The sequence below is a fragment of the Podarcis gaigeae genome, assembly GCF_964106915.1.
Source record: "Podarcis gaigeae genome assembly, chromosome: 4".
Lineage (NCBI taxonomy): Eukaryota > Metazoa > Chordata > Lepidosauria > Squamata > Lacertidae > Podarcis > Podarcis gaigeae.
In genome coordinates, this window is record NC_139677.1 from 90282608 (window position 1) to 90411148 (window position 128541).

General features: G+C 44.8%; 3 protein-coding genes and 1 long non-coding RNA gene across 9 annotated transcripts; 3 read left to right on the forward strand and 1 right to left on the reverse strand.

The window, feature by feature from the left end:
- The first annotated feature begins 429 nt into the window (after positions 1–429).
- Positions 430–44186, forward strand: MTMR2 (myotubularin related protein 2). 4 transcript variants are annotated; one of them, XR_014563600.1, is made up of 16 exons: positions 440–822; positions 7468–7573; positions 15655–15730; positions 17258–17352; positions 19684–19794; positions 21289–21390; positions 22948–23031; positions 25217–25366; positions 26272–26460; positions 27801–27986; positions 29809–30015; positions 32114–32206; positions 32719–32832; positions 33894–34070; positions 35322–35594; positions 44082–44186. XR_014563600.1 is itself a non-coding variant. In XM_083736728.1 (15 exons), the coding sequence occupies exons 1-15, from the start codon at positions 737–739 to the stop codon at positions 35481–35483; spliced, it is 1938 nt and encodes a 645-aa protein (XP_083592854.1). In that variant the 5' UTR covers positions 561–736; the 3' UTR covers positions 35484–39846. The 4 variants fall into 4 exon arrangements, 2 of the variants coding, with proteins under 2 accessions (XP_083592855.1, XP_083592854.1); XR_014563601.1 differs by lacking the exon at positions 44082–44186 and adding an exon at positions 35726–39846 and having other exon boundaries at positions 561–822; XM_083736728.1 differs by lacking the exon at positions 44082–44186 and having other exon boundaries at positions 561–822; positions 35322–39846.
- CEP57 (centrosomal protein 57) lies at positions 40874–59332 on the reverse strand. The gene is made up of 11 exons (XM_083736921.1): positions 59136–59332; positions 56182–56341; positions 52771–52950; positions 50423–50544; positions 49534–49650; positions 48402–48479; positions 46945–47061; positions 46594–46674; positions 45439–45665; positions 44113–44257; positions 40874–42206 (listed from the first exon to the last, which is right to left on the reverse strand). The coding sequence occupies exons 1-11, from the start codon at positions 59163–59165 to the stop codon at positions 42000–42002; spliced, it is 1464 nt and encodes a 487-aa protein (XP_083593047.1). The 5' UTR covers positions 59166–59332; the 3' UTR covers positions 40874–41999.
- On the forward strand, positions 50553–52378 carry LOC310843934. The gene is made up of 2 exons (XR_014563797.1): positions 50553–50994; positions 51746–52378. It is a non-coding gene; the product is annotated as an uncharacterized lncRNA (long non-coding RNA).
- Positions 59333–59441: 109 nt separating the features above from the next.
- On the forward strand, positions 59442–76474 carry FAM76B (family with sequence similarity 76 member B). 3 transcript variants are annotated; one of them, XR_014563622.1, is made up of 10 exons: positions 59442–60393; positions 62712–62776; positions 63367–63421; positions 64412–64567; positions 66990–67186; positions 68597–68644; positions 68780–68860; positions 69433–69568; positions 70854–72284; positions 73020–76474. XR_014563622.1 is itself a non-coding variant. In XM_083737091.1 (10 exons), exons 1-10 carry the CDS (start codon positions 60220–60222, stop codon positions 73459–73461), a joined length of 1104 nt encoding a protein of 367 aa, XP_083593217.1. In that variant the 5' UTR covers positions 59442–60219; the 3' UTR covers positions 73462–76474. The 3 variants fall into 3 exon arrangements, 2 of the variants coding, with proteins under 2 accessions (XP_083593217.1, XP_083593218.1); XM_083737091.1 differs by having other exon boundaries at positions 70854–70955; positions 73372–76474; XM_083737092.1 differs by lacking the exon at positions 68780–68860 and having other exon boundaries at positions 70854–70955; positions 73372–76474.
- Positions 76475–128541: the final 52067 nt, after the last annotated feature.

Sequence of the window (128541 nt, forward strand, 5' to 3'; positions counted from 1 at the left end):
GCTGATTCCCGGACCGTCAGGGGGCCGGATTTAGAAGGCGATTGGGCCAGATCCGGCCCCCGAGCCTTAGTTTGCCTACCCATGGTCTAACAGATTCGGAAGGAAATCGTCTCAACGACAGCTGTCTTCAATTAATTTCTTTTGACCCCGGACATAGCTCGGTTGGTTGGAGCGTGGTGCTGATAACGTCAAGGTTGCAGGTGTGGTCATATTCCTGCCTAACAAGGGGTTTGGATTTAGGGTGATCCTCAAGATCCCTTCAAATTCTTTGATTCTATGACCCCAAGTGCTCAGAAAGGTGTGTCAAAATCTTTCTACGAGTATTTTTTATTTATTTACTTGATTTGGGAGGGGCGGGGGCAGCCCACGCCGAACAGAGCTTAATTCCAAGACACACGAAAAACCAGAGGCAGCCGTTTGGGACCAAAATGAAGACGATGATGGTGACAAGCGGGTCGTGCAAGCCTCTCCGCCTCCTCCTTTTCCCGCCCTCCCGGGCGCAGGAGAGATGCAGATTCCTCCTCCCTCCCTTAGGGGGTGGAGGGACGGAGCATCATCCGCCCCGGCCGTGCGCACAGCACTGTGGGCTAACATGGCAGCTTCCTTCGCCACTCTCGGCTTCCCACTCCTTTGACAATCCGCTCTGCTCTTTTGATTTCCCGGGGAGAGGATTCCTTTCCCGCCTCCCGGCAACACACACACACACAACCTCTGCACACCCTTAAGGAGATTCAGCATGGAGAGGAGCTCCAGCTGCGAGAGCATCGCCTCCAAGGAGGCTCCGCCCGCCACCCGCCAGCCCAGCCCGGATTCCCTCTCCAGGTAAAACCGCCCTTCACCCTCCAGGGTGGGAAAGCCCTGGAGGAGAGAGTGGGGGCGGGGGGGTTGTTGTTTGGCGCTTTCGTATCTCTAGGGTTTGGTTTGTTTGTTCTGCGGGGGAGGAAGCGGACCCCCATATTCCCTCCACCCCCTTTCCATAACCTGCGCTTCTAACTGGCACAGGTCAGTGCTGGAGAGAGAGGTGCGCTATTACGCACACACTGCGCCCGTTGCACCTGGGTGGCCTGTGTAGTTAAACCCAGGGGAAGGGAAGGGCTGGGTGTGATCGGGGAACTGCACATGCTCAGAGGCACTCTTTTTGGTAAGCGCACGGGGGTTCCGGGTGGTTCCAGAACACCCGAGGCCGAGCGCGCTCCTTGCAGCGGGATCCTCAGCGCGCTTTTCACAGGAGCCCATCAACCCGCGGAGGAAGCGTCGGTGTCGGTCCCCTGCGCTCGGAAGCGCACCCTGTTCCCCCACCCCTCCCTCGGTGAGGCTTACTTCCGAGTAAACACGCAGAGGATCGAGCGCTGAATGGAACAGGGCGGGGGTGGCTTCCAAACATTTTAATGCTGCAATCCCGTGAGTTTACCTGGGAGGAAGTGCTACTGAACACAGTGGGGCTTGTTTCCGAGTAAATGCGGAGAGGGTTGCGCGCTGTGAGGTTTTGGATACTTGGGCCATTCTCCCTGCTGCGCTGTGCTCGTGGGAAATAGAGGACAATGTTGTAGGATTGTGTGTGTGTGTGTGTGTGTGATTTTTTTTCTATCTCTGTGTTATTTTTATTTCATCCTTAATGGAAGTGTTTGTATATCTTTATTTTTCTCTATTTCTTTTAATTTATTCCATCAGAGGACATTTTCTTGTTTTGCTTTATTTATTTTATTTCTCACTTCATATTGCCTCAATTTTCCTGACCCGACTACCTTGCGAGGTTGACCACATCCTTGATTTGGAACGCTGAATTTCGCCTATCATATTTCAAGCCAGGGTTGTGGGTGAGCTGGCGATCCATTGATTGTGGCCCCATCTGCACCAGACATTTAAAGCAGCATCATACCACTTGAAGCAGTTGTGACTTCCCCCAAAGAATCCTGGGAACTGTAGTTTGTTAGAGGTGCAGAGTGTTGTTAGCAGACCCCTATTCCAACCCACCCCCCAGCTGCAACTTCTATAGGGGTTTACCAGTCTCTCTTCCCAGGGAATTATGGGAACTGATTTAAAAAGACACCTGGAGAAGGGCCTCAACAAAATCTCTTCTGCTCCTTCAGGTACTTAGGTAACCTGCCAGGGACTCTCCAGGCAGAGAATCTATCACCTGCTTTTTCAAAACCTGGAGATAGCAGGAATAGAAGCTTTGACCCTTTGAGTGCAAATTGGGTCGTCATGATCCTTTCGCCATAAACCTTGGTCGCAAACATACCATACATTGTAAACACAGTGTCCCCTTTCTTCCCCAAAATATTGGGGACTCTGGTTTGTTAAGGGTGCTGGGAAGTGTAGCTCTGTCAGGGGTAAATTACAGTTTCCATGGTAAAAAAGGTAAAGGACCCCTGGATGATTCAGTCCAGTTGATTTGGGGGGGGACAATGCCCGTTAAAGGGGGGTCAGTGTGCTTTAAATTCATGGTTTATTTCCTTACTTCCATGTGTACATTATTATTATTATTATTATTATTATTATTATTATTATTATAGACTGATATGACAGTTGTTTCTTTTTTATCTTTTTGTATTTTTATTTAGATTTTCTGTCATACAATTTAATTAAAAAAGCAAAATAATACACAACAGAAAAGAAACATTGAAACATTATACAATATCAGAAAAAGAAAAAACATAAACAAAATAAAATAAACCCACCACCCTGTTTAACTTCCCTCCACCGCTACTCGTCTTCTCTAGAATCAATTTTACCCTTATCATTGCATTCAGATTGTTTTTATTTTCTCAATATACATACATATGTCATTGATAATTTATTGTTTTGATGCATTTACATTCTTAATCCAAGCATATTAGCATGTCTTTTTTAGAGCAATATAATACATAATTTTATTTTTATGCCGCCTCTCCATAGTTCAAACCATGCTCAAGCAGCTTGCAACATGACAAAAGTCCATAATCGTAACAAGGCAAAAGTCACCATCAACAATAAATAAAGCATTAAAAAAAATACAACCAAACTGAACAGATTCCACATAGCGATGTAGAAAGGCAAATAGTTGTGCAGGGTACTCCTGCCTGACTCTGAGGCTGTGTACGCATTATGGTATACTCTGGCATCCGTGTGCTCCCACCACGGGTGTTTGAAGCGGAGTACACAATCCCTAGGTGTTCTACAGCTTCTTGAGAAATGCTGCTATTTGATGAATTTCCCCTCAAACCAGCTTCTAACCTGAGGTGTGTACATCTAAGACCACAGCAGCACATGCCCGGGTGGCAGTGCACATGGAGTTTCACTGGCAGCATGGCTGGATTTAGGTTTGATGAGGCCCTAAGGGAAGCAGGTGGCGCTGTGGGCTAAACCACAGAGCCTAGGACTTGCTGATCAGAAGGTCAGCAGTTCAAATCCCCACGACTGGGTGAGCTCCTATTGCTCGGTCCCTGCTCCTGCCAACCTAGCAGTTCGAAAGCACGTCAAAGTGCAAGTAGATAAATAGGTACCACTCCGGCGGGAAGCTAAACGGCGTTTCCGTGCGCTGCTCTGGTTCATCAGAAGCGGCTTAGTCATGCTGGCCACATGACCTGGAAGTTGTACGCTGGCTCCTCAGCCAGCAAAGCGAGATGAGTGCCACAACCCCAGAGTCGGCCACGACTGGACCTAATGGTCAGGGGTCCCTTTACCTTTACCTAAGCTACTGAAGGTAATGGGGCCCTTTATATTTCCAGCTGTCCTTTGTCAACAACAAATTATCACTGTTTTTTGTGTTGAATATATGCTATATGGCAATTTATGGACCTAATAGCCATTTGTCACTGTTGGGTGGAATGTTGAACCTCCATTATCTTTTCCTCCTGTGGCTGGCAAAGCAGGTGGGGTGGGAAGAAATTCTGAGTGCACCCTGCTAGCTTGGAAAATGCTAAACTCCATCTTTTTCCCCTGACTTCTTTTCCTTTTTGAATACAAAGCAGTTGCAAATGGCTTAAATCACTACATATATATGTGTGTGTATAGTTTAGTCTTGAGGTTCTTCCCCCTTCATCGACTTTCAAGCTTGCCTTCCATAGCCTTAAGGTCTAGAAACATGCTATTTTTAAAAAAGAACAGAAAGGGAGAACAAAAGATTCTCGGGAAGCTGGGTTCTATAGCCAAAACCAAAGGGTTGCACTCCTAGAGGCCTTTTGGCTCATGAATGGCCTGATTCACTGGAGCCTGAGGATTGTTCCATAGGAACACTGTATTGCATTTCAATGCCTGATTGGCTTTCTGTTCTTGGAGTGGAGCAAAAAAGGACCAAACAATTCAGGCTTTGTTTACCAAGCGCCTTACACAGGCTGCAGGAATTCTGTAATTTAGCTTCCCCCACCCCACAAAATCCAGTATTAAAAAAAAAAAGTCTAATAGTGTATGACTACTGCTTGGGATACTGTAGGCTATTGTGTGAACATCGAATGGACACAGCCAGAAAGAAGCTCACCCGTGGTCCGAGTCTAGGGTACCATTCTCAATTTGCTTCTGGGAAAATATATCCTACAGAACACAGGGTAACTGTGTTCATACGCTAGAGGCTACACGAGGAAAGAGCATTGTGGTAGCTTAACAGATTTATTGTGGCACAAAGATTTTGTGGACTGATCTGAACCTGGGTTGGGACACCTGTTTTGCAGAAGGCCCAATCCTCATCCTCTTCAGGTAGGGCTGGGAATGTGGAGAGCTGCTGCCAGCCAGTGTAGACAGTATGGAACTAGATGGGCCAATAGTCTGATTCGGTAAAGGGAAGCTTCCTATATTGTTATAGCTCAGCTGGTTACAGCATGATGCTCATAGTGACAAGGTTACTATCCCTGCAAGGGACAACGGCATATTCCTACATTGCAGGCGGTTGATCTAGATGACCACCAGGGTCCCCTCCAACTCTATGATTCTATTATTGTTATAGATTTTTTTTGGGGGGGGGCGTCCCCCTAAACCAGGGGTCAGCAAACTTTTTCAGCAGGGGGCCAGTCCACTGTCCCTCAGACCTTGTGGGGGACCGGACTATTTTTTGGGGGGGGAATGACCGAGAGATGCATTTTAAATAAAAGGACACATTTTACTCATGTAAAAACACGCTGATACTTGGGCCGGATTTAGAAGGCGATTGGACTGGATCCGGCCACCAGGCCTTAGTTTGCTAAAGATAAAGGGACCCCTGACTATTAGGTCCAGTCGTGGCCGACTCTGGGGTTGCGGCACTCATCTCGCTTTATTGGCCGAGAGAGCCGGCGTACAGCTTCCGGGTCATGTGGCCAGCATGACTAAGCTGCTTCTGGCGAACCAGAGCAGCTCACGGAAACGCCGTTTACCTTCCTGCCGGAGCAGTACCTATTTATCTACTTGCACTTTGACGTGCTTTTGAACTGCTAGGTTGGCAGGAGCAGGGACCGAGCAACGGGAGCTCACCCCGTCGCGGGGATTCGAACCGTGACCTTCTGATCAGCAAGCCCTAGGCGCTCTGGTTTAGACCACAGCCTACCCATGCCCTAAACCCTAGAAATTAATAATATGGTAGGATTTTGATTATTTGTGAAGAGAATATTGCAGGCCAGTGGGAAAATACAGGTTTAAGCTTCCTTTCCAAGGCAGGGCCTCACCTGAGATAGAGGCATTCTGTAAGATCTAGACTCCTTCCATGCAGATTGAAGGTGTCAGTAGGTGAATAAATAATATTTCTTAAGGCTGCCACGGTCTCTGCTGCATGTTTAATTCTCCAAAGACCACAGGGCAGTTCACAATATAAAAATACCTTCCATCGGCAGGTATCCGTGCTAAGATGTAGCTGTAAACAGTAGATTCATATTAATCTATAGCCCCTCTGCTGTCCCCTCCACACAGAGACTAAATGTGGGGAGGGGCTCTGCAAATATTGGCCTTCTCCCACCCCCCCTGATGTCGTCATGCCCCTCTGGCCCTCCCTCTAATTTCGACATTCAACAGGATGTTTGAAAAGCAGCCGTTTGAAAAGACTTCCTGTGTAGGCATTCCCCACACGGTCAAGAATCGCAGTTGTGTGAGATTATGATTTTGGATGTAACGTATAACCATCATCATGTGTAAGAAATAAATGTAAGAAACCCATCCAGCTTCATCCGATGTCCTTCGGTTCTAATATTATGAGAGAGGGAGGAAAATGCCTCCCTATCCATGTTCTCTGCAGCTTATATAATTTTGTACACCCCCCACAATCTGCTGTTACTCACCTTTATTCTAAACTTAGTAACCCCAGCAGGAGGGGCTGGTGTGGAAAACTGGCTGGCACGGAGGGAAGGCGCTCCTCTGCCCCCCGACCCCAGCAGTGGCATTGCTGATTCTGAACAGAAGGATTGAATTCTACCTCTACAGCAGCCTTTCTCAAGTTGTTGGACTACAACTCCCATCATCCATAGCTAGCAGGTCATGGACGATGGGAGTTGTAGTCCAATGACATTGTTGTTGTTGTCGTTTAGTCGTGTCCGACTCTTCGTGACCCCATGGACCAGAGCACGCCAGGCACTCCTGTCTTCCACTGCCTCCCGCAGTTCAGTCAAACTCATGCTCCAGCTCTCACTTCCACACATCACTACTGGGAAAACCATGGCTTTAACTATACGGACCTTTGTTGGCAAGGTGATGTCTCTGCTTTTTAAGATGCTGTCATTGCTTTTCTCCCAAGAAGCAGGCGTCTTTTAATTCCGTGGCTGCTGTCACCATCTGCAGTGGTCATGGAGTCCAAGAAAGTAAAATCTCTCACTGCCTCAATTTCTTCCCCTTCTGTTTACCAGGAGGTGATGGGACCAGTGGCCATGATCTTAGATTTTTTGATCTTGGGCTTCAGAGACATATGGGGACCCAAAGTTGAGAACAGCTGCTCTAGAGTTCCATTACCCTGCCTGCATTCAGATGTCATTATAACAAACCATGGCTTATCCTGACAGGCTCCTCCTACCCACTCACCTCCTTTGGCGTGGCTTAGAAACTTTTGTTTCAAACAAACCACAGTTAAGAGATTAATCAGTTTGTTGTGGTCATACAACACAACAAGCTGCAGCTAATAGAAAACGGAGGCAAACCAACTCCAAAGTGTGGCTTGCGAAGCTGGCTTATTTCATAGCTTACATCGCTTGGATGTAATACTAAAATGTGATTAATTTCCTCTAGACTGCACCAGAGGAGATATTCACAAGCCTGGTTGGAGGGTTGGCTCATTCCAGTTCTGATAGGCTATGGTTTATTGTGACATCCAAATAAATCGTAATGTTTGCTCCTTAACCATACCCTCATGTTACGGCCTGATGAACTTTTTTACTTTCTCCACCTCATAATAGTTAAAAGACTAAGCACCAATTGTCCTTGGGCCTCTTGATCACAGCAGACCTGTGAAGAAATTTCTCCAGAATATACAATACTGCAACACCAAACAACTGTCTTTTCCCCCCATCCTTCTCCCCCTCATTCCTCCTCCTCTAGTGCTTCCACCTCTCATTCAGATCATTCGGCGCGTACAAAATCTGCTTCCGTCGTCTCGTCGGATTCCGTCTCCACTTCCACAGAAAATTTTTCTCCGGATCTAAGGGTAAGCCAGTCTGCATGTGCAGCAGCGGAGTCATGTGATCATTCATTTTTCTTTTTATTGAATTTGTAGTACAGTAATGTTTTGCTAAACTTTAGACAAGAGAGCCGTGAGTTTCAGGGCTCCTCCTTGAAGAAAAACTTTTTATACATAGAAAACTAGTAGTACAAAGAGGAGGCTACAATTAGATTAATTATCTCCTGATGTATGTTGATTAATACAGGAGACGGCATGCTGCCATATTCCCAAAAGTGAAAATTCAGAGAAAAGTTGTTGAGGAGTTTTTTTGTCTCAGTGGTTGAGAACATCTCCTCCCCCCCCCCCTATTTTTTTCGGGGCTTTTCTGGGATTCTAAAACAATGCTTTATTTTTTAAAATAAACACCCTACTTGCCATACGTCTAGGTTTTCCTGGACAATTTGGCGATTCAGCAAAAATCTGCCCAGACGCCATTTTCAAGCTTGTTTCCTGGCTGTGTCCGGGAAAATCCGGACGTATGACAGCCCTATATATTTCCCCACAGAAATTCTGAATTCTGTAGTCCGGAAGTGGGAGAGGAGAAGCAACGGGATTTGCTGCATATGTAGAATGGCTATTCATCTAGTATTGCCATCTCAAGATATATCTGAGAGAGATGCCTGCTTAAAACCTTGGAGGGCTGCTGCCAGTCAGTGTAAACAGTATTGAGCTAGGCAGATCGATGATCTGACTCCGCATAATGCAGATTCCTATGTTCCTGTGTGCTTCCGCAAAATGCGCTCAGGAGATTGATCTGCATTCTAGAGTAGGGGCTGGCAGGCTTCAATCCTCTTTGAAAGGCCACCCAGGTTCGTGGCCATTACTTGCTCCTGTGGGAGGGAGTTCCACAGTTTAACTAGGCGCTGTGCAAGAAGTGCTTTCTTTGATCTGTCCTGATAATGTCACAGGAACGGCAGGTGTGGAGGAAGGAGGTCACTGTCACTTACTGGGGCAGGGCAGCGGCAAGATCACAGCTGCACCCATAGGTGCTCCCACGCACCTCTGACCTCACTGACACACTTCCCAGCCCCACACAATCCAACGATGGTGCTGTCACGAGTGCAGCAGATTAGTAGTGCCCCTCTGCACCAGACACTCCTGCAGCCCAGGCAAGGAGGAAGTTACCTGTATGAACTACATTGGTACCATCTGGGAGAGGGTCAGCACAGGCCGCTGTTAGAATTCCTGCTCTATGATTGCAGTCATGGGATTGTTGTCTATCACATGACGGTATATGTTTTGACAGAGTGGGAAGTGACGAAGACAGGATGTTTGTGTCACTGTGTTCCGTGAAGTGGGACTGTTGTCCTTTGTTCTTTTTCTCTTTGCTGTCTGATGCTAGAGAGAGAGGGGGCCATGTTGCAGTGCTCCGTGTGTGTTTACATGTAACTAAAGTAGATTAGCCAAAATGCTGAGTTGCTGAGGTCTGTCACACATGATGCGCAAACTCTGCGGATCCCTTAGTGTGCCGGTGTCGGTTGGCATCGGTCGCTGTGATGTTCAGGCAGAAGAAAGCTTATGAAGCTCCCAAACGATCGACCAGGAGGGAGGGAACATGCCAGTCAGGCATGTGTCTCTGCCAGGGTCCTACTCGAGTGTAGGCCGAGCTCCTGACCCTGTAGTGCAGAGGTGGGCAGAAGGGAGATCCGGATCTACTTATGGTGACTTTCAGTGAGATCTGCAAGGGTTTCTGACTTCCAACGTTCATAGAATCATAGGGTTGGCTGCCATTGGGGTGGTTGACATTGGCTGGGTGGCGCAACACAAAAAGTGGCAGGAGTACAATGGTTAATTAGTGCCAGCGGCGGAGGAAGCCTCTTGGGCAACTGGGTTGGCATGCCCAGGGGCGGTGTGAACCGCCCATAGGGGCAGGGCACGGCACCCATAGGGACGGGGCGTGCCGCAGGGCCTCAGCCGCCCTACAGCTGGGGGGGGAGTTAGCGGGCGGACAGCATGGAGCCTGCAGGCGCCGAGACACGTGGCTCGTGTGCGCTGCAGGCCCCGCAGTGAGTGCTGCCTGCTATTTTGTAAAAAAAAAAAACCCGTCAGGGGTGCACCCAGGCCAGGCCGCACCCCCCACTCCTTCCTACACCCCTAATTGGTGCCCGTCGTTAACTTTTTAATACATATTTTTTACTGTGCAGTTTTATGTGTTTTTGTTAAAAACCACTTTGATCGTCTTTATTATGAAACAGTGGTTATATATATATATATATATATATATATATGTGTGTGTGTGTGTGTGTGTGTGTGTGTGTAATACACAGCTTATAAATCAATGGAGCAGGCATGCCGTACCCCACATCAAGTACCCCCTGCAATAGGGGGTGAGGGAAAATAGGTGTATTTCAGCCATTAATGTGCTCCCTCACAGAGGGGTGGCTCTTTGTCTCTCTCCTCTGTTCAGAATGGAAGGGGAGAGGCATATCAAGCCCTGGCATCCATTGAAATGTGGGCAAGTTTAAGGGCGCATGTTCAGTGTAGGAGACGCTGAGGCAGCGCAAACAGGAATCGAGCAGCAAAGGCAGGTCTCTCGTGCACTGTGGATTTTTGATGGGATATTTACTGCGACCTTTCTCCAGCACTGTAGCTTATTTCAGTATTTGGCTTCATTTCTAACCGCATCGTGACAGCATTTCGGTTTTTCCCCCTTACATGGAATTGTGCCCCTAAATGTGGGCTTCGCTTCAGACCAGCTGTGCTTCAGCTTTCTGGTGGCACCTGAAATGGGCTGAGACTCTGGCCACACTCACTCCATATGCTGAAAGCGCTTTAAACAGTCATGGCTTCCCCCAAAGAATTCTGGGAGCTGTAGTTCGTTCAGTGTGCTGGCAGCTGTTGGGGGACTCCCTATTCTGCTCACATATACCAGAGCTCCCTGGAAAGAGGGGTTGATTGTTAAATTACTTTGGAAACTATAGTTCTGTGAGGGGAGCAGGGGGTCTTATAGCAATTCTCGGCTTCCTTGGCAAACTATAGTTCCCACAACTCTTAGGGTGAGATTATACTGCTCCTTTCCAATCGGTTCATGTCCTTTATTTTCCCCACTGAAATCCAGTAACTTTTCATGCTGCAAGTGGTCTTTTTTTGTCTTGCTTTTGTTGCGCTATAGCCCCCTCCAGATAGTAATAACGTCATTGCGGAACATCTAGTAAAGCAGAACAAATCCATCACTAACACACTATTATTGTGCCAAAGGCATGTTGCGGAATACACCTGCAAAAATCTAGAAAACAAACAAAAAACTCACCTAGAGGGGCTCATTATTTTCACTGCATGCCTCCCTTCTTGAAAGGGCATTCCATGGTTGTGGTGCCACAGCTAACAAGGCCCTGTCATTCGTGGTTTTGTGTGCCCTCAGTTTCTGAAGGCTGAGGAACGGGTGGGGGTGCAGTTTTATGATACTGTCTTCGGTGCATGAGGACACACGTGTGTGTTGCGTCATATTTCCAAACATGGAAATGCCCTTCAGGAACCGCAGGAACCTATGTTGGCAAAGCAGGAACTTCTCTTTTCTGCATTGTCTGAAATGACCCTGACAGGAAGGAAGGTCGTGCAGCAATTTCTTTTTAACTCATCTTTTTTTTTCTTGGACCTTGGCGAGCCTAGCTCATCCACTGACTCTTCCTTCTTTCTGTGTACTTTCTTTTCCAAAGAAAGCTCAGCATTGCCGTTTCTCGTCTGTGTCCCCCCACCCCCACCCCAATTGTCTCCTGACAGGGAGGAATTCTGCTTATTTGAGCAGGATTCACTTTTAATACCAAGTGTCCTTTCCCCCTGCCCTCTATTTATAGCTCTCTCGTCATAGACCTGTCAAGGCCCAGGGTACAATATATTGATTTAGTGCAAATGAGATCAGGGAGAGCCAGACTCGGTCAATCTTCTGTCTCTGAGGCAAGGGGGAAAGGAAGTGCCTCCGAAGCATGTTCATGTTTCAAGAGACAGCCAAAGGAGAAGGTGATCTTAATAATGTTCAAGGTCCCCTAGATGTTTGCATAGGCACTAAATGTGCCGTGCGGAAGCCGCCCTGAAACTATTTATGATTGTCATTCGCGAGGAGCTGAGCGCTTAAGGGGGTTCGCCCATGGCCTTGGGATGCCCTCTTGGGACGTGATCCGTTATTTCCTCTGAGGCGTCTGCCTGCCTTCCTACCACGAACCCTTCTGCAGACTTCTTTCCTTTTCTTTTTTTGCAATGTACAACGGGGTAAGGGATTTTCTTCTTCTCTCTTATGAGTCCGAAAGGGAAGCAGTCCGGGCTGTGCTTTAGCTTAGATAGCCCTGCTGAGCATCTGAACAAAAGTAGATGGTTAATGATTACTATTATTATTATTGCCAAATATGTGTGGGTTTTGTGTGCCTTCTTGATCAAGAAAGGTTCTCGTTCTTTTTGTCAAGGAGGTTGAAATGGAATACTCAGGATGAAACGGTTAAATCTGCTATGATTAAATGGGCACAAGATGTTGGACATAACATAATGTTTGCTGACTGGGAACAGTTGTGGACCACAGGTATGAAATTCATGGCATGTAATGCCTTAAGAGAGAATATTATGAAAATGATATACAGGTGGTACATGACACCAGTCAAGCTTGCAAAAATTTACCATTTGCCCGATAATAAATGTTGGAAATGTAAAGATAATGAAGGGAAATAGTTAAACAGGTTGCCCAGTCAGGACCCGGGGGAGGGGCAGGTGTGGAGTCAGTGGGACTATAAGACCAGTTCTGGGAGGAGTTTGTTGGGAGTTGTTGGTGGGTAGTTGGTTGATTTTAGTGGGTTGGCTGGTTGGGAAAGGCAGTTGGTAATAGAGAGACAGTTAGGGCCGTGGGTTCTTGCGTGTGGGGAGGTAGAAGAGATAGAGGAAAATAAGACCAAGGAAGTAAGGAGCAACCACGTTTGGAACGCCGTAAAAGTTTGTGTCTGAAATAAAATACACTCTTCTTTATTAATTGAGAAGCTGACTGAGGCTGAAGTGATTTTACCAGGAGGACCTGGTTGGTGGCAGCGGATAAGTGGTGTACTGGTCAATAGTCCATGAGACGACCGGGGCTCCGTACGAACGCCACAGTGGCTCGCTGTTGGAGTGTGCATTTTGCACACAAAGATTGAATCCCAGGCATCTCCAAACAGGTTGGGGTTGCTAGACTTCCCTTCTAAACCCGGGGAGCTACTGCTAGCTAGTTCTGACAATTCTGGGACCAGTGACTAGGTGTAAGGCAGCCTCTGATGGAAGCCCGGTTTTCAACTTCGAATTTTTAAGAGATGCTCCCACTGCCTCATATTTGCGGCTCCAGGTTTGTGTCAGCGATCAAAAATCCCACGTGAAATTCATCCCCGGGTGATGAAGCCAGTGCTCCCATCATTTGGCACAATGGCAAAGACACTTTACTTTCCTCCCATTCCACTTCCTTTTTTAGTGGTTGGGGGGCAGTTCTGATGAATTAATGCTGTTGCACCAGTTTTCCGTTGGCACTTCCCTTCTGCTTTGTGTAACTAACAGCTAAAAACAGGGATTTTCAGTCCCACTTATTGGCATGCTGTAGTTAATTTAACAGTGGCATGAGAGGTGGGTGCTGTCTGAACAATTTCGGGGATGTTTTCGGAGGAAGAAAATGTATGCCGTTCTATGAGGATAATGTTAGAACGAATGGGAAATGGGCGAAGATCTGTACTGGGGGAAAAGTCAGCTGTCTGAGAGAAGAACTAGATAGCATGAGCTTTTCTGTCCTGGGTTAGACGTTGCCACTATGTTCCTGGATCTGATTTAGGAGAAAATGCTTCAGGGGAGAGGCTGCTCAAAGGCAGCCAGAATTGCCATTGACATCAGCTGTAACTTGAAGAAGTGTAACTTTTAAGTCACCTCTCTTCCCGCCTTCAAAGAAAGGTCTAGGTGTGGCCTAGGGGAAGGTGGAGTCTGAGAAAATATGGCAGAGGTAGCTTTGGCAAATCAACCAAAACAGATAAAACTAGGCAACCTGCTTGTTGAACATTCAGCCTGATTTGGTTGCACAAAATTTATGGGAAAAGTTATTTGAGCCTGCTATTCGCTGAGCATTCATGCCGATTTGTTTGTGCGATGTTGTGTAGACCAACTGTTATCCCACACTTTTGCCCGCAATTCCCCTCCACTTTCCTTGGTGCAGAAAGTCAGTCGTTGTCGTTTTTATAAGTGGGCTCATTGTGCCAAGAGCGCTGCATCAGTTTTAATGATGCCACACAAATTTGCTGGTATGCTACTAAACCCAGCGGTAGTCTGTAAGCACCCTAAGTCACTGCAGGAATGTTGGGGTTCCATGTATCCATGAAATGTGGTGGACCGAGGTGTGTATTTTTTATTTTTATTTTTTCCTTTACTCTTTTGTTTACGCCAAACTGGAGTTTGGGGTTTTAGTAAACTGAATGGGGCAATTGCAGGAAGACGCCGGTCGGTTATGTGCTGGGTAATGCTAGGTGTACACACACACAGACACACACACACACACAGACCTAGCTACTTATAGATGATCTTAGCAAACTTTGCAAACATTCAAGTAAGAAATGCTGTGTCCGCCCTATTAGACGCTTGCACTATTTATTTATTTTCCAGTCCACATTGCAGCGCTTTGCAAAAAAAAAGCAACAACAACATAAGATTCTATGAGTGACAACTTTCTGTATTTCTGCTACTTCAATACAGGGTGCCAACTTAATTCTTTGTGTCCGGTTGGTAAGCAAAATGGGATGCTGTGAGGTGATCTGCAGAATTGGATTGGCTGGCAAGCCTACGGCCTGCTGCTTGATTGGCTGCCTAGTTTATGGCATGCCTCCAGATTTCTTCCATGTGCATCATCATAAAACGACCCATCTGCATATGGCGTTTCTGCATGATTTTATTTCCCTCCTTCTCCCCCCGCTCTTCTAAAACACCAAAAGATTAAGACACAAGGCTTTTCCATGGGATTAGTGATTTTCCTGGCTGCTTCAATCATTCTGACTTGAGTTATTCTCCCCCACCCCACCCCACATCTGTTTATTTAATCCCCAGAAAAAGCCCCTTTGCCACCACAATAAAGCAAGGCGGTTGGCTTTCTGTTCTGTTGTTGTTGTGGGGGGGGGGGTTGCAGCAGATCTATTGTGTAGAAAGTTGTGAGAATCCTGTGGTGGTGCAGTGTGATAATTCTGTCCAGTTCTAAATATGCAGCAGTTTACACGTAGGTAAGAGAAAAGTGCAAAAGGAATAACTCCAGCAATTGGTGCAAGATGTCCTTGTTGTCAGTATATTGTTTTTAAAACACACACACACACACACACACACACACACACACACACACTTACTTTAACCCAGGGCATTGTCAATGCTGGCTGGGCAATCTGGAACAACATTTGGAGGGTCATAGGCTCCCCAGGTTTGTCACAAATTGCAATCTACATGTACAATTTGCTGCGCAGGTCCTACAGAGAAGCAACTTTCAGGCAGGAATTGTGTGACAACTGGAGCGAAGCAGCTGCTTCGTGTGACTGATTTTTGGGCACGTTGAAAGAATGGCAGCAGACTGTCCATTATTTCATTTATTGTGCATCCAATTATCAGTGGATAATTATAATTTTTTTCACGAATGGAAAGAGTAAAACTTCAGATGGTTGGTTTATGAACAAGCCTGGTCTTTGGAACTGTGGGATTTAGTCATTCCTACCCCAACTAAGAACTAATGAACTGCACAAAGGAACACCCAGAAGTCCGATAACTTATATGATTCAGCTTGGCTTAGTTTTATTTCATATACTGTTCAAAAAAAGAACATTAATGTGGAGTTTCTGATTCACATGGAGACTTATACAGGGTGAGACCTTTAAAAGAGGCTCCGTGGATACAGAGTGCATATGTTCCATGGGGCCTCTTTTAAAAGACTCACCCTGTAGAAATATACTTCTGTGTGATGGGCAATATCATTTGTATTGTCTTATTATGAAAATCAGTGCTGTACCTCTGTACAAGGGGCTTGTTCATCTTGGCATTATCTGGAAAACCATAAAATAATCTTTTTAAAAAGTATTTAACATTGATGTAGCTGATTTTCATTTTAGGTTCTCAGGGAATCTAATAAATTGGCTGAAATGGAGGAGCCCCCGTTGCTACCAGGAGAAACCATTAAAGACATGGGTATGTGCAGATATTTTTCTTTGACGTTTTTCCCCAGTGTAGATGGCACTGGGTTACACATACATAGGTATGACAAGCAGACACAATGGTTTAATATCAGACATTCCTTTATTTTTCAGCATACTGTATGTTAAATCAAGACTGAGCTCCTATCATTTGTACTTCAACTGACCTCCGTACCCCAACCTTAATTGTACTCCATTTATTTGTCGCTTTTGTTGAAAAATCTATTTTAAAAACCCATTTATTTATTCAAAAGGAATAGAAGAAATGGGATGATACCACTTTTTCCCTTTTATAAGAGAGAGAAAGGAAAACGTGAAGTCATTTCTCGGAACAAAACACACTGTTTCTTTTATTAGGACTGAACAGAAAGCTCTTTCCCTTTGTTGAAACTCCTTCTGTGTTCAGGAACGATAACCAGCTAGTAAATAGTTATGTAAAACCCTTGTGTATCTATGACTATGGATAGGTTAGTTAGTTGTTAAAGAACTTCAGAGGGGTTTTTTGGTTTTTTGCTGGGGGGAAGGGACAAGCGCAAAGCACGTTTGGCCAAGATGTTCAAGGAAAGCCAGAAAGGGCCATCATCTTCATTATTTATCCATAAAACAGTACTCTTAGGCTGGATAGATATAAACAGTGTTATATGATGCTACTCCCATATGCCTGAGTGTGGGTATGAGGTGTGAAATTCCCTTTCTTTAGTCATCATTTACATTACCGCACCCACTCCTCCTGGTGAAACTGAAGGAGAGCCACTGTGAAGAAGCTTTTAATGTTTTTTTTCAGTGGCAAGGAAAAGCACAAGTTGAGCTGATTTCACCTTAGAGCAGGAAACTCTTTGGCCCGCCAGGGGTTGCTAGACTACAAATCCCATCAGGCCCAGCAAACAAGACCAATGGCCAGGAATTGTGGGACTTGCAGTTATTATTATTATTACCGGTATTATTATTGTTCCATTTATTAAATTTGTATACCACCTTTCATCCGAAGATCTCAAGGCGGTTCATGGCATTAAACTACGAGATAAAAATACAAAATACATAATGAAAACAAGAGCAAAACAAAAACCTTCCCACCCACAACCACAACAAATTTAAAAGGATAGCAGTGGTTCTCAAACTTTATTCTCTGGGCCACATTTTCGGAATAAAAATTTGCTTGCGCCACACTGAATTATTTTTATATATAAGAAATAACTCTGGAAAGCAAAAAGAAGCAACTCCTAGCTGTGTTTGATTTTGAAAATCATATTCTGCAAATTTTAAAAGAGTAAATGATACTATACTGCACTGAAATGTTTAAATGCTTATTTGATTGCCCTTGAATCGTCCCACAACACTTAACCATCGTCTCCTGCCTTTGAGAACCACTGGGACAGAGGCTGTTCGTTCAGCTCCATCTCTTGAAAGCTTCCTCCTCACCTGCTTTGAGAGACATTGAAAGGTGTTCCAAGCCTCATTGCAGCACCTCCATGTGGAAATGCATATAATATGTATATATAACATATTTCTTTCTTTCTCCTAGCAAAAGATGTTACTCACATCTGCCCATTCACCGGCGCCATTAGAGGAACTCTGACAGTTACAAATTACAGGCTATATTTTAAAAGCATGGAAAGGGTAAGGCTCAAATTGAGCAACTTTTCACTTTTTTTGGGGGGGGGTACCTTATTTATTTCAAGTGCAAGCTGGGAAGGGGCGGAGCTCAGTGGTAGAGAGTGCATGCTTTGAAAGAACTGGATCGACCAGTTCTGGGGATCGACCTCTGCGTCCCATTTTACAGAGGATGGTCCTCTTTTGGAAACATCCTGTTCTTTGGGCTGCTGTCTCATCCAAGTCTAGTTTAAAGAGAAAGAACCCTAAGAAGCCAGCGCCCTGGCCATAGTCTTCCCCAATATGGTGAGGAGTCTTGTTGGTTGGTTGGTTGGTGTCCATTTGTCTTGGGAGAAAATTGAGGAGTGTGCCTTTGGGATGAAGTCCAACTACAGTGGTACCTCTGCTTGTGAACGGGATCCGTTCCGGAGCCCTGTTCGCAACCTGAAAGGAACGCATGCGCGAGTGGCGAAACCCGGAAGTAACCCTTTCCAGTACTTCCGAGTCGCTGTGGGACGCGACCTGAACAAACGTATCATGAAGCAAAGGTAACAAGAGGTATGACTGTATAGCCATTGAGTAGTTTCCAACTAAATATATCCCCCAGTGCAGGGGTGTCCAAGCAGTAGATCTCGATCTACCGGTAGATCCCCTGGTAGATAGCGGGATCCTTATCATCCTCCTCCCCCAATCGTCCTCCCCCAAAAAAGTTCAACAGCTCTGGGCAATCCACCCCCCCACTCCTCTAATGACAATGGGTAGATCACTGCCCTTTTTTTATACTGGGAGTAGATCACAGTCTGTTGGGCATTGGACATGCCTGCCTAGTGAAAGGATTTCCACTTGCTCCATGGAACTTCTCCCCCATTCTCCCCATGCGTGGCCTGAAGGGTTAGGGGGGACACCTCCCCCCTTAAAAAATAAATTGAGAGTAGGTTTGGACAATATATCATCCAAAACTGGTTCAAAATCCATATTGTGATATCGGTTTCATAGTTTTTTGACCTGGCAATATATCCTGAATCATTATGTGTGTTGGGGCTGGGCAAGAGATGTTGCCCAAAACTGGTTTCAAGTCTGTATCGTGATACCAGTTTCATAATTTTTGAACTGGCAATATATTGTAGATCATGGTGTGTGTGTGTGCGCACATGCTATGCAAAAATCACAATGCAGGAGGGGTGGGGACATGAAGCCAGCCGATGTCCCTACATAGCGCCATCCTTATTTCAAGCTTCATGATAGAGCAGTATATCTCGATGTTTTCGCTGGTGCTGAAAACCAGATATCGCCCAGCCCTGCTGTTCGCCGCTACATACTTCCATCCTTATTTCAGACATTGTGACATATTGGTATGTCGCAATTTTAGCTGGTGATTTATTGCCATGTTGAAAACCGCATGCTGCCCAGCTGTAATGGAGAGCTCCATGAGGAACATAAGGAGAGGTCTCTTTGTGAAGCCCCTTTGCGAAGCCCGAAGCCCTTGCTCTAGCACAGCAGTTCTCAACCTGTGGGTCCCCAGATGTTGTTGGACTACAACTCCCATCATCCCTGAGCTCTGGCCTTGCTAGCTACAGGTGATGGGAGTTGTAGCTCAACAACATCTGGGGACCCACAGGTTGAGAAAGGCTGCTCTAGCAGACCTATGCAGTTAGGTACCACACGCAATTTCCAAATTTGCCTCTATCTTTATGAATTAGCATATGCATTTCTAGGCAAATCTGAGTCTTTTTGAGTATGCATTTTCTTTTCTTTCTTTCTTTGGCAATTTGTAAGTGGCTGCCGAGCCTAGAATATACTGTCAGTCATAGCAGACAATACTGGCTTAGGTGGACCAGTTTCTGACTTGGTACGAGTTAGCTTTACACGCTCATGAGTTTATTGGTCCTGTGGAATTGTCTCAAGGCACTGATGCCACCACTGTGCTGCAACCAAGTAGTCTGGTCTGTGCCTGGATGGGCAACCACCTGGAATCCCATGTTCTATGGGGAAAGGAAAGTGGAATGTGACTGTATCAATGCATCTCCGTCCTCGTCATCAAGACGTTCAGCTTTTGGGTGCTCCAAGCTCTGTCTAACAGTAATACAGTCGTCCCTTGGTTTTCGAACAGCTGAATTCTCAAACGTTTTGGCTCCTGAACGCACAAACCCGGAAGTGACTGTTCTGGTTTGTGAACTATTTTTGGAAGCCGAACATCTGATGGGGCTTCCGATTGGCTGCCGGAGCTTCCTGCAGCCAATCAGAAGCTGTGTTTTGGTTTCCAAACGTTATGGAAGTCGAACGGACTTCCACGGTACGACTGTGCTTTGTTTTAGGAGGTTTTAGACTTCTCACTAACACACTACATTTCCTCCCCAGGACCCTCCGTTTGTTCTTGATGGTCCTCTGGGAGTGATCAACAGAGTGGAGAAAATTGGAGGCGCTTCTAGCCGCGGCGAAAATTCATATGGCCTTGAGATTGTGTGTAAGGTAAAGCAGATCCATCTATGGTTGGTGGATTTTGGGTAGGTTCTTGCTCCACAGCTGTGGTCTGTTATGTTCCTAAAAATCACATGTTTTTAAATTCCTCTTCGCTGACTTTAAATAGAACAGCCCTCAGAAAGCTGCCATGTAGGACTTGAAGCTGAGTTGGCTAAACCAAGAAGAAAATACTGTATTTTTCCGTGTATAAGACTATAAGGTAAAGGTAAAGGTACCCCTGCCCGTACGGGCCAGTCTTGACAGACTCTGGGGTTGTGCGCCCATCTCACTTAAGAGGCCAGGGGCCAGCGCCGTCTGGAGACACTTCCGGGTCATGTGGCCAGCGTGACAAAGCTGCATCTGGCGAGCCAGAGCCGCACACGGAAACGCTGTTTACCTTCCCGCTGGTAAGCGGTCCCTATTTATCTACTTGCACCCGGAGGTGCTTTCGAACTGCTAGGTTGGCAGGCGCTGGGACCGAGCAGCGGGAGCGCACCCCGCCGCAGGGATTCGAACCGCCAACCTTTCGATCGGCAAGTCCTAGGCGCTGAGGCTTTAACCCACAGCGCCACCTGCGTCCCCTGTATAAGACTATATTTCCCCCTAATTTTTTTAGTTTAAAACTGGCAGTCATCTTATACGGTGGACCCTCTGGATACCAACGTAATTCGTTCCAGGGGTCCGTACGTACCCCAAAAAATCCGCAAGTAGAGGTGCTGCTTCTGCGCATGGCGCGATAGAGCACTTCTGCGCATGCGCCCATGGCAAAACCCGGAAGAATACACTTCCAGGGTTGCCGTATTCACAACCCAAAAGTTATGTTACCCAAGGGTAATGTAATCCGAGGGTCCACTGTACACAGAATGCTGCAATTATTTATTTCTTAATTTGGGGCTCAAAAAATAGGGGTCCTCTTATACATGGGGGCGTCTTATACATGAAAAAATACGGTATATTTTCCCCCCAGTGCTCTATATTGAAACCTCCATACACACTGCCCAGGCTTGTACCCCTGGGAGGTCACTTTGGTGCTGCTAACACATCGGTTTGCCTTCACCCCTGGAGGCATACTCCATTGTCTCTTGATACAGATAGAGGCCAACAACAATAGTACTGAGGTTTCAGAAGATGCACAGAAACATAGCCAAACCAACCCCAAGCCTTTTAGACCTTCAGCCCATCATGGGAACGACTCATCTGTTTCTGTCGTTGGCATCTGTTCCTATTTGAACTGAAATATGAGGTCTTTGGGATTCCAAAGAAGGCTCTACCCTGCACCGTAAAGTCAAGTGTAAAATGTTTGATCCTTGCAGTCATGTAGGTGCTCTTCTTGCTGTGTCCTAACTCTCCCCTTCAAGATATTGCAGTTCTACTTGGGGGTAAGAAAGAGCCCCCGCCAGCGTAGCTAGTGGTCAGGAACGATGGGATTTGTAGTTCAATGACATTTGGAGGGCCCCCGATTGCAGAAGGCTGGTCTGCTGAGTTTGGCCTAACATTTTCCAGGATGTCCGGAACCTTCGGTTTGCGCATCGCCCCGAGGGCCGCACGAGAAGGTCCATATTTGAGAACTTGACAAAATACGCGTTTCCCGTGTCAAATCATTTGGTAAGTGCTTTTCTGTTGCTCTTGTGGCGCGCATGGTAAAATTGACATGAATTTAGCCATTCTTAAGAGAATGACATGAATTTAGCCATTCTTATGACTTTGGGTCATAGTGGATGACAATCTTCCATCAGTAAAAACATTTTTATTAAATTTTCTGCTTTACAATTTCAAATAAACATTTTACAAACTTTAAAATATCCAGCAACTTCCCTTCTTCTCTTTCCATGGTTCATTTTGCATATCTTGCATCCCTGTATATTTTACAATAACCATTCCAATTGGTTTTCTACTACTACATCCATCAAGAATTATTTACTCTGTTGAATTTATCTTAAGGCTGCCAGCATTTTCAGCTGGACACCATTATTTTCCACATACTCATTAAACGTTTTCTTCTTTAAACATATGTTCTTCTTGCTCTCTTAGTTTATATGTTAAATCTGGTACACCTTAAAAGAATTCCCAGTGGCTCCGGCTTAATCTTGAGCTTGGGAGATCTGGGAACTTTTATTCCCCAAGCTTCCCAGCGGCAATTTGGAGCATGTTGGGTGAAATCTACTGGTGCTTGCAGCCTTAGACTCGGGCAATAACCCTCCAGGTCATCGCTGGTTTAGCTTACCCCATAACTGCACACTGTAATCCAAATTGTGGCAGTTGAGATCCTGACAATCTCGCCATTCCTGAGGTGAAAAATACTGGTACCACCACTGATTGTAGCCTCCTCATAGCGCACCACAAAACATGAGCACCCCCATGGCTGTTTTTGGTTTTAAAAAGCCAGGATACTCGTTAAGTGAATTAATTTTGAATTTCAAATTGTTGTAACCTGCCCTGAGACTTTCTGGTGAAGGGCAGGTCATAACTTTAATGATAATTAAAGTTTGTAGGACTCAAACCAATGGCTTCAAGTTAAAAGAAAAGAGATTCTGACTCAACAACAGGAAGAACTTTCTGGCAGTAAGAACTGTTTGACAGTAGAACGGTCTCCATTGGGAGGTTGTGGACTCTCCTTCCTTGGAGGCTTTTAAGCAGAGATTGGATCGCCATCTGTTATGGATGCTTCAGCTGAGATTCCTGCCTTGAAGGGGGTTAGATTAGATGACTCTCAGGGTCCCTCCCAACTCTACAACTCTGTAATTCTATCATTCTATAATTATAATGCTGTGGGTGCTGGCACAAAATGGCTGCCATAGGCAACCATCACAAAAAAGGAATACGTTTCAGCCATGTGATGTTGCCTTGAAAGACTGCTCTGCATTTACACTGCCAGAAAATATAATTCTTTTCACACAAAGTCCCTTTTCTCTCTAGCCCCCTTTTCTCCCCAGTTTTTCACTCCCTTGGAGATTTTGTAGGTAATAGATCAGAATACAAAGGAATATGAAGAAGTGTACGCTGATGTGTTAATTACAACGTACAAAGACAGTTTCTTTTTGTTCATGCCTCAGTGTTATAGAAACAAAAAAGACTGTGCAGAAATTGTTATTTGAGATGCCAAATAAAATGGAAAATGAGCTGAAAAGAACTGATTTTCTCTCTCTGTCTCTCGTTTTTAAGTCTCTTTTTGCATTTGAATACAAAGAAGTTTTCCCAGAAAATGGCTGGAAGGTTTATGATCCTGTTGTGGAGTACAGGAGGCAGGTAAGCACCTGCATTCTACCTCTGATTTACACTCCTTCCTGTATGTCAAAATTGTATACTATTGATTTAGGCTTGAGGAACCTCTGATCTGTAGGTGAACTTATTAACCCAAGTCCAAGCTGGGCCCAGATCAAGCACTGCACTAAATAATTTTTAACTTGGTTGGTCAAATTCTGGCTCAGGAGCCACCCTGAGTGGCAAGAGCAAGGAGGAATTCTGACACTCCTGGACTGCAGCCTTCCCCAACTGGTGCCCTCCAGATGTTTGGGGCTCCAGCTCCTTATCATCTCTAGTCAGCATGAGCAGAGGTCAGGGATGATGGGAGTTGTAGTCCAAAACATCTGGAGAACAACAGGTTGGGGAAGGCGGGCCAATGGCTAATCAAAATTTAAAAAGCAGCATCAAGCCTGTATTGTATGCTGTTACTTTCTCCCAGGCTCAGCGAACCAAAAGCACCCAAAGGCGCAATGGGCTCTGTCTCGCCAGAAGAAAGCACTCGTCTTGCATTCTATGACAATCTTGCCGAAAGGTTATTCATAAGAGGATTTATATGGAGTTTATATTGGTCAATTTAAGGTAGTGCTCAACTCCCCAAGGTCTCAGTTCAAAGTCTTTGTGCCTACATGAGGACCTTTTATCAGGATACCAACTATTGGTGTGTGTGTGTGTGTGTGTGTGTGTGTGTGTGTGTGTGTGTGTGTGATACCAAGCATATGAGCGTCTTGACTCTTGAATTGTGCTACAATTCATATTCCATGGTTGTGTTCTTATCACGGAAGCAAGGAGCAACAGCATATCCCTTCAGGAAGGGCCATAGATAGCTCAGTGGCAGAACATCTGCATTGCATGTGGAAGGTTCAGTCCCTGGTATTTCCAGGCAGAGACCCTTGTCTGAAACCCTTGAGCACCGCTGCCAATCAGTGTTAAGCCAAGCTTCCTCAAACTCAGCCCTCCAGATGTTTCTGGCCTACAACTCGCATGAGCCCTAGCTAGCAGGACCAGTGGTCAGGGAAGATGGGAATTGTAGTCTCTAAACATTGAGGAAGCCTGGTGTAAGCAGTAATGGGCTGGACGAACCAATGATTTGACTTTGTGAAAGACAGCTTCCCCTGTCACCAGCTCCGAAATCATTTTTAGATTGCCGGGGGGTTTTGGAGAACGGTGGTGGTAGAAATCCTAAATAACTTCCTTGAACTTTTAAAGCCCTAAATGGCCTTGGCCCAGTATACCCTGAAGGAGCTTCTCCACCCCCATCGTTCAGTCCAGACACTGAGGTCCAGCTCCGAGGGCCTTCTGGCAGTTCCCTCACTGCAAGAAGTCAAGTTACAGGGAACCAGGCAAAGGGCCTTCTCGGTAGTGGCACCTGCCCTGTGGAACCCCCTCCCACCAGATGTCAAGGAGATAAATAAATACACAACTTTCTGTTCACATCTGGAGGCAGTCCTGTATCGGAATGTTTTTAATGTTTGATGTTTTATTGTTTTTTTTAAATATTTTCTTGGAGCCATCCAGAGTGGCTGAGGCAAACTAATCCGATAGGCAGCATATAAATATTATTATTATTACTATCAGGGTCCTGTTGGATCAGCTGGGACATAAGCACTAAACCTTCTTCTGCTCTTGTTCCCCAACAACCTGCATTCCTCTAGTATATTTGACTCCCTTTGTCTCCTGTTACATTTTAGGCAGGTATTGATGTAAGCGCTTCCATTTCCGTTTCCGAGCACAATTCAAAGTGTTGGTGCTGACCTTTAAAGCCCTAAACGGCCTCAGTCCAGTATACCTGAAGGAGCGTCTCCACCCCCATCATTCTGCCCGAACACTGAGGTCCAGTGCCGAGGGCCTTCTGGCGGTTCTCTCACTGCGAGAAGTGAGGTTACAGGGAACCAGGCAGAGGGCCTTCTCGGTAGTGGCGCCCGCCCTGTAGAACGCCCTCCCATCAGATGTCAAGGAAATAAACAACTACCTGACTTTTAGAAGACATCTGAAGGCAGCCTTGTGTAGGGAAGCCTTTAATGTTTAATAGGTTATTGTATTTTAATATTCTGTTGGAAGCTGTCCAGAGTGGTTGGGGAAACCCAGCCAGATGGGCGGGGTATAAATAATAAAGAATTATTATATTATTATATTCCATTTGAATGATGGGAACAGGAAGCCCAAACATCTCCATCTCTTTCCAAAACAGGGGATTCCTAATGAAAGCTGGAGAATTACCAAGGTGAATGAGCAGTACGAACTGTGCGACACCTACCCTGCCCTCCTGGTGGTTCCTGCCAACATCTCGGACGAGGAACTGAAGCGAGTAGCTGCATTCCGATCCAGGGGACGCATACCTGTAAGCTTAACGTTGTCTCTTACTGTGGCCGCAGCCACACCATGCCTTTAAAGCGCCGCGGTACCGCTTTAAACAGCTTCCTCCAAAGAATTCTGGGAGTTGTAGTTAAAGGCCCGTATTCCCCTTCCGGAGCTTCAATTCCCAGAGTTCCATGTGAAGAGAGATTGATTGCTGAACCGTTCTGGGGAATCCTAAAAAAAATTCTCAAAAAATTCTTTGGGGCCTCCTAACAACAGACAGCATCTTAAAAAGCAGAGACATCACCTTGCCAACAAAGGTCTGTATAGTAAAAGCTATGGTTTCCCCAGTAGTGATGTATGGAAGTGAGAGCTGGACCATAAAGAAGGCTGATCGCTGAAGTATGGATGCTTTTGAATTCTGGTGCTGGAGGAGACTCTTGAGAGTCCCATGGACTGCAATAAGATCAAACCTCTCCATTCTGAAGGAAATCAGCCCTGAGTGCTCACTGGAAGGACAGATCCTGAAGCTGAGGCTCCAATACTTTGGCCACCTCATGAGAAGAGAAGACTCCCTGGAAAAGACCCTGATGTTGGGAAAGATGGAGGGCACAAGGAGAAGGGGACGACAGAGGACAAGATAGTTGGACAGTGTTCTCGAAGCTACCAGCATGAGTTTGACCAAACTGCGGGAGGCAATGGAAGACAGAAGTGCCTGGCGTGCTCAGGTCCATGGGGTCACGAAGAGTCGGACATGACTAAACAACAACAACAACAGCAACTCCTCTCAGTACCCTTAACGTACAGCTCCCAGAATTCTTTGGGAGAAGCCATGGCTGTTTAAAGTGGCGTAGTAGCTTTAAACGTATGGTGCAGATGTGGTCTGTTTCTTCGGCCTCATATTTATTTTTCTTTTTGAATAAATAAAGCCTTCCTTCTCCTCGAAAGGTTTTGTCCTGGATTCACCCGGAAAGCCAAGCCACGGTCACACGCTGCAGCCAGCCGATGGTGGGCGTGAGCGGGAAACGGAGCAAAGAGGATGAGAAGTATCTGCAGTCCATCATGGACTCCAACGCTCAGTCCCACAAGATATTCATCTTCGATGCCAGGCCAAGTGTGAACGCTGTAGCCAACAAGGTTAGATAATCGTGCCTTTCCCAGCAGCAGGAGTCAGGAGCCTCATGCTTGGGTACCAAATGTGGCCCTCAGAGCCCCTCTGTCTGGCCCTCTGTTCTCTTCCCAACCCACTCACTGGCCCTGGTTTGGTTTGCCTGAACTCTGATAATGCCTGGGTGTATAAAGGTAAAGGTAAAGGGACCCCTGACCATTAGGTCCAGTCGTGGCCGACTCTGGGGTTGTGGCGCTCATCTCGCTTTACTGGCTGAGGGAGCCAGCATACAGCTTCCGGGTCCTGTGGCCAGCATGACTAAGCCGCTTCTGGTGAACCAGAGCAGCGCATGGAAACACCGTTTACCTTCCCGCTGGAGTGGTACCTATTTATCTACTTGCACTGCATGCTTTTGAACTGCTAGGTTGGCAGGAGCAGGGACCGAGCAACGGGAGCTCACCCTGTTGCGGGGATTCGAACCGCCGACCTTCTGATCGGCAAGTCCTAGGCTCTGTGGTTTAATTCACAGTGCCACTCGCGTCCCGCCTGGGTGTATAAGTGTGTGCAAAAACTCCCTGGTGCACAGAAGTAATGTTTTCCTTGGTTTCTGACCCTCTTTTGGCACTGGCCCTGCCTGCCACTGGCATGTGGCCCTTGAAATGTTGCCCCAAAAAAGGGAATAGAAGCCCTTTGCTGTAAAAGGTTCGCCATCCTTATCCAACAGTGTTGAGGAATCTGAGCAGTAATCAAAAACAAACAAGCCGAAAACCTGATACTGTATAAGATTCTCCCCCCCCCCCCCACCGTTTCCTCCCAGAAATGTTCTCTGGAGGGTTGGAAGCTCTGGAAAAGTGTGGGAGATTGTTCTGGAACTTGAAGAAAGGAAAGGAGGAGGACTTGATCGATAATTGTCCTTCCTCTAGCAGGTGCCTTCACTGGGGCTGCAAAGAATCCCGGGGCCTGTAGTTTACCCCTCACCGTGTTGCAATTCCTTACTACCCTTAACAAACTACAGTTACCAGGATTATTTGGGGGGAAGCCATGTGCTCTGTGTGTATATGCAGCCCGGGTCTTGAGCCAAGAAGGGGTGGCTTGGATCTAGCCCAGCAGAACACTTGATTAAAAATACAATTAGAAAGGGGCAGTAGAATTAAAAGAGTGGTAAATCAAAGCAGCATTTTTTAATGCAGCACTCAGTCCCCAAAAGGCATTCTAAAAAGTTGGATGGTCCTATCCCATAAGCCACATCTGTTGAGCACCACAGATTCCCTCTCCCTGCCGTAGGGCAACACACTAGGCGAAAGTTCAACCTGCAAGCTTAGGGTCTTACTCAGGACAAAGGTGGTCTAACCTTCATTTTATTCTTCAGGCCAAAGGAGGAGGTTATGAAAGTGAGGACGCCTATCAGAATGCAGAGTTGGTTTTCCTGGACATCCATAATATCCACGTTATGAGAGAGTCATTGAGGAAGCTGAAAGAGATTGTCTATCCCAACATAGAAGAGACGCACTGGCTGTCTAATTTGGAATCCACCCATTGGCTGGAACACATCAAGGTACGTTGATGTGTGTTTGTTTGTTTGTTTGTTTTTGTGTGTGTGTGTGTGTGTGTGTGTGTGTGTGAGTGTGTATGGCAATGTGTGGGTTCTCCTACCGGTGTGGTTTCGGCAACTTCCCCCCATCCTTGGCCGGTTACAGCACCAGCAAATTGCAGCGTCAGAGATGCAGAAGCCTAGATGTTCTGTGACTGAAGCTGCTGCAACATTGCAGCTAAGAGACCATCGAGAGTGGAAGCTTAATTCATCTGAGTGTTTTATGTAGGAACCTGGCTGCCTCTTCAAAAGAAGTCTCTCCCCCGGCCCCACATTTTGAAAGAGGGAGGGAGAAGACAAAACTGAAAAATATGTGGTTTGTTAAAGGAGTGTGTAGATGATGAGCCTTAGGAGCAGTAAGTCTTGAAATGCTCCCACGTTGTCCCTTTTGAGACATAGAAAGCAGCTGCCCTTAGCTGGAACTGTGGAACTCACTCCCACAAGAGGTAGCAATGGCCAACAGCTTTCGGAAAGAACTAGAGAAATTCATGCAAGATCAGGCTATCAGTGGCTGTGTTCTGTCTCCATTTTCAGAGGCAGTGTGGCTCTGAGTACCTGTTTTGGGGAAGGGTGCTGTTGCCCCTCAGGTTGTGCTTATGAGCTTCTGGTTGACCACTGTGAGCACAGAGAGCTGGGCCAGATGGGCCATTGGCCTGATCCAGCGGGGCCCTCTGTGTGCTTTTATATATTGCTGAATGCACACATACGCATTGGACTATAATTATACATGCTTCATCAACCTTCTGAGAAAAATACAAAACATTAAACAAAGCCACAAAGACTTGCAAACTACCCAGCCTAAAATGAACTAATGTCTGGTTTCAATAGATTTTTCAAATGCTTAACTCAGTCTTTTAGATAAGTTCATGACGATACCAACAAAAGGTAATTTTGGTGATATTCACAATACCGAGAGATGCTAGTAGAGTTGTAGATAGATGTTAATAAAGTTGTAGACAATGAAGTTGTAGATGACAGGGTGCTGGCTTTTTGCACCTGTTTCGCCCTGGCAGTCCAAGTAGTAAAAAGGCCGCTGTTCACCCCCGATGGGGCCCTTTTACTGGGGCTTGCAGGTAGCACACTCCCAAGATAGTTTTCCGGGCTTCTTCAGTGGTCTAATCTCAAAGTCTTGATACGTATATTGATATTCAATCTTATATAGAATACTCTTTCTTGGCTTAAGGTTAAGAGACTGATTTGCTTAGCACTACTTCCATCAGCAGCACAGGTTGCATTTTTCTAGCATGAATGCACACATCCAGCATTCGAAATTCGCCAGGCGCGTTTTGCACCTTGCTATTGTCCACTTGCGACCAAGTGAAGATGTCCCTGCACCAGCATGGCGCCTGATGTCTCCAACCTCTGGAGGTGCATGCCTGGGGGGTCCTTGGATCTTGACCGTTTTCACACACTAGCAGCACATCCTATAGAATTCTATCCATTTTATTCCATCTTCACAATCAGAATGAATTTCAGGAACCCAAAAGACGTATTATCCGGCCCCAAAAATGGAACCAGGCATTCCGCTTTGGCGAATGTAACCCTGGTTTAAGGAGCTGTCAGGTGCCTAGCTTATGTACCTGAGTTTCTAACACGTGCAGGTTGCAAAATTGTAAAAAAAGAAGAAGAAAAGACGTGTGATCACTCCTTGTGGAACATCCTTTCTCACTCGTTCGGTCCTCACCTCTGTAATGTGTGGGGAGGGGGGAGGCTTTATGTTGTCTTATGTCAGGCCATTCTCGGTTTATAATGGATATCGCAGCTGCAAGGTTCCTTTTCTCCCCAGTTGATTCTCGCTGGCGCTCTTCGTATTGCCGACAAAGTGGAGTCGGGCAAGACTTCCGTGGTCGTGCATTGCAGTGATGGTTGGGACCGGACAGCCCAGCTCACCTCACTTGCCATGCTGATGCTAGACGGCTACTACCGGACAATCCAGGGCTTTCAAGTGCTGGTGGAGAAGGAATGGCTGAGTTTCGGGCACAGATTCCAGCTGGTGAGTCGCCAACCCCTGGAGTTACCAAACTGACTGCTGAAATTTAGGGTGTGTGTGTGAATTTTTCAGCTTTCGCATTCCAGGAATGAGGGGTGCTAAAAAGTTGTAACATGACCAGGGAATCCAAAAGATATTTTGGTTAAATTAATAATCATTTTGTTTTGCTTGGTAAATGGAACGTGTGTAAAAATTGCATGGAAATCATTAAAAATGATTACCAAATACTTGCACTTATTTCACTAGTGTTAGTATTTAATATTACCTGACACTTTCAGAAGGTAAAACTAACATTCTTTCGTTTCCCAAAAGAAGTTTACGTGCTTCTTCGTCAGACAAAGACTCACCAAGTTAAATGTTGTTCAAACACAAAAATAGCAGCAGATTTGAATTCCTCACACCCAAAAACATATTTTTAAGGCCCCCCATTGAAGAAATGTGCAGAATTCAGTTTCACCCCCTAAAATTACATGCCTCTCTGCTATATCTTAAATCGGTGGTTCCCAATTAGATAAAATGCTTCAGACTCCCTGTTTTTCAAAAGCCAAGCCATAGACCTCCTACTTTTGAAACTTTTGATATCTTTGTTAGTTTTTGTTGTATGAATTGTGCCACAGACCCCCTGGGTGGGTTTTGCGGACCCCCTGAGATCCACAGACCACCCATTGGAAAACCACTGTCTTAAATGATTTAAGAGGTGGTTTAGGAGGGCAGACAACTGGGACACCTGCTCCAGGGCTGTTGGCAAGGAATTGGTGGAGTTCCAAAAATGTCTAAGAAAGGGCAGCAAGGCAAGGAAGTTTGGGTAACGAGCTTAATGCTATATGCCCACTTTTCTCAAGGACTGGAGAAAACAACAACAACAACAACTTATTGTTCTCCAAACAACTTATTGTATTTTTATATACGTGTATAAGACTCCTCCTATTTTGGGGGACTCAAAATTCAATCAATCAATTTCCTTTATTCGACCGATAGTCAGAAATAAAACACAGAAATAAAACACAATACAGAATTATGAACTAAAACATCATAGGGGTACATGAATAAGGTGGGGGGGGGGACTCAAAATTAAGAAAATGGGGGCAGAGATGTTGAGCTTTTTCGGAGAGGGGGGGATTGCCGAAAATCGCTCACCCGCCAGACAGACAATGCCACTTGCACGCCTCGGAAAAGCCACCTATCCTCTGTCAATCACCCACCCAGTCAACACCAGCCCTTGCCAACAATAACAATCTCCAACTCTATCCATGTGTAAGACACTACACACTATCCATGTGTAAGACAACCCCCAATTTTTAACATAATTTTTGAATAAAAAAACTTGTCAGATACATGGAAAAGTACAGTACATTTAGGCAGCAGAAAGTATTGGAGTATGCGGATATAGCAAAGCTAACTGGAAGAATCTGACAGCAGAACGATGAGATATTCCAAAAAGAATGGTCCAAATTTATGGTATACTTAGAGAAAACTGTATATAAATAAAGACACTCACAGGACTGAAATAAAACTCAGAACGTTTATTGTAAACATTTGGTTAGACCATAAGATGTAATGCTGTAATATAATAAGGATTGTATGTTTAAAGTATAATACAAAAAATTATTAAGGAATTATAGGCATTTATAGAATGTATATATAGTAAACACGCTTAAATAAGAGCAATGCAGAGAAGCCAGAAGAGGGGTGGAGGGAAGTTAATTCGGATAAGATACAGATTGAAAGGAGAATAATATTGTTAAGCTGAATTGTGTTTAAGATATTTGGAAAAAAAATATTAAAAATTATTGGGAAAAGAAAAGTATGGTACATTTAAAAGCATGAATATATTATAACATAGAGAGAATAAAAATACGTTATGGAACAGAAATGGTAGGAAAGTGTACATCCATGCCTGTCAAATGAATTTGTATGTCACTTTGTGTCCTGTGGGTCTGTTTATGCTCTCCTCTCGCATTTAGGGCTTAATCCAGGTAAGGCATCCTCAGAGTAGACTCTGCACACTGGTGATTTGCCCGATTTGCTCTGTATGACTCCTATTTCTATAAACGATACTGGTTTTCAGATACACATCCTGTGGCCTCTCCTTTTGTTTTAGAGAGTCGGTCACGGAGACAGGAACCATGCAGATGCAGACCGATCTCCTGTTTTCCTCCAGTTTGTGGACTGTGTCTGGCAGATGACAAGACAGGTAGATTTCTAGGGGTACATACGGGGCTTTTGTTGGGACAGAGCTTGGGATTTTTATTGTGTTTTTTTTAAAATAAGGGGCTTTTATTAGGAGAGGATTCGAATTACTTAGGTACAAGGGTGGTGTTTGGGGATTGTTGCTTTTTAAAGCACAAAGTACGCATGTGTAATTTAACTTGTGGAACTCACTACCACAAGATGTGATAATGACCATATATGTATGAGAGAGAGAGAATAATGATGTATGAATAGTTTGTTTTTTTTTGTAAATACATAAAATAGATTTGAGATCTCTCAGTGGAAACCGGTCAATAAATCCTGTAAATAAAATTCTTAACTGGGTGTCAAAAGAGGGGTGGTCCATTTCTCCCTTCCCTCCCACCCCTCTCCTCTCATCGATACTCCCCAGCCCCATATTCTCTCGAGTATAAACACTTTGCAGGAATAATGTTTTCATGTCCCGTTGGGGAAGTGTCTGGTGGAAACAAAATCTCAACCGCTTGTCTTTTGAAGTTTCCCACCGCCTTTGAATTCAACGAGTGCTTCTTGATCACCGTCCTGGACCACCTGTACAGCTGCTTGTTTGGGACGTTTCTGTGTAACAGTGAGCAGCAGAGAGTCAAAGAGGTAAAGCAGCAACAGCCATCCCCAAACCCCAGGGGCTGCTTACAAAAGAAACCACCTTTTGCTTTCCTATGTACTGTTGTTGGGGCCCACGGGTTACTCACACATGAGGGTGGATGGAAGGACCCCAAGTGAGAAGCAGGGAAGACCTCCTAAGGTGAGAGACTGAGAGAGCAAAGGGATGCTCCCAGGTGAGATCTGGGAGGGTCTACCACTTTCTGGGTGAGAGAGAGGACTCTGCGTTTTCTTTTCTCTTTCTTTCTCTGCTTTGGTTTATATGGAGATTGGTTCCTTTTATCTTATTGTATCATGAAAAGGCTTTAATAAAATCTTTTTTATTTGAGTTTTATTAATGCTTTATTGTTTTTAAAACTGTATGACAGAAATAATCAACGCACAGAATAATTACAGACAGAAACTCAATCAAAACCTGCCAAAACCTCGATTGATATTTTGACAATATTCTTTTACATAAACTCTGTAGGTGTCCCACACTCTGGTAAATTTTTCATCTGTAACGTCTCAAAACCTTGCTGATAGTCTCACTAGTTCAGCGTACTCTCTTAATTTATTTTGCCAGGCTGGTTTGGATGGGGTAGCTTCTCCCAATCTTTTGCGATTAGAATTGTGGCAACTATTGTAGCATACATAAAGAATTTCCTGAACCTTTTTGAAAGCTCCCTGTGAAGAGAGATTGATTACCCATAATTCCTAGCAAGAAGGCTTCAGGCTTTTTAGGGAAAGAGCATTTAAACATTTTCTTAAGTTCATTATAAATCGTTTCCCAAAACTGTCTGATCTTTTTACAGTTCCACCACATGTGGATCCATGTGCAAAGGCTTTAATAAAATCTTAAGGGAGAAAATAAATAAATAGAAGATCCATGTCTCTTCTACAAAGCAGGTGGTAGACAACATGGTGCCCTCCAGTGACTCCTGGTCAAGGATAATGGAAGTAGTAGTCCTAATTCTGCAAGTTGCTAAAACTCCCCAGAACTGTGCTAAGGCATTCTCCTAAAGTGCCACAAATACAGTAAAGCATCCGTCTTCCCTCCTGTTTTTCAGGGCCTTCCCAAAAAGACGGTTTCGCTGTGGTCTTATATAAACAGCCAGCTTGAAGACTTCACCAATCCTCTCTATGCCAGCTACACCAACCACGTTTTGTATCCCGTGGCCAGCATGCGCCACCTGGAACTCTGGGTAGGCTACTACATCAGGTGGAACCCACGGATGAAGCCACAGGTAAGGTGACTAGGAGGAGGAAAGGGGTGAAAACTGGGGAGGTCAAGTTTCTCTGCATTGCATGCTTCTCAGAGCCTGAGCGCATGCTTGGGCTGAGAGCAGCTGGACAAGAAGCTTGCTTGATCCAAAGGTTCGCGCCCTTGCCAGGCATGATTAACTATGGGACGCAGGTGGGTGGTGCTGTGGTCTAAAGCACTGAGCCTCTTGGGCTTACCGGTCAGAAGGTTGGCGGTTCGAATCCCCGTGATGGGGTAAGCTCCTGTTGCTCTGTCCCAGCTCCTGCCAACCTAGCAGTTCAAAAGCACACCAGTGCAAGTTGATAAATAGGTACCACTCCGGCAGGAAAGTAAACGGCGTTTCCATGCGCTCTGGTTTCGATCATGGTGTCCTGTTGCTCTAGAACCGGTTTAGTCATGCTGGCCATATGACCAGGAAAGCTGTCTGTGGACAAACACCGGCTCCCTCGGCCTGAAAGCGAGATAAGCACCGCACCCAATTTGCCTTTGACTGGACTTAACCGTCCAAGGGTCCTTTACCTTTTTTAAAAAAACCATGGTTTACATGTTATTGCTTCACTGTGTTATCTCTTTTTTCTTCTTTTCTTTGTGTTGGAAAGTTTTATTGAGACTTTTCATACTGCATTGCAATAAATAAAAAAACTAAGCCAAAAGAAAAACATAAAAAGAAAAACACAAAGTCTAAGGTAGATCTAAACTCTTATCCCACAGAGATAGAGCTGGACCCTCCAAGCTCTCTCACCTGGGAACTTTCCTTTCCTATCCCAGTCTCTTACCCTGGGAGGTCTTCCCTTCCCTGTCTCTCACACAGGGTTGTTTACCAACCATCCACTACCTCCATCTGTGTGTAGTCTCCTTGCTAACCCAGGCTGGCTTATAAAAGCAAGAGCAAAGTAAAAGAAGAAGAAGCAAAAATAACAGAAGGATAGAAATAATCAAGGGATGGAAAAGTTTTGCTTTTTTAAAAAGAAAGAAGAGAGAGAGAAAAAGTGGGAAACAAAATTTAAAAGAAAAACATTAGAAAAATTTCCATTCGCTGTTTACATTAAAAAAGCCAAATACAGTTGTTTAAAACTTTCAAGCTATGTACTTCGCTGGGTTCTGGGCCTTAGTTCTGGCGTTGAAAATATCTTCGGGGCTAAAAATAGCTGATCTCTGGTCCAAATGAAGCTCCTACCTGTGGTTCTCCTCCATCTCCCAAGACTTGAGTGTGATGCTTCCTGTCTTCCTGTAGGAGCCGCTGCACAACCGCTACAAGGAACTCCTGGCCAAACGAGCCGAGCTCCAGAAGAAGGTGGAAGAGCTCCAGCGAGAGATCACCAACCGTTCCACTTCCTCCTCTGAGAGAGGCAGCTCTCCTGCCCAGTGTGCCACCCCGGTCCAGACTGTGGTATGACGCAGCTTGCAGACTCTTCGATTTGTCATCTCTCCAGAATCGCGCGATAATGGCAGCTTTTCCAGAAATGGAAACTTCAAAAAGAGAAAACTTTGCGAACTTAGAAAGCAGGTCAGACACACTATTTATTACTCTACGTCCCTGCACCAGGGTTTATTATTATGTTTATTATTATTAAGGATGTAACACTACAGGAAGCGAAAGCCTTTTTTCTTTTTTGTTCTGCTTATTGTCGTTTAAAGGCGTCATATATAATTATCTTACTCGGGGGCGTAGTTACAAGGAAGCTTGCTGGCACAGCCTCCCAGGACGAAACCAGAACACTTGTTCATTGAGCTCAAGTTGTGAAAGCGGTGGTGTTGCTTTGAACCGGAGAACGTTGCTTTCACACTGGAAGCTGCAGACTTCAAACAGTGGTATGACCACAGTGTAGTTTGCATCATCCTGTCCCCTCCCTCGCCATCTGATGAGCTGCTCCCAAAAACTCAGAGGAACCTAAGCAAATGGCAACAACAAAGAACTGCATTCCAGAAAAGGGAAGAATTTGGAAATCTTCGTCTGCACATGGAAGCAGTTGTGCTCATTTGGTTTCTGGACACTGTCGACAAAGGAGCTTGTCCCATTATTTGGGAGGAAATCCCAGTCTCATCGTGTTCTTAAGGCAGTGCTTTGCATTCTTTGCAGCCTTTTTGTGCCGCCAGTGATTCCCCAAGCAAAGGTGACAGCAATCCATCTGACTCACAGAGTGCCATCTTTGTATAGGTATGAAGCCGAACACAGTTTCTGTGCCAGCTTTGTATGGCAGGTTCTGCTCCTGCACGGCCACCATATTTGCTGAGGGATTTTTGTAGCCACAAAAAAACCACTGCAGGCAGCTGCTGTCCACGGGTGGACCATGAACAACAGTTCGCTTGCCCCCGCTTCAAGAGGCAACATCAACAGCTAGCAAAATTTATGGGGGTTGTCACCTGACAATTAAACTCCCCCTAGATTTGGAAAAACGAAGAATGGCTCGCTATAAACAGTTTAATTCTCATCATTTGGGTTAAAACAAAACAAAACAAGGGAGCATCGTCACGAGGCTTTAGAGCTTTACATTCATTAATATCTGGGTACTACTTGCTAGCAATTTGCTGTTAAATATAGTTAACCATGTTCCAGTGCTAAAGCAATGCCTTACTTAATCGGAGTAGAAACGTCATGTTATTTGAAAGTTCCGTTGAAAAGCGTTTCCATGTTGCGCCCGCGTCCCCCTTTTCGGACATTCTCCAGCCCCATAAGTTGCAGCAGCAAGAAAATCATCATTCCCTACGACACAAATATCAACACTGTCCTAAGGCAGGGGTGGGGAACCTGTGGCGTTCAGATGTTGTTGGACCACATAGTCTGAGCATTGGCCATGCCAGCTGGGGCTGATGGGAGTCCAACGACATCAGGAGGGCTACGGGTGCCCCATCCCTGAACTAAGGGGTGCCAACGACCCATAGTCTTCCAGTTCTCCTCTGGTTTCTATTGCTATTGGCAAAGGGGACATGGGGAGCTATGAAGTTTGCCAGGAGTATGTTTTGTCTTTCCTGACATCAGAAAAAAAGAGAATTAATCATGTACTTTGGGGAAAGAATTGCACCCACACACTGACACACACACTATGTCAATGGTGTTGGATAAGGTCTCCTTTCTGCATGGGTTGGGTTGCGGGGGAAACGTACTGGGAATCGCATTGTGAAGTGTTAGGCTGTGGGTGATGTGACGTTGCTTTCTGATGGTGGTCTCTGTTGCTTGGGTTCTACCGCGTTGTTCCAGTGACTTGAAAAGGGATTGGTGTATTTGTGTGTGTGTGTGTGTGTGTGTGTGTGTGTGCTGGCACATCCCAGTCGTACTGCTGTAGCTGCCTCGTGTTCAGTGGTGTGCATGCAAAGACGGGCGTTTCAGGATGACAGAGCGGAGGATTGTGAAGTCCCACCTCCTGCACCAAAGCAGCCACAGATGGCCAGCGTGGTTTCTCTGCTGTGTGAGAGAGACACCGCTTGCCATTATTGTACCGATGTCTTGGTACCGGTTTGGTAAGGTGTGTCTTCAGCCGAGCAAACATAAACTATAGGTTTTTGAAAAGGAGCAAAAACATCCCCAAACTCAACTCTGTGGAAGCTGAGCCTCACCTTTACTATTTTGGGGGTGGGGGCAAAACGTAAATGCTTCACTTAGAGACACCAAGGTAGTGTGCACTCCCCAACTCTGGACACCGTGGCCTTTAAAACAAGGATGGGGAATGCGTGGTCCTCCAGCTGCTGCGATCTTCAGCCCTAGCTGGCCCAGCCAAAGGTCCAAGATGATGGGGGTTGGGATCTTGCTCTCTTAAGAATTCCATGTATGCATGCAGGGTGCCTTTCTCGGCCTGCACAGAGATCCATTGCGGCTCCCCCAGGTCTGTGCAGCGTACACATCGGCTCCCTCTTCCCCCTTGGCTGTGCATAATGCTGGACATTCTGCTAAAAGCTCTAAAGGGTCACCAAATGCCTCTCCACCGATGGTGCTGAGCAAGTAAACAAGTGATTGCATTGTGATGGGCAGATGATTGCTGCCTAAACCCCCATTTTGTTTCCTTGCTTTTCCTCTCACCTGTCTAACGCCTTATAAACAGGTGAGCTCTGCCAAGCCAATTAGCTTTTTTATCCTCCATGCTCTTGGAAGAACCCAGCGTGTCCAACTCTTGCTGTTGTGCCGGGGTGAGGAGCCCACAGTCTTTCTGATGTTGGACTAACAGCTCCATCACCCATCCTTGCCGATGCCCCTGGCTTGCCATAAATCATCTTTCACCAACCTTGGATCCCAGGTGTTAGGTAACAGCCCACATCCTCCCCAACCAGCATGGCCAATGGGTGGAGATGGTGGGCGTTGTAGTCCAACAATATTTGGGGAGCCATGGGTTCCCCACCCCTAAGCAACAGCAGCAGTTGGGCATGTCCACATCTTCAAGCAAGACTGTGATGTGTTTCAAAGTACAGTGGTACCTTGGTTTAAGAACAGCCCTGTTTACGAACTATTCGGTTTACAAACTCCGCAAAACCGTAAGTAGTGTCCTGGTTTGCGAACTTTACCTTGGTCTAAGAACGGAAGCCAAAGGGCACTGGCAGCGGGAGGCCTCATTAGGGAAAGCGCGTCTTGGTTTAAGAACGGACTTCCGGAACAGATTAAGTTCGTAAACCAAGGTTCCACTGTACCTCTTACTAGCTGGTTGTTATTTCATGTTCTAAACCAGCGTTCTGCCTTTCCCAGGATGGGTGTGGCAGAAATTATGGAGGGGACAACACATTTATATTTCTGGCAGTGTCTTCTTCATCAGTGATGGAAGCGTTTGCCTGGGTTTAAAAGGTCGGGAGAAGGGGGAGCAGGGATGGTAGAGCAAACTGATGTAATCCCCATGTTGTGAGACTAGGCCCAACCTGGAACTGCTAAAAGCAAGGCTGGTGGGAACTGGGAGCTCAACATCTCAAGGTCCCCAATCTAGACTTTCTTGGCCATCATGCCTCTCCTTTTACTGAATGTTCCCAAGTGTGCAGTTTACATGCTGAAAAGCACACCCTGCCTGTAACCCAAATGTGTCTTCAGGATCTTTCTGAAGATGGCCACAGCAAAGTATGGCATCGCTCTGACTTTACAATGTAACGTAATCCTGTTCCTTTCTGTTACTTGCCGGCATTGGTTTCTGTTATTTGGAAGCAAAAGGGTGCAATTATTTATTTGTGAACGGACGGTGGACGTTGATTATGACAACTTAGGGCACTGCAGTTTGCCTAGGGTTGGTGCATACCTGCAGCTGAATGAGAGCAACTTGTCCCACTTTAGACCACAGGGCAGGGGGGCAGAACAGGGTAATTTTCTTCCCTATAAAAAGCTCCCAATAAACTATCAAAATGTGGGGGGAATGGGCCTAGCTCAGGCCATGCTGCGCTAGGGTTTTGTTTTTAAACTCTGGTTGCTTTTCCATACAACAGAGCATTTAAAACATGCCATTTCCTTCACCTGCAGTCTGAAGTGGTACAATCTGTTCTACCATTCTGTTCTCTATTCGGACCAATGGTGGTAAGGGGGACTCTGTGCCAGTTCAAATCTTCCTGGACTCCAGTTCCCATCAGCCCCCGCCAGCACAGCCGCTGGTCGGGGGTGATGGAAGCCGTAGCCAAGCAGTAGCTGGAGGCCACGGGTTTCCGACTCTTGTGTAGACCAAAACCTACTCTGCAGGCCCTTTGACTGTATTAGGTTGCCCTGGGTGGCGACTTTCCTGTGTATTACTATTTTTAACATGATTATCGACTATGTATTGTCTCAAACGGAAAGAGCTATGATAAACAAAGTACCAAAATGTTCTCTTGCCGTTTCTTGGTAGTGTTTCAACTGTTTATATGGTCAAACTTGGAACGTACAAGAACAAGCATATTTGCAGGGTTTGAACCCTTCCAAGGAACTAACCAGCAATTGCACATTTAAGACTGGTGTATGATTTAGGTTTTTCTTTTTTAGCTTTAAAATAGCGCCTTATATTTATTTGTGCATCAGTCTTCCGTGGGGCTACTTGTGGTCTCCTTTCCAAGGGAGCAATCAACGTTCAGGTGCTTCCAAGTCGCTCAAGGACGAATGATCATCTGATGTCACCACTAACATGACTGTACAGTACAGCTGTCACTTGTTCTGGACACGTGGGAATTTGCTTAAGGTAGGTGCTTTCTGTATCTGAGCTCAGTTGGTGGGGAAACTAAGGTAAGGTGGAAGCAACTTAATTGCAAATATATCTCAAAAGTTGGCACATCTGTTAAACATTTTGCATTCCACTTGCATTGCCAGAGAGAGACTGGCTTGCTTAAGGCTTGAAGGGCCAAGAAGGGATTGGGACACAACTCTTGACAAAAGGAAGGGCATATTCAATTGCTTTCGATTTGCTGTGGTCTCGTTCCAGTTCATGCAAAGACAGTCCTGCCATGACGCAGAAACGGCTCAGGGAGAACCAGGTGATGCATGACACCCCCTGAGCCGTGGGTCCTGCTGCTATTCCTCAGGGCATATGAACAGAGATGGCAAAGACAGCATTGCCTTGCTGTCTTCCCACAAAAGAGGGTGAGGGAGGGGAGCTTGCAGCCGAGCCACAGAAAAAAAACAGCCAGGGGCCCTTGCTACCTTGTTTTTGCTCTAGCAGACTGAGGATTTTGCATGTACTGTCCAGGTTACATGCTGGCCAGTCTCACTGCAGGAAGCACAGGCTATACTTAACATACGCAAAAGCATCAATCTCTGAATGCAACCGGCTTTCCAGATTGGTTTAGAGCATATGGATCCCTGAGTTGCATTGGTACTTGTAAAGTGGAAAAGTTCAAGAGAAGCTGTTTTCTGCCTAATTTATTCAATTGGCAAGTTGCCTTTATTGGATCCCAATCAAACCTCAAAAAGCACAATTTTTGAGTCATCATTCCATTCCAATCATTGGAAAGACTTTACATTATTAATGTAATAAATAATATATCTCTGTGCATGTGTGTGTCTATAAAAATCCATAGTACCACGACAGCCACCAGATCTCCTAGTCCAGTTAAGGATAAAATTATTAAAAGCCAAGTTAAAAACCAGCTGCCAATAACAGAACAGCCATGATCGGAGGTGCTGTTGTGTGTGGTTTTTTTTTTTTAAAGAAACACATTGACTTCACTCTTCTGCAAGGAGAAAAAAACCAAGAGAGAAGATACAGACAGCTGTTCAGTTCCTCTTTGAAACCACATTATTAAGATTCCAAGGATGGAAAAACACTGAAGGACGCATCCTTAATTATAAGCTGAGGTAAAAGCCTTTAGGTAGCAAACTGAATATTGAAGAGGTCACTCCTTACAAAACTTCCATATTTCGAAATGAGAACGTCTTACTGAGAACGTTTGAACATCTGAAGTGGAAAATACCCAACACCACACATAAAGCAATTTTGGGGGGAAATGCAGGGAAGGGAGCAGTTTAAGGCAGAAGACAAAACAATGCATTTTAGGAGAGTTGAAAGGTAATGTAATAACACCCTTTTTGTGTCTTTCACCCCACTGGTCAAGACAGCAGTGGACATTTTTGAAGCAGGGCAAAGACCTGCAAAACCTGCATACCGGAGACAACTATGCCTCCATCATACCCTCTTCTGTGGAGGGGAGTGGGGAAGAAAATCACTATTGCCTGCCTCTAGGCTTAGGAAAGAGTCCTCCCTGGTGAGCAATTAGATTAATTGCCTGAGTTGTAGGGTGGGGAGAATACAATGGTTCACAGCAAAGGGATTGTTAATGTGCTAAAAGAATAATAAGGGTTATCTTATTTCTTCCCTCCCCACCTCCTGCATCAGGATTAGGGGCTGTAATCTGATCAGGCCCACAGGTGGGGAACGAGGGGCTTTTGTTTAGAAAGTGCAGCCCGGCAAGGAAGGCAGCTGAGATTGGAGCCAGCAAGCCGGAAAAGGTGCAAAAAACAACAACAATCACACACACGCAAGACGCCTCAGTAGTCCCAACTGTTGTCATCTTTCTGAAGGGAGGTCTGTATGCTTTGCATCTCCCTCAGCAACTGCAGACTCTTCTTGCCCTGCTCTCCGGGTCTCCTCTTCAGGCCGGCATCTTTCACCCGGCTGACCTTCGTTTTCGCTTCGCAGCCTCTGCTTGGCTGCTGAGGACAAGAGAGCCTGCCTTCCCTCTTCTGCTTCGCCAGCTGCGAGGTCAAAAAAGGAGAAGGGGAGAGGGCATTTCAGAATGGCCTGCTTTTTACCTCAGGGATATTCTTCCTTCCTCCAATCCCCTTCACTAACTCTGTGGGGAGAGAGATTTTTCTTCTTCTCATCATCGAGAAAACTATATTCTATACACCTATTATGTCCTACAGTTATTCTACCATGTTGTGAACAAAATCTGCCCTTTCCCCCTTATGGGGTATCCAAGAGCCCATATAGAGTCCTTACATAGGTTCCCTATTGGTAGGAGAGAATAACAGAGGCCAACCAGAGAATATTGAGAAGCAAAGCAGCTAGTAAGCTTGATCTTTATTGATCTGTTGCAACAGGGTTCTCCCCTCACACGCAGGAGAAGAGGAGGACCCAGAAAAATGGTGTGCAAGGCCTTATAAAGACTTTTGAAATTCCCATCCTGTAGATCAGGACCACCCCCAGAAACATCATACATACATCACAGAAGGGGTGTAACCTAAGACCACCCCTCTGATACATCATACCTACATCACAGAAAAGGCGGTCTAAACAGAAATTTAAATGTTGTTTGTCTCTTGTCCTTGTTTATCTCCTGTCTGGCAGGTTACTTGATTGGATTTCCCGGGTAGCCTGGCTAGTCTTTTGTAGTGATAAATACTTAGTTCCTGGGCCAGGTCACAGGCTCACACCCTATTCAAACACAGACAGGATTTGTGAAGGAAAAGACAATGTGGAGGCTTTTCCATTTTGACCTTGCAGAGAGTCAGTTTAGGAATCAAAATGGTTCCAGGTCGGTCTTCCTGTGCTGATCTATGTATGTGCTTGCTTGGTACACTTATGAACATTACCATATATCTAAGACCATAAAATTCCTATTACAACCATAACATGTTTTTTTCCTCATAGGTTGTTCTAGATGTTATTTTATACAAAGTTGGACCCATTGGTCCATGTAGCTTAGCACTGTCTACACTGACTGGCAGCAGCACTTCAATATTTCAGTGATCACAGAATTGTGGAGTTGGAAGGGACCACAAGAGTCTTTTAGTCCAACCCCCTGCCATACAGGAATCTTTTGTCCAATGTGGGGCTTGAACCCACAAACCTGAGATTCAGAGTCTCATGCTGTGTGTACAAAATGAGCTATCCCAGCTGTTCTACCTGGAGACTGGACCTTGTGCATGCAAAGCAGATGTTTTACCGTTGAGTTACGGCTTGAAGCCACCCTGACATTCATTTTTAGGTTTTATTTATTTATTTCGCAATAAATTATATACGGCTTAATGGAAAATCAGTTATCTTAAGTGGTGCATATTAGCATAAAATACTCATCAATGGACCAATTCACACTTTGAAAGGTGGAATAGAAGTGCATTAAATCGGAGAAGGGGAAGCTGCAGCCCACCAATGGTGGAGTCAGACCCAGCCAGCATGGCCAAGCGATGGGAGTCTGAAAACATCTGGAGCTGCTCTAATCAGAGTAGAGCAGGATGGGCACCTGTGGCCCTCCAGATGTTGATGGACTACAGCTTCCAGCACCCCAGACCATTGGCCATGCTGGCTGCTGCTGTTGGCAGTCCAACATCTGGAAAGCCACAGCTTCCTCCATCCCTGGAGAAGAGAGTACAAGCTCAGGTGCACCTCCTTTATCTGTTGTACATTTGCCTTGTGCAGGGATGGCCAGCGGGGCACTACATAATTCTTTGCCACCACTATTATAAAAAGCAATCGAGCTGCTCAAAAGTTGTGGCATCGTTGTTCAACCTGCGGTCCTCTAAGGGTGGTGGACTCCAACTCTCATTGGCCCCAATGGTCAGGGATGATGGGAGTCGTAGTCCAGCATCTTCTTGGGGGGAGTGACTGTAATGATTCCTTCTTTCCAGGTGCCAGAACTCAGGCAGAAGGGCAACTCACCCGCGCCCGATGCCTCTGGATTTTACAGATCTGTTCTGCCTTGGCTTCCATCTTCTTCACCAGCCCTTCCAGCTCCCTCTCCAGGTCTTCTCTTACGGCAATCGTTGGAGCCTCATGGATGAGTTTTACCAGCTGCTGGTGATCGCTTACATGCAATAGAAAGATTCAGGGCAGGGAGCGGATTAAACTTGCTTTTTGCTCTCTAAGAATATGCTTCATATACATTTTCAGAGTCGCTTTGCAAGTAGAGGACACAATCCAAATTCAAAATCTAGAGCTGTTAAACCAGCGACAAAAAATATTTTTTCGACTGGTTACCAGGCAGATGAATAAGCACATTTACCAACATAAAGGGTGTTTGCGATAGATTGGAGGAAAACAGAATTGGTGGATTAAGTTGTCGGCTATCCATCATCGTTAGGAATGGCAGGGAAAGAGAGGAGGCTACAATGTGACCAAGAAGTCTGTCTTTAAGTGCATTTGCATGGGGTGGGGAGGCAAACCCCCAAACAGATGCTTTACTGTAGCAAAGCTACCATTTTAATAGGGGTTCTTCTCAGGGGCAGAATGGTCCTATTCTATTATTTTAGTCAACTTCCTTGCAGTAGCATGTCACTTGGGCATGTTTTCTTCTTCTGGACATCACTTTATTTGCTTTGCCCCCTCTCCAGTTCCAGGAACCCTATAAGAGTGTCTCTGAGTATGTGCAGAGTGCCTTTTCTTCGTCAGCATATAGAGGCCCTTTCCCCCAAACCATGCCCACCTGCCCTACACATGACACCATCTGTGATGTCGTAATGGGTAGGGACGCATCTGCAAAGGAACAATCAGAAGTCTTGAAGCGTGCTCCCGTTATTCCTTGACAAGCGGGGCTTGCTATCAGCAGTGACAGCAAGCCCCGGAAGAACTGTTCATGCTTTGGAGTTCGCAAAGCAGGGCTTGCTGTGTGCACAAACATTCCTTTGCACTGCCAAGCTTGATTTCAAGTCGGCAAAGCAAGGCTCTTCCAATCCAGCCTGCTCACAAAGGAAATACATTATTTTGGGTCATCTGGGATCATTGTGATGTCTGGTTATTGGCAGGTGGGCAGCCCCACCCAGCTATCAAAACCGCCCTAGCAGTTTTCTTTTGACACTCCAAGGCTGAAATCCAATGCTCCTCTCCATGAGAGCAAGCAACACAGACTTTGCTTCCAACGACATTCAGATAGAATTGTGAAGGGTGACCTGCGCTTCTGCTCAGGGGGTCTGTGGCGTGGCTACCAGAATCGAGAGTCACACTATGGAACACAGAAGATCCGCAAGGCACGCAAGTGTTTTGACTCACAAGCTCATCTGCCCAAGTTCGTCTTGCAGCGTCAACAGCACCTCGGAAAGGTCTCCCTGGGACGTGGAAGAAATGGAAGAGCCGGAGTTCCTCCTTCCTCTGCCCATCGGCTTGCTCAAGGGGACATTGCTGACCACGCGCTCGTTGCAAAGGGCTTTTGAATGATGCTTCATCAGGTGCAGCACATGCTGAACGTTGGCTCCCACGGAGTGGCTGGGGCTTGTGGACTGAAAGTAAAGGGAGGGGAAAGGTGAAGAGGACAAAGGTGACCTGGGGAATTGAACGCTGAGCAAAATGTACCACGGATATGCATCAGTACATATAACGCTGGTTAAAATGCTACAATGCTACAGTGGAAACTCGGGTTGTAAATGTGATCCGTGCGGGTGGCACGTTCGCAACCCGCAGTGCCACGTCTGCACCCGTGCAGGTTGCGATTCGGCGCTTCTGCACATGCACAAAGCATAATTTAGCGCTTCTGCGCATGCGTGACTGCCGAAACCCGGAAGTAACCCGTTTCGGTACTTCCGGGTTTCGGCGCGTCCATAACCCAAAAAACACACAACCTGAAGCGTCTGTAACCCGAGGTATGACTGTACGGAGTTAGAACTTTGGGACAGGAAATTAAGGGGAGCTGTGATAGCAGCCTTCCAATATCTGTGCAGAGCCTAACTCACGGAGGGTTTGAGACCCACAGCTGGGCGCCTTCATCTGCCCCAGCTGCAACAAAACATGTCTCTCCCACATCAGTCTCTGCAGGAGCTGCAACCATCCAACGACTTGCCCTCTCCTCCAAAGACACACTCCTCCACCATCTCCAGAGACAGATGAATGCCAGCAACATGTTGTGCAGAAAGCGGAGAAGAACCAGTGGGTGGAAAGGACAGCCGATTTCAGCCGAACATTAGGAGAAACAGCTGTTTGCCCATGGAAGAGACAGCCTCTGGGGGGTGGCAGACTCTCCTTTGCTGGAGATGAGACACAGGTTGAGCAGCCAGCTCTCAGGGATGCCGTGGTTGCAAGATTCTCCACCCCAAGCAGAAGGTTGGACCAGGCGACTTCTAGGGTACCTTGAAGCCCCATTTCCTAGTATTGTCTCTGAACACAGAGCCCTCCATTCAGTTATCAGGGCTTGGGAAGTCATTGATTCCTTACCTTTCCAGCAACAAAAGGCACATCCCCCAGCCGCAGCCTATAGTGAGGCTGTGCATGGCAGTGAACCATTCCAGGGTCATTCTGAAAAGAGAGAAGAGAAACACGCACATTAGGAGAAATTAAGTCACTCAAGGGTGGCAACAAATGGTGGGAGGAGCCAGAACTGATGACAGGCGAAACTACAGCCAATAAAGAGCAGAGTCTGCAGCACTGGGGGGGGGGGGTGTCCCCACAGCTGTCCCTCACCTCCACCCCATCTATGAGGGCTGCATGAATTCAGGGCTTTATGTGGATTACGGGCCACAGGTAAACAGGGATGCAATCTAAGCTCTTTTAGCACCAGTGATGCACCTTTTCCAGCTGCTTTGCTTTCTTCTTGATCTTCTTTGGTTTCAAAGGTTCCACCAACACCACAGGCTGCGTTTGCGCTTCCAGCAACTGTCTGTTCTTCTCCAAACCAGTCTGAAGCTGCCAAGATAAGCCTGGGGATTATTATTATTATTTTCTTTAATTCAAAAAAATAGAAGCTGGGACGGTTTGCCAGCTAAGGCTCAGCCCACAGATGGGTCAACCCAAAGATGTTGCAGGACTCCCACGTCCCATTAGCCCCAGCCAGTATAACAGTGGTCAGGGGATAGGAACTGTGGCCCAACAATATTACAAGGGCTGGAAGCTCCTCATCCCGGACACAGTCCAGAAGTGCTAAACACATTCAGCCACAGGCATCCATTTGTTGAGGAAAGTGTTAATTCCTCCATAAGCTGGTAAGAATGTTCCTTCCTAAAACGCAGCTGCAAAGGGCTTGTGATTCCTTATCTCTGCTGCTATGCAACATGGCCTACGTAAGAGGCCCCCTTTTCAGCATTCCTGCATGGAGAAGAATAGGGGAGAGAAACTGTGGAGATGTGCAGAGATACACTGAAACTGGTCGGAGAGAAATTGAAGATCCAAAGGCTGTTGGAAAACTGGACAAAGGACAGTGTAGTTGCAGGACTTTGGCAATCGGACTTCATTCTTGCTTTGTGGAATTGGTCCAAGCAAAGATTCTGAAAGCTAAAACCCTCTCTGGGCTCAGAGAGAGGAGGGACTTCTTAAGGCAACTGTTTATAGGGTGTATATAGTGTATATATTGTGTTCACTGTGCAAAGCAGTATTATTAGATATTCATCCCAGCCCTAGTTTCCCCCATCAAAAGTCTAGCCTGCCCTTGGATGGTACCAGGGCCTTATATGGGAAAAACCCAGAGCTGCTATCCAAACTCCTGTTCCATTGCTTCTGTATCAAACTTCTACCGACCTGCTGCCCTCCAGATGTTGTTGGAACTCCAGCTCCCAGCAGCTCAAGCCAGCATGAGCAAGTGTCAGGGATGATGAGAATTGTAGTGCAAATTCAGGCACTAGGCTGGAGAAGTCTACTTTGTGATGGAGGCATGGAACTGATACACAAATCTCTATATATATACCTACTGCATGTAATTGGAGGCATTTGCATTAAAGGCTGGACATGGGGAAGTTCTATCCCAACAAACTGGATGTAGGTTTTCAACTAAAAATGTTTGCAGTGTTGTAAAATCAATAATCTGCAGACCACAATAACTGGCCCACCAGCAGGCCTGCAGAGAAGACCTTATGCTACCCAGCAGCTTGTGTCTGGACATATTCTTGCAATCTTCTGAAAATAAATTCTACCATGACTGTAGCCTACACACAGAATGAAGTTTCTGATTATTCCATGTTTCTGCAAGGAGGCCTCAAATGCATTACAAATCCTCTGCAGAGAAATTCAGGCCACAAATAGGAAGAACTTGCCTCTGCCGCTTTTTCCTGCACCCGTTTCCGTGCTTGTTCTTCCTCCAGGAGCTTCTCTTCCAGCTCTTTCATTTTTTTCTAGTTTAAACAAAAGCAAAACCTAAAATCACCCAACAGCCAATTTAGTCTTGCCGCCTGCCTCCTTCTTTTAAAGGGAAGAAATAATCTAGCCTCTTTTTAGGGTTGCTGGGGAGTAAGATCTGCTCTGACCTTTCTGGAGTAGAATACAAAGACAACGAATACATAATAGAAACAGATCTGGAGACTACCAGAGCCACAACTCACAAAAGTAGGAGACATGGCTATCTATGCAGTTATATTCAACCACTAGGAGAATCCAGAAGAGAACTAAATTTACAAAAATCAAAATAGGTGGCATGATGGCGGGGGGGGGGGGGGAGGAGAGGAATCTAAATATGAGTGTACGACACACACCATATTAAGCTAAATAAATGTGGCATAGCATAATTTTGGGGCTGAGCTAGGTTTTCTTGCGAGCAGATTTCATGTTTTATTGGAGCAGAATTTGGGATTCAGAGGTTCTCATGCAGAACACTACAGCAGCAGAAAAAATCTAAACATTACCCTACTTAGTACGGCTGCCATCTTACTGAAGAAATATTTATATCAACTCAATCAAATGAATTTAATTGATTTCATTTGCATATGAATAAAAGAAAGGATAAAACATATCCCAGTGTTTAGAACACAACACGTGCCATGCTTACCTTTAAAATAGCAGGACAATGCTGCAACTTTCAGACTGTTAACCCTATACATGGTTTTCTGGGAGTAAGTCCCACTGAGGTCATTTATATATCTCTGCTCCAAGTTCCAGTATAAAAATTGAGTGGATTCAAACGTTAAGGAAGTCCTTCTTGTATCAGACCAATAATAGCCAGCCAGATCGTGTCTAGAAAGCCCATTAGTGGGGCATGATGATGACAGGGATGTAGAAAGTTGTGACTCTCCCATCCGCCCCAGCCAACATGGCCAATGGTCAGGGATGATGGGATTTGTAGCCCAGAAACATCTGGAAGGTCACAGGTTCTCCATCACTACATTACAAGAATGCTGAGCATCCACAATGAGCACAAACCTGGTCTCGGGCGTCCAAACGAACACAACCTACCTCTGCATGAGACTGCATTGACGTAAGCCTTGCATATTCTTTCTCGAGCAGATCCAACCTTTCCAATTTAGATGTCACATGTGATTGATCAAGGATTCTCTCTCTTTCTAATGTGGCCTGGAAAGAGGAGGAGGAAAGTTATTCATGGCGTGGGGAGGCAAGAAAGATGTGACGGGAAGTTTCACCAGCTGAATTTCTGCCTGCCGCTGAAAAGCACAGGGGTAGCCAACAGCAGTAAAAGTCTGCAACCCTAGTCAACTGCAACATCTCACTAAAAAGCAGCAATATAATGGGAGAAAAGTGAAGCAGGGTGTGTGTGTGTGTGTGTGTGTGTGTGTGTGTGTGTGTGTCAAAAGGCTCGTGTCAAACCTTTTAATTCTAGGGCTGAATATTGTGACGTTTGAGACTAGGGCCTATATCATGTCAACAGCAGGCCCCAGTAGCAGATAGGGTGGCAAAACTGTTCAATGAAGGAATAGTTTTCAAGATCCGCATGATGGCAACCCAGTCCCACAACGTAACCTAATAAAAGCCTGATTGGGCCAGACTGATGGTCCACCTACTCTGCCATTCAGTTTCCCACAGAAGCTGACCAGATGCCACATTTGAGGAAGCCCAAATGTTGGACATGAAGAGGCAACAGCTCCTCCGGTTGGAATTCACCTGCAGTTGATTTTCAGATGCACTTTGATACTGGAGGTAGGAAATACCCACCAGGACTAGTACGTCTTCTCTGAAATTTGTCTCACTCAGCTTTGAAAGCCTTCTAAGCTTGTGGCCATCACCACATCTTGAGGCAGTGAGTTCCACAAGTGTGTGTGTGTATAACCCAGATGTATTATGGCTGTTGGCGAAATTCATAGAGTTTGCATTAAGACAGACGACGTACCTGCTTCTGCAAGACAGTGGTCTTTTCGAGTTCCGCCTGTGCAATCATTTGTTTCATGTAATCCAGCTGCTTTTCCAGAAGGCTGCAGCGAGTCTCGGCACCTGCCAGCTGAGCTGCCAACTCTGAAAAAAGGGCAATGAGAGATGGCTAAACCACAGAGCCTAGGGCTTGCCGATCAGAAGGTTAGCAGTTCAAATCCCTGCGACTGGGTGAGCTCCCATTGCTCGGTCCCTGCTCCTGCCCACCTAGCAGTTCGAAAGCACGTCAAAGTGCCAAGTAGATAAGTAGGTACCACTCTGGCGGGAAGGTAAACTGCGTTTCCGTGCGCTGCTCTGGTTCGCCAGAAGCGGCTTAGTCATGCTGGCCACATGACCCGGAAGCTGTACGCCAGCTCCCTCGGCCAATAAAGCAAGATGAGCGCCGCAACCCCAGAGTCATCTGCGACTGGATCTAATAGTCAGGGGTCCCTTTACCTTTACCTTACAGCCCCAATGCTAATAATGGATCCCATGAGGACTATACAGGTTGCAAGCTATGGGGTACTGCCAGCTGTATTCAGGGTAGACTCATTGGTGGGCATAAGTTTGTCGTGTCCGTCAATTTCAATGGGTCCATGTGGGACTAACAATGGATACAACCCTACTGGGCAACGTACTTACAGCCAGCACAGCGCACTTCCCTCAGGCACCTGATGCTCGCCCACTCCCTCCCTCCCTCCCCAGCCTAGCCACCGGCCTCAGGAGTGGGGTTTGCCTGTCTGCCAGCCAACATCTTCATTTTCTTTCTCTGGCTGTGCAAGCGCTGGCAGGCTGCCTCCTTCTTCCATTCTTCCTCGCACTGAACACTGGCTCCTCGTAGCCACTGCTTGTGTGGTGAGACACTGTGGTCAGGGTGAGCCATGGTTGGCAGTTCCGGGGAGACCGGCTTCATACCATGCAATACAGCAGCTGATGTGCTCGGCCCAGGGCAGCGCCACCTATCCGACCTCGCCAGTAAGAGGCAGAAACTGCACACAGTGATGCCAATTGTCTCTGTGGCCAGCAACGACCTTCTTCCTCCCCGCCTCCTTTCTGACGTCATAATATACCGCCATATCAGCAGTATATTACGATGCTGGGAAGCAGATATTGCCCAGCCCTACAACAGAGCAAGGACAGGCTCTTCAAAATTCTAAATGGCCCAAGAGATGGAGTGGAGGAAGCACTCATCTGAACACCAATGGGGCAGATAAGATGCCATACGTACGTGCGGCAGATATATACTATGCAGAGCCCAAAGCTGAGATACTCAGACCACCTGCAGCTGTGCCTCAACACAGAAGAGGCGATCGGAGAACGAGCAACAGCTGAAGCACAGCCATACTCCCAACTTCAGCCGTACGCTGACAATGGGAGCCATACAAAGACATCTGTCAGTTCCACAAGAAGTAAGAACAATCAGGTATCATGGTAACTGGAGGTTTTTTTGGAACTGGGCTCTGCATTCTAATTCCATGAGGCTACCAATACAGTAAAGGCTCCTGGATAGATCTCTTCAACCTTGCCTTAACGACACTGATTCTCCAACACAAGGGTTTTCAAACTGTGTTTCAGGGTGATCCGGGATTTCTTGGAAGCTTCTCCTGAAGGAGGAGGCAGGCAAGCTCCCCTGAAAGGCAGCTTGCTCATCACAACTGATCCTCCCCTCAAATGTGCATCCATGTGGTTGTGTAGGATATGCTCAGCATGCTGAGCTGGGTTAGGCATCCTGGTGCCCTTCAGAAGTCCTGGGCTACACCTCTCTTCGTCCCTGGCCATTGGTTATGCTGACCAAGGACAATGGGAATTTATAGCCCAGAAGGTCTCCATGGCAGTTGGCTGCCCACCCTTACTCTAAGCAAAGAGCTGCTACTTGCAGAATAATGATCTTTTTGGATCTGAAGAAGGTAACATGCAAAAATAAATGGTTTCCCCCACCTCTTTCAGAGCATCTCAGCTTTAGGCATCACATAGCATACATCTGCCCCAGATAGACCGGGAGTTGGATCGTTGGAAAACATTTCCAGTGCCAGAATCCTCTTCAATGTACCAAAATGCTTTGGACTCTAAGTTTTTGGACATTAACCTGTTTCTTCTACCCCTTTGCTTCTTGTTTCTCCCTCTTACACACATGCCATAGGGTGCATAGAGGATCCTGATAGGCTCACATGCTGTCCAGATGCACAGATTTGCGGGGGGGGGGCGTGTTTCACTTTGGACAGCCTACATATTGGGTCATGGGAAATGACCTCACTGAATAACTTAAGGGGGCTCATCCAAACACCCCTAGGATTATTAATTTGTAGTTGAGCAAAGGAGACATTTGCATACCTTCATTTTTCCTGGACACCTCAAACTTTGTCTGCTCTTTTTCCATCAGCTGTTCGCCCAGCACTTTCTTATAGTCTGAGGTTTCCTTGGCCAGAGATTTCACACTCTCCTCTGCTTGAATCCGTTCCAGCTCCAGCCGCCGTATTTTCTCTTGCAGGTTCTTCAGAGCTGAGAATATTGCTAACAACAACAACAAAGCTAAATACAATTAGAACCAGCTATTAATGAGCTAGCGTGATGCAGCAGATACAGGGTTGGATTTAAGACTGCAGAAAGCTGCATTCAAAGACTATTCAGCTGTGTGTGGACCTGAGCAAGTCCCAAGCTCCCTCCCTAACCTATTTCACAAGGATGGCGTTGAAGCCCAAATGGGATATGCTGATATATGTTGTTCCTAGGCTATACATCTGATGAAGTTACAACAAAATCCAGTTTTCTGTGAATCTTAGATAGTGTGGTGTGTTTCGTTGTGCTTACCTGATTGGTGTGGTGGTTGTGAGGTGCCCTTATTTCATTCTCCAAATCATCTCCCAAGTACTCTGCAGCCTCCCTGGGTGTCCGCTCTCCAATTAAAGGTGGCTCCTCCCATTGCGCTTTTGTCAATCAGGACGTGCGGGCAGTGAGGGAGGCTTAAGGAGTGCTGGAGAAATGGTTACTGGAAAGGAAAGCATACATACCGCCCTTGGCCACCTTCCAGCAACCAGGTAAGCTCAAAACACAACACCCACCCAAATTCTAAAGGAATGATAAAGTACTTTGAAAATGAGGCAGAAGAAAAGGAGAGCTGCTTTCACAGAGGAAAGAAATTTTTCAATAAATTGGATGGATATTGGCACAGCCTTACATTTGACTTTTGGCACTAAAGCTTGCCCTCAGCAAGACCTTCCTGATATTATATTGCTATTGCTCCTTCCCTGGAACTTTTGTTAACGCAGTGTTACTCAAACTTGGGTGCCCAGCTGTTGTGGGACTACAAATCCCATCATCCCTAGCCAGCAGAACCAGTGGTCAAGGACGATGGGAACTATAGTCCAACAACAGCTGGGGACCCAAGTTTTAGAAACACTGTGTATGTTCTACGCTTTTTAAAGTAAAAATATCTGGAACTGGACTCCACATTCCCAAATCCCAGTCACATTTGAAGCAGAACTGGCCCTGAACTTGTGAGTCAGCATCTAGCCACACATACAGAATCAACACCATAAAATAATTCCCAGAGAAAATATTTGAGCAAACAGACCTTCTGCTGCCAAGGAGGAAAACAGAAGGCTACCAACACTGTGTGAATTCAGTTCCCCAGGCTCTGACATCTGGCAGAGCTGAAAGGAAGTCTCATCAATAATTAGCAGACCCACTTCTCTGTAATAGCCAACGGAGCTCCTTGCCAGCATAACCCACATTTAATTAGCATCCACTTCAAAAAGGAAAGGAAATTTAGATCTCACAGGGTAGTTTTAAGCTCTGAGTTTCTCAAATGCTATCTTCACCTACTTCTCCAAGGTCAGGGAACCTGTAATTTGACTATTCCCACCCAACTGTAAGAAATGAGTGGACAGGATGTTATGTCTGAGCCAGAGACAGAAATGGGAAGAGTGATAAGTATGAAGGTTGCCTTTGTACTGTAGCCTCATTTCTTTACCCTCACATACCCCTCTGCCCTCCATCCAATCAAGCCAGAAATATGATCAGAGTCCAGTGACACATCCTGGCCAGTCAAAAGCACTTAAGGAGGGTGAAAAGCTGGGAATGTGTGGGCTACGGCTCAGCAAGTATATGGCCTGGACAAGGGGAGTCCCAATGGTCATAAGACCCTACCTGCCCACGGACTGTCTTGCCAGAGTGATGCATGCTCTGGTTATCTCCCGCTTGGACTACTGCAGTGTGCTACCTTTGAAGGTGACCCAGAAACTACAACTGATCCAGAATGTAGCAGCTAGACTGGGAGTGGCCGCCGAGACCACATAACACCGGTCATGAAAGACCTCCATTAGCTCCCAGTATGTTTCTGAGCACAATTCAAAGTGTTGGTGCTGACCTTTAAAGCCCTAAATGGCCTCAGCCCAGTATACCTGAAGGAGCATCTCCACCCCCATCGTTCTGCCCGGAAACTCAGGTCCAGTGCTGATGGCCTTCTGGCGGTTCCCTCACAAGAAGCAAAGTTACAGGGAACCAGACAGAGGGCCTCCTCAGTAGTGGTGCCCACCCTGTAGAATGCCCTCCCATCAGATTTCAAAGTAATAAACATCTATTGGGCTTTTAGAAGACATCTGAAGGCAGCCCTGTTTAGGGAAGCTTTTAATATTTGATGAATCATTGTATTTTACTATTCTGCTGGAAGCAGCCCAGGGTGGCTGGGGAAACCCAGCCAGATGGGCAGGGTATAAATATAATAATATGTTGTTGTTGTTAAGGCCTGAAGGGTTGCATTTGGTCTCTGGGCCTGACATTCCCCATTCCTAATACAGATGCAACAGCAGATTCACGTAGGACTCCCAGAAAGAGAGCAGAAATGACAAAGAAGCAGGCCTGACAAATCTCTTTCCGCAAACCATTCCAGAGAGAGCGCTGCTCCAGAAAAGGGCTTGCTCCACAATATCCACATGCTTGACTTCAGAGGGGGGTGGGGGACATGGAGCAAGGCCTGTTAGTTTCTGTTTCCCCCACTGAGCAGCAGCTGCGAGTCATGGGACTATGTTTTCATTCCACAGTCAAGTTACTGTTGGATTCTCATGGAAAAGGGAGACTGGATAGGACGTTCACTGGTTTCCTGTTTCTTTGTTCTGTCGTTTCTTTGTTGGAGTTGCTCTCTGCTCTCAGAGAGGCAAGATGTATATTTGTATGCTCTCAGCATAGCTTAGAAGTAAAGAATAGCAATGTAGCCATACCTGACCTCATCCTTTCTTTTGCGGACTCTGGGATTATGCTCTGCTGGGCTCAAGTCAAGATGAGCCGTATCAGCTCAAGGGCCGGAGCTGAATAAACTAACAAGGCCTCCCAAAGTCACATTGAAAGAACATATGGTTTACTGGTTGAAGTAACCCAAAGATGCCGCTTTCCTTGGCATTGGGGAGTTGGGAAGCAAAGATTGCAGAAGAAACAAGGGTCAAGAATAAGCCTAGGGGAGAAAGCAACCCATTGTCAACTGGTTCTTAAAAACCCACAAGGACCGTATTTTCACGAAGCCACTGCATTTTAAAACAATCCACCTTTTAGTTTTCTTCAGATCAGCTGATAAGATTTTACAAGTCATTAAAAAAAAAAACAACCATGGGCATCCCACCCCCCTCAACAAGGGTAGTGCTTTCACACTGATTCAAGGGTTGTGAACCTTCGAGATGGACATACAAACAAACAAACAAACCACAAACTTATTCCCAACGCTACCCCAATTCCTCCAAGTCAAATCGTTACCTCTGCTGTTACTCTCTGGATATGCAATGACTGGCTTGGCAGGAGGTCGTCGCAAGTCAGCGTTAATGAAAGGTTTGTGCCTAGGGTACTCCGTAAACGATGCTGCTGAAAGCCCATCTGTGAAGGATGAGGTCCTGTGACTTGTAAGGAAAGCAGCACCCTGGAAAGAGGTGGAGATGGTCAGTTGAGCTGTCTAATAGACACAGAGGATGCCTCATCAGTCCAGAAAGACCAATTTGAGTTTTCAGAGTGCAATTAGAATGAGCGTCCAAAAAGCCTTTGATGAAGAAGTAGGTCTTTAGGAAAACCTAAGAAAAAGTTCACCACATAGCCAACAGGAGCAGCATGACAGAAAACACCAAGCAAGTGTGGCACAGTGGTTTCAGTGGCAGACTAGGGTCATGGAGAATATTTAGAATCATAGAGTTGGAAGGGACCCAGAGGACCACCTAGTCAAACCCTTGCAATGCAGGATTGTGCAGGTGTCCCTTACGGGAATCGAACCTGCAACCTGGCGCTACCCGCACCACACTCTAACCAACTGAGCTATCCAGGAAACTTGCACTTCAACTCTATTCAAGTTTACTTTGACTGAAGTGCCACCAAGTTCAACAAAACTTACTTTCCTACTAAGTGGATTTTGCAGGATATTATAGCGAGATTATGTATAGAATTTTGAGCTCCTTGGAGGAAAGGCAAGATAGCAGAGATAAGAGCTGGCCAGGAACATTATCCTGAGTTCCCCGGTGACGGGGGAAATGAAATCAACAAACTTGACCCATGCTATGACTGTGTCCCTCAGTCCTGCCTGTTCAGAAGTGTCCAAACAACTTCAGATTGATTCCACGTTGGCTTGCAGGTGGCCAAATCTGATCGCCTCTGATAAATAAGTGTTGTGTCTAGGTGATCAAGCACAGAAGAGTTACAAAAAGTAGGTAGTTCTTTCTTTTGGACTACCAATGAGGTACATGTGGATGAACGGGCTACGAAGCCCCTCTTAGTTCGTCTTTTTTGCAAGTATGATTGCAATTAAACATTAACAGGATTGCAATGTCAGATTGGGCATGGCTACAATTGAGCTGCCATGATCACGCTTTCACTGTAGCTATTTTCAACCCCTTTGCCTGCCTCCTACACACCCTCAGTGAATGGCTTAAGCCACATGGCAGAGGGCAGCACATGCATCTTTTATGACTTATTATCCATAACCTGAGCCCAACTTAAGTGATAAATGCTTAGTTTCCGTATGTTGCTCAGCTGGTCCCTATGCAACACTGTCACCAAGCTTCTCTCCTGGAATAAGAAACTGGACACTTAAAAGACAGGGGGTAGATGAGAGAAACTAATCAGAATTATTCATTCTGCAAAAGCACTCAAGCGAGTCCCTGAAAGCATGCAGACAATACAAAGAAAGAGGTAGGAGGCTGAGGATTTTTAGTAGTCTGACCCTACAATCTTAGAGATTCCAGAAAGGACTCAAAGGGAGCATAGCTCCCAGCTGATATATTTAGAGCATGGATCCATGGGTCAACCCTATGAACACTTACTTAGAAGAAGAGGAGGAGTTTGGATTTGATATCCTGCTTTATCACTACCCGAAGGAGTCTCAAAGCAGCTAACATTCTCCTTTCGCTTCCTCCCCCACAACAAACACTCTGTGAGGTGAGTGGGGCAGAGAGACTTCAGAGAAGTGTGACTGGCCCAAGGTCACCCAGCAGCTGCATGTGGAGGAGCAGGGACGTGAACCCGGTTCCCCAGATTACGAGACTACCGCTCTATCTTGTGGCTCTCCAGATGTTGTTGGACTCCAGTTTCCATCGGACACAGCATAGCATGGCCCATGGTTAAGGCTGATGGGAGTTGTAGTCACTCTCAGCCAGACTGACTACAAGAATAAAACACCAGGAGCCTACAGGTGTGGCCCTGAATTCTAATTACTGGAAACCACAGGAGATGAAAACACTCTTGTGCTAATGTTCTGCTCACTGGTTTCCCACAGACATCTATTTGGTTTCCGACTGTGATAAGAGTATGCTGGACTAAATGAGCCACTGGCCTTTTTCTTTTAATTTTTAATTCATTCATTTATTGAATTTATATACCACCTTATTCCCAGAGATAACCATAGTTTAACCATACTGTAGTTTTAACATTTTCTATTTCAACTCCCTCCTCTCTCTTTCTGCGGTTCCTTACATTTATAAGCGCCACTGGCCAGACCCAACAGATCCTTCCTATGTTCTTAGGGACATTTGTAGGGCATTTGGAAAAGAGATAATGGGAGAGTAAAGCAGCATCAGTATGGGGACAATGCAATTTTGAAAGACCAGGGGATGGCCCTCTGTGGCGCAATGGTTCAATGATGTTAACCAAAAGGTTAGTGGTTCGAGCGAACCCAGGGATGGCTGTGGGCACGATTCCTGCACTGCAGGGGGTTGGACCATATAACCCATCTCTACAATTCTATGAGCACCTATACCAGGCTTGGAAGTGGGTGCTTAATGCCCTGCAGAGCCCCGACTATTGACCTCTGTCAAATATTGCGACCAGGGTTTAAATCACTCCCTTGCGTGGCCTTGCGCGCCAGTCACACTTTCTCTCTCAGCCCACCCTACCTCACGGGGTCGTTGCAGGAATAAAACGGGGAGGAAGAGAAACTCGCCCGCCGCCTTGAGCTCGCGGGGAAAAAGGCGGGCTACAAATGCAACAAAATGAATACTGTTGAGAGCTGAAAGGGCTCTGGTGCGAAGAAGGGCTCGCTTGGAGATCCCTCCTTATACTGTGCCAGCGCCGAGAATCCGCGAAATTCACCCTCGCGGGCGAGCGTGCCCCTGCGCATGTATAGAGCGCCTTCATCCCCCCCAGCAGCCTCGCCCAACCTCCCGCGCGGACGCAAGGGAAACCAGAGGTGGTTTCAGGGCCTGCCGCTCCATCAGGCTCCCCTCAGGGCTCACCGTGTTCTCCAGATCCCCCGCCACCGCCATGTCGCAAAAGGGCGCCCACGGAGGGCGCCTGTCCCTTTAAGGCCAGCGGGGCCCGGAGAGCGGAGGCTACTGCCGCCTCCCGCCTCCTCCAGCTGCCCCACAAACACCGCGGCCGCGCCAACAAGGCCACTCTGTTGAGTGGCATGTGAAGCAGCCAACGGAGCCTCGCCTCGGCCCACCCAAGAGCAACATGTAACCGCCCCTCCCGCGTTGCCTTTTACGGCGCGCTTGCGTCACAGAGCCGCGGCGGTGATGGACGCCCGGATTAACCAATCAGATTTTAGAAAGAAGTAGTGTGGGAAGCAGCCACAGCAGGCGCTCGGATTTATTTCCTTATTATCGCCTTGGGGTTTCAAGAGCGAGCGAATCAGAAGCCACGGCGAAGCTACGCTCCGGATTTGTTTGTGGAGCTTTCGGTGGGTGGCAGTAGAAGGGAAGGAAGCGAACTGCGCTTATTTCCCTCTGCGCAGGCGCAGCCTCGCGAAGGCGGTTATTGCTGCGACTCTTGTATGGGAAAAAGGGCACCGGCGCCCGGCCAATGAGAGGCGGCGGCGGAGAGCGGGTTCCGCCTTATTTTATTTTTCTAATTGGTCTGGTCTTATAAAACGTGACGCAAGCACGGCGGGCGTGTGGGGGGGGGTGAGGGACGTCGCGCGGCTTCCCCCGCCTCTTCATTGGGCGGTGAGGTTTGAAGGCGGCCTTGCCGCGCCGTGCTGATTGGCCGAGGGCGCCGAAGCTCGTGCTCCGTCGGTTTGCTCCCTGGCTCGCTCTCGGCCTCTGTTTGCGTGAGGAGAAAGGAAGAGGAGGAGGAGGGGGGAACGGAAGGGCCTCTTGACGCGGATGCCGACACAAGGAGGAGGAAAGCGGGCCTAAGCGGAGGAAGAAGCGGCGGCGAAGGAGTCGAAGGAACCATCAGGCGCGCGCGGGGGAGGGGAGAATCTCTCCTCTCTCTTTCTCTCTCAGTCGTTCGTTCGCTCCTGCCCGCCCGCACGCCCGCCCTCCCGCCGGTGGTTGGTTCCTTCCCGGCTCCTTCGGCGCTGTGAAGGGAAGGCGGATGGCGGCAACATCCGGGGCCTCCGGGGTGGCGGTCGCGGCGGCAGCGGCGGTCGTCGGAGGTGGTGGAGGTGGGTCCGTCGTCGCCGCCGCCGCCCCGGCTCTCTACGCCTGCACCAAGTGCAACCAGCGCTACCCGTTCGAGGAGCTCTCCCAGGGACAGCAGCTCTGCAAGGTGCCGCTCCCCGGGGGCTGCGGGGGTAGGCCGGGAGGCGACGCAGAGGGAGGGAAGGGCGGCTCGGTGGGGTGGGGACGGCAGGGCAGGGCGGGCAGCCAGAGGCTATCCGGCTGCGCGGCGGGACGCGCCCGCTTCCGGAGCTGAAGGAGTTTGAAGGGACGGGGCGGCCTGGAGCTTCGTTAACCCTGAACCCCGAAATCTCGGGGCCCCTCTAAAGCTTTTAGTGGGGCTCCCATACTCAGTAAGTGATACATCAAACGGGGGGGGGGGTCGCTGTTAACACCCAGAAAACCAACGTCCCATCCACTCCAAAGTTCTGTAGAGCCTAGAAGTGCAAATCCTGGTTTTGTAGGTTCTTTCTCTCCCCCCCAACATCAACTAACTCGGAACCCCTAAATTTGAGGACCCCCCCAAAGTTCTGTAGAGCCTAGTAGTGCAAATCCTGCTTTTTGTAGTTTATCCCCCCAACAACAACAACTATCTCGGAACCCTAAATTTGAGACCCCCCTCTAAACCCTTCGTAGGGAAAACCCTGCATTTTGACGCCACGAAACGTCTACAAAAACCCTAGGAAAGTTTTGGGGTGGGTCTGAGATTTCAGGGTTTGTAGTTAACAAAGCCGCAGCCTTGGAATTGCGAGGGGGCTGACCAAGCAGAGGAGTGAAGGCAAGGGAAGGGGTTAGCTTCAAGGACACAAGGCTCCTGATAAGCTGCTGTGTGGTTTCTTTTTCACTTGGAACATTTATTCTGCACTTTTTTAAGCGAAGGAAACGTCCCTGTTGGCATCTGGTGAACCTGAACGTTAGTTAAAATTATGGGGCTCTCTTCCTCAGGGAGACAGTGATGACCACCAACTTGCATGACTTCAGAAGAGGAGAGCCCTACTGAAGGCTACAAGCCATGACGGCTATCCTGTGGTTCCACAGTTGGAGGCAGCAGCAGTTATTTTGGGTACAAGTTGAGGATGGGTCAGGTGCTCTTGCGCTTGGATCCTGATTGCATAGTTTCCCACAGACACCACTGTGAGCACAATATGCTGGCCTGGATGGGCAACTGGCTTGTCCCAGCAGGCTCTTTATATGTTCAGAGAAGGTGACATAGATCAGTCGCAAAACAGGCCTTGTTTTCAGGGTTACAAACTAGTTTTACACACAATGGAAAAGGGATGAAGAGAGGTTATATATGTGTCAACCCCAAAAGTTAGTCTCATTTGAGTTCAGTGATACTTGCTCTCCATGTGCCTATATGATTTCAGCCTTAGTGACTAATTCCAGGGTGATCAGTTCTTTTCAGATTACTCAGTGGGAGGTGCCAGTCTGCCACCCATCTGCCCTGTGGTGTAGGTGTTGTGGCCAATTTGTTATGCCTGGCATGATGGTGCCACCCAGAATGTCATCACTATGAGATTCTTCCCTCTATATCATGTCATCATATTTTGCATTTGCTCTAACCCCATTCTGAACCATAGTGAATTTCCCTCCCACTGTCAGACAGTATACAGCTTTCACTACATGGTGATGGGAGGGGGTTTACTATTTTCAGTGGCAATCCCTCCTCAGGATAGTTCTGTCCTGAATTTATTATACATATTGGAAAATTTTGATGACTTTTACATTTTGATTTGTTCATTTTGAACAGGGCAGAACCTTCAGCCCTCCAAATGATGATTGGGCTGTAATTCCCCTAGTTTCTGTCCATGGTACCTGGAGACTTAACAGCATCTGGAGGGTCTCGTGTTTTCCATCACTGATTCATTGCATCTTTGTCACACATTAAAAAAAAAACCTAAATGTGTTACTTCATCCCTTGCTTGCTGTAATGAAGAAACACCTGTTTTGGTTTTCTTTTTAAAACAGGCTATAATACTCTGGGAGCTAGCTAGTCTTGTGGCACAAGCTTTCATAGGCAATCAAAGTCATCATAGATCATTGCTTGTTACAGTAGCTATGTGACAGATTCTACTTGCAGGAGTCCATGGTATCAAAAAGATACTTAGTTTTGCAGCATTAGCAGTCAGTGGGTTTTTAATTAGTTATCTTAAATTCCATCTCTTAAACCTGGCTTATAATCAAGCAATAAAGTACTTTATATTGCAGTCTTATGATGGTGACATAGACTGTATAGTAAGTCAGATCAGGAATTCTCTTGCCCTGTAGTTTACAGCCACATATGGAAAGCCAAAGTGACTTGGAACAACTGTAACTTATACATGAGAGCACCATAAAATGTCCACAGAGCAAATAAGATAAAATGAGATGAATTTCTTGTGTCAGTAGTTTCTCTATAGTAAAACAATTTTGACTTTTTTTGTCTAGGAATGTCGCATTGCACATCCCATGGTAAAATGTACTTACTGTCGATCAGAGTTTCAACAAGAGAAGTAAGTCTTTTTCATGTTATTTCACACTTGTAAACTATCATCTATTACTTGAAAACTGCTATATGCCCCATAAATGTAATGCTAGTCAGTCAATTTCCACATGCAGTTTACCTTGAATTATATGGCTAAAAGTCATCCATGTATTGGGGAAAATGTTGTTTGCCTACCCTGGTCCCATGAAGGAGGCAAAAGAGCAAGGCAGAAGAGCCTCTGGTGAGCAACTTGTGCCACCTTTTTGGAGAACTAGAGTTCTTTTAGAAGAAGAGTTTGGATTTGATATCCCACTTTATCATTACCCAAAGGAGTCTCAAAGCGGCTAACATTCTCCTTTCCTTTCCTCCCCCACAACAAACACTCTGTGAGGTGAGTGGGGCTGAGAGACTTCAGAGAAGTGTGACTAGCCCAAGGTCATCCAGCAGCTGCATGTGGAGGAGCGGGGAAGCGAACCAGGTTCACCAGATGACAAGTCTACCGCTCTTAACCACTACCCCACACTGGCTTTTAAGGGCCAGTCATCTGTCCTGAATATGGGTACTTCTCCTGTGTAACTAAGTATTTGAAAAACTGGGTTTTATTTCCTTTTCTTTTAGCAAAACCAACACAATATGCAAGAAGTGTGCCCAAAATGTAAAGCAATTTGGAACGGTGAGTTAATTCTGGATTTTTTTTGTGACTGGGCTGCTAAATTCATAGTCAGGGACTTATTCAAATTTGGATTTAAGAAAATTACAACAACTATGACATTTTATTCCACACTGGTTGAAATTGCCTTTGGCTTTGCATGCACATGCTGAAGAGTGGAACACCGGTATTCTGGAGAGCTACAGGCTGTGAAGCAAACCAGACTTGAGCGCCGGTCTTTCTCTAAGGTTGACTGAACACTGGTTATGACACATCATTGTACCTACCATGTGGCAGTATGGGCAGCCAAGAAAGGTGCACTTTGCAGTCTCCATTGCACCGTTAAGCAGCTAGCTGTAAGAGCTTTTTGGATAGTCTAGAGATTGCTTACTTTCACTGTAGGAGAAGGATCCACACAAGAAGAGCCTATTGGATCAGGACAGCGACCCATCTTCTCCAGTGTCCTGTTCTCACAAAAGCCAACCAGATGCCTGTGGAAAGCCCACAAGCAGGAACTGAGCACAGGAGTACTCTCCCCTCTTGCAGTGTTCAGCAACTAATATTCAGAAGCATTCCGCCTCTGACCATAGAGGCAGAGCACAGTCATTGTGCTTAATAGCAATTGATAGCGTAATTCACCATAAAAATACATTGACTCCATAGCTGCAGTTCCATAATTATAATGGAAATGCTCTGTATTACTGTTTAATTTTTTATTAAGCAGTTTATACATTTTCCTAAATAAAAAGAAACAAATTTCAGTTAGCAAAATAATGTTTTTCCTGAAGCTGACATCAGGAAAGTTTAAAGAAACTTTGAATCAGTTAATAAAATGTAACATAGTTTCAGCATCAAACATGTAACTACTGTACTAAGTGAAGTCTGTATAATGAGCTTGTTTAAGCAGCAGTTTTACTTTTTCTTTCCTTCAGTGACTCTAGGTCATTTTTGCATAAAATGTTGACATATTGAAACAAGGAATGGCATTCTTAATTTGTTGTTGTTTTTCTTCAGCCGAAACCTTGCCAATACTGTAACATCATTGCAGCGTTTATTGGCACAAAATGTCAGCGCTGCACAAACTCTGAGAAGAAATATGGACCTCCTCAAACATGTGAACAATGCAAGCAGCAATGTGCTTTTGATCGCAAAGAGGAAGGAAGAAGAAAGGTATAGCTTTGTCTTGCTGCTACTCATACTTGGTCTCAAAGTGGTAACTGAATGATGAACAACATGGTATTGTTGTATTTTGAATCACACTTGTACTATTTGTGCGCACTTCCCCACCTGCCCTACTTGTCTGGCAAGACCCGGCTGAGAGAGAGAGGGGTGCACAGAAGCGTTTTCAGAACGCAAAACAAACAAACAGTAGTTGCTGCCACCACTTCTTTATCTTAGAACAGCCCAGAAAAGTAAGCTAAGGAAGGAGATTACTCTTCAGCGTTACTGGGCTGCCCCACCCTGCGTCACTTTACCATGGCACAGACAGAAATCCAACAGGCTCTGGTAGGCGACTAAGTGGTCAGGTGCTGGTTTAGCTTCCCCGACAGAAAGGCAAAAAGACAGAAACAGGAAAAAGTCCTTTTTCCAGAATTTATTAAAAAACAAGATTATTCAAACATAAAAGTTTGCACATCTCTTACAAATCCCAAACAGAAAATAAAAACATGGTTTAGTATAGCTAACTACAGAACACACTCACAACGAGAACCGGTCGGTTATTTAGATTAATTAGCAATTCGCCAATGGTTACATAGAAGGACAATAACTCAAACTGGTTAGGGGAATTGGCAGCTGAATCCTGTTTACCCCAAGACCTTGAAAACGAAAGGGCATCCTCCCTTATTCTCAGACAGACACCAGATTCCCCTTCTTCTTGTAATAAGGCTTGATGACCTTGTTCACACAGAAACGGCATCTCAGATAGCCAGGTGTCAAGACTATAAATCAACTATGAGCCTCCCTCCTGCAGCTGGAGAAGATAACTTATTCACACTCCCAAAGACACGATAAGTCTGCATTTAAAGAAGCAGACACACATTCCCCAGTGTTTGGCTCTTCCACAATGCTCTTCTTAGGCATGAGCCAAAGTTTTAACTTGCTAAGATTTCCCAACATCACTATAGCACTAATGGTCTATCAGAGTGCTGTTCATTGATCCCAGAAACTGTAAACCACATGTGGAGAATGGGGTCCCCCAACTCAGGCATACTTTGCTCATGAGCCTTTCCTCTAGGAAACACAGATCTCACTTCTGACACCAGTATTGGTGTCATAATTTGAGCAGTGTGAGAGTCCAGGGGTTCCAGGCACACTTACCTAGGGTCCATGTTTACTTAAGTCATGTAATTGGATGCTCCCTGCACTTCTGGCATGAGGTGTTCTAGAAGAAACCTTTAGTCAGTTTTAAGTGAAGGTTTCCAAATAATTATGGAGAAATAGAATTTATATTATGTATTTGTATTACTCTTCAGTTATCAGTTTACATAGCAGCACTTGACTGCTGATCCATGAAAAAATTCGAACTCACAAAACAGTAAACAAGATAATTGAAAGTATGCCTTTTTATAGTTGTTTTCAGAGGCTATAAAACACTGGTATCTAGTCTGCCCAGTTGTTATTGATGGAATATAATATATTATCATTTTTATTTCACCATTCTTTTGTAATGTTTTGTAGATTATCAGACAGTCTCCCAGCTTAGGCACTGACTAGTCTCAGACCTAGCTAGTTCAGCATGGTTGCTTGTCATCCACATTCGGACAATGCCCCATTGTTGCTGCAAGTGGTTCCTTAGATTGCATTTATTTTATTACAGTATAATGAGTATTCACATATTAGAGTTTAGAGTAGACTCTTGGATAAAAAGCCTACTGAGAACCTTTTCCTCCAAGATGCTAGTTAGCAACCAGTTGGGATGGTGGATCCTAGATAAATCATTGGCCAAGTCTGAGGAGAGCTGTGGGGTATCCTGGAAATTGGGTGAAAGACTAAATGATACAGGGGAGATACATCCAACGTTAGTTATAGTCTAGATAGATCCATTGAAAGTTCATTGATTTCAGTAGGTCTACCACTTGAGTATGAAATGAGTATGTGTTGGATCCTAATACCCCTTGAGAGGGGTTCCACTCCTGACACTCTCTTAACGGAAGAGGCAAGGTAATTTTTACAGATTCCTCTTTCCCTTCCAGCTTCTGAAAATAGAAACCTTGAGAATAGTGTGGGACACGGCACTTCTCGATAAAGGTTATGGGAGTTTTGGCAAAAATGTTCTCTTCCCTTCCTTTAGTGGGGGCCTCTGCTGGATCAAGAGCCCTTCTGTCCATGGAAGAGGCCTTTTATATCTTGACAGGTGTGCTCACCTAAAGGAAATAGGTTGCAATATTTTTCACCCAGTTTTCAGCAGAATCTCCAGTAAGGTTAATTTTACGCACTGCTGTTCTGTACTGTGTATTTTCAACTTGTTTGTATTAAGATGTGTGCACAAAGAATGACAGCAGAAGTATTTGATAATTTTATTTTGGCTGTTGTATGTCTTTTTAGCACTGAGTACGTGTAACATAACTTGCTGCGAATGATTTCCCAAAAGGTTGATGGGAAGCTGTTGTGTTGGCTCTGTACGCTGTCCTACAAGAGAGTACTGCAGAAGACCAAGGAACAGAGGAAGAGCTTAGGGTCTTCACATTCTAATTCTTCCTCCACATCTCTTACTGAAAAAGACCAGCATCATTTGAAACACCAGCGCCATCGCCATCACCACCACCGTCACAGCAGCAGCCATCACAAGTAAGTGTTGTGAAACTTATGGAATAGAGGTGGTACCTGTATTCTCTGAAACTAAATCAAGATACAGTAAGAATTTTGCTGCTAAATTGGTAGATTTAATCTATTGCACTTAAAACTTATTTCTGCTATTAATATTTCCTTAGGTTGAAAGTGTGAGATGGCAGATAGGGACTTGGGTCTAAGAATTGTTCTTTATTTAGGCTAGGATCCAAGGATCTGCCCAACTGGTTCCAATTGTCCAAGGGAGCTTTGGGTTTGTTTTCTTGAAAAAGAAGCTTCCCACATAGCAAATTGTTTTGGAAACCTAAGAGAGGTTTCATAATAACAGGGCCTGTTATTCAAAGAAAGTCACATTTCTGATTGCACAACATCCTGCCATAACATTTAGAGACCGTATGTGTATAACTGGGAGTCAGATGTTTTTTGTAGAACACAAAACCTATATGAAACAGTAACAGTTTCGAAACATTTGAGTTGCAAGGTGAACTCTCAATTCTAATGCTGTTGCTAATACACATAGCTAGGCATGGCCCCTTTCTGAATGAAGAAGAGATGCATAAATGCACCAGAATCATAGAATTGTAGAATTGGAAAGGACTCCAAGGTACACTTAGTCCAGCCTCCTGCAGTACAGCAATATCAGCTAAAGCATCCATGATAGATGGCCATCCAGTCTCTGCACATTCCAAATAAGATACATTGTGGTTGAAGAGAGATTTCACTTGTCATGAGAAAATGGAAATGCTAGCTAATTGTGTTGATAGACGTTGCCCAACAGCTTCCATTTTCGTTCTGCTGTACATCAGCTGCTTTCAATAATATCAGTATTTTATTATACTTTTATCTCATCACGGAACTTAAGGTAGTGTACCTGGTTTTACAAGAAGTCTTCCATCCAGGCACTGACCCAGACTTAGACCTTCTTGGCTCCAAGGTTATCTGGATGAGTGAAGTATGGTGCCATTAGTATATGGGTGCCATCCCAACTCTCCTTCTGATTCCTCAAAGACAGTGAAGACCCCGAATTGTTTTATGGAGGTTGTTAATCCACATTCAGCACATCAGAGTATGATAATTAATCCAGACAAGACAGAAGTAACTAAAAGACCAGATTCATGGGAGTACTTCTAGACCTGCCGCCCCTCTTGGAAGGTCAAGTGATTGTGGCCAGCAGTACTTTGACATAGCTGTGCCTGGAGTTCTGCTTGCAGTCTTCCCTGGAAAGGACAGGTTTGCCCTTTGTTAGGCACACTTTGTTGCATCCATATAGGATTGCACTGCGCTGTTATATATGTGGCTATCTCTGAAGAATATTCAGAACTGGTAGCCGTAAATAAAATAGGGCTTTTTTTTTTGCAAACTGTGATTGAGGTGGCCATTCTTAAGCCTATTGCATATTCTGCATTTCAGAATCAGCAGCCTGAGTCCAGAACAAGATCAGGGATTGTGGAAACAGAGGTAAATGTTGACTATTAAAAAAAAGAACAATTTGTAAGTCCAGCCTGTTCCTTACTTTGTCAAATTATCTATGTACATGCTGTTTTGTGTAAATGTAGATGTATAGTCATACAGATTGTGTTGGCGTCTTTTCAGCCATAAATCCTCTGCAGCTATTCAGAATGAAACTCCAAAGAAAAAACCCAAAATGGAATCCAAGCCATCTAATGGAGATAGGTAAAAATATGGCCTTCCTTACAGTTTTTCCCATTGAAATTATTGTTCGTTTTCCTTTTCTTTTTCTTTTTATTCTGAAAAAGTCAACATGACTTCATATTTTGGCCATATGCCTTGGTGTAAACTTTAGTGAAAAATGATGGCTCTACACTCCTTATTCTGGAGTTTTTGGGGGTAATCAACTAAAATATAGCAGAATGAAAACAGCCCAACATACAGTGCATCTAGGAGCAACAGTTCAGTTATTTGTAGCTATAAACCTGCTTTGATTTGGTTCTTATGGACAAGCTTTGTTCCATGTGCATCTTGTTAGGTGAGAGAGATTATATACAACAGTCTCTGACAAACAGCTGGAATTTGTGTAAAAGGCTGCTTCATTTAGAAAGTCAGAAGCTAATGCTCAGTTATATTTCTGCAGGTATTGATAATGTTTGCCATTAGTAAGTTAATTTGCTAGTTTCATCTATTTCTGTCAAGTACTTTTTTTTCATTAGGACATTTGTGAAACTGATTCAAATACATACAGTTTCCCCCCCCTCATTTAATCACAGCCCGCACTTTTCTTTTTACAGTAGTTCTATAAATCAGTCAGCAGACAGCGGAGGTACTGACAACTTTGTCCTCATTAGTCAGCTGAAAGAAGAAGTGATGTCACTGAAACGCCTCTTGCAGCAAAGAGATCAAACAATTCTGGAAAAAGATAAAAAGGTAAAAGCCTCAACTCACGAGTAGCTATTTTGTAAATGTTCTAGTTCCAAATGAAATCAGCATTACAAATATGAATTAAACAACCCAAACCCAGAGTTCATTTGGAATGCATTTTGGTCATATGTTACTCGAAAAAATTATATTTAGATGAACTTTTTTGTCCACAAGGGGCCAATTTTATCTTCTTCCTCCACAGTATGCCCTCCTCCCCAACTGGCTAGAACCTACCCGGGCTAAGGTTTGATGCTGACAAAGGGTAGGAGTAGTTGAGGCCTCCAGGTATAGGACAGTATATAAATTCAATTAATAATAATAATAATAATAATAATAATAATAATAATAATAATAGGCTAAACCCACACACATAATACTGTATCCTCATCATTTCTGCCCATCAAACAATTGCTTTTGGGGAAAAGGAAGGGTGAGCCGTTATGGTATTAGCCAGAGGTAATATATTCCCAAGTACATCTGATACATTGTAACATATTTGTAGTTTATATGGGTTACTCTGGATGCTTCGGAAGGCCTTCCCTCTCGATCTTTTCCCCATATTGAGCTTGCGTTCGTTGAGAGGTAGTTTGGAGTTTACACTCCAAATCCATAGTTTCCACCATTTGGGGCCATCTTAACTCCCACACAGCTTCATTGTATTTTGCTCTCTTCCCAAGAGAGAAGTGCAGTGCCTGGCGTACAAGTGTTTTGTGAAGGAGGTGACCTCTTACTTGCACATCTGGGAATAACTGCTGTATGGTTTATTTATTTTTTCTTAACTGTGTATGTAAGGACAATAACCTGGACTATGCCAAGTAAAAATGTTTAGACAACATTCTGTCTTACGGATATACTCAGCTTTGTTTGTGCAGATATAATATTTAATGCTATGCATTGTTTTCATGAGGGCCAGTGTGGTGTAGTGGTTAAGAGCAGTAGTCTCGTAATCTGGGTTCCGCTCCTCCACATGCAGCTGCTGGGTGACCTTGGGCTAGTCACACTTCTTTGAAGTCTCTCAGCCCCACTCACCTCACAGAGTGTTTGTTGTGGGGGAGGAAGGGAAAGGAGAATGTTAGCCGCTTTGAGACTCCTTAAAGGGAGTGAAAGGCGGGGTATCAAATCCAAACTCTTCTTCTTCTTCTTCATTAGTAGTCAAATCAGTGGAAATTGCTTTTTTGTCTTTTAAAATGTTCATCTGACAGACACCAGGAATCTATTTTGTTGACGTGAGGGTTATCTCCTTAAAGGAGGCCTGGAACAGTATTTTAAAGATCTCCAATCTTTTTCCTAGTTGACAGAGCTGAAGGCAGACTTTCAGTACCAAGAGTCCAACTTGAGAACAAAGATGAACAGCATGGAGAGAGCTCATAAAGAAACTGTGGAACAGCTACAGGTAAACACCGCAATTGTTCACGGACAACATTATTGGGCTAAGGACTTGGGGAGCAATCAAAACCCAGGATTTACTGGGATGAGTGAGTTAGGATCCAGTTTCTCTCCCAGTGTAAGCACCACATTCAAGCTTAGCTGGAGACACGCTGGCATAATTCCCTCAGCTGCCTGAGCCACCTAATTTTTACACTGGCATATGGCCTGAAAAATGGGGATTGGTGGGGGCGCTGCCAGGCAGGGGATCCTTCATATAAGGATCCTAACTCTGTTTAGCTTGATCACACAACTTGGCAGAGCATATGCTGGCAAAAAGGGAGGTGCAATTCAAACACTCTTTTTATGACTTGTTTTTTCCTCTTTGAGGCTTAGGCCGGGTCAGTGAGTAGAAGCACTGCTGAACAGAGTTTGGAATTGGGGTAATTATGCAAGTTTAATTTAAGCTGGTGTCAGTTTAGTCAGCTTCCTATGCTTATAATAGTTCTGTTATATATAATTTATATAAGAACAAATGGCCATGAGATAGGCAACCTTTTGAATCCAGTTCACTCTTCTTGAACTATCAATATCATACTCCAAGATAGCATTGAATTCTGGCATCACACCAAGAAGAGGAACCCACAGTAGGCCTCTGCAGATATTGAACTTCACAAGCTGGATCTCTAGTCATCCCAGCATTGATGAAGAGTAGATTGTAATTGATCTTTGTAACAATGTTTGCAATTTTTTTATCCATAAACACTCAGCAGTGAAAAAATAACCAAGGTTACATCAGTTAGGTCCCATTGGTTGACTTTCAGTAACGGGTCTAACTTGAACAGGATTCATCATGAGATTTTGATATGTTTTACCAGTTGTACTAAACTTGTTATTCCCCATTTTTGTTTTCAGCTATAGCAACCAAAGAAATTGGCTTAAAGCTAGCTAGCTAGCTAGCTAGGAGAACTGCTTTGGTGCAAATCTGTTTCACCTGCCCCTTAAGTGTTCTACACAGCTGTGTCTATGTTTTATAGAGAGGGACTTGGTTGTGATGAATGCTGGTCATGTTTGCCTGGATAACGTCCTAGGCTGCTAGTGCTGAAATAGCCTCTGCTTTTTAGTGTGTTTCTTTAGGTGAAATCAACATTCCAATCTCTTCACACAGTGTAAAGCTCCAGCTGACTCCCAAAGAATCACAAATTAGCCAAATTATTAAACTGGGGGACGGACAGACAGAGAGAGCTTTGGACAGTATCATGTTGAGACAGCTTTCCATTTAAGCATCCGTCTGTCTGAAAATGTGCTTTAAGACCCTTCTTTAAAAATATCAAAATGAAAGCTATCTCATAATACAGTAATTTTTTTCCCCAAGTGAATTTTTATTCTTTTCCTTACATATTCTTTTCCAACAAATTGTAATAGCCCCGTACATTCCCTTTGACTCTGCCGAGTCGCGACCCCCCTCCCTCCCCACAACTGGTATATTTATCCTCTTTCCATCATGCACATCATCCTCATATTAGTACTATTATACATTGGAGGTATTATGTCAATCCTGCTAGTGTCTTGACCTCTTTACAATTCTTCTTTAAATAATCAATAAATTTACTCCAGTTATTTTGGTATCTTTGATCTCCCTGGTCCCGGATCCTCCCTGACAGTTTGGCAAGTTCTGCATATTCTGTCAACTTCACCTGCCACTCCTGAATAGTTGGTATATCTTGTACTTTCCATCTTTGGGCCAGAAGGGTCCTCGCGGCAGCTGTAGCATACATGAACAAATTTTGATCTTCTATTTTAATTTCTGTTCCTATTAAGCCTAATAGACACGCTTCCGGTCTTTTGGGGAAAGTATATCTAAATATCTTTTTGAGTTCATTATAAATTGATTCCCAAAATTTTTTTACCTTATCGCAGATCCACCACATATGGAAATAGTCGCCATCTGCCTTTTTACATTTCCAACATTTTCTTTCTTTTTTCCTATACATTTTAGCTAATTTTACTAGCGTCAAATGCCATCTATACATCATTTTTAGCAAGTTTTCCTTTAAAGCCATGCATCCTGTAAATCTCAGGTATAATACAGTATTTTTACTTCAAGATCTAATGAATGCTCTTGACAGGGTTCCAAAAAGGAATCGAGACATCTATTTCTCAAGCATCACCTCGTCATACCAAACAATTTGCAATAGGATTCGGGCGGGGGAGGGACTGGAGTACCAAAACCCTTGGGCCGGGGGCCGAACCTTACATAGCTCTTTGGATCCGTGGCTTTGAGCCCTTTTCAGCAGCATAGGTGTTCGCCTACATGTGTTAGACATTTCTGCAACTACCATGGGAATGGTGCAAAGAGGGAAATGGAGCATTTTCCAACATTGCATGGCAATGTATCTACGATGCAACCTATAGAATTGTAAGGCGTGTGTTGTTTTTTGCAGGCAAAAAACAGAGAACTGCTCAAACAAGTTGCGGCTTTATCAAAGGGCAAGAAGTTTGACAAGAGTGGGAGCATACTCACATCTCCATGAAGTGCTGGCTGTTTGCATGGGTGTTAATATTCAAAAGGTAAATGACTCTGTGGAAACTCCTTAGAAGCCTGTGTAGTGGAAAAAAGGAATATTTTTGCACACAGAGTAGTTGGCATGTTTCCTACACCTTTTTGTAACTGATAATGCAGTGGAACTTTTTTTTTTTCCTTTTTAAGTTTAAGCCATTTGGATTAAAATACTTCAGCTGGCTTGAAGAATGCTTTTTAAAAAGAATTTATACAGGAGAGGACTTCTTGCCAGTTACTGGTAATCAGTAAGAGTGCTCTTATTTTTAACCACATCATGCAATAACATATGCAAGGCAGCAGTTTGAGGGAGCAGTCCATCAAGTATGGCTATTGTGCAGAATCATTAATCTAAATTGGATTTATGCAGGACACCTAGGCAAAAGCAGAACTTGCCCAGGAGCTGGGCAGATCCACATCAAGAAAAATAATGGTCAACCATATCAGTATTCCAGCAACAACTAGCTTGGAAACAGAAACTGGAGCACTGGATGCCTGACAATTGTGCATTATCTTTTGGTCAAAATAAGAGTACGTTGAAAGTCTAAAATCATGGTGCTTTTATGACAAGAAGCTTATTACCTATAAATATGTAAAAGAATTTTAACAGTTCTATTCTTAGTGATAACTGGTGTTTTACATTTCTTGTGATAGAAATTTAAAGAGATATTCCCTATTGTAAGTATCTGAACAAAATGTGTTTTTTGAAAATTTACTGTAGACTTGCAAGTGCCTTTTCTCCTAACTGTTTATTATTTATAGGAATGTTGGTATTTTGTATATAAAGTTTTTCTTTTTTAAAAAAAAATCATGTTTAAATGTTCCTTTGTGGATGTATATAAATAAATGTATGTACAGAATAATCAGATGTTAAGATCAGAGTTGTTTAGGATGCTAGAGAAGGTGTTAAGATCTGGCAGGAAAGGAATATTGGCTGTACATAATTGTAACAGATTTGTCTGTGTAGAAGGTGTTTGTCTTAACTCATGTTGTGCCTAACTTAATTTCCCCCCTCCCCACACACACACACTAAACTGTAGGGCTTCTAAAATATATTTCACCTTTTATCTCAGTGCTAATTTGCATAATATTCCCTGTGGCATGTTCTAAATTGAATGACGCAGGAAGAGTATTTGAGCTAACGTAACTCTTTGGCAATTTCTTTTAATAACATTTCATCGTACTATGCCTTTTTAAACTGCTGGGAGAATATGCCTTTTTTATTTCTCAAGAGTGAAACAAACACCCCACACACAAACAGCTTCACATTGCTAAGGGTGCAGTCACACTGTTCTTTCTGGAACAGGTTACCCAGGAGCCAAAAGAAATGGCCCCGGAGAAGCTCTCACATGGGACAAAAAACGCCAGCCCCATGGACTCTCACTGGCTTCGCTGTCTGTGGGCCAGCCATGTAGTCAAGTGGGATCAGTACAGGATGAAGAATCATGTACCCAGCAGGAATTGGATAAATCTCTTAAGACAAGTATCTCATTCCTCAATAAAGAGCCTGATGCTGGCATTCAGAAAGTCCTATGGGAAGCTGCAGGATTCCATGGAAACATAAATAATAGCATACAAAGTTCTCTGAAAGGCGGGTAGCTTTGTCCAGCACTACTGATCCCAAGCTGCAGGAAGTGTATTACATATGCTCTATATGTACTCCCAGTTTGTTCTGAGAAATAGAGCCCATAAAGTCTGGTCAGCATTGCACAAGCCCAACTGTGCATCCCTAGAACAAGTCCCAGGATTCTGAATAAACCATCAGAGTTCAGTAATAGACAGGCAGACATCCCTCAGCAGAATGTGGAAAGCAATACCTGAGGGTAGGAAGTTTCAGGTCCCTGTCTTACATTTCTTCAGATTTTTATTTTTTTTAATGTTCCCTTTGGGAGTTACGATATGAATTACTATATGATATGAATTCATTCCAGAAGGCATGATCTCATCAGCTTAAAAATGAAGCTGCTTTTCCATAAAATGGAAATCCTATTTGATTCAAAGGTGCTCAAGATACTATCAAGTTACTTAAAAGAATAACGTGTGCTTCAGCTAGCGTTAATGTGTTGTTTTTGGACCTCCAGCTACCTGAAGATTGGGAGGATTACTGAATAATGTAATTTGAAAGGAAAAAAAGCTGCTTTCTACAATATTGAGGATTATTTTTAATTTTTTGTATGCTAGACGAACTTTGTAAATTTATAAATACTATTTGATTATCTTAACATGATAAAACAGCTAGGGTAGAATATACTGCTGCTATCCTATTGGACTGTTTAATCATTGAGAAGGTGTTTTTTTCCATTACTTACTTGCATTTCAGAGTATTTTGATACTTTTTCCAGTCAAATGACTACCTGTCACTGGTAGATTTGGGTGGTTTTTTTTTAATACAAAAACCTGCCAGAACTTTTACCATGAATCTGATTCACTTTCTGATCAAATCATTCTCATTGAAACCTGCTTATGCTGCAACAGGAACATTCTAGAAAAAGAGACCCAGCATTTTAATTTTTAACTGCCAGAGCTGTAAAAATCCTAGCATGGACCCATTTAGGGACTTTACAGTGTTTGAAGAGAAATCACTCTGGTTTTATAAGTTTCATACCCTCTCTTCACTTGGGAGTTTTTAAGGCTAGGAACTAGCAAATGAAATCCTGGAGTTGTAGCTATCTTCACAATGAACTTTTTAATGTAGATTTTGAGGGTGATACATTGTACTATAATGTGCATTTAAGTCAGTTTTCCAATTGTTAATTAGCATTGAACAAAACCTTTCACTTGGGCTTCAGTTATTTATGTATTTTAAGCCTGTGAATATTGCAGTTTCTTTTTAGTTAGAAAGTATGCCCATTCTGAGGTGAAGCTGTTCAGCTTGCTACATGTGTATATACTGTTGAAATTCTGTACTGGCACACATTTGACAGTTGACATTTTTGTACTTTTTTTCTAAATCCAATATTTCACAATAAAAGCTTGTTAAAACATCATTATGCACCTCTTCTATTTTTTATTATTTATTTTTATTAAAGATTTTCTTGGTTTACAAAACTACATGCCTTGTCTCTTTTTCAGATTGTACATTCTCTTACAAATCAGTTACATTTGTTGTGAGACATTAGTGTTGAGTACAGTATAAGGTTGGGGGAGAGGAGAGGTGGGGTGTTTATATAATGTACATGTGGGGTTTGGGGTCAGCGTCAACTGGATAGGTTTTTTTTCTATTGGTTTATTACATTTCCTTGGTAGTGAGAGGTCTTGTGGGGCAGGGTGTTGTTGGTTGGCTGTGGTTTGCTGCAGTGGGGTTTGTTTGCATTTGTGAAGGCTTGTTGGATCAGGTAAGCCAGAATGATTCATATACCGTTGGCGGATTCTTCTTGTTGGGCTGTGTATGTGATAAATGGGAGCCATACTGGCATCCTCTTCTATTTGTTCCCATGTCAGTTTCAAGTTTATTAGCTAGCTTTTCTAGTAAGGCTGTTTCTCATACAATTTGATACCATTGGTCCATGTTTACTGCTGACAGGTCTCACCAATGTCTGGCTGTGAGGATTCTGGCTGCTGAGAGTAAGTGGGTTATGAGCCCTATATAATGTGAGTGGTCATTATGATCTTGGAAGATGTTCAGTAGGGCCAGTTCTTGGTTGAGTTTTAATACCTGCTTAGTTAGTTTTGCATATCTCTTATAGGACTGCTGTCCGGAAGGGTTGGATTTTAGGGCATTACCACCACATGTGGAGGTATGTGCCTGTGGAATTGCAGCCTCTCCAACATCTTGGTGAGGTTCCTGGGCGTATCAGTGCCAGTTTCTATGGTGTTGAGTTTCAGAGTGAGTTCCCTTCTTTTGGCTGATAAGGACTTAAAGGGAGGTTTAGACCACATTCTAGTCCATTGGGTGGGGTTAATCTCATAGCCTATGTCATGCTCCCATTGTTCTTTGATGGCGTCATGGGGGTTTGTGGGATTTTGGAGCAGTATTTTGTATATTGCAGATACCTGTTAGGGTATTTCCGTTCCACCTTAAAAGGGAGCAGGCTTTTGTGAGTCACAGCCTGCGCATTTCCTGCTCACAGGATGTTTATGTTTCCTATTGCTTTCGTTTTCTCTCTCGGTGCCTGAACACGCTAGCAAGCGGTCATGTTTTGCTTTGTTCTGACCAACGCTGAATAAACTTGTAAATATGCCCTCCTGCTGTGCAACTTTCGCTGTGTGAATTCTGCTGATAGAGTGTGCATCAGCCCAGGAATGTGGCAATCTATTTCTGGAGCTCGTGTCGCTAATCGCTGATACTGTATCTACGGGAGGTCGATGGACGTCCGGAGTCCGGAGTCGGCGTGGAGGCAGTGAGGGCCTTTGTCTCCCTGGCAGTATCCCAACAATACCATTGCTTTGACGTGTCCCTCTGCTGTGGTAGAAGGTTTTCGAAGGTGGTCATGGGCCTAGTGGATGCTGATTTTACTGCTGGATTGTTTAAGAAGGCATGTATCTGATAGCGTGTTAGCCAACGTATTTGGGTGTCCCCTAGTTTGTCTTGTATTTCTTGTGTTGGTATGGGTTTTTTGATTTTGTAGAAGTATTTTAGACAGTGTAGGCCTTTGGCTTGCCAGGGTTTTATCTGGAGGTTTTGTTAACAACGTTATTCTCCAGTCCATTGGTTCGAGGTAGTTTCTGGGTGCTTCATTTGGCAGTAGTTGTTGTTGCAGGGTTGTCAATCTGTGGTGTGTGGGTTTAGCTGAGGTTGGTTCATTGTCTTGTGTTGCGTGTTCTGCGGGGTTGTTCTGTGAGTGGTACTTGATTGTCTTTGCTTTGTCATGTTGTTTCTGTTGTTTCTTCTTTCTCTTGTTGACTGTTGTCCAATCATTTGCTGTATTTTTGCCTTGGTTGTCGTTTGGTGGGTGATGGTTGCCATTCTGGTGGAGGGTTAAGCCGGAGGTTCTCCAGTCGCTGCAGGGCTTCAGGTATGTCCATGGCTGTGTTCTGTGTTGTGTCAGTTGTTACAATGAGACGAAAGGGAAAGCCCCATTGGTACTTTTGTGTAAACTACTTAACCAAAACATTCCCTTAAACTTCTCCACATAAAACAATAGAGTAACTTATCAGTAAAATACAGAGCAACAGAATTCAAAAACAAGTATAAAGGTAAAGGGACCCCTGCCTGCTAAGTCCAGTCATGAACGACTCTGGGATTGCGGCATTCATCTCACTTTACTGGCTGAGGGAGCCGGCGTTTGTCCACAGACAGCTTCCGGGTCATGTGGCCAGCATGACTAAGCCGTTTCAGGCGAACCAGAGCAGCACACGGAAATGCCATTTACCTTCCTGCCAGAGCAGTACCTATTTATCTACTTGCACTTTGGCGTGCTTTCAACCTGCTAGGTTGGCAGGAGCTGGGGCTGAACAATGGGAGCTCACCCCATCGCAGGGATTCGAACTGCCGACCTTCTGATCGGCAAGCCCTAGGCTCTGTGGTTTAGACCACAGTTCCACCCATGTCCCTTTAAAACAAGTATACATGCCTGAATTATGTCTGAATAAGCTTGTTAAAATAAAGTCTTCAGCAAGCACCAATAACTGAATAATGAAGGTACCTGCCTAATGTTAATGGCACATGTCCCAAGCACAGGCATTACTTCACTAAAATACTGACTTCCTACAGATGAGTGATGAATAATAGTAAGGGTTAAATGTGAAATCTTGTTCATGTTTGCCTTGAACCCGTTTGTGAATCTTTCCCGCATCAAAATACAGTTTTTACTACATTGTTCTGAAATTGTTAATTAGAAAAAACAAACCCATGGAAATATTATACGGTACGGCCTTAATTTATGCACACTCTAGAATGAATGTACTGTATGATGATGTAAGAAAAATTGGCACAGATGTTTCACACAGTGTGTCTAATTTTTAGTATTCACCACCAACTATTTACAAATAACTGCCTTTACCCAGTTGGCCACCAGATGCTGCTTTAGTCCCGCGTACGATATTAGAAGCATTCCTATGTAAAGTGTCTTCTGACCCAAATTGTGTGTTACTAGGGCCTAACCAGACCCAAGCTGTTTGAAACATTTTCAGGTAGTACCACATAGTAACAGCTGGAGAATGGATGGATAGGTGGCCTCTTGGTGAGGAACCAGTGGTGCTTTAACTGTGAGGAGATCTCTTTGCCAAGTGGCAGCTTATTCAAGAGTTAATGTGACACTCCTGCTTAATTGTGAATGGTGCACATCTCTTTAAATGCCCAGGTTTACTTGCAGTAAACAACGAACAATTGAGGTCACTTTGCTGCCATTGCTTCTCTGTGTATTGTACAAAAACATTGCCATTTAAACATATGTGAACTGATGGCATTTTCCTGTTTAAGGTTTGGTTCCTTTTTGTGAATTTTCTCTTGGGGTTGGGACTGAACATTTGATGGGGTTCCAAAGGGAATGTAGTTCTGAAACGGAGGGCTGGTAATCTGGGGGGAAGTTCTCGGGAGTGATTTCTGTTCAAAATTGTCACTGGGCAGTCGCCAATAAAAGAGAAATGGCTTGAGAAAAGGAGGCACAGAGTTGAAGCTAGTATTGCACTGTGAATCTCAGCACCGCACCTTGTATTGTGTTTGGAAGAGCACACACACACAAAAAAACACCCCATCATTTGGATGTAATCTCTAAAATTACCATGTTCTAGCCAACAAGTCCCAAGCAAGATTCAAGGACGAGAAGAACTACTTTGTAAATGGATGACTAAAAATCAGTGGTTTGCTTTGCCCAGTGTGATCACCCAGGGGCTCAGTGTGCCAAGCCTCGAATTGTGGGGAAGTCAGTTTTGTACATTTGAGGCGTAGGGCAGAGCAACTCCAAGGTTTACCTTTAAATTTATAGCCGCAGACCAGACGCAGCACAAATCTGTTAGGTGGCAATTCTAGTGGTTCGGCTGCAGGCAAAAGTAGCAATCCTAAACATGCTGACTCCCACGTAAGCAGATATAGGATTGCAGTCTGTTAATTTTATTATTTTCTTCATTAAATTTGTATACTGCCCTTCATCCATAGGGCAGTTCACAACAACAACAACATAATAATAATAATAACAGCAGCAGCAGCAGCAGCAGCATAATAAAAATCGGGGGGGGGGGGAGACACCCAACCTCCCACAAACTAATAACCTAGTTCCCACTGAAATCAATGGGATAAAGTTAGTCATGACTTGTCTTATGGTCCTTAGATTTTAATTGGAGCTACAGCTCCTTTAGTCTGTATCCAACCTAATATTATTTTTCCTCTGTATGATTGTGACATATGAATTGATTGAGTGGCTTCCTTCTCTTCCTAAAGTCACTCAAGAAAAAATATTCCAGATTACCAAGTAATCAAATCCCTAGTACACGATGCAAAATTCTGTGGCGTTCATTGATTGTAACTCATACTTCCGAAGGGAGTCCTCTGCAATTTTGCTGCCATTGTCCATGCCCTAGTATCTCACAAGTACCCACACCCAAGGAGTTGTTCCGAAGTGGCTCTGTTGGGACCCACAGCCTGCATCCACTCATAGTCCATAATGTTGAAATTCCTGCCTGTGTCACAGGAGGAGTTCACTCCGTTGATATGCCTGCTTGACGTGTCAAAGCTCCAATCAGCATCATTCAGCTTTGCAGAGGGAGCCAACTGAAGACTCTGCCATTGTGGGGAAAGGGCCTCCTCTTCTGAGAGGGAGCCCTTCTTTCCCTCCCCAGCCCAGTGACGGCCCCCTCCACCTTGGCTCGGCTGCAGCTGAGATAAGAATAGTTAATGCTGGGAGTTTCTGCCCACTCAGGATTCAGCTTCACTTAAATGAATGTTGCTCCTCTTCTGACCTAGATGTGGAAGACCAAACCAAGTTCAAGCCAAAGGAACTGAAACCAGACTCTCTAACCTCCGCCATCTCTGCCCACAAAAAGGCTATTATGCGCCTCTTGCCTTGAAAGGGAGAATTCAGAAGTTTATAACTCGTATCAACAGCAGTATTCTTTCCAACCTTTGGGAAGCCATAGAGCTTCTTTTCGTCTCATGAGTGGACTGATCTGGAGCAGAGTTCATCGCCTGGAAGATATAAAAAAGAAGAATCATCAATTAAATGTTTCTATCAAAAGACGATTGTCAAGGGCAAAGGGAGTGAGGTGGAGTGGTGAGCCCTGTCCTTCACAGGCCACTTCCAGCAGGCTTGCCTAAGCTGCCATCTTAGATTTCCCACAATGCCTTTGACAATGCATCATTCTGGTGCACCGTGGCGAACTCAAATGGTAGCTCCAACTTGCAAAGTTTTGGGGTGGGGAATCCCAGGGGGTTTGAACTGCAGCAGCTACCCAAGGGTGTTTGGTGCAGGTGTTTGGCATGGCATGAGAATAACTTTTCTTTGCACCCATGGCCATCAGTATCTACCTCTTCACTATTAGGCAGAATGTTAGATCGTTTCTGGTGAAAGCATCATCTGTGTTTTGCCAGTAGCATATTCTCAGCCATCTGCATTGCCTCCCACTCGCGCTCGCTTAATCAGAGCACACAAACATACCTTCTGCTGAACTTTAGAAGGTGGTTCTCTGCTCATAAAGCTCATTAGCTTTGTAGCAGCAAAGGATTCTTCAAAGCCTCTGCTGGCAGCAGCAAGGGTCTGTTAATCTGGATTTACTGCCAACAGGAGCCCAAAGGAGGCAGCGACAACAATTAGGTTGAATTATTTATTTTCTCTTGGGATTCAGGAACATTTGGGGCCAGGCTTTGTGAATATCTTGCTTGATGACCATATCTTCCCTACAATGGTGAGATGCATTGCATTTCTCTTTAAACTAGTAACTATTTCTAAATTACTAAATTTAAACTTCATAAAAATCAGCATATGCAAACTTCATGCAAATCTGTCCCTTTCATGGGGGACGGAAAGGGAGGAAGGTCTTTCCTCTTTTTGGCAAAACATAAGTGGCCAGTCTAGAGGGGAACATTTATTTCCCCTTGCCTGCCTGCCTTTTTCCTTATTCCTATAATGCCTCCCACCTCCCGTCTACTCCAGTGAACTTTGTATGCGACCAAAGGAGGCATGCACATAGACATATGAGACTGATAGACATCGTGGGTTGTATCCAACATAGAGTCTCATGCTCTATGTAGAATTTTGTATCAGCTGCTTATTCTTTTTTGATTGGATTGGACTTTCACCTTCAAGGATTGCTTCTTAAATGCAGAGATTATAATAACTATACGAATAAAAACATAAGGGCTGCTTCCCAAGTCAACATTTTTACACAGGTGAAAAAGTGGATAGATAGATAGATAGATAGATAGATAGATAGATAGATAGATAGATGATAGGACACAGCAGTTCTGAAAACATAACACAGAAAAAACCTTTTCATATTACATCATTAATACAGCCAATAGCATTGCTCTTAGGAAACCTTTGCAAATCATACTTACAGCTGGGTGAACATAGATAGCAACTTTATTCTCCTTGTCCTACAACAACAAAAGAACACATTTTCTGTGTTGTGGACCAAAAGCCTAATTTAGTCAACGGTACATAATCTCTTCTTGAATCTGTCTACAAGGACCACAACTAAGCAAAAATTGGGGGAGATCTACTAACCTTGAGCCATGCACAAAAGGATCCATGCTCCATATGGGTTTTTATTGCAAGCTTGGCTAATGCTCTGCTAGGCTTGCTTTTCGATCTCAGGGTTGTTAAAGTCTTTCTCAGGGGTGCTGCTACAAGTTAGAAATGAAATTGGGGTTGGAAGAATGTCCTAAGGAAAAGCGGGTCATACTGGGATCAGATCAGAAACTGGGACAGCTGTAAATCTGGATCTGTCCCTGAAAAATAGGGACACCTGGAGGGTCTGCTACCTGAATCCCTAACTGGGGGGTATTTGACTGAAAGCTACTTGCTGAAATGCTCCAACATCAGTCTTGGGGCGGAAACCCAGAGACCCAGCCTAGTATGAAAGAAGGTAGCTTGGACTGAGGCCCACCACAGTCCAACACAGGAGGAAGATGTCAAAAAGAAAACAATTTCACTGGAGACCTTTTCCAAAGTCTGTTTGTTTCTAGAACTAGACAATGAAAGGAAATGGAGTTTATATGTTCTGTCCCAAGGAGTTCATAGTTTACTCTTTAAAAAGATAGGCTGGGCCTTGTGTAAATACTTGTCCCCAAAATATATATCTGCTATTTTATAAGAAAAACAAAATGAATGAAAAAGGCCACCTTAAAGTTAAGGAAGTTTTATTTTTACTCATTCATTTCTGTTCCACCAACAGGGCTCCAAAGAGCAGCTATTAACTGCAAATCTATTCTTGACAAACTTAGATTTACTCCCAGATTAACAGTTTGATCCTAGCCATGGCTACTCAGAAGTAAGCCCTGCTGAATTCAATAGGGCTTACTTCCACGTAAATGTGGTTAGGAATGCAGCCTAAGTGGATTTTAATGGTGTCACACTTGGGTTAACTGCATTTATGATGTGCGTGATTTTTTAAAATAGGGCTTGCTTTTATGCTTAGCTTTGATTCTGCTGTGAACAGCTTGGATTCCTTTGCAGGTTAAAATAATATAGACACGCTTAAGTAAATAAAAAAGGTGGGACTGGGGGGGATAACTCCTTTCATCTCTCCCAACCTTGTTCTGCGTCCTAGAAACAGGTTTGCTAGTTTTGTAAGAACTAGAACTTTCCCTGCCCTGTGTTATGTTTATTTTCACACCAGGTTTTTCACATGCAGCCAATCTCAGGGCAACAGAAGGCAGCCCAGGGCAACCAGAGCCAGCAATCTGAGAGAATCACCTCAGGCGGCAGAGGCAAGGAGAAGCTTCTGCAGGGGTCTCCTCCTCCCCACTCCGAGGTCCAAGGAGGTCTTCCTTAGGGCAAGGCATTCTGGGTGAAGAAGAAGCATGACATCAGGCAGGGTGAACTCTAAAGAGCGCCACTATCTCAGGGGTGCTGTGGAAAACAAATATTGTCTGGTGGCCTGAAATATACTCGGAGTCGAGAATGGATTTCATGCTCTTTATTCAGCTCATAGTGGTGAGGAGGAATGGAAGTTTCCCCAGAATGTCTGCTTTATATACATTATTTACACAATGGGCCCCACATGATTGGCTAATTCCGGGATTCACCTGTGGGCCAATCAGGTTGCGGATTCACTTCCACCTGGAGCTGGATTGGGTGGCTCCTGTGGACCAATCAGACTGCTGCATTCTGGACCCTATTGTTTTAGTACCAATCAGACTGCTGCCTTTGGGATCCTATTCAACTCAGTACATAACATGGCCATTTTAATTTCCCACACAGTGCTAGGAGCAATGCTCTGCACTCTGGAGCGTTATGGAAAATCGAAATGGCTCCCGGCCACTGCTGAAAAAAACAGGTGATCCCATTTGTTGGTTCCCCGCCCCAAGAAACGAGATCTGGCAACAGGCATGCAGCAAAATAGGATGGCAAAATGGGCTGGCGACCCTTGAGAATGTGGATGGAGCGTGATGTCTTTTGAATGTTCCCTCGAGTTTAATATCTTCCCCGCAAACAGAAAACCAACAGAGCCGGCCAAGTTCTGGGGCCTAGTACCTTTTCCCCCCTTTCTATTTGCAGGGAGTTTCATGTGCTTTGGATTTAACGCTGAAGGAACATTTGGCCGCAGGATTCCCCCGTCTGTAGCTTGGGAGTGATGCAGGCTTTCCTGCCACTTTCTTTTGTACGTCATGCTAGGGTAGAGTGTGACGTCAAGGGTGTGACCAAGAGACAGACCATCGGGAAGCTGCCTATTTTAGATTGATCGTGAGCAGCCATGAAGCGGGCTTTCTAATTATGTTTCTCTGCAGACATTTATCTGGCAGGTGACCAACCTTCCCCTTCTCCTCCCCAGCCTCAATCTGCCAGTTTTGATGAAGTTAACAGAAGGATATTTAGGGAAAGTTCTTGCCTTTCTGAATAAAAAAAAAGAGGAAAGGTTTGTGTTTTGTTTTGTTTTCCCCCCAGGAGGAGCTAAATGACCTCAGGGAATATTATTTCCATGGCTGTTTTTCGGGATAATGCATTGTGCAATGGGTTGGTAGTGTCCTGGCTTGCTGAGGCACCTTCGCGTATTTGCAGAGACAACAAACACGCCCTGTAAATGCTGTCATTAAATGGACACCAAGCCCCTGGAGAGCGGCTGCACTTCAATTAAGAGGACGGCACGCCTTTCCAGAAAGGAGCTAATGGCTCACGTAGCTTTGAGTTGCGGGTGCAGGCCTTCGCTCCTGCCTCATAAACATCTGCATGGCACTGGAATCCCGGGAGTCATGGGGAGGAGGAGGAGAGGAGGCCCCCACAGCAGCCAACCCTCGAGCGCCAACTCCCTTTGGCCACATCTGGATGTCACACTAAACCGCGACTGTGTGCCACGTAAACAAACTTAGGCCCCGTCTGCGCTAACTATTTAAATATCACGGCACCACTTTAAACAGTCCCGAGGGCTCCATTGCAGCTTAGCTCGGTCGGTTAGCATGTGGTGCTGATAACGTCAAGGTTGCCGGTTTGATCCCCGTGTGGGACAGATGCATTTTCCTGCATTGCAGGAGGTTGGACTAGACGATTGACAATTCTATGATACAGTGATACCTCGGGTTAAGAACTTAATTCGTTCCGGAGGTCTGTTCTTAACCTGAAACTGTTGTTAACCTGAAGCATCACTTTAGCTAATGGGGCCTCCTGCTGCTGCCGTGCCACCAGAGCACGATTTCTGTTCTCATCCTGAAGCAAAGTTCTTAACCTGAGGTAATATTTCTGGGTTAGCAGAGTCTGTAACCTGAACCGTATGTAACCTGAAGCGTATGTAACCCGAGGTACCACTGTACTTCTAACAGTAAATATAAGCCAAACCTTCAATATGGTTCACAGGGGCAAAAGACATTAGGGCCCCAAACAGTCAAATCAGCATTTATCATTCATACATTCATTCATTCATTCATTCATTCATTCATTCATTGCATTTATATCTCACTTTTTCCTCCAAGGAGCTCAGGGTGGCATACATGGTTCTCCCCACCCCCATCCCCTGGCTCCTTGTTTAATTCCAGCAACAACCCTGTGAGGTAGGTTGGGCTGAGAGAGGCAGCGACTGGCCCAAGCTTCATGGTCGAGTGGAGATTTGAACCCTGGTCTCCCCAAGTCCTGGTCCAACACTCCTAACCGCTATACCACACAACCATACCACTTTAAACCAGCAGGGCTTCCCTCAAAGAATCCTGGGAACCGTAGTTTGTTCAGGGCGCTTAGAGTCGTTAGGAGGCCTCCTAATTCCCTCGCAGAGTTCTTGGAACGATTTCTCAGTTGTTCCCTCTTTCCAGGGAACTCTGGGAATGGTGGCTCTGTGAGGGGAACAGGTACCTCCTAACAGCTCTCTTGACAAACTCCACTTCCCATGATTCTTCGGAGGAAGCCATAACTGTTTAAATTTGGCACAATGCTGCTTTTAATCAATAGTGCTGATGGAGCCCTAGCATCAACCCAGGCTCTTGTGCGGCTGAGACCATCCTGAATTTTCTCTGCTGCTTTTCCTTAACCGCAGTTTCCCACATTGTCCAAACTAGGAACTGGTTAACATTCACCACAGTTAGTATTAACAAGCCGGTGTCTTCCTGCTTTTGACTGTGGACCTACTTTCCACACTGCCATGTCCTTGGCCCACTAACGTAGCCCTTGACAAAGAAAAGAGTCCTAACCTTTGTCTTATGCAATATAGATGTACATATGTGCATGTACATATTTTGCATTATTCATCTAGGCTAGGAGAGAAGTGCAGGGAACAAGCTGCCCCCCCTTTTCTTTCTACTTTTTTGATGCATACTAGTCAGTGCCAATTTGTTCAGAGCAGAACAGACCCAGTCCTGAGGCCTGGGAGAAAATATATTTCATGGTTACCTCTGCTTAACATCTCAGGCGTGGAGCCAGGCCAGTTTTGGCACCCATCCGGACCTGTGCAAGCCCCACCCACCCAGATACACAATTCTGTTAGAATAAACAGTTGCATGAAAAGTGGTTCTTTCCACGCTGAATGCTGCTGAAACTCTTCTTTTTTTTTTTTTTTTTTTTTTTTTTTGCCTGGGGGCGTGGGTGGACTCAGGAGAGGTGCTACATTAATGTCAAGAAAAGAAACAGGAAACAACCAACGCAGGGCCCCCGCTTCATGTTTTTGCAAACTGTATACAGGACTATTTGCTCGCAGCGACTGGTTATAAACAACCAATCAACTGCATTTAACTTGTTTGTTTTAAACGCACGTGTGCACGGTTGTTTCTTAAAATAAGAGGAGTAACGTTGCACTAAGATGCAGGGCCTTTTCCTTCGTGTTCTGAAGAATCTATGCAAATATAAAACTTATCCGTTTATTTTGGGATCGTCTTGGGATCGCAAAGAAAAATCATAGCAAAAGAAACCCTCCTGCCTGAGAGGAATAATAAAGAAATGGACAACCTAAAAATAAAATTTAAAAACATCAGAAGAAAGACAAGCAGCTTAGTTGTCTGATTATTGTGAAGCAAAAGTCGTAATTTGAAGGCTGACTGCTTCTGGGGGACCGCTAGCAAACCAGATGTTATGGGCTCCAACGCCCTTTTTCCTTGACCACTGGCCATGCTTGGGAGTTGGAGTCTAGCAATACCTGCAAGGCCTCAGGCCTCCCACCCATGCTTTCAACAAATTGCCTATATGAGGAGGCAGTGAACTGGATTGGGTCCGTGTCCATTTTAACTAGTTGGTTCTGGGGGTGTCGTGGTTCTGTTGTGGCTTCGTCAAAGGAAAACCTACGCCACGGCAAAGCACGTGTGAGAAACGTCGCGGCTACATTGGCCCCAAAGGTTCAGATAACTGCCTGCAGCGTATGTCTGTCACACGGCTGCAAACGAAGGAGAAAGGGAATGGAGCCACAGTCCTGCAAACTCCAGCAAGCGCTTCCCATGCAGAGAGCGCAGGGTTTTGCTTCGCTTCTGGCTCAGCCAGCGTGTTGCTAAAGTAATTATGACATTACCTCATCCTTGGCTCGCAGCCCTGTGTTATCATGCTGAGCAAGTCTTTTTGGGAACATCTTGAGTGGGCTAAATGTTTACAGCTCAACAACAGTTAGTCATTGAAGCAGCCTCTTATTTAAACCCATCTTTCATACTGCAGCTTCTCTCTTTCTCCCCCCCCCCCCACCTCCCATTTATTTTTTTGCTGTCAAGGTCTGAAAATTACTGAGATGGAATTTTTAATATAAGAGGGGGTTGGTACAGGCTGTAAACAGCAAAAGCTGGAGCCGAAGAACAGGGCCAAAGGTGGGTTAGTGAGACGACTTAGCAGATGATGATAAGACGTTGGCTGCCATCCTAGTAACCACTTAACTGAGAGTACGTATCCTTGAACTTAATGGAGCTTACTTCTGAGTAGAGAAGTATAGGATTGCACTGTTATGCTGCCTCCTTAGAATAATAGAATTGTAGAACTGGAATGCTGAGGAATCTCAGCTAAACCACGACAGAGGGCCTTCCTCAAGTCTCATTCCTTCTTCAAGTCTAATTCTTGTTGTGTTCCCAAGACGGTGCTTGTAGGTACAGAAACATAGAATAGTATCTTAAAGAATCAGAAGTATAACCCTAAAGTCACTCACTTTGGAGTAAGCCCCACTGAACTTCCCAAGCCAGGTGTAGACCCTGCAAAACTTCTCATTTACAACATCTGCAAGGGCAAAACATTGGTAAGATGTACTGCAAATATTTTGCAAGGCAGACATAGGCTCGTGTACAGCATTACGAATGCCTCATTTTTGTAAAATATTTCCAAATTCTTTTATGCTGGGGGGACACTTTTAGCAGAATCTGTAAAACAGTGTTGTTGTTGTTGTTGTTGTTGTTGTTGTTGTTGTTGTTGTTGTTGTTTTACTGTTTCTGGAGGCTTGAAACATTTCTACACCTCACATATTGCCTGTTATTCTTACAAAATTGTTCAAAGTCATCTTTCATGGCCTTGGAAGCTGGTAAAATGCTTGACACTCCAACCAGATATGGTTGGATTAGATGTGGTATTTTCAGTGTCTTCAGCAGTAAGGGTGAGTTTCTTCGACTTCGGAGGAGACAGGCACATTGGAGAGTGTTGGTAGAGCAGCAGCAGAAGGCTCTCAATGCTCCTTGGCAGATACTTGAGGTTCATTAGCAGGCACGGATGAGAGCCCAGCTGCAAATCGCAAAAAATATATTTTAGGCACAAAGGATTAGTAACTGAAGCTACCGGGTTAAAAGAAAGCAGGATAAACCCATTAACACACACGCATGCACCCCAATTTGTGTTTCTGTGCTTTTAAATTGTAAACCGCCCTGTGATCTTTCTATGAGGGCTGGTCATAGTCATAATAATCTCACCCCAAAATAATACAGTGGTAACTTGGGTTACAGACGCTTCAGGTTACAGACTCCGCTAACCCGGAAGTAGTACCTCAGGTTAAGAACTTTGCTTCAGGATGAGAACAGAAATTGTGCTCCGGCGGTACGGCGGCAGCAGGAGGCCCCATTAGCTAAAGTGGTGCCTCAGGTTAAGAACAGTTTCAGGTTAAGAACGGGCCTCCGGAACGAATTAAGTTCTTAACCCGAGGTACCACTGTATGTGAAGGGATAGTATCTGTTAAGTTGTGGGTTGACATAACAGACGGCACAGTGATTTCTCCAAGTAGCTCTTTATTTTGTAAGCTGGAATAGAACTGAACAGCAAACAGCTCAGCCAGCCTGCTTTTATAGGCAGCCGGCTGTCAACATTGTAGCAACAACAACCCAGGGTTTCCCGCCTAAAATAACTGACGTGGACCTGAGTGAAAACTACATACACAATACTCCTGGTGGCCTGGGTGAGAACTTCAATACATAACAGTATCCAATGACATCTCCTTTTTTTCCCCAAGCCACCCTTCCTTGCTCGCTTATTTATTTTCAACATTCCTGTCTCTCTTTCTTTGTAATTTTTCTTCCCTTCTTTTCTCATTTCCCCTTCCGTGCTGTTTTTCATTTAGTAAGAAAACGTTCGAACCGGGGGCATGTGCCACTTCCTTGTGTGGTAGAGGGGGAAATTGTAGAATAACCCCTGAATAGGGAGCAGAATTGAGGGTGGGGTCTGCTTGCAGTGGGTGTTGCTTGCCTTGATTTCACAAACAAGAATCTGAGCTCAGAGCGGTCCTTGTTTATTTTTTTTTATTAAATATTTTTATTACTTTTTAGAAATACAGAAATACAGAAAAAAGAATAAAGAGTTAAGAGAATAAGATAGAAAAATAACAAATTTCCATATTCTTTTTCCATCTAATCTATAGGACTTCCCCACATCCTCCGAACCCTGCGTTCTCTGTCTTATAAAGCATCAGCAATTTGTTAACTTATTTCAAAACTTATTGTATCTTCCATTTTATCATGTTCCCTAATTTCAATTTTACTGTAACCCAATTCTTGTATGCTTTGTATTAAACACAATAAAGTTATTTCATTATTTTACCTCTAAAATTCTTGTGTCTTAATTTTCATTTCATTAACTTACATTTGCTGAAGTTAGAATTTCCTGAAAGGTGCATTTTTTAACATTCATACAGCTTATAGTGTTTTTTCAAATAGTCCTTAAACTTTTCCCAATCCTCCTCCGTTGTTTCTTCTCCCACGTCTCGGATTCTGCCAGTCATTTCAGCCAGTTCCATATAGTCCATCAACTGCGATTGCCATTCCTCCAGCTTGGGTAAATCTTGTGTCTTCCAATATTTTGCAATCAGGATCCTTGCTGCTGTGGTAGCATACATGAAAAAGGTTCTGTCCTTCTTAAGCACTCTCTGGTCCACCATGCCCAGAAGGAAGGCCTCTGGTTTTTTAGGTAAGGTAAATCTCAGTACCTTTTTTAGTTCATTATGGATCATTTCCCAGAAGGCCTTCACTTTCGGGCAGGTCCACCAGAGATGAAAGAATGTCCCTTCCGCCTCTCCACATTTCCAACATTTGTTGTCAGACAGATGATATATCTTGGTTAATTTGACTGGGGTCATGTACCACCGGTATACCATTTTCATAATATTTTCCTTCAAGGCAATGCAAGCCGTGAATTTCAAACCGGTGTTCCATAACCTTTCCCAGTCTGCAAACATAATGTTATGCCCCACATCCTGAGCCCATTTTATCATAGCGGATTTGACTGTCTCATCCTGTGTATTCCACTTAAGCAGCAAGTTATACATTCTCGAAAGTAGCTTACTTTTTGGCTCTAACAATTCAGTCTCTAGTTTCGATTTTTCCACCTGGAATCCAACTTTTTTATCTATTTTAAATACCTCTTGAATTTGCGCATAGTGCAGCCAATCTCGTACCTTAGTTTTCAACAGAGCGGTCCTTGTTTATTTGAGCAACACTCCTTCCAATCCTTATCCAACCCACAACTGGTGTATATTCACATACAAAGACAGTGTTCTGCAAGGGCCCTGCTTGGCTGATCATGTCTTCTGGTCTAGAAGTATTATTACTGTGGTTGCAAGAATGTTATTTGCCCAAAAATGGAAAGAAAAAGAAGTTCTGAAGAGAGAAAAATGGATACAGGAAGTAAAGGAGTATACAGAAGTGGCAAAACTTAAACAGAAGAATGAGAAATCAACAAACATTTTAGAAAGGAATGCAAATGTTTTATTGAGTTTTTACAAACAAGTTGTAAACAAATGACGACATGGGCAGGATTATTGTAAAAGCCTGCAGTTTCAAAAACGTATATGAGATATACAGTGGTACCTCGGGTTAAGTACTTACTTCGTTCCGGAGGTCCGTTCTTAACCTGAAACTGTTCTTAACCTGAAGCACCACTTTAGCTAATGGGGCCTCCTGCTGCTGCTGTGCCGCCGGAGCACGATTTCTGTTCTCATCCTGAAGCAAAGTTCTTAACCTGAAGCACTATTTCTGGGTTAGCGGAGTCTGTAACCTGAAGCGTATGTAACCCGAGGTACCACTGTACATGGGAATAGATGAATGAAAGAATAAGTTAAGATAATTCGGAGTATGCAGGAAATGATGAAAAAAATGTAAAGAACCACAGAAAAAGGGGGAACAGAGTAGAAATCTGAAATGTTAGAATGTTTGTTGAATAATTGTTGTAAATGAAAATTATAAAAACTGTGTTGTTGTTGTTGATGATGATAATATCCCACCTTTTTCCCTGACAGGGACTCAAGGTGTCTTACAGATAAAACAGGAACAGCTAAAAAAATTTAAAAACCAATAATTAAAAAACAATTTTATAGAATTAAAACTATTTATAAATACACAAAAGAGAAGAATTCAAGGCTATGTGGGCTACTGGTTTGTCCCGATGAGGCCGGCCTTCTCTGTAAAATCCTCAGGCTGGCTGCCTTTGATGCTGCTGCTTTGCAGTCTCCTGCGCTGTGTGGTTTTCCTGTTGTCGCACTTGTTTTCTGCCCTTTGCTGGGAAATCAGCCATGCAACCTGCCGTCTTGCTGTCTGTTCGGAAAAGGTGCCAAGCCGAGCATTTGCTTGGGCCCACGTTAATGGCCCTCGCAGTCCACAATATACTGAGTCCCTGCTCAAGAAATTGCAGGCATATTCCAAGGACCCTTTCTGGAAACAGTCCTGCGGGAGCAAAGCCAGGCATGGGCATTACAAAGAGTGCACTCTCCCAAGGGATATGCCTCTCACCTGGCAGTAGCCACTTGCTCCGTGGGGTGGAGCAGCAGCACTATAGCATCCCAGCAGACCTGTGCCTCTGCCACTTTTCCAGGAGAGGCGGAGATGCTAGGCAGCAGGGAAGTTGGAGCAGTGTGGGCTCACCAGCAGCATCCTCAAATTGTTTCCTCTGGTGCGGCTACCTCCATTTAAGGCTTTATAGGTCAAAACCAGCACTTTGAATTGGGTCTGGGAGCTACAGTGGTACCTTGGGTTAAGAACTTAATTCGTTCTGGAGGTCCATTCTTAACCTGAAACTGTTCTTAACCTGAGGTACCACTTTAGCTAATGGGGTCTCCTGCTGCCGTGCGATTTCTGTTCTCATCCTGAAGCAAAGTTCTTAACCTGAGGTACTATTTCTGGGTTAGCGGAGTCTGTAACCTGAAGCACCTGTAACCCGAGGTAACACTCTAATTGGCAGCCAGTACCGTCAGGCCAGGACGTGGGTGGCGCTGTGGGTTAAACCACAGAGCCTAGGACTTGCTGATCAGAAGGTTGGCGGTTCGAACCCCCGCGACGGGGTGAGCTCCCGTTGCTCGGTCCCTGCTCCTGTCAACCTAGCAGTTTGAAAGCACGTCAAAGGGCAAGTAGATAAATAGGTACAGCTCCAGCGGGAAGGTAAAACGGCGTTTCTGTGCACTTCTCTGGTTCACCAGAAGCGGCTTTGTCATGCTGGCCACATGACCCGGAAGCTGTACGCCAGCTCCCTTGGCCAATAAAGTGAGATGAGCGCCGCAACCCCAGAGTCGGCCACGACTGGACCTAATGGTCAGGGGTCCCTTTACCCTTTTACCTTACTACCGTCAGGCCAATGGGATTCAGGATCTCAGAAGTGCACTCTGCCACCCCCAAGGGTGTTCAGCCTCTGTTTTGAAAGGTGACACACCCTAGGGACACAAACACGCACACAAATCTGTTGTTCTGTAGTAGATTAATAGATGGCCAGTACGGTGGTACCTCAGTTTGTGAACTTAATCCATTCTGGAAGTCCATTCTTAAACCAAAACCATTCTTAAAATGAGACGCGCTTTCCCTAATGAAGCCTCCCGCCACCGGTGCCCTTCGACCATTCGGATTCCGTTCTTAGACTGAGGTAAAGTTCGCAAACCGGGGCAGTACTTCCGGTTTTGAGGAGTTCGTAAACCGTTCTTAAACCGAGGTACCACTGTACTGAACAAAGAGAGTCAGCAAGAAATCAAAACCATGTAGTTGGGCCCTTTTGCAAACTTTGCTCAAAGAGCCGTCCCTAAGCTCTTACAGAAGCAGGGCCTGAGTTAGGAGCATGCGATTCAAGAAGGATGAAGGTTTAAAGCTATTTGCTGTGATTAAATAGGATTATGGGGCTTGAACACAGGCTGGAACGCCAGTGAAGTGAAAAAACAAAAATGTCTTCTAAGCTTTTCCTTCCATCCTCCCCCCACCCCATCCCAAATGCATCTCAGGCTGAGGGACCAAGCAAAATAGCAGAGGTTAGAAGGGCTAAGCCTGATCTTCTCCATATTTGTTCAGAAGTAAGCCCCACTGATATCAGCGGGACTTGCTTGCAAGAGAACATATGCTTAGGATTGCATCCAAATGGCACTTTTGCCCAGTTAAGCATGCCCAATCACTTATTTTTGCTGTAGTGTGATGCTGTCACGAGGCTTGATAATTGTACCATAGATTCTCCACTCACAATATATTTGGAGGAGCAGGGGAGAGAAATTTGGCCCTGATGAGGTTTGCTGATTTATTTTATATCTGGCTAGATACATGTTTTTTCAGAGCAAAAGGGGGGTGTATAATCACTAAAGAAAACTACAATTAAACTGATGAGCTTCTGAGGAACGGCAGCTACGCAAGGCATGAGCAGATCCAGAGTTCATCAAGTAAGTGGTTCACCGTTTAATTCAGCCCCCCAGTACGGACATTAAGACTCCAGTAGATCTTGCTTTCACTGCAGATGGTGACAGCAGCCACGAAATTAAAAGACGCCTGCTTCTTGGGAGAAGGGCAATGACAGGCCTAGACAGCATCTTGAGAAGTAGAGACATCACCTTGCCAACAAAGGCCCGTATAGTTAAAGCTATGGTTTTCCCAGTAGTGATGTATGGAAGTGAGAGCTGGACCATAAAGAAGGCTGATCGCCAAAGAATTGATGCTTTTGAATTCTGGTGCTGGAGGAGACTCTTGAGAGTCCCATGGACTGCAAGAAGATCAAACCTCTCCATTCTGAAGGAAATCAGCCCTGAGTGCTCACTGGAAGGACAGATCCTGAAGCTGAGGCTCCAATACTTTGGCCACCTCATGAGAAGGAAAGACTCCCTGGAAAAGCCCTGGATGTTGGGAAAGATGGAGGGCACAAGGAGAAGGGGACAACAGAGGACAAGATGGTTGGACAGTGTTCTCCAAGCTACCAGCATGAGTTTGACCAAACTGCGGGAGGCAGCGGAAGACAGGTGTGCCGGGCGTGCTCTGGTCCATGGGGTCACAAAGAGTCGGACACGACTAAACAACTAAACAACAACAACAAATTTCTTCTGAGTGTAGCTTGGCCTTCTCCATCCACATAAGTGGACATCGCATAGCTCTGTGGAGGGGGAGATCCAGTTCAACTGAGCAGCCATTTTTAAAAAAATCAATCATAAAATTTTATGAAACATCAATACATATGTGCTGCGTGAAGAGCAAACTGATCCAGGATGTTTTGCTGCTGAGGGCAAAACAGAAAATTGTTACAAAAAATTTTTTTTGGGGGGGAGCAAGCACTGAGTGTGGGCATCTTAAATCCTGGATGTCTTTGATAAAAGGCGCTATCTTGTTTACTGAGCATCAGAAAGCTGCTGAATAAGTTTCATCACACCCAAACCAACTACTCTTTGACTGGTGGTGGGGAATCCTGTGTTTTATCAAGATTAGCAAGGGAAAAGCTTAACAGTTCTTACTGTGGTACTTGTGGGAACTTGCCAGAATGATTATAAAAAGGAGAGTTAGAGTGAGAGAAGAATAAATAAGGAGATACTGTCACACTCTGAAATCCCTTCACATCTTAGGAGATAAGCAGCGTAATATGGCACATCATTTACCACACGCTCTTGAGAGTCCCATGGACTGCAAGAAGATCAAACCTCTCCATTCTGAAGGAAATCAGCCCTGAGTGCTCACTGGAAGGACAGATTGTGGAGCTGAGGCTCCAGTACTTTGGCCACCTCATGAGAAGAGAAGACTCCCTGGAGAAGACCCTGATGTTGGGAAAGATGGAGGGCACAAGGAGAAGGGGGCAACAGAGGACGAGATGGTTGGATAGTGTTTTCGAGGTTACCAGCATGAGTTTGACCAAACTGCGGGAGGCAGTGGAAGACAGAGGTGCCTGGTGTTCTCTGGTCCATGGGGTCACGAAGAGTCGGACACGACTAAACGACTAAACAACAACAACAAGATCTTGCTTCCCTATTAAGTTTCCAGGGAAGACTAAGGTTTGGTTCCAGCACAAAGCAAGGTAAGCCTCTGTGCCTCCAGCTTCCAGCATCCACCAAAACTCTCTCTCACACAGCTCACCTTTAGCCTATGGTTCTCCCTCCTAGGATGGCCTAACAACCAGCCAGGTGATGTGGGAATGGACCTATCCATTTGTTTATATGGCAATAGGGCAATGTTTGGGGACAGGTAAGCTGCAGTGTTTAGGGATGCGGGTGGCACTGTGGGTTAGACCACAGAGCCTAGGACTAGCCGATCAGAAGATCGGCGGTTCGAAGCCCCGCGACGGGGTGAGCTCCCGTTGCTCGGTCCCTGCTCCTGCCAACCTAGCAGTTTGAAAGCACGTCAAAGTGCAAGTAGATAAATAGGTACCGCTCCAGCGGGAAGGTAAACGGCGTTTCCGTGCGCAGCTCTGGTTCACCAGAAGCGGCTTAGTCATGCTAGCCACATGACCCAGAAGCTGTATGCCGGCTCCCTCGGCCAATAAAGCGAGATGAATGCCACAACCCCAGAGTCGGTCACGACTGGACCTAATGGTCAGGGGTCCCCTTTACCCTTTAAGCTGCAGTATTTAACTGGCCAACTCAGGCCATTTAACAAAGAAGCTGATTTGGCAGCTCTTATAGATTCTAACCTCGCAGATTCAGAAACATATGCTTGGAAGGGAACCACAGACAATATCATCCAGGCCAACCCCCTCCCCAATCCTGTAACAATATATACTCTCCATCAAGATTTTTGAAAGTCACAATCCATCTGAAAGTCCTGACCAATTTGGACCTTCTCAGCATATTACAGTTCCTAGTATTTTTTAGGAGTGGGATTGTTGTTTAGTCGTTTAGTCGTGTCCGACTCTTCGTGACCCCATGGACCAGAGAACGCCAGGCACCTCTGTCTTCCACTGCCTCCCGCAGTTTGGTCAAACTCATGCTGGTAACCTCGAAAACACTATCCAACCATCTCTTCCTCTGCCGTCCCCTTCTCCTTGTGCCCTCCATCTTTCCCAACATCAGGGTCTTCTCCAGGGAGTCTTCTCTTCTCATGAGGTGGCCAAAGTACTGGAGCCTCAGCTTCACAATCTGTCCTTCCAGTGAGCACTCAGGGCTGATTTCCTTCAGTATGGAGAGGTTTGATCTTCTTGCAGTCCATGGGACTCTCAAGAGTCTCCTCCAACACCATAATTCAAAAGCATCAATTCTTCGGCGATCAGCCTTCTTTATGGTCCAGCTCTCACTTCCATACATCACTACTGGGAAAACCATAGCTTTAACTATACGGGCCTTTGTTGGCAAGGTGATGTCTCTACTTCTCAAGATGCTGTCTAGCCCTGTCATTGCCCTTCTCCCAAGAAGCAGGCGTCTTTTAATTTCGTGATCTGCAGTGATCATTGAGCCCAAGAAAGTAAAATCTCTCACTACCTCCATTTCTTCCCCTTCTATTTGCCAGGAGGTGATGGGACCAGTGGCCATGATCTTCGTTTTTTTGATGTTGAGCTTCAGACCATATTTTGCGCTCTCCTCTTTCACCCTCATTAAAAGGTTCTTTAATTCCTCCTCACTTTCTGCCATCAAGGTTGTGTCATCTGCATATCTGAGGTTGTTGATATTTCTTCCGGCAATCTTAATTCTGGCTAGGGATTCATCCAGCCCAGCCTTTCGCATGATGAATTCTGCATATAAGTTAAATAAGCAGGGAGACAAAATACAGCCTTGTCGTACTCCTTTCCCAATTTTGAACCAATCAGTTGTTCCATATCCAGTTCTAACTGTAGCTTCTTGTCCCACATAGAGATTTCTCAGGAGACAGATGAGGTGATCTGGCACTCCCATTTCTTTAAGAACTTGCCATAGTTTGCGGTGGTCGACACAGTCAAAGGCTTTTGCATAGTCAATGAAGCAGAAGTAGATGTCTTTCTGGAACTCTCTAGCTTTCTCCATAATCCAGCGCATGTTTGCAATTTGGTCTCTGGTTCCTCTGCCTCTTCTAAATCCAGCTTGCACTTCTGGGAGTTCTCGGTCCACATACTGCTTGAGCCTTCCTTGTAGAATTTTAAGCATAACCTTGCTAGCGTGTGAAATGAGTGCAATTGTGCGGTAGTTGGAGCATTCTTTGGCACTGCCCTTCTTTGGGATTGGGATGTAGACTGATCTTCTCCGATCTTCTGGCCACTGCTGAGTTTTCCAAACTTGCTGGCATATTGAGTGTAGCACCTTAACAGCATCATCTTTTAAAATTTTAAATAGTTCAGCTGGAATACCATCACTTCCACTGGCCTTGTTATTTGCAGTGCTTTCTAAGGCCTATTTGACTTCACTTTCCAGGATGTCTGGCTCAAGGTCAGCAACCACACTACCTGGGGTATACGAGACATCCATTTCTTTCTGGTATAATTCCTCTGTGTATTCTTGCCACCTCTTCTTGATGTCTTCTGCTTCTGTTAGGTCCTTTCCACTTTTGTCCTTTATTATGGAAATCTTTGTACGAAATGTTCCTTTCATATCTCCAATTTTCTTGAACAGATCTCTGGTTCTTCCCATTCTATTGCTTTCCTCTATTTCTTTGCATTGCTCGTTTAAGAAGGTCTTCTTGTCTCTCCTTGCTATTCTTTGGAAATCTGCATTCAATTTCCTGTATCTTTCACCATCTCCCTCGCATTTTGCTTGCCTTCTCTCCCCCGCTATTTGTAAGGCCTCATTGGACAGCCACTTTGCTTTCTTGCATTTCCTTTTCATTGGGATGGTTTTCGTTGCTGCCTCCTGTATAATGTTACGAGCCTCCATCCATAGTTCTTCAGGCACTCTGTCCACCAAATCTAAATCCTTAAACCTGTTCCTCACTTCCACTGTGTATTCATAAGGGATTTGACTTAGATTGTATCTTACCGGCCCAGTGGTTTTTCCTACTTTCTTCAGTTTAAGCTTGAATTTTGCTATAAGAAGCTGATGATCTGAGCCACAGTCAGCTCCAGGTCTTGTTTTTGCTGACTGTATAGAGCTTCTCCATCTTTGGCTGCAGAGAATATAATCAATCTGATTTCGATGCTGCCCATCTGGTGATGTCCATGTGTAGAGTCGTCTCTTGTGTTGTTGGAAAAGCGTGTTTGTGATGACCAGCTTGTTCTCTTGACAGAACTCTATTAGCCTTTGCCCTGCTTCGTTTTGATCTCCAAGGCCAAACTTGCCAGTTGTTCCTTTTATCTCTTGACTCCCTACTTTAGCATTCCAATCCCCTATAATGAGAAGAACATCCTTCTTTGGTGTCACTTCTATAAGGTCTTGTAAGTCTTCATAGAATTGGTCAATTTCAGTTTCTTCAGCACAAGTTGTTGGTGCATAAACTTGGATTACTGTGATGTTAAAAGGTCTGCCTTGGATTCGTATCGAGATCATTCTATCATTTTTGAGATTGCATCCCAGTACAGCTTTCGCCACTCTTTTGTTGACTGTGAGGGCCACTCCATTTCTTTTACGGGTTTCTTGCCCACAGTAGTAGATATGATGGTCATCCGAACTGAATTCACCCATTCCCGTCCATTTTAGTTCACTGATGCCCAGGATGTCAATATTTATTCTTGCCATCTCATTTTTGACCACCTCCAACTTACCCAGGTTCATGGTTCTTACATTCCAGCTTCCTATGCAATATTTTTCTTTACAGCATTGGACTTTCCTTTCGCTTCCAGGCATATCCGCAACTGAGCGTCCTTTCGGCTTTGGCCCAGCCGCTTCATCAGCTCTGGATCTACTTGTACTTGCCCTCCGCTCTTCCCCAGTAGCATGTTGGACGCCTTCCGACCTGAGGGGCTCATCTTCCAGCGTCATATCTTTTATATGCCTGTTGTCTTTGTCCATGGAGTTTTCTTGGCAGGGATACTGGAGTGGCTTGCCGGTTCCTCCTCCAGGTGGATCACGTTTGGTCAAAACTCTCCACTATGACCTGTCCATCTTGGGTGGCCCTGCACGGCATAGCTCATAGCTTCTCTGAGTTATTCAAGCCCCTTCGCCACGGCAAGGCAGTGATCCATGAAGGGGAGGAGTGGGATACTTAGATTTAAATAAAGGAGCCCACATCCTGTATGAGTGAATTTGTACAGACCCGAATCTCCATTCTTATTTTATTCTTATTTATTGTTTACATTTTTTCCCAACCAGCCCCTGTCCCTCTTCTAAGCTCCATTCAGCCTTCACAACAATCATGTAAGGTAGGCTTAACAAAGAAAGAGCAGCTAGCCCAAGATTGTAGAGTGGGATTGATGGTTGAGCAGGAATTTGAATCCAGGACTCCTGAGCCAAGTGTTTTACTAATTTAAGCTATTTATACCACTTCGTTACTGCAGTTTCTAAGTGGTGTGCAAAAATTCCAAAAAGCACATAGTGGGTGAGACAAATTAAAATTAATAGTGAAAACAGAAAACACTCTTTCCACACCAAACTGGATGTCATTATTTTTATTTTCTAATTAAATACCCTAGAGATCTAAGGAACAGGTGTGAGCTGTCTTGAAGATGTGACCTAGAAAATGCAAGTCACTTGAAACTGCAGGAATCTAGTTTTACCTGTATTCTTTTTCTTTCTTTTTTTTAAAAAAAACAGTAAGCCCTGGAGCGCTTAGGAGGTTGACAAAAAGCTAAGCTGACAGCCTGCCACATAAAAGGCCCCTTTAGAAAAGAGAGAAATATTGTATATTTCTGAAGTAGTCTGACTTCTTTGGGATCTTCAATCCTGAATCTGCCCCTGACCATAAACAGCTTGGGCTGGTCTGAGCCCTCAGAGTTGCAGGCTGGGTTTTGCTCCTGGGTTCCTTTTGGGTTGAGCCACAAATTTGCTTACCCCCCTCCCTCTCCCGCCACCACAGGATTTTATTGAAGGGCCTAACCACAAACAGTACACACAGCTGCCTGTTTACTTTCTTCTCCCAGTTTTTTGTAATGAATAGCATCCGTGGGAGTTTCTAAATTGGAGGAAGGGCAAAGGTGAACATGGTAGGAATGGCTTATATACTTGGCCGTATTATTTTGCGTGCAGGAAGCTGGCTTTTACTAAGTCAGACCACTGGTTGCTTGCCTTGACTGTCATCGGCTTCCAGACAGGTGTGTCTCTCCCAGGACTACCTGGAGATGCCAGGAATTTTAATTTGGGGACCTTCTGCATGCAAAGCAGATCACAGAATCAGAGAATTGTAGAGTTGGAGGGGACCCCGAGGGCCAACTAGTCCACCCCCCCTTCAATGCAGGAATCTCAGCTGAAGCATCCATGACAGATGGCCATCCAACCTCTGCTTAAAAACCTCCAAGGAAGGAGTATCCACCACTTCTCGAGGGAGTCCCTTCCACTGTCAAACACCTCTGAGTGTCAGAAGGTTCTTCCTGATGTTTAGTCGGAATCTCCTTTCTGCTAACTTGAAGTCCTACCCTCCAGAGCAGGAAAAGACAAGCTTCCACATGACAGCTGCTGTTATATTTGAAGATGGCTATCATATCTCCTCTCAGTCTCCTCTTATCCAGGCTAAACATGCCCAGCTCCTTCAGCCGTTTCTCATAAGGCTTAGTTTCCAGACCCCTGATCACCTTGGCTGCCCCTCTCTGCACACCTTCCAGGTCAAGACAGGATAATCTTTATTGTCATTGTCCCATACAGAACAACGAAATTGAAAAAATCTACATCAGACATTCAAAAACCAACAAGCCTGCTATCCCAGCTATCCCAGCCTGGTTAGCCCCCTAAAAACTCTGATACCCCATAATTAAGTGCAATATACACCCATAGAGACTACCTTACACTGCATTTAAAACCAAAATCGCATTTGGATAGAAGCTGTTTCTCAGGCGGCTAGTCCTAGTCTTTATAACCCTGTACCTTCTTCCAGAAGGCAGAGGCTGAAAGAGATCATTTCCAGGGTGCGCACTATCATGCACTATCTCTGCAGCTTTCTTATGACACCTGGAAACGTAGATCGGATCCAAGGTGGGAAGAGTGCACCCAATTATTCTCTCCGCAGATGCTCACGTATGCTGTGCTCTGCTCCTTGGTTACATTAGCAACAAACCAGGTTCCCCGTATATACACAGTTGTATTTTCTCTTGCTGTTTCCAAGAAATAGAAAGTTCACAGGGGCTGTGTTCACACCTTACGCGGAAAAAGTGTGGAAGGGAGATGTGGGTCAGAAGCATTGGTGTGGTGTAGTAGTTAAGAGCAGTGGACTCGTAATCTGGTGAACTGGGTTCGCTTCCCCGCTCCTCCACGTGCAGCTGCTGGGTGACCTTGGGCTAGTCACACTTCTCAGCCTCATTCACTTCACAGAGTGTTTGTTGTGAGGGAGGAAGGGAAAGGAGGATGTTAGCCGCTTTGAGACTCCTTCGGGTAGTGATAAAGCGGGATATCAAATCCAAACTCTTCTTCTCTTCAAACTCTTCTTCTGTCTGGTGGCAGCTGTCTCATCAGACGGGAGCAGGAAGGGATACAGGCCTTGAGGAGCTGGGGGTTCTAGGGCATGTGCTGTGGGCCCCTGGTCATGCTTGAAACCTCCACAAGCCTACCTCTTTCTCTTTAGATATCAGGGCTCTCGCCATACACACGTCTACCTTTCCCTGCAAGGCAGTATGTTTCTCATCAAAGAAGAACAAAGGGGAAACTCAGAAAGCCACTGGCAATAAGCCACAGCTTGTTTGTTTTCCGACCCAACTGCATTTTTTCACTGTCATTTTGAATGTGACCTCCTGGAGACCCACTTCTCTGGCTATATAAGGCAAAGAAGTCGGGCCCCACATCAGATTTGGGACCGAGAGGCCTCAAGTTTCAAAGACCATGAAAGCAGCTGTCTCTGGACATACATTGGGACAGAGGGGGAAATCAGCCAAACTGGCCAGAGTCTAGATTTTCAATGAATAACTTGAGGGCAAAATTCTTTTATGTGCTCACATAGCTTCTTTCTTCTTTGACTCATAGCCGAGTATGATTGTCTTCCATGAACACAGTCTTTACACTGAGGCCGTAATGCCTGTTTTGTGTAAATATGGTGGTGGGGGATCTGGGGTGGGAATGGAAGCAGCTATCGTAATTTGAGAGCAAGAGATTTTGAACGGAATATGACATCCCGACATGAGGCAATCTATGGCAGAACACGAGAGTGACACAAAGCATGTGGCTATCCTTGAATTGGCAGATGGAGACAATGTCCAAGGACTCTAGAGGCAGGCGTAATGATCCAGATACAAGGTTCCCCTGACATGCAACTTCTTCTCAGAACACATGAAATTATGCTAGATTCAAAGTACAGTGGTACCTCGGGTTACATACGCTTCAGGTTACAGACTCCGCTAACCCAGAAATAGTGCTTCAGGTTAAGAACTTCACTTCAGGATGAGAACAGAAATCGTGCTCCGGCGGCGCGGCAACAGCAGGAGGCCCCATTAGCTAAAGTGGTGCTTCAGGTTAAGAACAGTTTCAGGTTAAGTATGGACCTCCAGAACGAATTAAGTACTTAAACCGAGGTACGGCTGTACAAAATAACTTGTTGGTGATCCTTGATGATAGTTGGTTTGAGGGGGGGCACTCAGCTAAAGGTAAAGGGACCCCTGACAGTTAGGTCCAGTCGCAGACGACTCTGGGGTTGCGGTGCTCATCTCACTTTACTGGCTGAGGGAGCCAACGTTTCTCCACAGACAGTTTTTCTGGGTCATGTGGCCAGCATGACTAAGCTGCTTCTGGAGAACCAGAGCAGTGCACAGAAACGCTGTTTACCTTCCCACCAGAGCGGTACCTATTTATCTACTTGCACTTTGACGTGCTTTCGAACTGCTAGGTGGGCATGAGCAGGGACCGAGCAACAGAAGCTCACCCCATTGCAGGGATTCGAACTGCCAACCTTCCGATCGGCAAGCTCTAGGCTCTGTGGTTTAACCCACTGCACCACCCACAGCTGCAAATAAAATGTTTTAAATGTGTGGTAAAGTGCATACAAATGTGGCACTAGATGGTGACAGCAAGCTATGCAAAATTCAATGTATTTTTCAAAACGGTTTTTTAAAAGCATTTTCACAGCATTTTTTATGTGTATAGATTCCGCCATAGATATGCCATCATGGTTTTGCTGGGACTAGAGAGGACTTATAATATATTGTTTTATAACTTTCCTAACTCTATATAGACTCATCATTAAATCATGCTCTGCGTGTATATCAGGCATAGGCAAACTCGGCCCTCCAGATGTTTTGGGACTACAGTTCCCATCATCCCTGACCACTGGTGCTGTTAGCTAGGGATGATGGGAATTGTAGTCCCAAAGCACCTGGAGGCCAGAGTTTGCCTATGCCTGGTGTATATCCTTATGTAGCTACCACACATCCACAAGTGGCAAGTATAAGCAGGCTTGGGGAACCCTGAGATTTGTAGAGGTACAAAAAATATCTAGGGGGGAAAACCCCAAGTGGGCAGGGAATCCAAAAACACGAAACAGAGCATACTAAGTGAGCATGGAATGATGGCTGACTATTTGGCGGGAATAGGACAGAAGAGCCAGGTGGGAGGGGGTGGAACGGAGTATCCTGGAACAGGGCATGGCTGGTTGGCTGGAAGCCTGATCAGGAGCCCTGAAACATTTTCTAGCACGTTCCACACAGTTCTTAACACTGGGAGGAATTCAATGTAGCACCTAGGAGATCATTCCATCACTGCAAGCTTTTTTGCTTGCCGGACAAAACAATCTCCCCTTTCCACCCACTGCATTGGGGGTTTCTCCAGACCCACCAGAGTGGGTTGCGGGGTGCATGGAGGGAGCAGAGGGAGGAAAGGTTGGGGGAAAGCTCCATTGTGCTAGAACCGGCTTCATCTAGCAGAATGGGGTAGTTGAATTTAGCCCACTGAATCTGACACACACACAAATATGTGCCCTAAGCATTTAGCTGGTGCTTCCAGTAAGTTTTCTGTTATGCTCAAGGATGCTTCCCTCCCCACCCCCAGTTTCTAGGAAGTGATACCTTATTTAAAACACATCAATACATATGTGTGAACCTAGGATGTGCGTTCCGGTTACATATGCCTTTGAACTTTCTCAGAGTGATTTCTCTAGAGTCAGGTTTCAGATCTTCCCATGAAAGTGGCAAGATGCAAATATAACAACATTTTAGCTAAGCAATTCTGCCTTGTTCTTAAATGGTTGGGGAGGGATTGTTGCTATGCTGTGAAGACTCAGCAAATCACTTCTCATTCTCTTTGGGTTAACTTGTCTTCTGGGTATTTAAGCGGGGAGGTAAATCAGTTTTTGAAAAAGAGGATTGGATCCTCAGATTCAAGTTGTTGCAGAGCTGAAAAGCGTCATTATAAAAAACCAAATAAACCCCTTTCTAGTAAATCTCCCTTGGTTTTTAAAGCTTGCTTGCTTGTTTAAATGGATTACAGCTCAGAAGCTTTGTTCAGTGTATGTTTCCATCTCCTTCATTGGGCTAAGCTGCCAACCATTTTGCTTGTTGACATGGTTAAGTTCAGAGTTTTGCAGGCACACATTGTACCTTGGGGCAGAGATCCTCAAACTGTGGTCCACCCACAGACCTCTAGCAGTCCTCAAGCTGTGTTCAGGTGGTCTGCAGAAAACTGTGGAACAGTTGAGAATATATTTAATGTGATTTTACATCCATGTTCCTGGATGGCCACTGGAGAATAACCATGATGTAGTGGTTAGAGAGCTGCACTAGGTCTGAGGAGGCCAGGGGTGCGTTTCAACATGGCGCTAACTGGCGGGTGGGTTGAGGCCGTTCACGCAACTGAACAGTGGGCACTTATTATGTTCTTAAGAGGATAGAGCTGGTGTGCCACATGAGCTGCCCTGTGCCCCCATAAGTTAACCTGCAGCCCACAGGTTTGCTGCAGAGTTGAAGTATTGTGGAACGAAAGAAGTGGCCATTTTGTCCTTTCCCTCGGGCAGCAAAATGTGTTGGGCCAGGCCCGGCCCTACTGTTTGACACCCCTAGCAGGTGACAGCACGGAATCGACCTGAGATCTTGTGCATACAGAGTATGGGCTCTGTCACTGAACTATGGTTCATCCCCTGTTTATTTGCATCCCCCTTCCCTCCCATTTTATCACAATACAAAAGGATACTGAGGCAGAGAATCTGTGTGAAACATGATGGTGTTGAATTGTGGCTTTTCTTATTTTTTGTAAGCATCCGATGAATTGTATGTCTACACTGTAATGGAGATTACTGGCTCTCTTAAGTAGCTTGCAGGGGACTTTTGTACTTTCTTAAGTAATCAGGATAAATAATTTAGGGTGGCGCATGAATAATACACCAAGCAAATCTTCTCACCATTCTGCTTCCCCTTCCATCCTCCTCAGCTTTGTCTACTGGGCCGCTTGAAAGAAGAATAAAGAGGAGCCCATCTCTGGGGGAAGTGCTGTGTGTTTCTGACAAAGACCACTGTTCCGCCCATCGCTGAATGAAATCGAAAACACATGGTGGCTCTGGGAGGGAGACATTTCTTTTTATAGGCCCTCCTGAAAATGTCACGATGCAGCTTGTTTGTGACGTGTTTACAAAGCCTTAGGAATTTTGATCTACGCTGGGCAGGACCAGAGCCAGCAAAGACATTTCTGTGCCCATTCACAAGGCTGTGTGGGTTAGAGGTTGCTTTTCTCCCTGCTGGTTTTAAAAATAATCTTCGCTGGCATGGCTCGACCATCTCACACTTTGTATGACTTTGACGCTTCCAAGAAGTCTCTTCCCCGCCGGTGTCAAAGTCTGGCAACCACCTTTTTTCATTAGAACTAAGCTGCTTTGGGGGCTGTTGTTGTTTTATCACTCAAGATGCTTTTCTCCTCTTAAGCTAGAAGGAAAATTGCAGTTGACATTCCACGCTATTAGAGAAAACGATGTATGGAAGTGAGAGCTGGACCATAAAGAAGGCTGATTGCCAAAGAATTGATGCTTTTGAATTATGGTGCTGGAGGAGATTCTTGAGAGTCCCATGGACTGCAAGAAGATCAAACCTACCTATTCATTATGAAGGAAATCAGCCCTGAGTGCTCGCTGGAAGGACAGATCCTGAAGCTGAGGCTCCAATACTTTGGCCACCTCATGAGAAGGAAAGACTCCCTGGAAAAGCCCTGGATGTTGGGAAAGATGGAGGGCACAAGGAGAAGGGGACAACAGAGGACAAGATGGTTGGACAGTGTTCTCCAAGCTACCAGCATGAGTTTGACCAAACTGCGGGAGGCAGCGGAAGACAGGTGTGCCGGGCGTGCTCTGGTCCATGGGGTCACAAAGAGTCGGACACGACTAAACAACTAAACAACAACAACAAATTTCTTCTGAGTGTAGCTTGGCCTTCTCCATCCACATAAGTGGACATCGCATAGCTCTGTGGAGGGGGAGATCCAGTTCAACTGAGCAGCCATTTTTAAAAAAATCAATCATAAAATTTTATGAAACATCAATACATATGTGCTGCGTGAAGAGCAAACTGATCCAGGATGTTTTGCTGCTGAGGGCAAAACAGAAAATTGTTACAAAAAAAATTTTTGGGGGGGGAGCAAGCACTGAGTGTGGGCATCTTAAATCCTGGATGTCTTTGATAAAAGGCGCTATCTTGTTTACTGAGCATCAGAAAGCTGCTGAATAAGTTTCATCACACCCAAACCAACTACTCTTTGACTGGTGGTGGGGAATCCTGTGTTTTATCAAGATTAGCAAGGGAAAAGCTTAACAGTTCTTACTGTGGTACTTGTGGGAACTTGCCAGAATGATTATAAAAAGGAGAGTTAGAGTGAGAGAAGAATAAATAAGGAGATACTGTCACACTCTGAAATCCCTTCACATCTTAGGAGATAAGCAGCGTAATATGGCACATCATTTACCACACGCACAGCAGAGCGTTAAGCTCGTAAGAGCACCCACACGACCCTCTCATACCAAAGCAACTGGCTTAGGGTGCCAGACATGGCCGCCATTTTGCAGAAACAAATTGAGCAAGAGATATGAGTGTGGTGTCTCATTTCTCTGCTGTAACAACACGGTGTTGTTCAAAGGTTGTGATTCTAGATAGGTTCTCACAATTTTGCTAGCACATTGCAAATTCTGCACGCACGCATGCACACACACAAACTTTGTTTAGTCTGACTTCGCTTGTTAGCAGTTGATGGCTGCTTCAAGACGACCTGTTTATTGATTGGTTTGATAGGAGATTAGATCATCATCATCATCACATCAGACAATTAAATAATTGACTATTTAATGAGCGTTCATCTGTTTCTCTATGGGGAGATTAGATGACATTGCCCCAAGCAAGTGTTGTCCCACACTTTCCAGGGTAATGAATGAATGATCCGTTATGGCCACAGACCAATAATACACTTCCCAGTGCTTTTCCCCATCACTTTCCTTACTGCAAAAAGTCATATTTTGAAGAAGCGGGTTTGTCATGCAAGAGCTCCCAGTCGATGATAATCTTGCAACCTGAACTCACCAGGATGTGACTGAATCACACCCAGAAATAGCAACAGTCTCAAGGTGCCCTTGGTCTCCTTTGCTACTCTGCATCTGCGCAAGTGGTTCCAGGAAAATTTGCGCGAAGCCACCTCCCTTGCTTCTTCCAAATCCCTCCTCAAAACCCACCTTTTCCTTGAAGACACAACTCCCTCATTCACATAGCCCACTGTGACTCAGCCTTTGGCTTAGCCAAAACACCTGCATTCAAAACAGCCACATCATGCTTCCCTGTTGACCCCTGCCTCTGCTTCCTCTCTCTCTCCTCTCTCTCGCTCATATTAGCTTGCAAGCTCCTCAGGACAGGGCTCCTCAGGACTATCCATTCTGCAATCATTGCGGCGTAAAACACCATGTGCACTGATGATGCAATAGAGATTATTGGCAAAAGCAGTGCAGTTTGTAAACTAATAGGTTCAGCCTATCCAGGCTCTTTCATCTTCATTTTAGTGAAGGCTCCTTCACTTAGTAGTGGAGCATCTGCCTTGAATGCAGTAGATGTGAGGTTCATTCCTCACAAAGAGTTGAGGCGCTCGATCAGCTTGCTCTGCCACTGGATCAGTGTAAACACAGAACTAAATAGACCAATGGGTCTGATTCAGGATAAGGCAGCTTCCTACGTTTCCTGTCAGTTTTCTGTGGGCATGAAGAAGTGAACGCGCAGGAGATGCCAATTTAAGTAAAAGGTGGAGCCCGCTAAGCTGGAAGAGGTGCGAAATTACCAAACCCTCTGGGCTTTCTTGCAAAAGCTAGATTCCGAAAAGTAGATAAATCTTGGATAGACTTGAAAGCCACCTCTGCAAAGCCTCTAAACCACCATGGAGTGCGATTGCAGTCATTATGTTTTGGAAAGGAAATGGTTATAATCTTCAGTATGTCATCCTATGTTCCTTTCCCGTTGAATTTTCCTGCAAACAGCTGCACACTTCAAAAGATGCCGACCGAGGCCCATTATGTCGTTCAGCTACACGCAACCAGAGAAAAGAAGCTTTGCATTAGATAAAATTGTTTTAATTTCCCCTTAATTGTTCACACACATACACACCTCTGCCAGCTGGAAAACACTGAAGTGTGGGGTTATTGCAAATCACTTAAAACACTGATAACAATCCCCATTTGGCATATACTGTGGGTGCTCCCATGTGGGTATTTTTGGTCAGATTCCAATGCATGCATTTTTTAAATTTATTTTTTGCAATGCCCACATTATGTTGCTGGCCTCAGAATGCTAGCCTGTATTCCCCACCCTATTTTATCTGGATTTATCCTCTCTGGGAAAGATCTTATTTATCTATCTATCTATCTATCTATCTATCTATCTATCTATCTATCATCTATCTATCATCTATCTATCTATCTATCTATCTATCTATCTATCTATCTATTTATCTATCTATCTATCTATCTATCTATCTATCTATCTATCTATCATCTATCTATCTCTATCTATCTATCTATCTATCTATCTATCTATCTATCTATCTATCTATCTATCTATCTATCTATCATCTATCTATCTATCTCTATCTATCTATCTATCTATCTATCTATCTATCTATCTATCTATCTATCTATCATCTATCTATCTATCTATCTATCTATCTATCTATCATCTATCTATCATCTATCTATCTATCATCTATCTATCTATCTCACTACACATAATGGTTCAATTAGGCACAAAAGCATATCGGTTACATCCCACCTTCGTCACCAGTGTTAAGTTGTGGGTGAACATATCAGACGACACAGCAATTCTTCAAACAGCTCTCGTTTATTCACAGGCCAGAACAGAACTGAACTGAAGGGTTCAGCCAGCCTGCTTATATAGAGCTCCACTAGAACGCAACAGTAACCATTTTCTGTAACTATCCAATCACTGAACGTCACTTTCAATCACTTATTTGCATATGTGGACCTGAGTGAAAACAGTATCCCCCTGCTGGCCCAGGATGAGAACTTCAGTACATAACACTATCTATCATCTATCTATCTCGAAAAAGCACTCCATGGAGGGGTGTATGTGGGAACAGGCTCCCCTGAGATGGTATACAACAAGTGCACCATCTCCTAGGAGCTGAGGCATTTTCAGCACACCCAAAGTATATTTTGAGGGGTCTGAGCCCCTTCAACATTGAGGGGGCTTTCTGCTCCGCCCCCTGGCTCCTTGCAGCATCGCATGTGTTGCATCAGAGAGTTGTGCAATGCCGCATGCTTGACGTCACGATGTCGCGCAGTGTCACACACGAGCCCCCTCAATCCTCTTAACAAGATAGCGCCTCTGGTCTACATGCTGCCCTTCTCCTCTTGATATTTACAAAGCTATGGGCAATTTTGCTTGATGCAAACTATCTGATGCGTTCACAGGAATGTCTTGGACACTGCGTAGGAGAGAGATTATTTGGTACACATTCAAGCAAAGAGTTGTTCTGGTTTTTTTTTTTTTGGTTTTTTTTTGTTCTGAAGACAAACACATGAAATCTGATCCATTTGTGTTCCAAAACGACTGTGACATCCTTTTGGCCTTACTATTACCTCAGCTTGAATTAAAAACAGCCTGCTCAAAGATACAAGGGTGACATAGTTCACAGAAAGAAGAGAAGTAACTAAAACATATGGATTTAGCTGTGATGGTGATTTCAGTCTGACATAAACTTGTGTGTGTGTGTGTTCATTTATATATTTTCACATATTCTTTGAGTACGCACTCTTTTTGCGACAAAATGGTACCGAACAAAAGTGGAGTATGACCAGACTTAGAGATACCCCAAGGTTTGCAGAAGACTCCCCTGAGAAAGGATTCTGTGCCAGGCAGAACTTCCGGTAGAAATTCAATTCAGTTTGCATTCAAACACGTATCTATCTAATTCACACTTTCTGAAACATTCCGCAAACGGAAACACTCTGTGTCGGTCCTTTCATTGTTTTGGAAAATGAAAATTAGATAAATTTGCTTTTAAATGAAAATTTATAGTCCAGAATACTGGTTCACATCTAGGAGAGATAGAGCTTATATTCAGAAACCAGCACACACTTAACCGGTGCTATTCTATGCAGATAAATGCACTCACTATAAGAAAAAAATAAATACTTTTGCATTTTTGTCTTGGGCTGTGGCCTAATTTCCTTGTTCTGCTGGCATGGTCAGGTCTTGTCTGGATGTTTGTGAATGTACTCCATTGTCTGTTCTGTCTGTGTATGGGGGAAAACTTGTTTAGACTACAAATATTTCTTAGAAAGCAAGTCAAACATATTCTTCGTTGAATTTAGGGCACCATTTTGAAGGTCAGAGGAAGCCATGAGTCATTTAGTGTGTCTGGGAACACACAGGGAGGCATTCACCACCCCACAGAGCCCATTGCCCAGCCTTGCCTGGTTCGCTTTTATGAGCCAGGATGGGCAAGCATCAAGGAGACAGGTGGTCGGTTTCACTCTTCCAAGCAGCCTGTCCACATCCTCGGAGGCAACAGGTTGGAACTGATCCCATACAACTTGACTAGACAGGACTCTAGCACTCTCCTGCCCCAGCCCTGCTACCACAGCTCTTTCCAAATCTGAGCAGAGCACTCTTCCCAGAGTGCTCTATATTTACCCTGGATAAGAGGAGACTGAGAGGAGATATGATAGCCATCTTCTAATATCTCAAGGGCTGTCACATGGAAGATGGAGCAAGCTTGTTTTTTCCTACTCTGGAGGGTAGGACCTGAACCAATGGATGCAAGTTACCAGAAAGGAGATTCTAACTAAACATCAGGAAGAACTTTCTGACAGTAAGAGCTGTTCGACGGTTGAATGGACTCCCTCAGAAGGTGGTGGTCTCTCCTTCTTTGTTGGTTTTTAAGCAAAGGTTGGATGGCCATCTTTTTTTAAAAAAAATATATTTTATTAAAGTTTTTAAACATAAATGCAAAAATAAAAAACAGTATAACATATATCATAACATACTTTCTTCACTTCTTTGGACTCCCTCACATCTCCCGCTCCCACTTGCATCATTGTCAATTCTTGCCTGCAATTTATCATCTTGTTTACAATCTTGTATCACATTCATTTAATTCTAATCTGTTAACTCTCCAATAGGTTTATAATTTTTCCTCAACTTACTTGTCATCTTAGTTCCCTCTAGTCTAGTGGTGCACAATTATTTATGATCTAGCATCCTTTCTTAACATTCAACCAAATTACAATGTTTTCTTAAATAAATCTTGAATTTCTTCCAGTCTTCTTCAACCCTCTCCTCTCCCAGGTCTCGGATTCTGCCAGTCATCTCGGCCAGTTCCATATAGTCCATCAGTTGCATCTGCCACTCTTCCAGTGTGGGTAGATCTTGAGTTTTCCAGTTCTTAGCGATGAGTATCCTTGCTGCCGTTGTTGCATACATAAAAAATGTTCGGTCCTTCTTTAACACCTTCTGACCGACAATGCCCAAAAGGAAGGCCTCTGGTTTCTTGGTGAAGGTATACTTAAATACCTTTTTCAGCTCATTATATATCATTTCCCAGAAGGCCTTCACCCTAGGGCAAGTCCATCAGAGGTGAAAGAATGTACCTTCATTTTCTTTACATTTCCAACATTTGTTATCAGACAAATGATATATCTTAGCAAGTTTAACTGGGGTCATGTACCACCTATATATCATTTTCATTACATTTTCCTTCAAAGCATTACATGCAGTGAAGTTCAGCCCAGTGGTCCACAACCTTTCCCAGTCCTCAAACATAATGTTGTGCCCAATATCCTGTGCCCACTTTATCATAGCCAATTTGACCATTTCATCTTGTGTGTTCCATTTTAACAGCAAGTTATACATTCTTGAAAGTACCTTGGTCTTAGGTTCTAACAGTTCTGTTTCCAACTTCGATTTCTCCACCTGGAACCCTAACTTTTTGTCATTTTTAAAAACTTCTTTAATCTGAGCGTAGTGTAACCAGTCTCACACTTTATCCTTCATTTTCTCCAAACTCTGCAATTTCCAATTGTCCCCATCTTTTTCTAATATTTCCCAATATTTTGGCCATTTGGCCTCCATATTGGGTCTTTTTCGGGCCTTAGCTTCCAGAGGTGAAAGCCACCTTGGAGTTTTGTTTTCCAATAAGTCTTTGTATTTTGTCCAGACATTAAACACTGCTTTCCTGACAATATGGTTCTTAAAGGCCTTATTGATCTTAACCTTGTCATACCATAAGTATGCATGCCAACCAAAAGCATTGTTGAAACCTTCCAGGTCCAGTACGTCAGTGTCTTCGAGAAGTAGCCAGTCTTTTAGCCAGCAGAAAGCTGCGGCTTCATAGTACAACTTTAGGTCTGGCAGGGAATGGCCATCTGTCATGAATGCTTTGGTTGAGCTTCTTGCATTGTGAGGGCTAGAACACAACCAGGGTCCCTCCCAATTTTATGATTCTATGATTCTCCATGCAAAGGGAGCTATAAGAATTGTAGCTTTTTGAGGGGAGTAGGGGCTATTTCATAGTCTGTTATTGCAGCCTATTATTTTGTAGTATTCTCTCAGCCTAGCATACCTCACCAAGGTTGCTGTGAGGATGGAGGCGGGGGAAGCATGTGCACCATATTGAGAACCTTGGGAGGGAAAGTGCATATACAGAGGTACCTTGGGTTACAGACGCTTCAGGTTACAGATGCTTCAGATCAAAGACTCCCCTAACCCGGAAGTAGTACCTCAGGTTAAGAACTTTGCTTCAGGATGAGAACAGAAAATTGTGCGGTGGCGGCAGTGGGAGGCTACCTCAGGTTCTTACCTCAGGTTAAGAACAGTTTCAGGTTAAGAACGGACCTCCAGGACGAATTAAGTTCTTAACCCGAGGTACCACTGTAAATGGAACAATACAATTTCTTTTCCTGACAAGGAATCATAGCTCAAGAGGGAAGCCATCCCTCTCAAGGCAGAAATTAATTGAGAACTTCACAAGAGCTACAGAGCTGCAAGCATGGGCAGGAAGTGTAGCTGGGCAGGAAAACAAGCCAATTCGATACACTACTCATTTCAAGGGACTACATGATTAATGCCCTCCAGCAAGGATGAAACTGTTTCTTCAGTTTATATACCAGAGAAGCATTCTTTTTTTAAAAAGTGTTCATAACTGCTTATTATTGCAACATCCACCCTTTTCTTTCTTTCCATATACGTTTCTGGGAGTTTTCTTTCTTGTTGATTATCCTCTGGTGCCTTTGTTCAGCTTCTTTTCTTTTCAACGACTTCCTCCTTTATGGATCCATTCTTAGGCTGATGCGCATTCTTCACAGCATCACGCTGAGAAACTCAGGATGTTGTTGTGCTCCAGTACATTGAGCAACACCTGGCTGGCAGATTCATAGAATCATAGAGTTGGAAGAGACCACAAGGGCCATCGAGTCCAACCCTCTGCCAAGCAGGAAACACCATCAGAGCACTCCTGACATATGGTTGTCAAGCCTCTGCTTAAAGACCTCCAAAGAAGGAGACTCCACCACACTCCTTGGCAGCAAATTCCACTGTCGATTCCTTTTGCTGGTTGTTGCGCAACTTTTGAACCAACATGCAGTGATCAGATGTCAGGTCACGAAGAGTCGGAATCTTGTGACTTTTCAACTGGCAGCCAAGGATGGGCAAATATGGATTCTCTCTGTTTCTCATTTCTCCAATCTTTAGTTTCCATTCTTCACACGTGCATTTATATATGCATGCTTTACCCTAGTATAAGGTAATAATAATAATAATAATAATAATAATAATAATAATAATAATAATAATAATTTATTTATATCCCGCCCTCCCCAGCCAAAGCCAGGCTCAGAGTGGCTAACAACAGTAAAAATAGCAGAGTTTACATAAAATCACAGTCAATTAATTAAAATACATTCTAAGATCAATTCAGAATCAAATTAATGGTAACCACTGGGCTAGAGTTCTATGAGGATTACAGAAGGAGAGAGAGGGTCAGACTGTGCCTTGGCCAAAGGCCTGGTGGAACAGCTCCGACTTGCAGGCCCTGCAGAAAGCAGTCAAGTCCTGCAAGACCTAGTCTCTTGTGGCAAAGTGTTCCATCAGATTGGGGCCACAGCCAAAAAAGCCCTGGCTCTGGTTGAGGCCAGCCTAACCTCCTTGTGGCCCGGGATCTCCAAGATGTTTTTATTTGAAGACCATAAGGTCCTCTGTGAGACATACCAGGAGAGGCGGTCCTGTATGTATGAGGTTCCTAGGCCGTATAGGGCTTTAAAGGTTAAAACCAGCACCTTAAACCTGATCCTGTACTCCACCGGGAGCCAGTGCAGCTGGTCTAGCACCAGGTGAATGTGATCACATGGCAAGGACCCCGTAAGGAGTCTCGCCGCAGCATTCTGCACCCGCTGGAGTTTCTGGGTCAGTCTCAAGGGCAGCCCCACGTAGAGGGAGGTAAAAAGATAAAGATAAAGGACCCCTGGATGGTTAAGTCCAATCAAAGGTGACTATGGGGTTGCGGCGCTCATCTCGCTTTCAGGCCGAGGGAGCCAGCATTTGTTCACAGACAGCTTTCTGGGTCGTGTAGCCAGCATGACTAAACCGCTTCTGGTGCAATGGGACACCATGACAGAAAGCAGAGCGGATGGAAATGCCATTTACCTTCCCATTTACCTTCTACAGTGGTACCTATTTATCTACTTGCACCGGCGTGCTTTCGAACTGCTAGGTTGGCAGAGGTGGGACAGAGCAACAGGAGCTCACCCCGTTGTGTGGATTTGAACCACCAACCTTCTGATCGGCAAGCCCAAGAGGCTCAGTGGTTTAGACGACAGCACCACCTGCATTCACGTACATATTCCTTGGCCAACAAATTGCATTGTGAAATTCGGAGAAGTGAGAATTGTGACAGATAAACCTCACCGAAGGTGGCTGCAGGGTAATGCGACCCATATTATAGATGTGTTAATAGAAAAAAAAGCTCTCCTGTTTGCACACAGCAGAGGTCTAAAATAAACTGCGTGTAGCAGCATTTATGGTTAAACATAGAAGCACACATAGAAGCACGGAGGTGGAAGGGACCCCGAGGGGCATCTGGTCCAACTCCCTGCAATTCAGGAATCTCAACATGAAGTCCCCCATCCTATTTGAAACCATACCAGCCCCTGCTTAGCTTTGCAAATGTACTGGCAGTTTTATTGCTGCACCACTAGGAAGTATCCTGGGGAAAGGGTCACGTACCTTTGCCCAGGAGGTGCTTGCTTATTAAGGTTGCAGGAAGCCAACTCTGCTACATAGGGAGCTGCCTTAGACTGAGTCATGTCATTGGTCAATGTAGCTCCATATTGTCTACACTGACTGGCAGCGGCTGTCAAGGTTTCCACACAACATTCTTTCCCAGTCACACCTGAAGATGCCAGGGTTGGAACTGGGACCTTCCGCACACCTTTGCTGTGTAGGGATGGACAAATGCGTCCACTTGGGTTTGTCTCTGCTTCTTGTTTTCCCAATCTTAAATTCAGTTTCATGTTTCCACATCGGTTTACACACACACACACAGTCCTCCTGAAAGCTCATCAGCATTTTAGTGCCAATTTATCCTAATACAGTGGTATCTTGGTTTACACAGGCATGTCCAACATTTGTTGTGGGGGCCTAATCCGGCCCGCCGGTCGGTTTAATCTGGCCCCTGTGACCCATCACTTCATCAAATCTGGCCCTCTTTGAAAAAAGTTTGGACCATAATCTGTTCCGGAGGTCCATTTGTAAACCAAAACAGGTTGTAACCCAAGGCGCGCTTTTGCCAATGGGGTCTCAAAAAAAATATTGTTCGCAATCCAAAAAAATGGATTGTAATCCAAAAAAAGGTTGCAAACCGGGACACGCACTTCCGGGTTTGACTTGTTTGTAATCCAAAACGTATGCAAACCAAGACGTATGCAAACCCAAGTTACCACTGTATACACATTTCTGTATGCAATTTTGCTTATTCTAATACAATGCATTTTTGTAAATTGTTCTTGTTAATATACACACATGATTACTCAGGTAAATGCATTTCTGTATACTTTTTGGTGGAGAAGTATGCTGTGAAATTCAGAGAAGTATTTGGGATTCTATATTACTTTTGAAAGTGTGAATTACGGTAGGTACGTTTGTCTTTAAATGCAAGCTAAATCTAATTTATCCGCCACCTCCAGTGCTGAGAGTTGTCTATCAGCTATCTACACCAAGGAACATGCCACATCTGGATTGCTGGAGCAAAAGCTGGAAAAAAGCATATCCAATTCCCTTTTTTAAAAAATAGCACTCTGAACGTGCTATTACTAAAGGGGTTCAACTCATACAATGAGTTGTACCAATAATTCATCATTTTGCCAGATCACGAATCTGCAAAGTGAAACAACTGCTTTCTGAAATCAAAAGAAGTAACTCTTTGGAGCTCTTTCTAACAGTGCACAATTTCAAAGGAGGAAAATCATATAGGGGAAACCAGTATTTAGGTGATGGGAATGCCAATAAGGACAGTGTCTCACAGTAATAGATGAGGCCGTAAAACTGAATTACTGTTCAGACTAGTAAGAGAGTTATACAAGGAGACAAGCTGGTTGTAAAGTTTAACAGCATCGTCTAGCAAAGCGAGGAAAGGGCCACAGACTCCACTTGAAAAAAATTATTTTTAAGAGGCTTCGCTGACACCAGATGAGTAATAGAGTTAAATAGCACCTTGTGCAACATGGGGCTTACTTAAAATGGGGAGCCAGAGCCAATATGGGCATTTATAGTGGGGGGAAATGGGTGGTTTCAAGAGAACATTTGTGCAGTTCGAAAATTCAAGTCGTGCAAAAGTTGGATTATGTAGGTGGTGTAAAAAGTGACTGTCATCAATGTGAAAAGTAATTAAGAAGAGCTGCCTGGATCAGGCCAATAGCCTATCTAGTCCAGCATCCTGTTCTCACAGTGGCCACCCAGATGCTTGTAGGAAACCGACAAGTAAGTCCTGAGCACAATAGCATATTTCCCTTCTGCTGTTTCTGTTACGATATTCCATTCCACCTTAACAGATATGTGAAGTTGTTGTATGTCACATGTCTGTTTACAATCCAGCACAGCTTGATGGGAACTTCCATTCTGTGTATAGCTTTTGCTTATGCTTCTTGTTTGGACATGAAGGAGAGCAGACATATTTTCTTTGTCCTGATGCTGAATAAAATGCCTGTAAATACGCTTTACACAGCCTCTATCTGCCCTTCTGTTGCAAAGAGTTTACTCTGCTGGCTTGTGTGCTCAGCTTCTGAAGGTTTCTGAAACTTGAGCCGCAGTTACATGCTGATCCAAGGACTGGAGATCGCCCGGTTCCTGGCCGGTGGGCTGGAGCCAGCTAGGGGCCTGCTAATTGCCCCCGTTTCCTTGGACCACATCCCAACAGTTTCCAGCAATTGGTATTGAGAATCATTACTGCCTCTGACCATGGAGGCAGAGCATAGCCATCATGGCAAGTGCTCATTGGTAGCGAGTTTCTCTTTTTAAAGCCATCTAAGTTGGTGGCTGATTGAGTAGTCCAGATTCTGCTAAAAACCCAGACCCTGATCAGGCATGGCCTAATATTCCTCCCCCTGCCGAAGACGCTCCTCACAGACTTCACTGCCAATGTCCATGACGTTTCTTGGGTGAAAGTGGACTGTAATGTTTCTCCTACTCTACGTAGACTTCTAAATGTCACAGAATGCGACTCTAAGTAGGAAATCCTGCATGCACACATGAGGGAAAATGAAACGCACAAGCATTTGGTGCAGGAATTACAATTGCACACCACCGGGCAGTTCTGAATTTTCCTTTGAAAAAGCACTCTAAAACCATAGCTGTCAACTTTTCCCTTTTCTCACGAGGAATCCTATTCGGAATAAGGGAATTTCCCTTAAAAAAAAGGGAAACATTGACAGCTATGTTTAAAACAGTCTGCACAAACATCATCTGTATAGCGAATAACAGTGTAACAGAACCTCCAAGTTTCTCTATTTTCCATGGACAGTCCCAGATTTATAGAAGCTGTCCCGGTTTCTGATTTGATCCCAAATTGCCCTGCTTCTCCTTAGGAAGTCCCTATTTGCATTGGATAAGTGTTGCAGGATATGGGGTAATACTGTTCCTCATTGTTTGGCACCAGTCATCTTCTCTTACTTGTTTCCTTTCTAAGAAAGAGATTTTGTCAACCTCTGCCCAACATGTTTTAAGTGCGTCTCAACATATTCTTCAACATGTGTTTGGGATATGGAACTTTTTGCTAGTCTAGCTGAAATTGCCTTCCTTCTTTTAAAATTCCTCAAATGCTTCTTCTGAGGAAGAAGGAACTCCACACAGACATTATGAATTTCTTTGTAGACAAAATCTGCTAACTGTAATTGAACTTCCTTTGAATGTGTCTCAGCCAGAGCTGTCTTTCCCATTAGGCTTACTGGCGCATTGCGCCAGGGCACCGGCCTCTCATGGGTGCCACAGCGAGTGGGGGAGCTGTGCGGCTTTGTCGGCGGCCTCCCCTTTCCCTCCTGCACACCCACCAGCTGCGCCCTGTCAACCATATGGCTGGCGGGCATGCAGCTTCCTTCGCAAGTCTCCGCGGGAAGAGAATGATTCCTGCAGAGACTTGGAAAAAGGTCAACAACTCTGAGAAACGGGGGGGTGGGGCACTGGAGGGATCTTTGCCCCACGGCGCCGGATATGCTTAAGACAGCCCTGGTCTCCGCTATCTTACTTTAAAATCATTACCCACCTCTGTGTTAGCAGTCACCAAGACTTGCTCTAAGAACAACTTTTGGTCTGCACACTTGCACTTTTAGTTGCAGAACAGAAGAGTGGTGAGATGTTCTCCTCCTGCCATGTTCTCCAGGACCCATTTCTGGACAAACCAATGAATATTTTGTCAGAATGCAATTACATGCCACCCCAGACGCTGGAAAAACACCAAATGAAGGTTAAGCCATCATTGACTTCCTCCCAGTGGTGGGCAGTCCATAAGTCTGCAATTGTCAGCCTGGAAAAACAATAGCCTTGAACTCTTGCTCCCTGGTGGTAGGATGACGAGGATTAACCTTGGAGCCTCCTGCTTTTCAAAAGTCACGAGGCCCTTAATTGACAATAATTAGCATTAGTCTTTTGAGAGCAAAGCACTCGAATTGAACCAGAGATATCCAAAGGCAGAGCAGAAGAAGAAACAGCAGAAGAGAAATTTGAGGGAAGAAAAAAGTTGTTATTTTAAGGTCTCAATTCCTCAAAGCGTTGGTGCAGGAAGGAAGACAGGTTTCTACCTTCATCCCCAAAAACATACCCTCCAATATCCCACTGATCAAAATTGGGACGCTCATTTTTCCATCCTAGGCTCTGGCGTGAGTCAGCTGTTTCGTGCAAAAGTGCAAGACTGAAAAACGAGCGTATTTTTATGGTCTGGCACTCTGACGTGAGCCAGTTGACTTGCACCAGAACGCCGAACCAAAAAATGGGAAATTCCAGGATCTACAGAAGCCAGGATGGCTTCTATAATTCTGGGGTGTCCTGCTCAAATCGAGGCAGTTGAGAGGTATTTAAATAGCCCTTAATTTCTAAGATGAGAAATTAAACGTCTGCCTAAAAGTTGTGGAAGCTGGAGATGGTTACCCCAAGGGCACAGCCTCTGAAAGAACTTTGCTGAAGCTGAGGAGGTCTGGGTTTGATGAGTGCCTAGGTGGGAGTCTGCACTGGACCAGTTGCGAGCAAGAAGGCAAGCAGGTGGGGTTGCCTACCAACCGACCTAGGCTGGTGGGACAGGCCCTCATTTGCCATACCAGACCAGCCTCCACCCATGTCAACTCAAAGCAGCCATCTTAGAAGCACCTAAGTGAATGAGAGTGACCATTAGCATTAACATTCAACTGGTTGTCCCCAAAATAGTCTCAGGGCCGAAGCCTAAGCTATGGCAATTTTACTACTGTCTTCTACTGTCAGGGGATCTTTAAGATCCTGATGTACTCATCCAGCTGTTCACCACAGAAACAACAGACTGGTATTCTTTTGTGTGTGTGTGTTGTTGTTGTTGTTGGTCTCGTGGAGAGAACAACAGAGCTGCAATCTTCTTTATTTTCATCCCCCTCCCCCCCCGAGAGAGGTATATATGATGCTTGGAAGAATTTATAAATTATGATGAGCTAACGGTTCCTGTTCCTGTTTTGTTTTGTTTTCCCCATTCCTACAGGACTGGGCGGCCCTTACAGCTGGCTCACAACACCAGCTGCATTTCCTTTATAAGTCCCCACAAAGCTGTTGTGCTGCCCTCAGGACCACAAACTGGCTCACGTTCGTTTCAGGCCTGTGAAAATGGGAAACGTTCTCGTTTCTCTTTTAAAACAAAATATTTTGTGTGGTGGCTGCCCTTTTCAAGAGGCAGAGGTTTTGATATACAGATGTGTCAGCCAAATGGCAGTTTATTCGCAGGCTGCCCCAGCTGTGCATTCTGTGAGGGGAATGAAATGTATGGATTGGAGATGATGGGAGTTGGGAGTGCAGGACATCTAGAGGACGCCATTTTGGCTGCCCATGGTTTAAGTCATGGGTAGGCAAACTAAGGCCCAGGGGCTGGATCTGGCCCAGTCGCCTTCTAAATCCGGCCTGCGGACGGTCCAGGAATCAGCACCTGAGTGGAATGCTTCCTTTTATTTAAAATAACTTGATTGGGCTTGGGTACTATTTACTTGGGTATTTGACTCAGGTGGTGGTGGGATGGTGCTGGCACTGCTTGCTACCCTGCCTTAGGCAGCAAAATGCCTCAGGCCATCGCTGCACGGTAAACAAACAAACAAACAAACAAACAAACAGGCCAGACAAGTTTCTCTGTCCCTCACCCTCCTCTTTTTCCTTCTGTGCATGTAATTAATTAACCACAAGTCTCCACCACATTTACTGTGAGGTTCACTAGTATAAACCTCTTTACATTCCTCAATTCTGATCTGCTAATCCCCAATAAATCACCCTTGATTTTCTCAACCAACTCAAGCTAGAATGAAGATTTATGCCTAAAGGATTTATCATTTCCCACAAGCCTTAATCCTGAATCTCTCTCTCTCTCTCTCTCTCTCTCTCTCTCTCTCTCTCTCTGTGTGTGTGTGTGTGTTTTGAAGGAACAGAGAGGGGAGAGAGAAAGATTCTCTACACATCTTTAAAGACAATCTGGACTCCCAAATAGGAACAACAACTCTGAACCACAACTTAAGTGTTCTGTGACTTCAGCGTTGTTACTTGCTTATGAGTTATTGAGAAGCATCTGATAGGCTACTGAGGGAACAATTTCTGGTTTTGGCAAAGGGCAGAAACAATAAGATTTTTGTGGGTGGGTGGGGTGAAAATTTGAAGACCCACTCTTGGATATACCGCATTTTTTGCTCTATAAGACTCACTTTTTCCCTCCTAAAAAGTAAGGGGAAATGTGTGTCCGTCTTATGGAGCAAATGCAGGCTGCGCAGCTATCCCAGAAGCCAGAATAGCAAGAGGGATTGCTGCTTTCGCTGCACAGCAATCCCTCTTGTTGTTCTGGCTTCTGAGATTCAGAATATTTTTTTTTCTTGTTTTCCTCCTCCAAAAGCTAGGTGCATCTTATGATCTGGTGTGTCTTATAGAGCGAAAAATACGATACATATTCAAGAACAGTAGCCACAAACTCAGTGAGTTCTTAAGTATAACATACTATGGGGCTTTTAAAACTGAAAAGCAAGAAGCTCATAATAACTACATCAGCATCGTTTATCAAAATGTTTGTATCCCAGCCTTTCAGCCTCACAAAGGCCCCCCAAGACAGCTAACAAATATCACTTATAATAAAAGGCACAATTGTATTATAGAACCCTGCAGTGATGCTGGTGCCCATTATGACTGGTAGGGCAGAATCCAATAAGGTCACCGGTAGGTGGAGCCACAGCCAATCACAGGCAGACCTTTCCCCTGATTGGTGGTAAGTAAGAAGGCAGACTGAGATTGGTGAGGCTGTGCCCCTTTGCTTTAATGAACCCGCCTCCACTGGAATCCTGGGAACTGTAGTCAGACCCTCTACGTGTCTCTGTTTTCCAGGGACGTCCCTGATTTAGAGAAGCTGTATCGGTTTTTTATTTGATCTTGGAATGTTCCGCTTTTCCTTAGGATGTCCCTGTTTTCACTGGAGAAACGTTGGAGGGTATGGAGTTATCCGACCCCCGAGCCGTCTGAAGGCAATCCTGTATAGGGAAGTTTTTTAATGTTTAATGTATTATTATGCTTTTGTATATGTTGGAAGTTACCCAGAGTGGCTAGGTCAACCCAGTAATATGTGTGGGGTATAAATAGTAAAATTTCAGTTATGGAATGGGAAGTCCCTATTTTCATTAGAGAAATGTTGGAGGGGATGCTGTAGTATCACACAACAAAGACCTGTCTTATGTTGTTATAACTAAGAAAAGAAGATAGGCAGGTTGCAGAAGGAAGGCGAAGGAACCCACAAAATGAGCTGAAAAGAGGATTGGTGGCCTGCCCACTGATGTGCTGAGCTGCCTGCTGAGAGAGAGAGAACATAGTTTTCAATAGGGAGCTCTACTCATCTGAGAACAACATAGACACACTAAATGATTCCAATACAACTCAGTCCAGTGCCATCTAGTGACTAAACTACATAATGACACTATCCACGCAAAACCCATTGGGGCCAGAAGTGGCGCTACACAAGTGTGTGTGGATGCTCAATGCAAGAGAGCATGGATTTTGATTGGGCCCACAGGGAGAGAGAGAGAAACAAAGAATGAGCAACAATTTCACTGGCGCGGTCAAACTGAAAATGGCCTCCGATTTCAGCATCAGCATCAGCAATGACTGAAAGCCAGGTCTAAATGCTCTCTGTTTCATAATCCTAATGATTCATAGCCCAAGGGGGAAGAACGAGCCTAGACAGTCAAACCTATTGTTCTACACGCAACAAAATAAACAAGGTCATTTTTCAACATGATCATAAAAATGTCAACAAATCGGAATCTGTTTTGCATGTTAAGAAAAGGCAGAGATGTGCAAATCGTTGGGAACTGGGAGTCCCTTGGATAGAAGGAAAATATTGAGCCATGTTTTATCACCTAAGCTCAGAAAAAAAATGCAGACCTGTTTCTTTGGTGTTTCCACCCAGTATAGTACTATTACCCCACCACACGTATCATGCATTTTAACATGCAAATTGTTGGACAGTCTTAATTTTCATCTTCACAATGACTTTTTGAGACTCTGCTGGTTACAGGATTTTAGGATGATGGTTCTCAGTTTTTCCAGCACCTGCTAACCATCGTTGCTACAACCCACCCACCCAGTTCCTCTAGGCCCAATCTCCAACACCTACCAGAGGGTAATGGCAAGGTGGCAGAAGCATAGCTGTCAACTTACAGATTTGAAAATAAGGGACCAGCAGCCTCAAAAATAAGGGATCAGCAGCCAAAATAAGGGATTTTAGTCAACCAGCAACCAAACTAAGCCTCAAGCGGTGATTCCCACAGCGCAGCAACCCGGCAAAGGGGATGCAGCAATGAAAACCACCGTCCCCTCTCCACTGGGAAGGGCTGAGCAAAGGCAAGTCCCCAGGCAACACGCCCGATTTGATCGGCACAAAGCATGCAAGCTCCACCCCCCAGTCGTTCTTAGACTCCTTATTGGGTGAGCAACGCAGCCAAGCAACAGAGTTGGAGCCTCCCTCCTCCCTGGCCGGCAGGGAGGGAGGAAAAGGAGCTGCTTCCTTTGAAACCCGGGAAATTTAAGGGACATCATCAATAAGGGACAGCAGCGGGACACGGTGCTGGGATAAGGGACTTTCCCGCTAAATAAGGGACGGTTGACAGCTATCGGCAGAAGTTACTGCTCTTACTCCTCTCCCTAGTTGCTCACTCAGAGACAGCGGATGAACAGGCAGCAACAGCGAGGAGCAAAGCTAAGCAGTGGGCCCTTTCTAGGGGGTTGGGCCTTGGTACGTGCCTAATTCTGGAGCCAGGTCTGATTTGAGGTCAGTCAACAGTATAACGTCAGAGATAGGCATCAACATGGTGCCCTTCAGATGGTATTGGACTCCAGCTCCCATAAGCCCAACAGTCTAGAAAAACTCTATGAGGAAAGCTTGCAGAACTTTTTGTGTCCTCCGACATTCCTCAGATGAAAAAAAGGGATGCTGGTCTGGGCTTTGAGACGCAGCTTCTTCTCCCGATGCAGGTGGCTCTGGCAGGTGCCAAGGTCCACCTCCAGCAAAACTACTTTCTCCTGCAAGGTTACCATCTCAGCTCCAGGGAATTTGGGACTCTGTGTGACAAAGTGAGAAGCCATGATAGCTTAAGGGTTTCCGTGGCAGTCCCATCATTTTCAGGACAGTTGGAGAATATGGTGTTTTTCTTCAGAGTTTGCCTGGCAAAACGAATCGAAAATGCTGGGGTCTTTAGAGGACAGCAATAATTAAACCTCTTTTGTCACTCTTAAAACACTTCACCGGTTTTACCCAATGTGATATACCCCACCCTCTAGGAAACCCTGTTTGTATCCAAGGTATGCCGCAGAAATACTAGGGGATCAGAGGGGAAAAAGGTAGATCCAATCCGCCCCTGTCCCTCTCCTTGTATTTTGTGTTGTTCTTGCCTCCAGTCTGCTTGGCTAGTTTATTCCTTCTCGTGCACTTTTTAATTAAAGCCAATTGCTGAACATTCACAAAATACACAATCACTGTTCTGATGAATGCAGAGAGATGTACGGCCCTGTTGGGGTTTTTTTCTGCACGATGAAAGAAGTTCCACCAAATACTGCAGCGTCTGGTCTCGTTTTTGTTCTTTGCATTTTGATACAGGCCTTTGTAAGGTCAATGACTCTTTTAAAAGTAAGGAAAACATGGATACATGCCCAGCTTATATCCTGCTGACAGTGCAGTTCTCTGAAGCATGTACAGGACATTGCTGAAAAAAAGAAACCAAGTCCTGCAATCTATTATGCTGTATTTAATGGTACATTTGAACCTATAAGCCTGATCCAAACTATATTTTAAAAAATGCTGGATGCAGCAATCATCTTCTTCAACAACATCATAAACATGGGTCTGGTGCCTATGCTAATGAAGGTGCTCCCATTTCCTCAAGCTGGCCACAATCTTCAAACCACTTTCTCCTGCGTAACCCCATTCATGTTATTCGGACAGAAGACCAGCAAATCTACCATCCCATTGCACAGCTCCGAGTTTATCAAAGTGGTTCCCAACTAGCTGAGTAATGTAGACTCCCCGTTTTTCAAAAGCCAAGCCATGGGCTCCCTACTTTTGAAAATTGTGAAATATCTATGGTAGTTTTATGTTATGTGAATGGTGCCATGGACCCCCTGGGTGGTTTAACGTGAACCCCCTGAGGGTCCGCAGACCACCAGTTGGGAACTATCTTTCTAGGGCAAAGCATGGGGCCCACATCAAACCTTTGCAATGTTCCGTTTTCACTTCTTCTATTTTTTTTTAATGAATATTTTATTAAGATTTTTGAATAAAAATGCAAAGATAAAGGAACAGAATAACATACATCATAACAAACTTTCTTAACATCTTTGGACTCCCTCACACCTCCCGCTCCCATTTGCATCGTTGTCAATTCTTGCCCGCAATTTATCATCTTGTTTACACTCTTGTGTCAGGTTCATTTAAATATAATCTGTTAGTTCTCCAATAGGTTTATAATTTTTCCTCAAACTTACTTATCATCTTAATTCCATCTAATTTTGTGGTGCACAATTATTTATGATCTAGCATCCTTTCTTAACATTCAACCAAATTACAATGTTTTTTTAAATAAGTCTTGAATTTCTTCCAATCTTCTTCGACCCTCTCCTCTCCCAGGTCTCGGATTCTGCCAGTCATCTCAGCTAGTTCCATATAGTCCATCAGTTGCATCTGCCACTCTTCCAGCGTGGGTAGATCTTGAGTTTTCCAATTCTTAGCGATGAGTATCCTTGCTGCCGTTGTTGCGTACATGAAAAATGTTCGGTCCTTCTTTAACACCTTCTGACCGACAATGCCCAAAAGGAAGGCCTCTGGTTTCTTAGTGAAGGTATACTTAAGTACCTTTTTCAGCTCATTATATATCATTTCCCAGAAGGCCTTCACCCTAGGGCAGGTCCACCAGAGGTGAAAGAATGCTCCTTCATTTTCTTTACATTTCCAACATTTATTATCAGACAAATGGTATATCTTGGCAAGTTTAACTGGGGTCATGTACCATCTATATATCATTTTCATTACATTTTCCTTCAAAGCATTACATGCAGTAAAGTTCAACCCAGTGGTCCACAACCTTTCCCAGTCCTAGAACATGATATTATACCCAATGTCCTGTGCCCACTTTATCATAGCTGATTTAACCATTTCATCTTGTGTGTTCCATTTTAACAGCAAGTTATACATTCTTGAGAGTACCTTAGTCTTTGGTTCTAACAATTCTGTT

Excerpts from the sequence above, each read along its gene's own strand:
- MTMR2 (XM_083736728.1), top strand. The coding sequence starts at position 737 with ATGGAGAGGAGCTCCAGCTGCGAGAGCATCGCCTCCAAGGAGGCTCCG. Across the intron at positions 25,367-26,271 it reads GATCCAGGGGACGCATACCT|GTTTTGTCCTGGATTCACCC; the intron begins GTAAGCTTAACG and ends TCTCCTCGAAAG. Across the intron at positions 32,207-32,718 it reads TCTGGCAGATGACAAGACAG|TTTCCCACCGCCTTTGAATT; the intron begins GTAGATTTCTAG and ends TGTCTTTTGAAG.
- CEP57 (XM_083736921.1), bottom strand. The coding sequence starts at position 59,165 with ATGGCGGTGGCGGGGGATCTGGAGAACACG. Across the intron at positions 49,651-50,422 it reads CCACTGTCTTGCAGAAGCAG|GCCACATTAGAAAGAGAGAG; the intron begins GTACGTCGTCTG and ends TCCTCTTTCCAG. Across the intron at positions 44,258-45,438 it reads GAACTTGGGCAGATGAGCTT|CGATCACCAGCAGCTGGTAA; the intron begins GTGAGTCAAAAC and ends ATTGCATGTAAG.
- FAM76B (XM_083737091.1), top strand. The coding sequence starts at position 60,220 with ATGGCGGCAACATCCGGGGCCTCCGGGGTGGCGGTCGCGGCGGCAGCG. Across the intron at positions 60,394-62,711 it reads AGGGACAGCAGCTCTGCAAG|GAATGTCGCATTGCACATCC; the intron begins GTGCCGCTCCCC and ends TTTTTTGTCTAG. Across the intron at positions 68,645-68,779 it reads CAGGGATTGTGGAAACAGAG|CCATAAATCCTCTGCAGCTA; the intron begins GTAAATGTTGAC and ends GCGTCTTTTCAG.